Raw genomic sequence first — 144,179 nt, 5'->3', positions numbered from 1 at the left:
AAGCCTAGAAACGGTTTATACATGTTTACGTGTATTAACAACATTTCCAAACCTATTAAAGCTGAAACACAATAACATTGACGGTGATGATAACTGCCCGAGCCATCTGACGATAACTGTAGGCTCTGCTCGGCCGAAAAATACACACATCATGATGAAATAAGATGTAATTCTCTACTTCTCAACATCCTAACCTAGATAATTACATATTGCCGTCAGAAAATTCGGACTAGGAAGTTGGAACATCATTGACAAGTTTGCAATGAAACAATCCTTCTTGACATGACTGTCCACAAGACCTATTCTCGTGTAATCATATAAAAACAATATGGATATTCTTCATGAAAAAGATATTGACACATATAAAGTGATAAGTATGTTCTACTTACGAATACGTGGTCGATTAACAATCCATGTGTTTTAACTTTTGGAAAGGTGAATAGAAAGACGAGATCCGCAATCTGTGGCAGGCTTGACAACGCGAAGCAATTGTGTGACGTCACAACTGGCTCACGTCATCGATAAAAGGGGAGAACACTCCAAGTTTACTTTAGTCTAAATATTTTGGCATTACTGTACAGTAACATTTTCACTAAATTACCAGGGGTGTAGGTGGAAGTATATATTGATGTGTAAACACAGGCGTGTAAGATATGCTCAAACTAGGGGAATCCGGGGAGAAAATGAAAAAAATAGAATTCAGAATTCCAATGGTGCCGTCTAGTCGTATATGGTCTTTGATATCTGCCTGATCTATCATAAAAACCATTAACACCAAAATATGTCACACTGACTATGTTTACTCCCTTGGAGTCATGGGAAATCAAATCATATATGTATCTTGATTCGTCACTTACCGCTCAGTACGTCATCTGTATTACTAGAACTTCATATAGGCCTATAACGTGTGCATGTGTTTTTAATATTCAAATACCATACCAATTTTCTATCACTTTTTTGTTGTTTTGTTTGTTTGTTTTTGTTTAACGTCCTATTAACAGCCAGGGTCATTTAAGGACGTGCCAGGTTTTGGAGGTGGAGGAAAGCCGGAGTACCCGGAGAAAAAAACCACCGGCCTACGGTCAGTACCTGGCAACTGCCCCACGTAGGTTTCGAACTCGCAACCCGGAGGTGGAGGGCTAGTGTTAACGTGTCGGGACACCTTAACCACTCAGCCACCGCGGCCCCTCTATCAAAACATGTGCGCTATATAAGATATCAGTTAAAAAAAAATTAAGAAGAAAAAAGAATATCGAATTTTAGCACTTTTTGATATTAATACACACACTTAAGATGTTGACATGCAAGTATGTGCTTACACGACTGACTATAAATAGTCGTGATCGACACTCGATAGAGCACCAGGCAAAGGAGATAGGAGGTGAGTGGTCGACCCAAAAAACAATGGTAATTCATGGAAGCTACTTAATCTTAGGTCAAAGTTATTCACACTCACATACAACATAAGAAGACATATGGAATCGGACAAAACACAAAGAAACAGCAGAACAAAAACAAAACACATTTAAAACGAGCTACAGAGAATACAGAGAATACAGAGAAAAGGAGGGGGGGGGGGGGGGTGATGGTGATGGGAGAGATAGCGAAGAGAGGGGGATAAGAAGGTGAGAGGAGGTCAGAATTTCGGTTTATATATTAAAAAGGTAGATTTTTTTTCTTCTTTTTTTTTTCAACATTTTCGATCATGCAAGTTTTAACCATTTTTTCCACTCATTATTAAAAACATTGAGGCACTGTTCACCTTTACCCTGAACAATGTACTTTTGGACTTTGTAATAATCTTTTATTATATTTACCAATTTACTAATGCCATAACATTTAATGATTTATGAGCGCACCTGGTTTTGTACAGATATTGTTTAAAAATTAAAATAATTTCAACTTTATTATAAATGCCTATATGTTCAAATAATCCAAAAATTCATAGCTTGTTTATTAATTGCAAAAGGAATAGTAATGACATCTAAAAGTGATTCAAAATTGAACAAAAATTGTTGAACTTCATTACATTCCCATAAAATATGGGTGATTGTCTCCCTGTCACCATTACAGAATGTACAGTTAGGATTATTTGTTTGGCCAATCTTGTAAATAAAAGCATTAGTGGTTAATATGTGATGATTTATTCTAAACTGTAGCCATTGTAGTTTTGTAATTTTTGTTATTTTAAATGGGAGAGAGTATATCTTTTTCCATGCACCATTATTAAAATCAAATATATTTCCCCAATTATTTTTAACCAAAACAATGTTTTCTTGTTTTATGAGTAGTTTGTAAAAATCTTGAGACCCCTTTTTCTGTTTTTAAAAATAATTTCTAAATCTAAATGATGATCGGGTATTGTGGGGTTCTATTTAGGATAGGCTAGTTTTTTTGCTTCTTATTACTCCATGATATTGTAAATAGTTAGCTATGTTCCCATATATATTGCAAAATTCTTCAAATGAAAAGAAAGAACCATCACTTTTATCCTTAATTAGATCATTAACTATAATTAGTCCTTTCTTAAACCAGTTTGGGAAAAAATCGCTTTTTTACCCACAGTTATGTTGTTATAATACCATAACGGTGATTTAAGAATAGAATAACCATCTTTCTTATATAACTCTTCTCTTACTCTAAGATTATTCCAAGCTTTAAAAACATCCACCCAAAATACAAAATACATTTTTACAGCTAGTCAAAATTTGGTCTAGATATTTCCTCCCAGGAACAGCCAAAATGTTAAGGTTTATTCGGGTCTTAAGAATTTCTAGCCATTTCCATTTTTAGGTCACAGACTTGTTTTGGTTGTGTGCTTTTGAAAAGCAATTGACGGGTTTCCAATCTGTTGTTCAATGAGGTAGCAACCAACTACTACAAGCAGTTGCCACCTCAGATTGACCCTGGCTGTTTAGGGGGAGATAAACCCAGGCAACAAACAAAACACATCTTCCTTTCAGCGCGATGCTGAAAAACGCTATCATTTTATGAATAAATTTCCTGTATACGATGAATAACTTCACATCTTGCTAAATGTGAAAATACAGACATGTACAAATGTATAATCGGCACTCAACTTTCTCCACAGTAAGTACAGGACCAACAAACGTGATCATGCAATATTGACTGACAGAACCCTTAACGTTATAAAAGCTTATGAAATTAATATTTTTCTGAAGTGAGCATTCACTGTAGATCATCGGAATCACTTCAGCATTTTAAAATCCGGATATCAAAGTACCACAAAACCTAAAATATCTGTTTCAAGTACTTTCTATATTGTTTCTTCATAAAGCGGAAAGTGTACTTGTAGTGTACGTAGTCATACATACTTGTGCTTTGTAATGGTGTGCTATTAATACTTTGCTAGATAATCTATATTTTACATAAGTTTTTTTATGCATGCTCCACATAAAACTAAAACCAATGATTGAATTGAAAAGGCCATCTTATACAAGATGACAATTTATTAAAGAAACATGAAAAATATTATCATCAGAAATATTTTGAAAAGCTCATCATAAGATGGCTAATTCCGCATCAGTATTAGAACAAAATACAAATTGTATGACAATTTACATCCTTAGGTGGGTATTCGACAGAATTACGCCAAAAAGTATTGATAGAATTACACTGAAATAGAACAAAATACAAAATGAATGACAATTTATATATACATCATGAGTGGATATTTGGCAGAATTACCCAAAACCGTATTACATGTAAAAGGGTGGAATGAGGGTGGGCTTCGAAATAGCTTAATTTTAGATTTAGTTCTATATGCGTAAAAACAAAATGGCGATGATGAAAAACAATTTTCAAGTGAAGAAAAGTTAACAGCCAATCATCGACCAGCAAGTGCTGTATGCTCTGGGGCCCCCAACGGGATTAAAAGGGGCCCCATAAAGTGACATAACCCAAACAGAATAAAATTACAAGAAAATGGAAAATGTATGTGTTACAGCATAAAATCAGCTATTTGCATAGCTTGCATATATTAAAATTCACGGGAAAAATTATTAAAAACAGCAGATTTATGAAAACGGCGTTGAAGTTAAATTATGAACATACAATTTCAAAGCTAACGAAGTCCCAGAACTATCTAAGTTAACTAAACTACACAGAAACTAAACTGACATAACTTAAGTGTTAATATTTCGAGGGTTTTTCTTCTAGATACATTGAATTTTAAATTCATTGCTATTGGTGGTCGTCAAGGTTCAGTTGTTTGCCCCCCAATTTCTTACGATATTACCCATGACATTATAACTGATGTGGACATTTCACAGATAACACGTCAGTTTATGTAATTGTTGGCCATGGTGTAATTACTCATGCTAAAGAACTTAATGGTCATCTTGAATCTAGTAAAAACTTGGCTAAACCCTGGAAAATTTTAACTCCCAGAAGGTTTTATCGCTTTAACTGTAACTAGGAAACACGGGCACATTATCTATTCGTTTTTCACAATCAGTTTTATGTTTTAAAAAACCTGAAAGTCAGACATAACAAACATAAACAAATTATGATTTATAAAAATATCGACGGGCCCTATACATGTACAGCTATACTTTCACATATCGACAGGCCCTATACATGTACAGCTATACTTTCACATATCGACGTCCCCTATACATGTACAGCTATATCGACGGGCCATATACATGTACAGCTATACTTTCACATATCGACGGGCCCTATACATGTACAGCTATACCGACGGGCCATATACATCCACAGCTATATCGACGGGTCATATACATGTACAGCTATACTTGCACATATCGACGGGCCATATACATGTACGGCTATACTTTTAAATATCGACGGGCCGTATACATGTACAGCTATACTTTCACATATCGACGGCCCCTATACATGTACAGCTATATAGACGGGCCCTATTATATGTACAGCTATACTTTTAAATATCGACGGGCCCTATACATGCACAGCTATACTTTCACATATGGACGGGCCCTATACATATACAGCTATACATGTACAGCTATACTTTTAAATATCGACGGGCCCTATGCATGCACAGCTATATCGACGAGCCCTGTACAGCTATACTTTCAAATATCGACGGGCCCTATACCTGTACAGCTATACTTTTAAATATCGACGAGCCCTATACACGTACAGCTATATCAACGGGCACTATACATGTACAGCTATACTTTTAAATATCGAAGGGCCCTATACCTGTACAGCTATACTTACAAATATCGACGGGCCCTATACCTGTACAGCTATACTTTTAAATATCGACGAGCCCTATACACGTACAGCTATATCAACGGGCCCTATACATGTACAGCTATACTTTTAAATATCGACGGGCCCTATACATGTACAGCTATATCGACGGCCATATACTTGTACAGCTATACTTTCCTTAGACATCATAAGCTATTTTTCATACGTGTTTGCACAGGGAAACATTTATAACAGCAGAACAGGATGAGTATTATTCGTTCAAGTATGTTATTCGGCGTATCTGTTGATCGAATAGGTTATTCCTGTATTCGCCCCCAGATGGTATATTCCTGTATTCGCCCCCAGATGGTATATTCCTGTATTCGCCCCTGTGTGTGTTGTTCCTGTATCCACCTGCATGTGTCTTTGATTCCTGTATTCGCCCCCAGATGGTATATTCCTGTATCCGCCCCTGCGTGTGTTGTTCCTGTATTCGCCTGTGACTTATTTTCTGTATTCGCCCCCAGATGAGATATACCTATATCCGCCCATGTGTGTTATTCCTGTATCCCCCCCCCCCCCCCCGATGAGATATATATCTATATCGCCCATGTGTGTGATTCCTGTATCCCCCCCCCCCGATGAGATATATACATATATCCGCCCATGTGTGTGATTCCTGTATCCCCCCCCCCCCCCCGATGAGATATATACATATATCCGCCCATGTGTGTTATTCCTGTATTCTGTATTCGCCCCCAGATGAGATATACCTATATCCGCCCATGTGTGTTATTCCTGTATCCCCCCCCCCCCCACCCCCCGATGAGATATATATCTATATCCGCCCATGTGTGTGATTCCTGTATTCGCCCCAGATGAGATATACCTATATCCGCCCATGTGTGTTATTCCTGTATCCCCCCCCCCCCCCCCCCCCCCCCGATGAGATATATATCTATATCCGCCCATGTGTGTTATTCCTGTATTCGCCCCAAGATGATATATACCTATATCCGCCCATGTGTGTTGTTCCTGTATCCGCCAGCTTGTTTAATCCCTGTATTTGCCCCTCCCGATTATTTTTTTTTCTGTATCAACCCTTATGTGTCATTCAATTATCCAGCCCAATGTATCATTCAATTATCCAACCAATGTGTCATTCCATTATCCACACCAATGTGTCATTCCATTATCCACAACAATGTGTCATTCCATTATCCACACCAATGTGTCATTCCATTATCCAACCAATGTGTCATTCCATTATCCACACCAATGTGTCATTCCATTATCCACAACAATGTGTCATTCCATTATCCACACCAATGTGTCATTCCATTATCCACACCAATGTGTCATTCCATTATCCACACCAATGTGTCATTCCATTATCCACACCAATGTGTCATTCCATTATCCAACCAATGTGTCATTCCATTATCCACACCAATGTGTCATTCCATTATCCAACCAATGTGCCATTCCATTATCCACACCAATGTGTCATTCCAATATCAACCCTAATGTGTCATTCCATTATCAACCCCTATGTGTCATTCCATTATCAACCCCTATGTGTCATTCCATTATCAACCCTAATGTGTCATTCCATTATCAACCCCTATGTGTCATTCCATTATCAACCCTAATGTGTCATTCCATTATCAACCCCTATGTGTCATTCCATTATCAACCCCTATATGCCATTCCATTATCAACCTAATGTGTCATTCCATTATCAACCCCTATGTGTCATTCCATTATCAACCCTTATGTGTCATTCCATTATCCATCCCAATGTGTCATTCCATTATCAACCCTAATGTGTCATTCCATTATCCATCCCAATGTGTCATTCCATTATCAACCCCTATGTGTCATTCCATTATCCACCCCTATATGTCATTCCATTATCAACCCTAATGTGTCATTCCATTATCAACCCCTATGTGTCATTCCATTATCAACCCTTATGTGTCATTCCATTATCACCTCTAATGTGTCATTCCATTATCAACCCTTATGTGTCATTCCATTATCAACCCTAATGTGTCATTCCATTATCCATCCCAATGTGTCATTCCATTATCAACCCCTATGTGTCATTCCATTATCCACCCCTATATGTCATTCCATTATCAACCCTAATGTGTCATTCCATTATCAACCCCTATGTGTCATTCCATTATCAACCCTTATGTGTCATTCCATTATCACCTCTAATGTGTCATTCCATTATCAACCCCTATGTGTCATTCCATTATCAACCCTAATGTGTCATTCCATTATCAACCCTAATGTGTCATTCCATTATCAACCCCTAATGTGTCATTCTATTATCCACCCCTATATGTCATTCCATTATCAACCCTAAAGTGTCATCCTATTATCCATTGCCTATGTGTCATTTCATTATCCGTTCCTGGTTATATCATTTCATTATCCGTCCCTGAGTGTTTCATTTCATTATCCATCCCTGAGTGTATCATTTCATTATCCGTCCCTGAATGTATCATTTCATTATCCGTCTCTGAGTGTGTTATTTCATTATCCGTCCTTGAGCGTATCATTTCATTATCCGTCTCTGAGTGTATCATTTCATTATCCGTCCCTGAATGTATCATTTCATTATCCATCCCTGAGTGTGTAATTTCATTATCCGTCCCTGAATTTATCATTTCATTATCCGTCCCTGAGTGTGTAATTTCATTATCCGTCCCTGAATGTATCATTTCATTATCCATCCCTGAGTGTTTAATTTCATTATCCGTCCCTCAAATTATCATTTCATTATCCGTCCCTGAGTGTATCATTTCATTATCCGTCCCTAAGTGTATCATTTCATTATCCATCCCTGAATGTATCATTTCATTATTCATCCCTGAGTGTATCATTTCATTATCCGTCCCTAAGTGTATCATTTCATTATCTGTCCCTGAGTGTATCATTCCATTATCCGTCCCTGAGTGTATCATTTCATTATCCGTCCCTAAGTGTATCATTTCATTATCCGTCCCTGAATGTATCACTTCATTATCCGTCCCTGAGTGTGTTATTTCATTATCCGTCCCTGAGCGTATCATTTCATTATCCATCCCTGAGTGTGTAATTTCATTATCCGTCCCTGAATTTATCATTTCATTATCCGTCCCTGAGTGTGTAATTTCATTATCCATCCCTGAGTGTATCATTTCATTATCCGTCCTTGACTGTGTAATTTCATTATCCATCCCTGAGTGTTTAATTTCATTATCCGTCCCTGAATTTATCATTTCATTATCCGTCCCTGAGTGTATCATTTCATTATCCGTCCCTGAATGTATCATTTCATTATCCATCCCTGAGTGTTTAATTTCATTATCCGTCCCTGAATTTATCATTTCATTATCCGTCCCTGAGTGTATCATTTCATTATCCGTCCCTAAGTGTATCATTTCATTATCCATCCCTGAATGTATCATTTCATTATCCATCCCTGAGTGTATCATTTCCGTATCCGTCCCTGAGTGTATCATTCCATTATCCGTCCCTGAGTGTATCATTTCATTCTCCGTCCCTAAGTGTATCATTTCATTATCCGTCCCTGAATGTATCACTTCATTATCTGTTCCTGAGTGTATCATTTCATCATCCGTCCCTGAATATATCATTTCATTATCCGTCCCTAAGTGTATCATTTCATTATCCGTCCCTAAGTGTGTAATTTCATTATCCGTAATTTCATTATCCGTCCCTGAATGTATCATTTCATTATCCGTCCCCGAGTGTATCATTTCATTATCCGTCCCTAAGTGTATCATTTCATTATCCATCCCTGAATGTATCATTTCATTATCCATCCCTGAGTGTATCATTTCATTATCCGTCCCTAAGTGTATCATTTCATTATCTGTCCCTGAGTGTATCATTCCATTATCCGTCCCTGAGTGTATCATTTCATTCTCCGTCCCTAAGTGTATCATTTCATTATCCGTCCCTGAATGTATCACTTCATTATCTGTTCCTGAGTGTATCATTTCATCATCCGTCCCTGAATATATCATTTCATTATCCGTCCCTAAGTGTATCATTTCATTATCCGTCCCTGAGTGTGTCATTTCATTATCCGTCCCTGAGTGTATCAATTAATTATCCGGCTCTGAGTGTGTAATTTCATTATCCGTCCCTAAGTGTATCATTTCATTATCCGTCCCTGAATGTATCACTTCATTATCCGTCCCTAAGTGTATCATTTCATTATCCATTATTGTTGTTATCCTCGCCCAATTAAATAAGTTGGGTAGCTCGTTAAGATTTTGGCATGCGTCTTTTTCTTTCTTTAATAATGACCAAACGGCATGAGATTTTGTTAAAGAAAAATAACAGAAACTTTTGAAAAAGTCATAAAAATCGAGGAATTCGGTAAATTATTATCTTAATGTGATAAATGAATGAATAAATAAATAAATAAGCAGAGAAGTGAAATAGAATACATCAGCTAGGCCTGCTGTCGGTCAACATATATAAATGAGTCGAGTGGTCGATTAGTGCATCACATCCGAACCACTAACGATAGCTATAGTCTATGTAGAGTAGTCTCCCCTTGTACTATCGCTGACGTCTACGCATTGTGACGTCATCAGTGGCCTTAGCGTCGTCAAGCTCACCACAAGTATTTATAAAGAAGCGATTTATTTGCCAAAGTTTAACCACTGCGTGCTTCGATAGCCTTGTGTATTGGTAAGTACAGTCCTCGATCGCTATATCACCGCTCTCTGAGAACTGCTCTATCGTATTAGGTAGATCTAGTTTAACCTTAAACTTGCATAACAAGATCTAGAATCTACAAGGAAACACACAGTAAAGTTCTATGACGGCGCGTATCATTATTGAACCAGCTTTAGTTGACTGTTACTCCTATGTGGCGCCGTTTGTACTTAATTATTCCCATGTAGTAATATTACTTAATGACTATAAGTGATATCACTTAAACGACTAATTGATATCACGTATTAATGAATTAAGTGATATCACTTATTAATTAATTAAGTGATATCACCTATTCAAAAGTTGGCATCACTTCGACATTTAATTGACATCACCTATTCAAACCCAGTGATATCTCTTAAATGACTAAATGATTTCACCATATCAATGAATAGTAAAACGGTATGAGGATGTTTGATGTATGTTACAAAGTTTATTCGATTCTCCACTCACTGTAAGCTAGGCTGCAATATATGTCTAGAGATTTCTTCCTGTAGAACCGAGAATGTTGCTGTCTTAAATTCAGTACAATGCGGGATACAACTGACATGTAATTCATGCTTAAAGATACTACAGTGTGTGAAAAAACTCGGGCATTATTTAAATTGTTGCATGTAAACATATTCCATTTTCCATATATTTAATGTTACTACAAAGGTCAACACGACAGGTCAATCTAGTGGGATTATAACTTTACTGTATGTGTTATAAACGATGATTATTAGTACACTGTTATCATTTTCTTTATTTTTTGGTGTTAATGAGACAGTTATACAATGGTGCAATTTCTATTCAATGTGACAGGCACTGTCGGCGCTGCAGCAACACTACCACGTCTAACATTAATCCCAATTTTCTGACGATATACGTAGATTCCCAAGGCAGCTTTAAGGCGATATCAACATCAGAACCCTTCGGATTGGCCTAACGTGTGTTTAATATGGTGGCTGATTTCTGCAATTTCGTTGTTTCGTTCCGGCGCTCCACTTGAACGATAAATCAAGCCACATTTTCCTTTGGGTTGACTAAAATTTGTACCTAATATAATTTCAGCTGTGCTATTATTATATACGGTATATCTCGCTCCGAGGGTGCTTCGATTCCGAGACCCGGATTTGATTCCTCTCGGAGCACTCGGCAGGATTGTGTTTTCTATGTTCTTTCACGCGTTCTTGAGACGATTGAAGCTTTTTTGTTGATGCTTTAATTTGTAGACCACACTTGTGGAAAAATTGTAAATAGTAGAATCTGTTCTCGTTAACACAGCTTATATAAAGTCATTGGATTCTAGTAAGAACCTATTTCTTGTGATTATTTTTAACACCTTTCATGTCCCGAGTATGATGAATTCAATAAATTTGATATCGAAAAAGAATCAGGGACGCCAGTTTTAACCTTGCTGGTACATATAACAGAAAAAAAACTGAATATGGTAGTCTTAAAGAACGATATACCGTATTATTACGGTCAAATGAAACTTTCATTTTGAACATATATACATTTAAATCAATGAATTCATTTTCAAAACAAATACTACATGTATATAAAGTTTATACATTGCTGTCAATAAAATAGAAGCTCGAGAGTCACTGAATGTAAACTCCAACCTTCGTTGTAAAATATATTTCATTTAATTTCGTTATTTCCGGAACACACACAAGTACATTGTGCATGCATAAAATGTACTGTATATGAGACCTAGCTTCCACAGGGAAAGAGAATTGTGTCCCCCCCCCCCCCCCCCCCCCCCCCTTTTTTTCTCGATGTGCATTCAGGAGGGGGTTGCCAATTTAACTGAAGGTTATCTTAACCCATACGACCTATGTCACTTGCTTTTTACACATAAAAATATCTAATTGTGTCCAAGTTCAACTCTGACTATATATATACAGACATAATTATGGTCGCGTAGTTAGCCCGGTTATATGTCACGTGGTATTTTCAACAGACACCTGTCACTTCTATGTTTTCCTTCGTTTTACGTCATATTACGCTGCATAAGCATTATTAAGGATGTTTGTATTGAGTTACTGGAAAGTGGAAATATACTTATATAAACTAATATTGTTCGTAAAGCAGCGATATACACTTGAACAAATCCAACTCTAACATCAAGCTATCAATACAATTTTATATTTATGTAACTGCACCACAGTGTTTATATTTATGATTATGTTTTGTATTACCATATATGATATGGATATACAATGTATAGGCTTTCAGCCTGCGTCCATCATATATGCTATCAGATGCTATTGAAGTGGGAGGTTCAACGTAAGCTTTTCCTTGGAAATTACGACTTGAGAAAATCATTACTTCTCAAGTGAGTCAGATGATGAGACGAGTCATTCCGGATGTGTTATGCATTGTACTTGTTACAGCCAATAAGAACCATCTTTATACAAGTACCAATTACATAGAAATCACTTAAGCTTTTGAATCAAAATATTTCATGTAAAAAATTATGAAGATGATTTTCAAAAATGAGAAGCTTTTGATTAGTTTTATTAACGAAAAATAGATTTAAAATGACACAAATCATAGATCACTTTATTTATCACAAATTAATGTTATGTTTTAATGGCATTCGCAGACTTAGGCAGTCATAGGCCTACAAAACATACGAAGGGGAAGATAAATAATAAAAACACCAACAGTAAGACAATCGTACATAATGACTATGTTGTAATGACATTGTCTATCCCGGGTTAAAATAACAAATTAAGAATTAAACATCTTAGAAAGATAATAAAATATATTTGGATAAAACCCGACGAAGGTGCGTGTTACTGAAAGCCTGGCAGAAGGATGAAGAAGTTCATTTGTAACTTTTAAAATCCATAGAAGATTTATTACTTGGAGTGTTTTCCCTTTATATTGATGACGTCAGTCAGTTGTGACGTCACACTACAGCTTCGTCGCGTTGTCAAGCCCGCCATTTGGTTTGATTGCGGATAGAGGTCTCGTCTTTCTATTCATATTTCCTAAAGTTAAATCACAGCGGGTTGTCAATCAACCACGTATTGGTAAGTAGTACAGACTTATCACTTTATAATAATTTGTATACCCCCTTTTTTAAGCAGTATGCCCATACTGTCTTTCCTAGAATTACACAAGAACGACAGATTCTATCTTTTAGAGATGAGGATGGTACTAAGCCTTGTTGCAAGTCACTGTGATGACGTTCAGAGTTCTGACGTACAGTTGGGTTTGGTCAGGATTTAGGTTTAGTAACTGTTTACTGGGTCACACTCGTTGATGTAATATGAGCGAGCATTTTCTATTTGCATTGGTGTTTGAGTTAAGGTAGTTAGCACGAGATGGAGGCAGTTATACAGTCTCAGCTAGCCCCCCCCCCCCCCCCCCTTTTGTACAATTTTAGGAAAATCCGCCAAACTTAGCATGAGTCCGTTCAGGCTGTTATTGATGCTAAAATGATGTCACAATATGTATATATACTAGTTCATAATTATCGCATTGTATATAAGGTATTTGGGAATTTATTGTGTATTTTAAGGATGATTTCTGTTTTTTATTGTGTTTTGAAGTCACAAGATTGACTCTTGTGTATATAATACATTTTATTGTCTCCATTTTGGTGGCCTTTTCCATTCAAACCTGCTGTTAGAGTTTTCTTGTTATAAGTATAGAGTTTTTTGTTTGTTTATATCATACCGTATGTACATGCATGAAGTACAGTGTCGCTTTTCACGTTAATAAGCGTTCTACATACTAATTCTATGTCTGATTAGCCTTAGCAGTGTTTATTGATTGGGTTTATCATTACTATAGTTACAGCACAACTCTCTTTTTTATTTAAACGTATTTTATTTGCTTCAAAAGCATAAATGATTAGGCATAAGTTATTACAACATTACGGTAATGATCACTTTATAATAGCCAGCACATTTCGTAATTTTAAATGGTTAAATTTTCAACTTGAATCCGTTAAAAAATTCCATTACTTTAATGCGTTAAAACTTTCCACATCTTTAATGAGTTAAAGCATTTGATAAATGCAGTGGGTTTAACCCCCCCCCCCCCCCCTATAAAAACCCCATAACTTTGATGTGTTAAAACCTTCCATTACTGCATTAAATTTATGGCTAAAACATTCCATCGCCTTATTTGGTTAAAGTTTCTTTTACTTTCCATTACTGATTGATTATAATTTTCCATCATTTAAATTGGTTAAAACTTTCCTTCTCTTTGCTTGGTTAAAGCTTTCAATCAATTTGACTGGTTAAAAATTTTCATTATTTTAATTGGTTAAAGCTCTACGTCCCTTGCATTGCTTTACATTTTCATTATTTTAACTGTATACAAACCATCCAGTTTATTGGTTAAAAGTGTCTATCACAATTTGGTGGGTTTTTTTCTTGATGAGATAAACCTACCAGATTTATAACATATCCCATTTGCTCAGTAACTATAATCGTTAAGGTTTGTTTTGTAATTTTAGACAAGTGGATTTTGATTGATACCCAGAATGTCGTACGGAGGAAGAAGACCGTACGGTGGTTACCCTACAAGGCAGTTCCCTCCCCTGTCCCCAACTCCGCGCCCAACCTACGCCGAACCTAACGTGAGTTACTATATATATAGCCTAAGTGTCGTTTGATATATTTTCTTATAATTCGTTACTTTCCGAAGGCCTCTTTGAAAATGAAATAGAATTGTTTTCAGGGCTCTCAATAATAAAGAAGTTTGACCAAAGACTCATGTGAACATTTGATGTAAATAAAAAGGATATTATTGTCGTGAAAACGTGTCATCATTATTCATAAGTATGTACGCGAAAACATGAGCAACACAAAATAAGAGAACAATATACATTTTGTACATGTATATAGAAAATGCATTTTGTATGTAATACCAGGTTCCACAGCGAGAGCCGGTCATCCTGCCAAGTATCGCTGACAAGTATGCCGACGGAGCAACTTATCGTAGACACCGCAGTGAGTATAGTTCATTTAGAAGTTTTTGTTTATTGTGGTTCAAAAAGTTTCTCGAGTTCTTCATTTATGAGATAAGGACGGACCTACTGAGTTTTGTTGTTGCTTTTTTACGAACCCTGACAAACACTTCCAAGGCCTGCATTAAAATGTATGGTACATTAAACAAGAGGCCAAGGGCCTCGTAGCTCTCTGGACGTACTATATATTCTTTGTATTTTCAACTTTTTCAATGAATTTTCTTGATTTTGTGTATTGATCGTTTCAAATGAAATCTTGTACTCTTATAGAGAATTGTTTCCTGTTTCATCTCATAATATTTTCACCGTTTTCCGATGTATATGACTGGAGAAATCATATACATTTATAAGTCATCAAAGGTCACAGGTCAAATTGGTCATCAATATAGTATCAATGCAACATGCTTCAGCTTGCATATTATCACTACATAATACAAATCATCAATACATATGCATATGACTATAATCAATTAGAAACCTATATTCTCTCCGATTTCTGATATCTACCATATTTACACATGGTATATTTTATACCCAAAACACATTTGTCAACAGTTATTAGTGATTTAAAGCTATACACTGGGTAACAGGACATATTTCATTACTAAGTAATAGCTCTGGAGATAGGGCTCCATTCCCATGCTTTCAAGAAATTAAGTTAATATTATGAGAGAAGATAAACAATTGGAACTACTAAGAATACATAGTAATGTTTCACACTGTAGCAGACGACATAATGTGTATAAAGTAACACGCATAGCAGCAAATTTTGCAGCGGCACAGGGATACGTGTGTTGCAGCACATTACTATATATATACACATTACAGTTGGTTGATATAGGAACTTTGCCTCATAACTCCTCAGAATAACGTTCGGCATGTCCCTGTGACACCGAGTATGTCCAAAATGACACCGTAAATTGACGATTACTCGAAAATGAAAACATTTAACAACTCAAATTTCTTGTCAAATCTAGTTCGTGTCGACCCCAATCATGTGTCTTGAAATCCATTCTGACAGTCCCACTGTTTCTGATATCCTCTGTCCACAAAATTTTAATAATTCTACTTCCGGCAAAAACATGAGAATGACTGCGTAAGCTCTCCTGGACTACGTCCAGAGAGCTAAAAAGCTGAGAAATCAGTTTGTCTGCATCAAAAACAAATAATCCCACAAAGGTCAATGTGTTTCTAAATATACAATGTATTTAGATGTCATGATATTTATATAGATGTCACGATGTTTATATAGATGTGAGGATATTTATATAGATGTCATGATATTTATATACATGTCATGATGTTTATATTGATATCATAATATTTATAGATGTCACGATGTTCATTTTGATGTCATGATATTTATCTATAGATGTCATGATATTTATATATATGTCATGATATTTATCTATAGATGTCATGATATTTATATATATGTCATGATATTTATCTATAGATGTCATGATATTTATATAGATGTCATGATATCTATATAGATGTCATGATGTCTATATAGATGTCATTATATTTATATAGATGCAATAATGTTTATATAGATGTCATGATATCTATATAGATGTCATGATGTCTATATAGATGTCATGATATTTATATAGATGCAATAATGTTTATATAGATGTCATGATATCTATATAGATGTCATGATGTCTACATAGATGTCATGATATTTATATAGATGTCATGATATTTATGTAGATGCCATAATGTTTATATATATGTCATGATATTTATAGATGTCAAGATATTTATATAGATGTCATGATATTTATATAGATGTCATGATGTTTATATAGATGTCATGATATTTATTTATAGATGCCATACTGCTTATATAGATGTCATGATATTTATATCGATGCCATACTGTTTATATAGATGTCATGATATTTATATACATGCCATACTGTTTATATAGATGTCATGATATTTATATAGATGCCATAATGTTTATATAGATGTCATGATATTTATATAGATGCCATACTGTTTATATAAATGTCATGATATTTATAAAGATGCCATAATGTTTATATAGATGTCATGCTATTTATATACATGCCATAATGTTTATATAGATGTCATGATATTTATAGATGTCAAGATATTTATATAGATGTCATGATATTTATATAGATATCATGATGTTTATATAGATGTCATGATATTTATTTATAGATGCCATACTGCTTATATAGATGTCATGATATTTATATACATGCCATAATGTTTATATAGATGTCATGATATTTATATCGATGCCATACTGTTTATATAGATGTCATGATATTTATATACATGCCATAATGTTTATATAGATGTCATGATATTTATATACATGCCATAATGTTTATATAGATGTAATGATATTTATATACATGCCATAATGTTTATATAGATGTCATGATATTTATATACATGCCATAATGTTTATATAGATGTCATGATATTTATATACATGCCATAATGTTTATATAGATGTCATGATATTTATATACATGCCATAATGTTTATATAGATGTCATGATATTTATATACATGCCATAATGTTTATATAGATGTCATGATATTTATATACATGCCATAATGTTTATATAGATGTAATGATATTTATATACATGCCATAATGTTTATATAGATGTCATGCTATTTATATACATGCCATAATGTTTATATAGATGTCATGATATTTATATAAATGTCACGATATTTGTACAAATAAAGGTGACATATGTTATATAGTGATTATTTGTGAAAATTGAAAAAAAATAACATGATAATCATGAAATATTGAAATATACTGTATGACTAAATAATGTTTTCCTACAGTTAAACTTACCAGTACAGATAGATCACAGACATAGTATGTACGTAGGTAATGTCACTAGTTTTCTTCGTTGTCTTTTGCTCTAAATTTTCATCTTCTACATTTCGCTTCTTCGTCCTACCTGACGTGTTTCCTTTCTTTCCTCTGTCTTTCTCCTACCTTGCTATCCATCTCTTTCCTGTAGTCAAGCCTGTATCCCCAGTGGATGAAAGCATCTATGACTTTTCCAATATGTCTACCAAGCTTCCCCCTATTCGCCCACCAGCACGTGGCAAAGGTAAGCGTAGGTCCAGAATAGCTTTGTGAAAATGTACCCTTCACAAAACAACATATCTTTGAAAAGCATGCACCCTTATCAAAATCTGCTGTCAAAAGATACAGACAAAAAAATTCAGACATTCGCTATCTCAAAACCGACTGTGTTTATAACCGGAGATTAAAACACCGTGTTTGTTAGAATGATTATAGCTTGTGAAATCACGAACTTTCCTTTGTTTACCTAGAGGCCTACGATCCCGCAACCTCCAGAAGACCAGACCAGAGAAGGTACGGACAGCGCTCGAGAACTCTTGGTGGAGCAGTTGGTTTCAGATCCAGCACAGGCACAAGGCGATACTAATTTATATACAGTAAGTGTTACAATCTATAGTGGGAATGCACAGTGGTATTTAATCATCATACAGACTTATTTGGGCACAGAATGGAATACATGTAATACACTGACATTGATTTCGTGGCAAAATTGAAGAGTAAGACTCATTCACCACCACCCGGTGGAAAAAAAAAATAATAATAATACCTACATTTTTGTAGATGTGTTTGATGTACCTGATATATTTGATGTACAAATATCGAGGTCGATATACACTTAAATTGACCGGCTTTGACCTTTATTGTCGTTTCTCTGTGATCGTCGTAATAAATTCATCGGCTTTGCAATTCGGCAAGTATGTTCTTGCTGACACCAATCAAAAAGCTAGTGTTTGCTTTCGATTTAGCTATGACATTTTCTAGGTGTGCAGAGCGAGAGTTAACGTTAGCTCTGTTGTATCTGATTAGACATGCAACATTATGATCTGGTAGGAACTGAAGCTGTGAACATTCGATAAATAGTTTCATATACATGCATCTATAGACATTTAAATTTGAATTTGTTTGTTTCTTCTTTCAGAAGTTTAAATGTCTATATACGAAGAATCCTGCCAATACTTCCATCCGAGCTGCTTTATCCATTCAGTACATCGTATACAAGATCTAATGTCCGCTGACTACAATAATTCGAATTTTCCCTGGTCATGCTTGGTAAGATGAGAAAACAGTGTTTATTTCTTTTTTTTTATTAATATATATTTTTTTTTTTACATAATTTCATTACCAAAATGCGTTCCTTCGTAAATCCCAACCATACACTACTGATATGTGGTAGTCAAACACTGGCTCACAAGCTTTACTTCTACCTTACACATTTATCTATATCAGTATATGATAAAACAATACTTCATGATGTTAATTAGAATTCCTAACTCATCAACTATTATAATACTTTCACATATAATATAAGATGATGGTAATTACGATATATACATTATCAAGTCGTTTGTTAATAGGGTTTCGTTACAGTCATATCAGCACATTCGTCAAAGTTGTCCTCAGAGAAACATATTAATATGCTAGCATTATAACAGAAAGTAAGAGAAAATATTGTTTTTGTTTTTAATAAAATGTAGTTATATTGTGGTAAAGTAATAATAATATGGTAAAAAACACTCAGCACAGAAACAGAAGAAAAAGCAAAAACAAAAAAAAAAACAACAAAAAAAAAACGAGAAGCTAGGCAACGCGAATAAAATAATTAACACAGGAGAAATATTGTAAAAACTCGAATACAGTGATATAAAATGGATTTATATGGTAACAATACCCCTGGGAATCCTACCTAAACAAACTTGAACCACTTGGGCTCCCTACCTCCACAAACATTTAGTCCTTGGGCGCCCTACCTACACAATGTTATAACCCTTAGGCGCCCTACCTACACAATGTTATAACCCTTGGGCGCCCTACCTACACCATGTTATAACCCTTGGGAGCCCTACCTACACAATGTTATCACCCTTGGTCGCCCAACCTACACAATGTTATAACCCTTGGGCGCCCTACCTACACAATGGTTTAACCCTTGGGCGCCCTACCTACACAATGGTTTAACCCTTGGGCGCCCTACCTACACAATGTTATAACCCTTGGGCGCCCTACCTACACAATGTTATAACCCTTGGGCGCCCTACCTACACCATGTTATAACCCTTGGGCGCCCTACCTACACCATGTTATAACCCTTGGGCGCCCTACCTACACAATGTTATCACCCTTGGTCGCCCAACATACACAATGTTATAACCCTTGGGCGCCCTACCTACACAATGTTATAACCCTTGGGCGCCCTACTACACAATGTTATAACCCTTGGGCGCCCTACCTACACAATGTTATAACCCTTGGGCGCCCTACAAGTACCTACACAATGTTATAATCCTTGGGCGCCCAACCTACACAATGTTATAACCCTTGGGCGCCCTACCTACACAATGTTATAACTCTTAGGCGCACTACCTACACAATGTTATAACTCTTGGGCGCCCTAAATACACAATGTTATAATCCTTGGGCGCCCTACTTACACAATGTTATAACTCTTGGGCGCCCTACCTACACAATGCTATAACCATTGGGCGCCCTACCTACACAATGTTATAACCCTTGGGCGCCCTATCTACACAATGTTATAACCCTTGGGCTCCCTAAATACACAATGTTATAATCCTTGGGCGCCCTAAATACACTACGTCATAACCCTTGGGCGCCCTACCTACACAATGTTATAACCCTTGGGCGCCCTACCCACACAATGGTTTAACCCTTGGGCGCCCTACCTACACAATGTGATAACTCTTAGGCGCCCTACCTACACAATGTTATAACCCTTGGGCGCCCTAAATACACAATGTTATAATCCTTGGGCGCCCTACTTACACAATGTTATAACTCTTGGGCGCCCTACCTACACAATGTTATAACCATTGGGCGCCCTACCTACACAATGGTATAACCCTTGGGCGCCCTATCTACACAATGTTATAACCCTTGGGCTCCCTAAATACACAATGTTATAATCCTTGGGCGCCCTAAATACACTACGTCATAACCCTTGGGCGCCCTACCTACACAATGTTATAACCCTTGGGCGCCCTACCCACACAATGGTTTAACCCTTGGGCGCCCTACCTACACAATGTTATAACCCTTGGTCGCCTTACCTACACAATGTTATAACCCTTGGGCGCCCTACCTACACAATGTTATAACCCTTGGGCGCCCTACCTTCACAATGTTATAACCCTTGGGCGTCCAACAAGTACATTCACAATGTTATAACTCTTGGGCGCTCTACCTACACAATGTTATAACCCTTGGGCGCCCTACCTACACAATGTTATGAGCCTTGGGCGCCCTACCTACACAATGTTATCACCCTTGGGCGTCCTACCTACACAACTATTTAATCACTGGGCGCCCTACCTACACACTATCATAACCATTGGACGTTATAAGTAGTCAATGTTCTACCTAAAATTCTTGGTAAGCCTGTTTACCTTTATAACACCCATAATTCATATTATTTAGAAGAACGAAAGCAAAAAAACAGAAAGAAAAAAAAAGAAAAAAAGAAAAAAAGCGAAAAAGATAAGAAAAAAAAAACAGTAAAAAAAAACAAGCAAAAAAAAAAAAAAAAATGAAACGAAAATATAAAAAGTAAAGGAGGGAACAAATAAGCAAGCTTGGAATTTCCACTTGCACAATCTTTAACCTCTTGGGCGCCCGATTTAAACAAAAATTAACCAATGGGCGCCCTACCTACACAGTGTCATAACTCTGAAGCGTCCAACCTGCACAATGTTATAGTCCTTGAGCGCCCTACCTACACAGCAATTTAACCCTTGAGCACCCTACCTACACAATATTGTAACTCATGGTGCCCTACATACACAACCCTTTCTCTCTTCGGTTCTCTACCTACACAGTCATTAAACTCTTGGGCGCCCTACCTACACAGCCACTTAACTCTTGAGCCTCCTACCTACACAGCCATTATCCTTTGGGCGCCCTACCTACACTGCCATTTAACCCTTGGGCGCCCTACATACAAACTGTTGTGACCCTTTGTGCCCTTTATACACAACTATTTCTCTCTTTGGTGCCCTACCTACACATCTTTTGAAGCCTTGGTGCCCTACCTACACAATCATTGAACTCTCGGGCGCTCCTACACAACTATTTAACTCTTGGGTGCCCTATCTACATAGCAGTTTAATCCATGGGCACCCCTACCTACAAAATAATGTAACTATTGGGCGCCCCTGCCTACAAAATGTTATAACCCTTGGGCGCCCATGCCTACACAATAATATAACACTTGGGCGTCATACCTTCACATTATTTGAACCCTTGGAAAGAAAAGAGGAAAAGTGAAAAAAGGAGCAAAAAGGCAGAGAAAAAACGAAAGGGAGAAAAAAAGCGAAAAATAAAAAAAATAAAAAAAAAAAATAGAAAAAATGAAAAATACAAAAACAAAAAGGGAAAAAGAAAAGTAGAAAAAGAAGAAACCAAAAGAAAAACAGAAAAAAATAGAAGTCAAGAACAAAAACAAAAAACAAAAAAAAACAAAAACTGAAAGAGAAAATATGTTAAACAGAAACATTTTCATTCAAAAATGTATATATGAAAAGAAAAAATAGTAAAAATAGGTAAACTGTTTTCGGATACTAACAAAAAGGAAATTCTAAGGTACATACCATTTTGTATAAATAGATCAAGGTACACTTGTAATGACCTATTACTGCATGGTGATTTTATCACCCACATGTACTTTTTGCACTGCTCATGCACTATTAAAAATAACTTTATTATACCTATGTCTGCACATAACGCATATTTAGCGACACAGTGCCATCAAGTGTTTGGTCACAATCAACCTTCTATTACCCAGATTTTCTTTTAACATTCATTTTGAAATTGATTCAAAGTTCTAATCATCCAAATATAATATAATACGTGTTTCTCTTTATTTTTCACTTTCAGTATTTGATTATTTTCTAATCTACATCTGACTCAAATTCTGTAATATGATTATTCAGTAAGTAGCAGTTTGATTCACTACTAAAAGATACCGTTTCATCAACTTCTAAAATAACCTTATGTTCCTTTTATTGGAGAGTCGTGAGTTAACCTTTTAGTTTCAGTCCCACATATTACATACTAACTGGGTGTGGATTTACGAAGGAACAATTCATGTACTATTTTCACGAATAACCAAGTGATGTTGTCCGATTTTAACATTACGTCTTTTCATTTGTCCTGTTTCACTACTTGTGTATCAATATTGGTCATTTTATTTTTGTAATAAGTAGTTAAGAATTGATTGTTTTCTCTCTACTTGCTATGCATGACCGGGAATTTCCCAAAACTTTAGTTACCTATTATTCGTCAAACAGAACATATTTTCCTCTTCTTTGCTGATACATCATGTACATATATTCACTGAAGTAATTATGATTAAAATAAGGAGCAGCATTAGGAACTTTTGTACATTTATTTGATCGTTTACATTATCTATAATCCAATAACATACTGTAACATAGAATTTCTATAATTATTTGAACATTGTTAAATGTAGTCACTTATTGTATACAAAGTGTTCTTATATGAGCTACTTACATGCATATATTTTTAGAATTATTTACATTGTTATACCTGAATCAATCAATATTTACACACGCCTGATCAATATAATGTGTAGTTATATAGTGCTGCATTGTTTACATCATTTTCGATATCAATTGTTCTGAAAATAAATGAATTGGCATACAGACGATGTTCTCTTGTCATTATAGAGATGTATATTTATTTAGCTGATGCATGGATGATTAGAACTGTTTAACAGGAAAACCTCGATACAGTGCCTCTCGTTTTCCTTACTTCCTAGTTTTCTGTCAGCGTATTAAATAACTTACAGTGACGATTAATCAAAGCAAAACGCAACACAGATTTCTTTACCATTCCTTTAAATAGCGCACTCGATATATTGATGAATTCCTTACAAAGCCAATTAAAGTGTTACTTAACAATAGCTGTGTATTAAAATTGAAATCACAACTATCGTTTTAACGCAGTTGTGACCTTAAAAGCTTGCTAACATTGTCCATGTAATTTCATCACCTACTATAACTACAACATTCCTAGTAGTTTTTAAACATATTCTCTAAAAACTACAATACTTTGTTTCTTAATACAATGTATAATCATATATAATTTCTTCGATATGAAGCGTCTTCATGAACCTTGACCTTAAATTGATGTTCTTATAAACAGATGAACGGTATCTAGTAATGAAGGAATCCGATTATAAAACATAAGTTGTATATTTTAGTCAGGTTTGGCTTTTCAGTGATATTCATAATATGATATGTCAAATGATTGAATTATTTTGGCGTATAACTTCCCAAAAAAATTCTTTGCGTTGCATGACCAGAGCAAGGAAATCTCTTTGTCATAAGGAAGATGAGGAAGCCCTGTTTAATTAAGATAACCCCTGAACAGTCCATTGTCCAAGTCACAACACTTGTTGTTTAAGGCATTTATATAGTGACAAGCATTGACGATTTGCTGCGAAAGCCTTGTTTCTTGATTCGTGGTAAAATCATATGACCACTGGTTTTGTTCTTTCTCGATGTCTGACCAATGACTAAGGCGGGTAAATAAACACAGGTCGCGCGGGACTTTCCACCCACTCACAATCCATATATGGATATATAACCTTGCCACGTGGAACAAATTTTAGAAACGTTTCCAGTGTTTGGCCATCGCCTTCTACAAACAATGAAAATAATTGAATTAATTCGAGAAAAGATATCTAGTCAGCAAATACTCCATTATAAAACATTATAACGGAATAAACAGTAGTAAATATTGAATCAATAATGGAAGACCAGATAGGCTTGATCAAAGAATCAAACTCCAGAGTTCTAAAAAATGGTAAAATGTTGGAGTAGTATTTAAAGGAGAATGTCTCGTTTTTTTTTGTTTTTTTTTTTTTTTTTATAAATATATCACAATATGGGTGAATATATTCCATCTAGAAAATATTCAGCATGTGTGACATTTTTAAACATCAATGCTCCTTTTATAATTGCATTTTTCTTAATGAAAATATAAACTTTCGTGAACTAATAAACCATTTCCTGCTGCTGTGAAGTCACAATTGATACCACCGATTTGTATTTATATTAACTTGTAAAAATATCTTACTGGCAAAAACAATTAAAAATGAATCAATACATACAATTTGTAGGCTCATTTGATGTATCGGTAAGTGCGATATTGTGACATCAGTGAACACACTTACCGTTCAGTCTTGAGATTTGGTAGTTATAGAAGGGGTCGTCAGGGAGGGGTGATATATCTACACACAGTACTCCGTCCTGACCCCCGGGCAGGAGTGACATCGACCTAAGGGAGGTTAAACATTAGCTTACATTAAGAGACTGAGGTTAGGATAAATCATGAAAAAATCGACATTCCTTTGTGAACTAGAAACTACGTTGATGGTTAGAAAGGGATTCAAATGGAGACAACTGCATCCTCGATACTCCATGGGTTACGTCACATTTTGTCATGATAAGATCAAAGCTTCAGCCACCGCTATCTTGAAGATTAAAAAAAATTCTTCGATGTATATCACATGAATCTCGAGGTCACAAAACCCTTAAATTAACTGGCTTTGATCTTTTTTTTTCTGACACCAAGCTAATAACGGGTGCCTTCGATTTTGCAAAGACATTCAAGTGAAGAGGGTAAAGTGATGGTAACCCCTGGAGTTTCGTGTATGTCATTAGTTTGTTTTACCTGACGAGGTAGAAATTTTTGTCCCTTTTTTCACACCGGAAATTTATACTACTTCCGTTGGACAACGTCATTATGAAGTCGGATTTGGTGAAGGTCATATTCCAGCCAAACCTCAATGATGTCAACCAAGTCCGACGCAAACCCTTGGCAAATCTACATCCGGGGACTGAAAAAGAAAACAACCTTTTTATATTTATCAGCAGTTAAATAGTCCATATTCAACAACCCAATTTGCTCAAAGAGACAGGTTGTCCCAGTGGTGATTATATTTAGTTAGATACCTTTAAACACAAGGGGCGATGATAATTAACGTAATGTCTGCTTGAAACGTTAGTTTATATATATATATATATTTGCGATAAAAAAATGGTTATCTACGATGATGGTGTCCAATGAAGAAAGGACCATCGGACATTCTCACACTATGACAACTGTTCTACCCTATCCCAGAGCTTACTTGTTCCTTTACGATTGCCTGGTGGGAAGCTATGTTAGTGGATTTTAAGTTGCTAGGCGTTATCGTATGCCTGAGTCCGCATGTGTAGTGGTTCATAAGACATGATACACCTGGTGACCCTGCTGAATTTCCTCACTACATGCCCCAAACAGCATTGAGAACGTACGACAAAAATCATCCAATATGGTCCCAGTCGGAGATGACTTAAAGCAGGTAATCAGAGTTAATTGAGGATAACGGAATGTTCCATGAGTATAGAGAAACAGGGCACCTTTACCATTCTGCTCTATTGCCAAATATATATGCGCAAAGAGGTGCGATTATTATGGGGAAAGGAATTACATGAGTCGTCATTCCTACTGGTTACCAGGTATGTAGTTATTAGCGTATACTACCTTACCTGACAAATAGTTTGACAAAGACACCCTGAAACACGATCTAGGTAAAGGTATTTCGATACAAGATCAGTAAGTTTGATTAAAACCCATATAAAAGTCGATAGAGTGAATGACAAAATTTGAACATACGAACGTACGTATGTGCGTACGAATGCAACACTATATCCAGTTCCAGACTTCGTTGAGAGTGGATAAAAATACCCGTATGTGCAGGAAGCCGAATGTTATCTATTTAAAGATAAAGCAGGGAAACGCATTTTTTTTCTGAAACCAACGGAGGATAAGTTGATTTTATAAATAACTTGTACTGTAACTCCTTATATGTCGGTATTTTTTGTAAGAAAATAACACCTTTGGAGGTTGACCGAGCTATCGGTTACCTATAACGGAAGCTTGCAGGATTCATGACATTAATAGCTCATCATTACCGAATTATTAGTCATTTTTAGATCAGCGTTCGCGAATTGAAAGTATTCGGGAATAAATCTGAAGAGGAAAATTAATTAATTAAATAAATTATTCAAGAAATCTAAAAAAAAAAAAAAAAAAGCGACAATCAAATGATGTATGGTTGACCTATACAGATAACTACTACCGAGACTACGAGAGGGGCCCAGTGGGATGTTATTCAGCAGAGTTATTACAGCAAGTTATCTAAAGTTGATAATCGTTGTAGTATTCCTTTGTGGACACTAGACTGGGGCTGATAACAAACAGCTTCCTCAGTACATTTCTTCCGAAAAGCAAATTAGAAAAATGAGCAATAATATTTAGTTAGATTAGCAATAAATTCTTGTAAATGATCTGACTTTATGCCAGAATGTACAAATGACACATCCAACATTGGCACCTTTCAAAACGAATTGAGAGACATCTGTGTAAAAACATCAAACCGCATAACACTGTTGTTTCAACCTCTTTTGTGATGCTAAAGGCCTAAGGGGGCGACTAAAAACAGGAAATAGATGGAAAAAATGTCAAAAATCTGAGAAGGGAGGTGTAAATGACTCATAATTCAATAAATGTTGTACACTTAATATTCGATTTCAAAAGTACGTTAAGTACATATGTATAATCTAAAACATGTCATTATTTGAATGAATTATAACGTGACAAGCAGAGCCCATCATTAGAGTCTACCACCTGTAATATATAAGTACAAAAGACAGGCAATATATTGGTACCTTTCAAAATTAACGGAGAGTTAATTACAGTAGAGTAAAAATGAATTGAACTGCATAATACAGGTAACTCGTCCTTCTATGACTTCTTAGTCATATGAGGCGACCAGGAAACCGGAAATAGATCGTAGAAGTGCAAAGGACCGATAATTCAATTTTTATAATTTTTAATATGGAATTAAACTTTTCAAATGGATCAAAACTGGGGAAGATAACGAATCAACTTTCCTGTTCAGTGGATCATCGATCCCTATTCTGTTCAGGATCTGTGGCTAAATCTACCTGTTTTGTGGCTAAATCTACCTGTTATGTGGATAAACCTACCTGTTCTATGGCTAAACTTACCTGTTATGTGGATAAACCTACCTGTTCTGTGGATACACTTACCTGTTATGTGGATAAACCTACATGTTCTGTGGATAAACCTACCTGTTCTGTGGATAAACCTACCTGTTCTGTGGATAAACCTACCTGTTATGTGGCTAAACCTACCTGTTCTGTGGACAAACCTACCTGTTCTGTGGATGAAAAAACGGATATGCTGGTTGACTCCTGTACAGGTGTTGTCGATGGTCAAGTTTGATCCAGAGTTAACCAATTTAGGCCCCATCAATTCATGGCCGAAGGTTGAAGCAGCTGATAGAATATAATATTAGAATGCATGATTTATCAATCATTTCACTCCGACTGTGTTAAACTTTTATGGGAACAGGGGATCTAGTACAAATCCCACTATTTTAACTAAATACATTTGTGATGAGTTACATTTTGAAATACAAACAACAATATTAAAGACATCATTTATTCAATTATAAACACATTAAGAAACTAGTCTGATGTAATGTACTGATTTAGTTAATATCTAGCTTAAGAACTATTACTAAATTAATGAAACCAGGAGAAGTTGTAATCAGATAAAGCGGATTATAGTTAAGTAACTTTGTTACCATTCTTGCAATAAACTGTACTTGATTGTCCAAATTGATTCTGTTTAAGTATACTTATCACGTACTTCTGAAGATTGTGATGAAAAGGATCTAGGCTACGTTATATTACTTTTCACCATTTAGAAAAAAAATTGATAGATATATGTAGCCTCACTATAACGATGATTTCTAGATTTGGTGAAACATTTTACAAATCTGCTTGGAAATATCTACAATTTCTGCCAGCAATTATATCTATAACTAGCACCCCAAGCAAGCAAGATTTCGTTCTACATATCCCCTATAAACTCCTCACAATTACAAACCTGGTTTACTTACTTATAAGTCTGACAACTTTGAACTCGGCTGCTGACGGACGATTCAGTGGGGAGAACCCGAGGCAGACGACGCCATCTTTTCGGTATTCGATATTACGTGATCTGAAGTAAGATTCGTATACAACGTGTTCATTTATAAGGGTTTACATCAGGACCTTCCATCTACGACACAATTTATCTGTTATCTTTGAACGCATCATCTGCAAATGTCGTTATATATATAATAACCTTTCAGTTTGTATCATTCGCCGTCCATTCCCTTTTACCTGTCATCGTCCTTTGTCTAACAACACCAATTGACATTTAACAAATTGATAGAGACGGGCGGCTGCTTTAGTAAATTGTAACGATCAATTCGAAAACTCTCGATTTGACAACCCTGTTGTAATGCGAGTACGGGCTCACATTGGTATACCCTTTACCACCTCATGAAAAAAACAGAGCACATTTTACAACATGTATGTGTTTTAATATATATATATACATTCCCATTTGACCTATTTTACCTTGGTCGACGTACAAACTGATGTTATGACAATATGTATGAATATGGGCTGACACTATGAAATTTGTTGATAAGTCTTCCTGAGATATCTTCTTCGTGAGCTTTGTGCTACTACGGACTCACGAAACACGCACTGTCGAACGACTCACTCACTCACTCACTCACTCACTCACTCACTCACTCACTCATCAACGCACGCTCTCACTAATGCATGTACCTACTTATCAATGCACAAACTAACTCACCAATGCATGCACTTACCCACCAACGTACGCGCTTGCTAACGCACACCCTCACTCACCGACGCTTGCACTCAACTGACACACTTATTCATCATTGCACGCATTTGCTCACCAACGCACGCATTCAATCACCAACGCATACACTGAGACAAAAAGCGATATGTATAAGTGAGAGCATTGTGTGACAACACAATGTTTTATTTCATCTTAAAACCGGTCTGTTATCCAATGAACTTACACAAGTAATATCGCAATAATGAATGCTATAATAAAACAAAAAAGCATCAAAAAAGCATATGAAATGAAAACGAATTTAAGATCCAATATACGTACCTGAGAAGATACGTGTTGTTTCCCTTGGATTCGAGACATTTGTACCGTAGCACACGGCCAGGCTCCTTAAATACCACACTTCTTCTTCGAATCCGAAGCTTGTTCCGGGAACTGTCGGATAGGACCCAACGGTCTCGGAGTTCTGATGAGATTTTACACGTGGACATCTGGGCAAGTATATCTACAGTGATTACAGACAGACTGTAAGGCAAGTATATCTACAGTGATTACAGACAAACTGTAAAGCAAGTATATCTACAGTGATTACAGACAAACTGTAAGGCAAGTATATCTACAGTGATTACAGACAAACTGTAAGGCAAGTATATCTACAGTGATTACAGACAAACTGTAAGGCAAGTATATCTACAGTGGTTACAGACAAACTGTAAGGCAAGTATATCTACAGTGGTTACAGACAAACTGTAAGGCAAGTATATCTACAGTGATTACAGACAAACTGTAAGGCAAGTATATCTACAGTGATTACAGACAAACTGTAAGGCAAGTATATCTACAGTGATTACAGACAAACTGTAAGGCAAGTATATCTACAGTGGTTACAGACAAACTGTAAGGCAAGTATATCTACAGTGGTTACAGACAAACTGTAAGGCAAGTATATCTACAGTGGTTACAGACAAACTGTAAGGCAAGTATATCTACAGTGATTACAGACAAACTGTAAGGCAAGTATATCTACAGTGATTACAGACAAACTGTAAGGCAAGTATATCTACAGTGATTACAGACAAACTTTAAGGCAAGTATATCTACAGTGATTACAGACAAACTGTAAGGCAAGTATATCTACAGTGATAACAGACAAACTGTAAGGCAAGTATATCTACAGTGGTTACAGACAAACTGTAAGGCAAGTATATCTACAGTGATTACAGACAAACTGTAAGGCAAGTATATCTACAGTGGTTACAGACAAACTGTAAGGCAAGTATATCTACAGTGATTACAGACAAACTGTAAGGCAAGTATATCTACCGTGATTACAGACAAACTGTAAGGCAAGTACATCTACAGTGATTACAGACAAACTGTAAGGCAAGTATATCTACAGTGATTACAGACAAACTGTAAGGCAAGTACATCTACAGTGGTTACAGACAAACTGTAAGGCAAGTATATCTACAGTGATTACAGACAAACTGTAAGGCAAGTATATCTACAGTGATTACAGACAAACTGTAAGGCAAGTATATCTACAGTGGTTACAGACAAACTGTAAGGCAAGTATATCTACAGTGATAACAGACAAACTGTAAGGCAAGTATATCTACAGTGATAACAGACAAACTGTAAGGCAAGTATATCTACAGTGATTACAGACAAACTGTAAGGCAAGTATATCTACAGTGATTACAGACAAACTGTAAGGCAAGTATATCTACAGTGGTTACAGACAAACTGTAAGGCAAGTATATCTACAGTGATAACAGACAAACTGTAAGGCAAGTATATCTACAGTGATTACATACAAACTGTAAGGCAAGTACATCTACAGTGGTTACAAACAAACTGTATTGTGTTTTCATTTAACCATAGATAACTGGGACAGTATATCTGCAAAGTTTTGCCTTTAATCTAACTATCTAATGATATATGTCGGAACTGAACTGTATCAAATAGGCCCAGTCGTGCAAATGATCTGGTATCGTAACGCGTTTGATTATTCCTGGCAAACGGCGTGGTGTTGGCAACAAAAAATATCCCGAGTTTGCATATGGAATATTGATAACACGTTTAACTCAAACAACTTCGTATCAATGGATGTTGTTCCTGTCAAATTATTGTTCTTAATGCCAATTAAAGAGTGAAGACCTCCTTTGCGAAAGAATATAACATGTCTTACGATGACATACTGTGTAAAATTATATTTCAAATTCTACTGAAAGTAAACTCGATCAAAATACCGAACATTTGATATCATTTGTCAAATATGATTCACATTGGCTGTGAATTATTTTCCGGTTTCATATATTTTACCAGATTCAGATTAAGATATGTTTATTAGAGTGTCACGTATTGATACATACATTATACATGAAATACAGGCATAGTTTCATTAAACCATTAAAAAAACATCAAAATCTAGCCATATTGAGACACTATTACTGTACATGTAATATTTTGATATGATAATTATTTCAATTAACATTCGATAAAAAGTTCTGTCTTCACTGATACATATAAAACAATGATCTTGCGACATCTTTTTGTAAATAATCTTCTTTCATAAGAAAGATCACTTTATCTGTACTACTTAAAGAAGCTTAGATTTTTTATATCGCTTCTGCCTTATCAAAGATTATAAGCCTAATATCAAACTAAAAATCACAATTCAGAATTAATCCGCAACAGAAAAGAAGACTATTTTGTTCGTTTATCATACTGATAAAATATTGACATAAAAATTACGATACGAAACATTTTTTTAGAATGATTTTAATTCTTTCAGATACGTGCACTTTAACATCGGCATGCTGAAGATATAGCTTCAAGTACAATAGTATACTTTTATGGACAAACCGTATGTACTAACAAATTGGCTTACTGACATAAATTTTTTTTATATCGCTTTAGTAAATCTCATGAGGTGATTCGATATAAACTGCTTCCTTGTCGGCCTAACTTTATTACTTGTCTCAGGTCATCCTTCCATCCATCACTTCATGAAACCCGGAAAAAGCAAGGTTCAGTTATTCAATAAAATGTCTGATTTGCTTTAGTTGTGTACTATCTAACATCCTTTCAACAGCTATGGTAGTTAATTTAAAGATGGCCTCTCAGGTGTACAAGCTACATGCCCGTGATGAGAGCGTGTGATTTTGGAGTTTGCGGTATGTTCGTTTTAGTCTCTCTGTGATAGCGCGGAACCAACTTAATATACATGTATGTAGTGCTATCTCACTGCATCATGCTGCCGACGACCTCCAGCAGGACACCCCACCCGGTCATATTGTACTGACAAAGGGCGAACTAGTCGTCCCTCTTCCAAAATGAGTGTTTAGCAGGAGTAGCAACTTCCATTTTTTGAGACTCTGATATGTCTCACAGGGGAGAGAAATTATTAGTTCCTCAAGGGGTCGAACACTCATTTAAAGTCTAAAAGAAGAGCGTTCTCAAGGAAGACAATTGGAAGAAAAAGTATGATAAAAACGATTCACCTCTTACGAATAATGCCGTGGGATCAACAGGCACAATTTAACAGGGGCATAATGTCCCGTTGATTTAATGTAAACAATTACTTTAGTGCGGTGTAGTGAAACTTACAAAATCACGTCTATATCCTTATACAATGTATGTGTAAGGATCTTGTTAAAATTATCTTTGTATGAACTATATTTTATTACATTTCTTTACATTTAGTACATTATATACAAGATCATTATGTTGAATTTTAAATTATGCACCATTCCAACGCTGATGAAATGGCTGATATAAAGAAGTCAAAAATGAAAGACGAAAAAAAAAAAAAAAAAAAAAAAATGAATACATGTAAAACATTGGATGAAATAATGGTACACGGAACACTTACCTGCACATGCTTTTTCTCCCACCAGAACCGTCAAAAGACACAACCAACAGCTCACGTGCATCTGTAAATACACATACAAACTAGTCTATAACAAACTGAAAGATAATATGATTTTAAGTACGTAATGTGAGTTCATTTGATAATAATAAGCCATCTTCGTCTGCAAGAACGAAGCAGAAAAGCAGGCACTTTGAAAAAAACATGCAAATAGTGTCAATGTTATAAAAGGAAAACAACCTTTCATTATCCTTATACTACAAGTACGAGGGATGATTGATATGTTGTGAGCCTCGTTGACGGAAGTATTCAAGGATGTTCTTTTTAAGTCCTACTATTCTCTGACAATATAGGGCCGTGTACCCAAGAAGTGGTCTCATTTGGTTAGTTTATATCGACGAGGTACTCTAAAGTAAACAAGACTAGCGGCTTGTGCAAAAGGACAAAATCTGTTAGGGTTAGGGTAAGGGTGAAAGAGTCTGTCATTGCCATGGCTGCCATCCACGATTGTGGCTTTAAATTGATTGAGCATCCGCCTTATTCAACTCACTCGCACCATCAGACTTTCATCTATTTCCAAACTGAAAACAGCTATTTCAAGCACCTTTACCCAAACCCTAACCCTTACATGCAGTGGATGACTTTCTGAACAGCCATGAAAAGGAGTTCTATAAAAGTGACATTTGGGCCCTCAAACACAGCTGGCAAACGTGTATAGATACTGAAAGGGATTATGTTGAAAAATAATACATGTCCTGCAAAAGTCAAATCCTTAAGTATTTGGCTCACAACACATCAATCAGCCCTCGTATTAAGCAGGGAATTAACCTTAACAGAGACAGAAACATTAATCTTAAGACCACGAAAAATCTCAAACAAAGCCTAAATTAAGAAAGAAAGAAAAACAAACGAAATTGCATTTTCCATTTTCATTCTGCAACCTTAATGCTAAACCCCTAATAAATGCTCTCTGTGAAGTACCAGCTTCCGAAAACAGTTTTAAGTAAATGTTTGGTTTTTCAAAATCTAAATAGTTGAATTGTATGCTACGTCTTCGCCAATCCGAATTTCAATATTCGTTTTAATTCTCGTTCAATCCGTCGCTCAAAAAGCACATGCACAAAGAGGTCTGATGAGGAATTGTGGCAAAACACCAAAATCATACAAGTTTAATGTTTTGCTATATTTGACGGAATGACGGAAATAAAAGCTTAAGGTTAGATTGTAACCAAGTTCATCTGTTCATTTTCCTAAACTTCCATTCCACATATTTTCCCCTATTTAACAAACGTCTCTGTCTCCCGGCCTCTTAGATATATCACAATTCCTACAGTTTTTAAAATGTCTAAATAGAATATTAGTATCTCGAAATGCGCGGTTCCCAGATACATAAATGTGTCCCGATACGTGAAGATTGGTATAAATGATGTACCACTAATTATATAAAAGCTTCCATGATCTGTTCTTTAATTCATTCTGCTCATCATTACAATGATTCAATATTTCCCCGCAGTTGCACCGAACATAATATCGGTATTTTCTCTTCATTTTTTAAGTCATTGACTTAACTGTTGTCACTTTACCACAAAAAGGGGACACACTGCCAAACAACGATAGCTTTATACAAAGACCTTGGGCTTGGGACCATGATTAAACCGCAGGGCGAAAATGGAACCATGATCAACAAGCATCGCACACTTTTGCTTCATAGGAATTTTCATAAGTATTTTCGTAATCTACAAGCATATGCTCTATAGATGAACTGTCGTTATTGTTATTTTTTCAATGGGTTCTGTTTCCGGTATATTCAGATGTATGGAATAAAATCTTGAAAAGAGATACAATAAAAATCAAATTCACACTGACTCTTTTATTTATTCTATACTTTCTGCGAAAAAAAATACAGCCCTGTTTAATCCATTGAATTTATCGCCTTTATTTTTCTTTCTTGATCACATAAGATATTTATTAACATATATATCAAACTTTCAAAACATTGCAGATGAACTCGGCGTTCTATTTAACTCAGATTCCATAATCGGATGTAAAGTTGTATGGGGTCATCTGCCCGACCACGTGACTTTTCTCCGCTTTCCTCTTACATAAAGACCTATCATGCTCAGTTGATGTAAATTGATAGTATTTAGCTTTATTTTTTAAAACATGATCGATCGCTATTGTCACGTGTTTATTGGAGTGCTTGCGTTAGCACATTAAATCATTACCGCTAAATTATAATACATTTATTTCTGCTATGAAATATAATTTCAGTTTTAGATATATTATTTGGATTTAATTCTCCCGATTATACATTATAAGAGTATGTGTCTACTTTACCAAGAGGCCATGATAGCTCGCTCGGTTAGAGCTAGCGCCGGCCACGTTATCTCAGATGAAGATCCGAGGAGTGTAGTACGGCGCTCCCTACCCATGTTGGTTTGCGGTTTTCGGGAAGCTGAGAAACGGACCGGTCGGTCCTGTCGTGGTTGTGTGCTTGGGCAAGATATTTTACCCTAATTGCTCTGATGGCATGCGACGAGTTTCTCGTATGTTGTTTAGTGAGGTAGTCAGCAACTACTACAAGGAGACGCCGACTTAAAATGGCAGTTCAAGGGGCGACAAACCCAGAAAAAAATACTTGCACCATATATAATGTTACACTTCTACAATACGTTGACATTTACATTGGAGTCTTAACGCGCGTATATATCATTTACTAAATGACGGCATGCCAGGTTCTTTCACTCGGTTACATGCAGCATCTCTTCTTGTTGTTCAGGGACATATGAACTCACAGATGTTAGAAAAAATAATATACAAAACACGTAAGTGTACAATTTGCTTGAAACAGGACATATTGCAGATATATATGCATATATATGCGGATTAAGAGCATTGCTATCCCTCCTACATACACTGAGTACAATTTACACGACATTACCTTTGTTTCGTTCCAACACACGACCAAGCCTCGCCCATATCAATGATCATACTCTTCAAATTGTATATACTTCCGGTGGATTCACAGAAGGCGTGGAGAATTTTGTTCCCTGACCTCAATCTGTATATATTCTGTCAGCGGTGTAGATGTGTAGGAATGTTGCGAACCGGAAGTAACCATTTACAAACATACGAAACTACTTATGTGCGTCACGTGACATTTAAGTCGGCTCCTCAATCTGACAAAATGTCGCATAATAGAGTCATTGAGACTAGCACACTACATTTTTATCTTATTTTATTGTGTAGTTGAACTTAAAATTGCTCGTAAGTACACCTATCAAAAAGGTTAAAGGTCACAGTTGTGCGCATTTCATGTTAACAGTGTGTATTTATACGTTTGCACTCACTTTTGTAGTATTTATGTGGTTTTACCGAGAACATACAGTTATGAACCTCTTATAGTAATCAACCGACAAAGGAATGTTGTTTTCTATTTTTAAGTCCTTGTCACGTATTATACAAATATTAGTGATGTGAATAATTAACTCCGAAATGAAGCCTGGATCGTATTGTTTGTATTTACACTGAGCTACAGGTATGAAAGCGTCTCTGCTCGTGTTAGGCCTGTTCCAAATCGCGTTCAATGTTTCTGGTAAGTGAATTTTATCCTTTTTTTTCTTTGCAGGTATCAAAGAAAAAATATTTAGAATGTTCTTATTTGATTAACCAATGTTAAATATTTCCCCCATGTTCACCTACACTATTTAGCATGTTGAGAAAGTGTTTGGTATTGTATTGTATATAAATAGATGTTAAAACAATCTTTATTTGCTTTATGGAGACAACTTACAAAGTGTCTGCCATCAGACATATGCTACAAAGAGGTTTTTTCTCTGTATGATCAGGGTCGCCATGGACACACTTTAAACGGTGCCTGTATGGACGCCTGTTACAAACTGTCTGTCAATGGTCACCCGTTACAAAGAGTTTGTCTATTGTCTCCCATTTAAAGGATTTTCTCCATGAACACTTATAAAAGTGTTTGTCCGTGGACACACGTTTCCAGTATTACTGAGACACTTTGTTTGCATTCGTTCATTCGTCTTTACCCTTTTTGTCAAAATTACAGGAAACCTTTGATATATTTCCCACTCGACACCCATAATATGATAGGCCTGTTGTGTATAACATTAAGATATTAACTTAACATTTCCACAGCGTAGCGTTTATTTTCAGTTCGAGCAGAACAATACATGTTCAATTTTACAACATGCTTCTACATAAACCGTTAAACGCTTGGCTTGTGCATGTAATTCCATCATGAATCACATCAACTTTTAGATTAAGTACTAAATGCAGAAATAATAAAAGCAGATTATAACAACCCCTTCAGTATTTGAACATAAAGCAATGTGAACGTACTAGTCGATATAAAATTTGGGTATGAAAAGCGATATCCGTACGATACATGTAAGTCTTTAAAAATGATTCACTGACGAGATCTGATATAGCGCATTGAAAAGCTATATCATACATTTTGTGTATACTTTTTAGGTGTGAATAGTCGGTGTCTTTACCCGAGAATAAAGAATGGTTACCTGAGGAAAAAGCCAGGAAACAGAATAGCGTTTTTCTGTGTAAGCGGCTACAGCAGATACGGATCAAGGATTTCCGAATGTGAAGGCAGTAAATGGAATAGCCCGCCCCCAATCTGTGTCGGTAAGTAACGGTCACCATGACAACCAAATCATCAAATGTAACCATGCCGAAAATCTCCGTCACCATGACAACCATACTTATAAGTTGTTATGTCTTGAAACTTAATGTTAATTGTAGAATTCGTGGGATTTCTTACTTTTTGACATGTAAGCATTCTTGTCAACTTACAAGCACACACAGGTACAACGTCGCCAGCTGTAATGCCACTATTTATCTCAAAATTAGCGCCCGGATGTCCAAGTGTACCAACCAATCCTAGAAGAGATATGGATTTTTCCCATAACGAGGCTGTGGTGATATTTACCTGTTTGGACACATTTGTACTTGTCGGCAAGGCGACGGCATATTGTGATGGCAAAGTTTGGAGTTCACCAGCACCGGAATGTCAAAGTAGGTTATTTTTACAATTGTATTCAAATCGATAAAATAAAAATGTACAGTGTATTCTTTTACTGCACATATGTAGGTGGTAGATTTTTCTTTAACCAAAATATTACGACATGCATGCATACTTCCTTTTCTCGAAATAGCGTTGGCATTATAAAGTACAATGTTACTCATTTCGTAGTAAATATCAATTACAATGGTAGATGTTCAACACATATCTAATCAAATGGGATGGCTTAACGAGAGTTGAACGAGAGGTGACCTTTGGTTAAGGAGAGTTCTTGTTAATTATATTTACAAGGACTGGCAGTTACAGTAATCGATATAAATTAGCTTATCTCTTTTTTACTATTTATAATCAAATGTTATCCGTCTTAAACTGGTTTGTGCCTTTTAAACTATTTTGCAATATGTCGATGAATAAATTTGGTTGCTGAATTGTACTTCTACAGATCCGGGAGATATTGAAAAATGTGACTTTGAGGATGGGGAATGGTGTGGCTGGGAACAAGACCAGACGGACGATTTTGATTGGTCTCGGCATAGCGGCCAAACCACCACGGGAAGGACAGGTCCGGACTTCGATCACACGCTTGGACCAACTAGACTCGACGGTATTACTTTCAAATTAGAAAACAAAGAAGTTTGGAATTAAGGTGGAATTAAGAAATAGTATTATAGAGTTCCGGTGTTTCCAACCATCTCCTTTTCTCTTCATATGTAAATTTGAAAGAAGCTTTCTGATTGGTCCAATATGATGTCATCGGTGGGTGGTACAGTTCCCTTCTCTATAAATAAGTTTACCTGATATAGTCATAGATTGACAAATGTATTTAACTATGAACTAAATATATGAGGCAATTGATTTATTATATAAAGAATATGTACTATGAAAAATTCATTAAGCGTCGCGGGTCTCCATGTCATCTGAGAAGTAACGAAAGACCTTTATCCATGAGGGAATCTTTATCCTATCTAACAAGCCCATGACCTTCAAATGACCGCAACTCCAGTTATTCTAGTAATACAAGAAATACATTAGCAGAATTTCGGTCGATTATAAGGAGAACTTTGACCTTTATCAATCTTGCATGTGATTGAATTCATTTTAATAAGTCATACGTATATATCCACATCTCATAACGCTTATGTCGGAAATCTGTCCAACATCCGAAATTTATAAGCATCAATCTCGGCATGATTCCAGAGCTATATAAATGTATATTGTAGGTCATTATATCTACATGGAGAGCTCCGTCCCCCGGTCACTCGGACATGTCGCCCGTCTCCTCTCACCAGTCTACCCACCGTCCAAAAGTGGGAGATGTTTCCGGTTCTGGTACCACATGAAAGGTCCAGGGGGTGAAAACCGTGAGTGGGCGCTAAACATACTAATGATTTCTCTCAATATCACCGTAACCCGAGTGGTATCACATGTATAATTGTCTACGTCAGTATGTTAGGTCACACGCAAGCTAAACAGCTTCAAATTAAGATTTTTGAAAATATATAGACGAAGTTTCAGATTTCAAAAATTGTTTCTGACATATTCCCTTGTGATAACAGGTATGTTCCATTCATCGTATCTAAGGAAGTGCCGACATTTTAGTTTGTGTTTTGCTTGGAGACGCATACCCGGATCCGACCTCCATAACAAGCCCGAGAAATTATCATATTTGCTGAGATCGTAATACAGTAGTTGATTCTGACACTATGTCATAGCTATCCTCCAGGTTCCTCGGAACTTACTCATACGATCATACGATCTCAGAAACGATTTAAGAATGCTGAAACTTCGTATGTGTATGTTTTTAAAAAAATCTCATTTGGAAGTTTTTAATTTGCATTGTCAACTTGAATCAAAACATTGTTGACGGATTTTTTTGTTTGTTTGTTTGGTGTTTTGTTCGCTTTGTTTCTTTTTAATATTTACTTCATCATCTCAAGTCGGATGGTACATTATGGAAATCAATCAATCAATCAATCAATATCAATCAATCAATAAGTGTGTTTATCAAAATGTCATATATCACAATAACATTGTACCAGTGTATATATAGATATTGTAGATGTGTTGATATCATATATTTAATGTATTATGTAGCATAATAAAGCCTTCTCATTTATAAAACGTCATCAGTTGTGGGTTCATTGGCGATCAGTCTGCGACTGTTGAATGGTGATCAGACCGCTACGGACGATGTTCTGTTCACTGTCAAGGAAAATCAGGGTCCAGACTGGAAGGAGGGAGAAGTGTTTATCTACAAGACAGACACGCCTTTCAGGGTATGTGGAGGCCAATCAGAGCAAGAGATAGATATAAGTCACAACATGTAACGTCATTTTTTTTTTTTATTATTGAAAACGACAATTGATTCACAGTAGATTATGATGACGACAAAACAACAGCTGGACTACATCAGTGACATTTTATTTTAAAATGTTCTTTTTACATAGACTTACGTACTAAATATTTGAAACCATACTATTATCGTAGACCTAGCATTTTTAAACTTATTCAACTCATGAGTGTGAAAAATGTCAAAGAGTTAAGTAATCTTGGAAAATTTATTCATTTTGCATATAAACGAAGGTCAGAAGCATTATAAGTAAATACTTGTTGTGTTCGTTTCAAATATTATATTTCATTTCTATTGAGATGTATTGATGTAATGTTTATTCCAGTCGGAACAACAAGTACTGCAGACAGTACACATAAATATCTATCTATATGCAAAGTATACATATCGGTGTCTTTCACATTATTTGTGTAATACTTTGACTCAAAGAATACTTATATAATTAATAAGAACATATATTTAAAATTGTGTTTACGTCGCAATCGATCACTCTCCAAATGTGAAATTATGTTTATTACAACATGTTCATTAATGTCAATTAACTATGTAAACCTTTGGGCTGTAAGGCCCCTGGAATAAAATTGAATTGAATTGAATTGACATCACTGTGTTGTTTATACGCGACTGTTGGCCTACATCACTGACGTCACTGTGTGTTGTTTATACGCGACTGTTGGCCTACATCACTGACGTCACTATACATTTGATATTTACCGTCGTTTGTTGGACACTGTGACGGCGGCGACACGACAGCATAGCTATATCATTAACGTCACTGAACATTATCGTCGTTTTTTGTACACTATGACAGCGGCGACAGGATAGCTTACCAATATCAATGACGTCAATATATATTTGATATATAACCGTCGTTTGTTGTAGATTGTGATGGCGGCGACACGACAGCAGAGCTACATCAGTGACATTGCTGTTGATGACATCAGTCTGTACGATTGCCAAGGTAAAAAAAAACAACACTTTTTCTCAGTTTTTTTTCGAAATCACTCAACAATAAGATACAAACAGATCTGTGTGTATCACTTGACTTTGATGTATAATCTTTATGATGTGAGGGAACACTCGTAAAAGGGGATTATCATTTATATACTACAATATACCAGCTACTGAATACATGAGAGCTAAATTATTTCCTCTAATAAAAAAAGAACATCTTGAGAACGACTTAAGAACAACTTGAGAAGAACCTGAGAAAAAATTCTGGTGGGAAAATGTGACGTTTCTGCCGCAGAAACGACGAACTCGTGTGATTGGTAGTGACAGATATTGACTAGATTAGAGTTTGAGAGAATTAACAGACGTATAGATAAATAAAATAGTACCGTAAATATTTTTTAATTACCAGCTGACCATCTTATCAGCAATGAGCCGTAAAACACACTGAGTTTTAGTACTCCGCCCAAAAATAGTCCGTTCAGATTTCTTTAATTTTTTAATTGAAAGCGAATTATTTGGAAACAGAAGTATAATTTCAGTCATAAATATGCAGATCTTGAGTACATTGACATTATGTAGGCCTATATTTTGTTTGTTTTGTTTTATCAAATTCATTGAACGCTATACATATTACTCCGCCGACATTGGAATGTCGCCTTGACATTGAAAGACGATAGACACATCAACAGGTGCTTGGTTGCTGTTGACACTTGTGTAAGTCGACAATGTCATTGTCTGCAATCTAAAATTGACTTCGTTCAAAAATAATTTATGAGTAGCCTATAAATAATAAAAAGACAATCAAAACCATTTTTTTCAGTGGTTGTCGTGGGAACAATTTTCTCACCGTGGGCTCGTGAATGAGATCTCTTCGCCAACTGCGGTGGCCCTATATCTAATCAACGAGCTCACGATGAGAAAAATGTTTTTACGACAACTGATAATCTATAAATACCATAGGGAGTTGACACGAATTACCACCCCACGGTCCATATATCTATATGTATAATAGTACCATACATATATATTGTATATCTATGGATCATGGGTTGGGAATTCGTTTCAAGACCCTGTGGGGAATAATCCACCATGAGTACATAGAAATCAGTGCGTTGATAGGGACATTTTGTAAAGCTCAAAAACTGCGCACTATGATATCCTTCTGGTATTCAGCATCTTTCTCAAAAGAAATGTCCCAACTTGATACTGTAACACTATCAAAATCAGGCAACATTGTTAGAGTCCACATCGACCCTAACAATAGGTGTCTGGTTACCATGTGCAGCGCATGGGCACTAACAATATCGGTATTTTTTTCGTTATTATAATGCATTTCCAATTTCGGTTTGATCACTTGTAATCGTTCAATTAAGTGGGAAACATTTTACAACGGAAACTTCCTCCCATTTGGTGACAATTCAGAATCTGTTGTGACCTTCATAATATAACTTGTGACGAGAATACCTACCACATGATATTTCTGTCATTTCGGCAGGGTGAACATTATCTATAATCTACAATTTGTAGCAGTAAACAGTTGGATGCTATAATTCACACTCCCGTTAAAGGATATTGATAACTCAACTTGCGATTTGAAAACGTTTGATCAAACCTGAACTTACATATAAAGCGATATTTGCAATGTACGTGTCAAAACTATTTTTAAGAAGTAATTCAATTGGATTGTTAGAGAAAAATCTAAACAGATCTACTTGATAAACCCTTAATGGTTTGTGAACATGATTCTGCACATACAACGGATTATTATAAGCCATGTTTTGAAGTCTTTATTTTTGTTTTAATTTCAAAGGTGTGGTTACAACCATGAAGCAATCGTCCACGGAAATGACGTCACAGACAACGGAAATGGAAACAACAGAGCTAGCTACAGTTGGTGAGACAACAGAATTATTTGCTTCAAGACAAACAACATTAGAAACCGGACTAAAGGAAACCAGCGCATACCACATGACAACAGAAATGTCAGCTCCTGGACAGGCAACAAAAATAACCGGACGTGACGTAACAAGTGCATATCCGCAATCTACACCTCCTGTACCATTAAGCACCATGATTTCGTCTTCAACTGCAATGTACACGTCATCAAACACCGCACCTGATGTAAATACCGGACGTGACGTCAATGACGTATCAACACCTCTTTCGTCATCAGTTTCTGTGACGGAGTATTTCGATGAGATATCGATGTCTTCCTACGATCAATCAACAACTGATTTATCCGAAATCGGAGCCACACTAATCCTCACAACTGTCGGGGAAGTTATCTCGAAGGAGGATATAACAAAACAGGATTATAACAAAACAATGTTTGATACGCATGCGTACAAAAATATGTCAAAATCTGGTGTCAAAAAGCCCGTCTTTCAAAACGAGGGCGTCATACATACGGCGTCGTTCGCTGTATCTATAACCGTAGGAATAGCTGTCATCGTCATTGGAGCTTTAGTCATTGCATTCATCGTTCATCGAATGAAAAAACAAACGAAACATTATAAAGACGACGATTTTGAAACTATGCATACAGCAACATATAGAAAACAGTCGACGGATGGTCTGATAATATGAATCGTGTTAATATCAGACTGTTGTTAATAAGTTACATCATAATTGAAATCCATGGACTCTGCTTTCGATAAATGAAATATGCTGTAGTACATGTAATTATTAATGGATAAAGATTAGGAGGTTAGTGTTACCCATATCCGTCCGTTCGTCTGTCGCGTCCCGTCCCGTTCTGAATCAGTAACATATCTTATATTTACATCTCTTTCTTCTTCGGCTAAGTCAATTCTGACTGCGTTAAAAAGCAGCGTAAGAGCAGTGAAAAAAGGCTCAGCGGATTAATAAGCGCGGGAATCAGTAACATAATCATGACGTCGTCTCTTTGTGACATTAACGGAACGTCAATTAGACGGAGCCAATTTTCAAAGGACTGAACAACGTAGTTTAAGCGTTTCCTCCTGTTATCCGATGATCTCTGTACAAAAAGGCCAATTCAAAGTGAGAATTTTGTCAAAAACTAAACTGAAGATTACGGAAATGAGTGAATATTTAACTTCTCCACGAGGTAAGCTAACAACAAATGGCTGAAGCATACAGTTCGTATCGAACATTCGACCACGTTACTACTAAATCTGTGTCAATACCCGCTGTGCTTGACAACCATAGTTTAAACCGAGACGGAAATTTTGGATTTTGAAAATGTCAATAAATCGAAAGCTTAAAATGTATTAAACAGAGATATTGAGTTGTTTCTTTTAAACTTGTTAACAATACTTATGTCTTAACGTAGATTCACTGCAATTACGAGGGATGATGTGAGCCTCGTATTGAAGGAGGTACTCAAGGATGTTCTTTTTAAGTCCTACTATTCTCCGACTATATAGGGTCGTGTACCCAAGGACTGGTCTCAATTGGTTAGTTTATATTGACGAGGTAGCACTCTAAAGTAAACAAGACAAGCGGCTTTTGCAAAATGGACAAAATATGTTAGGGTTAGGGTTAGGGTGAAAGAGTCTGTCATTGCCATGGCTGCCATTCACGATTGTGGCTTTAAAATGATTGAGCAACCGCCTTATTCAACTCACTCGCACCATCAGACTTTCATCTATTTCCAAAACTGAAAACAGCTATTTCAGGCACCCTAACACTAACATGCAGTGGATGACTTTCTGAACAGCCAAGAAAAGGAGTTCTATAAAAGTGGCATTGAGGTCCATTAAACACCACTGGCAAAAGTGTATAGATACTGAAGGGATTATGTTGAAAAATAATACAATATGTCCGGCAAAATTCAAATCCTTCAATATAAGGCTCACAACTTATCGATCAGCCCTCGTACATTATCTTAGCTACCACGACTGCCGTAGTTACCAACGTCGCAACACATTCTGACTCAATGCCATCCAGATTGTAATATTATGTCAAAATGAAATCAGTAAATGGTAAATCCAAGATGGCGGACTTCTATACTTCAAAAATGTTTTATAAAGCGTATTATCAACAATCTGGTCCGTGCTTGCTGTAATGAATAAAATTAGTCCAGTCATTTAAAGATTTGACCTCAAACTAATTGCAAAAGAATTAACTTTATTGGTTTTAAATAGAATACGACACCCTTTAAATCATACCAAAAGTCTAGAAAAATCTAAGTTGGGGAAAATGAAAAATAATGGCATTGAATTAGTCAAATATTGTCAATACGGTGTTTTGCGAGTATGGGCCGCCGTAGTGAGATTTGAGACGATTCGCCCCACCGGCACCGCGATGTTACGAAGCAGAATACATCATTATATACAAATATATTCGCAAGTAAGTTATAATTCCAGTTTGAAAATGAAATGTTGTATGTAAAATTGTGGTCTTTTCATACAAGAATGATAATGTTATGCCATTTCGGAATGTCGGACAGCGTAAAGTGAAGTGAGTTCGGGTTTGTTTACATTCTACGTACGACGACGTCTGCTTTCACCGGGCGCATATTTCTTGTATTTCAGACTAACGTCTTACAAATTACATTGATTTTTGCATATTGTGTACAATGTCTTGAATATAGATGTGCTAAGGCTACCCTTTTTAATTTTTAATGCTAAAATAACGGAAGACGGCCTCGATAAAAAATTCAAAGTATGGAAGCCGTGTAGTGCTACAAAAACGGAGATTATAATACATCGTAAACTAATTTCACACACGAGTATTTCCTACAGTGTGGACGTATTTTTTAATCATTGTTGGATTCTTCTCATTCTTCTACTCCTCAGTTTTTAAATGCATTAATACATGAATTGAATATTTGTTTGTTTGTGCTTATTTAATAAAATACTGCTATCTTTTTTTAATATTGCGTTGATTTTTAGGTTTTATTCATTTCTTTTATTATTTTACTTTATTATACATGTATTTTTCTTAATTTCAGTTGAAAAGAATAGCAGATCAAATATTCTACTAGTTAAGTTTGGTGAATAGTTACCTTTTATTTGTGTTTCACTTATTTGTTTTTTTTATGTTTGGGAAATTGTAATTTGTTTTACTATAAGTTAATAAATTAAACTTCTAGTGCCTTATATTTGTTTTTCTTTGGGTTTTTTTGGGGTTTTTTTTTGGTTTTTTTTTGTTTTGTTTTTTACTATGATTTCTACGGTATTTGCCTATAACGCGTCTGAAACAGGGGCACAATTCTTTTTTCAGAAATAATGAATAATCAAGTACGGAACTGTCTGCTGTGTCAAGGCGAAATTAATGAGAAAGGGGTACAAATACAAGACAAAGGAAGCCAACGTATTAACGAAGCTAGTATTGAAAGGGGTGATACCCTGCGATCCAAATCGGGTGACTTCGTCCACATCCATTGCCGGAAAGTATATACCAATCCAAATGTCATAAACAAAGTGAAAAAGGAAAATGAAGCTGAAACCGTAAAAACCACAGACCAAATACCTGTATTACGATCACATCATGTCTTCAACTTTTCATGTCATTGCCTCTTTTGCGGACAAACTGCAAAATCACAAAATAAAAAACGTGGAAACGATGTATTCCCAGTGCGGACGGACGATTTCCAGACGAGGGTGATTCAGATTTGTGCTGAAAGGGATGATAATTGGGCAGCTGACGTCCGTGGTCGTATAGAATCGGTGAACGATTTGCATGCAGCAGATGCGGTTTATCACCAGTCCTGTAATGTCAATTTCAGGACTGGGAAATTCATTCCACATGCTTTTTCATTTGAACCACAGAGCGGCACAAAACAAAAGAAAAAAGGCAGGCCGAGTATTACCACAGATTACTTCCAGGAGGTTATTGACTATTTAATCAGCAATGAGGATGAACAATTAACAGTTTCTGACCTTGTGAGAAAGATGACCGAATCATGTGGCGAATTAGCATATAGTACCGTGTATATGAAAAAGAGACTGCTGGAACATTTTGGGGATAGTGTTTTGATTACTGAAATTAACGGGAGATCAAATGTCGTGACTCTGCGTCGAACAGCCGAATCCATCCTTCAGGAATTTTACTGTACACCTAAAAAAAACTCAGAGGAACAAAAATCAGCTATACTTGACACGGCAGCGAAACTCATAAGAGCTGACATAAAGTCCTTAAATTTCAGTAGGGAGTTCTACCCGTCATCATCGGATATATCTGATATTGAATCCAACAAGAGATATGTTCCTGGCAGTCTTTTAACGTTGCTGACTTCTGTCTTCAGTGAAAAGGATAGTGCTTTGAAAACGGTATCAATTGGACAAGCCATCATGCAGGCCAGTAGACCTCGATCTCTACTTCCACCTCTTCAGATTGGCCTAGGTGTACAGCTCCACCATCATTTTGGTTCCAAATTTCTTATAGATACATGCCATAGCTTGGGATTTTGTTCGTCCTATGCAGAAGTACAGAGGTATGCGTCCTGTGCTGCTGCGTCACAAGGTACGTCTGTCTATGGTGTTTCTCCCCATAGCTGTATCCAGTTTGTTGCCGACAACGTCGACCACAACATCCGAACTTTGGATGGCTACAATACATTTCATGGTATGGGAATCATCGCCGGGGTAACTCCTGGCATGTTCACTGCTAGACCTGTTTCAAGAACTCTTGTGACAACCAATGACCTGATTGAACTTGGAAAGATAGAGATCCATAACTACAGGCAACCTACCAATAAGATGGGAAGCATGACATTCGCGTCGCTCAAACAGATGCAAAAGATGGATTCCACCTGGAAACTGGATGCATTGACTCAGATTGTATGGCCTTTAAGATCGCCTACGCCAGGATGGTCAGGTCTTATGCAAATGATTGCATCAGGATCATATCCAGGTAAATCATCATTTACATTTCTACCAATGATTGATCTAAACCCAAGTGATCTATCATGCGTTTTTTCAACACTAAGATTTATAAGTGAGCAGGCCAGACTCTACAACAAAACCCCGATCATCACATTTGACCAACCACTCTACTGGAAAGCATTTACCATCATATCCAATGATGAGCCAGGGAGCAACCTCAAATCAATCGTCCTACGCTTAGGAGGATTTCACTTAGAAATGAGCTTTCTTGGAGCTGTTGGCCATCTTATGTGTGGATCGGGTCTACATCAGCTTTTAGAGACAGTGTATTCCCCCAATGCAGTTTCTCATATGATCACAGGGAAAGCCGTTGCAAGAGCACTTCGAGGTCACATGCTAGTTGACGTTGCTCTTCATGCTCTTCTTGTGTCTGAAGTGTTTGGAGTAAAGCTTCCAGTCGACGTAGCGGAGAACATGGAGACAGAAGAGAATCTTCAAGATGAAGATGCGCCAGCGTTTTCGAATCATGGATCTCACATGTTATCTCAAGCAGCGAACTTGTATGATCAGCTCGTAGCTGGAGACATTTCTATTGAAACACTGTGTAACAACTCGGTTTTAACTGAAGCATTTGACTTGCTTGCTGAGAACTCAAAGAGATATGAACAAATGCGCACAGCAAGGCTTTGGATTCAGTATTCTGAAATGATACAAATTCTCAGATCATTCATAAAGGCCGAGAGAACAGGTGATTGGGAAATGCATTTGAAATGTATACAGGATATGCTACCATACTTCGCCGCTGCAGGGCACAATCTTTACACGAAGTCTGGATATACTTACCTCACACAGATGCAGAACCTGGAAACTGAACATCCAGATGTTTACCAACAGTTTCTGTCTGGATATCATGTCTTTCGAAGGAGTGATCGTTTCTGGGCTGGTCTATCATGCGACCTTGTTATAGAGCAAGAACTTATGAGAAGTGTAAAGACATCAGGAGGACTAACCAGAGGTCGTGGAATGGGTGATGTCCAGAGGAGTCAGTGGCTATTGTCAATGCCTGCATGTGCAGACATGAATAACGCTCTGCAAGTTTTGACAGGCGTGGGATTTCAAACTAGCGACCAACATAAGGAGGCCACTGCTGCAAAGAAGGAACGAGACCATAAGGATATAACAAAAGTCCTGGGTTTCTTGAGCGACCGAAATCCCTTTTCAGGTTCTGTGTCTTTACGGAACATTGAAACAGGCGAGGTAGCGGATGATAGCGTAAACCAAGACCACGCAAAGGAGGTGGGTGAACGTATTATAGCATCCATGGAAGGGAAAAGGGTTCTTGAATTCTCATTCAAGCGATCCAATCAAGTGCAAACCCAAGGGGATAAATCCTGTGTCAAGGTAGATGGGGAGAGTGTGCTAATTGACCCTCAACTCCTTTTCCAGCGCCTCACGATTGCCGCTACGGGACTCTTAGAAGACCTTCCTACGGTGTTTAAGTATGAGCTGTGTAGCTACCCTTCATCATTGTTTGAGGCATCAGGTCTTCCTAGGGCAGCACAGAAAGCATCTCTAGCAGATTGCATTTGGAGTATGGGGGATTGTGGAATTGCAAAACTTCCAGACGACTTACTAACTGTACTAGACGGTGGTTCCCTGTTGCAAAGAATCCCATGGAATGTTGGTGATTCATTTGCGAACATTTGTCAAACGTACGTACAACACGTTACAATGAAGTACGCAGATTCTGTTGTTGTCTTCGATGGTTATACCAGTAAATTGTCAACGAAGGATGTTACCCATATCAGGCGCTCAAATGGTGCAACAGCACAGAAAGTAGACTTCACCGAGGAAATGCCCTGTCGAATGAAGAAAGAACGATTCCTGTCCAACATAGAAAATAAGCAGCACTTCATAGACCTGTTAGGTTCTAAACTGCAGCAAAGTGGTTGTACGACTGTGCACTCAGATGAAGATGCAGATCTTCTTATCACACAGACTGCTGTCAATTGTGCAGCAATTAAAGATGTTGTTGTAGTTGGAGAGGACACAGATCTTCTTGTTCTGCTCTGTTATCACGCCGGTCGTCAGAATCATGCAATTTACTTCAAATCCGATTGTAAAAGATCTCTTGGGAAAGAAATTAAGATATGGGACATCGGTAAGACAAAAGAGGTTCTTGGAAATCAATGCAGCCTGTTACCCGTGTTACATGCTTTGAGCGGATGTGATACGACATCTCGACTCTTTGGTATCGGCAAAGGGCCAGCGTTCAAGAAGCTACAATCATCTGACGTCCTCCAAGTCCATGCTCGTGTCTTCCTGGATAGTACATCTGATGTAGATGCAGTTGCATCGGCAGGAGAAGAGATTCTCACGGTCTGGTATGGCGGACAACCATTTGAGACCTTAGATCTCCTGCGTTTCAGAAGATTTGCAGCAAAAACGCACACAGGCGTCACATCTGTGAAAGTACACACCTTGCCTCCAACTTCAAATGCGGCCAGGTTCCACTGTATGCGGTCGTTTCTTCAGTGTCAGTGTTGGATTGGTAATGGGTGTAACTTTGTTCCACAAAACTGGGGATGGTTTGTCAAAGAGAACTACCTATTACCCGTGAAATGTACAATGCCTCCAGCTCCAGAACAGCTGCTTAAAGTGGTTAAATGTGGATGCAAATTGAATTGCGACACGAAAAGATGCACGTGCCGTAAAAACGGTTTGTCGTGTTCTGTGGGTTGCGGCGAGTGTAGGGGTACAAGCTGTTCGAATTCATTACCAGTGACGCATGCAGATTTGAACGAGGACTTGTAAATGACTGGTTTGTACTTCATTACTGTAATATCCCAAAAACTTATAAATGAACATTACCATGCTTTTAAAAGAAACTAAATATAACTGTGTAAATGCAAATACAAATATATGGTTAACCTGCAATAGACTTGTATAAAAATACGTTTAGCCCCCATTTCCTTGCTACATGTGAGTCCCCAAAGGTCAATCATTATGCTAAAATGACAAAAGCATGCTTAATAACTGCCCTGGATTGGTTTCTTTATATATATGTAGTAGGTTTGAGATTATATATGATAAAAACAACATGCAAAACACAGGGAAATCATTTTTATACTCACATTTCTTGAAATGATGAGATTATTTACAAGTTGAGATAATTCTAAGGCTGTGTCGTCAATAGACATGCAAAATAATATGCAATGACACTCAATTTGATCAGCATTATCACTTCTAACTTTAATATACAATCAGTTGTTCTACCATAAGGGATTTTCTTTTGATAACCAAAAATTTACCTCTATACTCTATTATCTTTACTTAACCTAAATCACGATTATTAAAAAATATGGTATAAATTTGCGAAATTTGCTTGAAAGATTTAACAAAGAGTTGTTACATTTCTCGTCCGTTGCTTAATTTTTAATTTTAAAGCAATACAAATTTGAAAGAGACAGAAAAAAACCAATGAAATCATTTCCACTTTGAATTTTTGATTTTTTTTTTATAAGGGGAGGTAATTATCGGGTCTTTATGACGTCATGATTTATCTAAATCAATATAGTGTGATATGTCCTGAAAGGTGCACTATCTGTGCTTATTCTAATGTATATATAGTTGTTCTATCTGAAAGACTTTATTTTTTATTCCGAAAATTATACACCTACCCCCCATATTTTCTTTAAATGATTTGTATTCAAGTAAGGTATAAAAAAGGTGAAAAAATAACTTTTCCCTTTCGGTGATGGCTTTAGACTTTTTAAATATTAAGCAAGACATGTTACAGATAATAGAAACTCAAAAATAAATTCTTTTGCAATTAGTTTGAGGTTAGCCATATTTTTACTATAAAATGACTGGACTAAATGTCCAATGTTACAGGGTAGGTGTGTTGATGTTGGAAGTAGGAGGTAATGGTTAGATTTAAAGACGATTGTCGGATAACGTTGAGATTTTTGTTAAAAAAAAAACCTTATTGATATTTATAAGATTAAGAAAACCTTGAAAGTACATTATGTAATCAAAAGTTAATGAATTCACGATGAAACCCTTGAAAGTACATTTTGTAATTAAAAGTTAATGAATTCACCATATAAGTATTTGTTTTATGTATTTCATATTAAACAATTCATCTACTTCCACTTAGAAGCCTAATGATGCAGCGAAATTATAATTCAGAACTGTATCTCGTGTGTTTCTGTAATATGAATACTGACTACTAGTATATGATTGTATTTGTATAAAATATGACTGACCCTGGTAATGAAAGCCGTGTCGGCTACCTAACAATCTACAAAAATAAAGAAATAACGAAAGAATGATCAAAGTTGTTTTCAGAGTTCGTCGGAAAGGCCCGAATATTTCTGATTAATAATGTCACTATTTGTAACCGAAAAATATTTCAATGAAATCACGAACTGATTCAAATATTGTCTGGTGATCTCATATTTTTCTTAGATATCAGAAACTACAAGTAATAAAAAAGATACCACAAATTGTTCAAAATCGTGGACTATTTCTGACACCATTGTGTAAAAGATGAAGAAATTGTATGAATATTCTGATACTAAACACCTTGTACATACCATTCCTATTTTGAAGTATATTGTATCCTATATACAGGTATTATTTTCATATCTTTATTTCCCCCTTTCACGTTATGGATCGTACCCTGATCTTGTCTTTGCATGTGTTATTGAAAGTTTTTTTTACTGTAACTGGTATATTTTTTATGATATGTTTTCTAAAATTACTCCTTCGCTGTGGCGATATTGAAAGTAAGCCAGGTCCCGAACGTCCATCCCTTTCTGATTTATCCATTCTAAACCAAAACTACTTATCGATAGTGCACTACAACGTCCAGAGTTTATTACCAAAAACAGACATAATTTTTAGTGAACTATATCAATATGATATTTTATCATTTACTGAAACTTGGTTATCACCAAATACAGAAAAGTCAGGCGAACTTTCCCATTCTAAATTTCATGACCCATTTGTAAAATCTCGGTCAGATAGGGTGGGCGGAGGTATTGCCGTATATGTTGATAAAAGTATTACTGCGATCCGTCGTTCGGAATTTGAAGTAAATAATCTTGAATGCATTTGGATAGAACTACAGTTTAACAATAAAATAATTATGATGGGAACTTTTTATAGACCTCCAAACTCTGGAAATGAAATTTGGAATTTAATAGATTATTCTATTGATATGGTAGCTAATTATAAATCTGACAATATTTTAATTACATGTGATTTTAATGAAAATCAGTTAGCTACAAATTCGCATCATATCAGTGACATAATGTATCGATATAATTTCATTCAGTTTGTTGACGAGCCTACTCATTTTACAGAACACTCATCCTCTCTTTTAGATATATCCATGACAAATGATATAAATGTTATAAAGGAAGTTGTTGTGGGCGAATCCTTTTTACCAGCCGAGACAAGATATCACTGTCCTATTTACACTTTTTTAGATATTGGTCTTAATACTTTTAATATGAGTACCGAAAGGCATATTTGGTTATATAAGAATGGTGATTATAAAATGCTTTGTGATAGATTGAATGATATAGACTGGATTAGTCCACTTGAAAATTTAACAATTGATGAATTCGCTGGGTTTTTTTAATTCCACAATTTAGAACACTGCAAAAGGATGTATTCCTAATAAAACTTTAACAATAAGGCAAAATGAACCTCTATGGATGCACAATGAAGTTAGAACATTAATAAGGGCTCGGAAACGATTACATCGGAAAGCTAAAAGTTAACAAAATCCATATCATTGGCTACAATTTAGATGTAAATGTATTGATGCTATTAGGAGAGCAAAAAATGAAAATATTTTAAAGTTAACCGGTAAGATAAAATGTATGTCTATATCGACACGAGACTGGTGGAACTTGATTAACACTTTCACAATTTTTTTCAGCCAAAACATCTCATATACCAACGCTGATACATACTAATATATACTATGGAGATAATAAACAAAAGGCAGATATTTTTAATACCTACTTTATTAGTCAATCTACCCTTGATGACTCTAATATAACACTACCCTGTAATGTAAATACCCCTGATAACAAACTTGAAAATATTAATATTACTGAACAAGTTGTTGAAGATGCAATCAATATGTTGGATATTTCCAAAGCTTCTGGTCCAGATAAAATGAGTCCAAGAATAATCAAGGTAGCAAAGACATAGTCTGTTATTTCAATTCTGACTAAATTATTTAACAAGTCCATCGACTGTAGTATATATCCCTCTTTATGGAAAAATAGCGAATGTTACACCAGTTTTTAAGAAAGGCGATAAAACTACTGTTTCAAATTATAGACATATATCTTTGATAAGTATTGTTGGCAAATTAATGGAAAGGTGTATTTTCAAACACGCTAACAATTTTTTTAGAGATACAATTTTTTTTTTACAAATTGTCAATCAGGCTTCACACCTGGGGATTCTGCAACAAATCAATTGCTAGACATTACAAATGATATTGGGAGGGCTTTAGACGCGGGTAAAGAAATTATTGCTGTATTTTGTGATATAAGTAAAGCCTTTGATCGTGTTTGACACAGGGGTCTTATCCATAAATTGAAAGAATCGGGCATATCTGGGAAATTACTAGCTTGGTGCGAAAATTATTTTCTGGCAGAAGTCAAAGGGTTGTAATAAATGGTCTTTCTTCGGAAACTCAAAATATCAAAGCAGGTGTACCTCAAGGTTCAATCTTAGGGCTTCTTTTCTTCCTCGTATATATAAATGATATTGTGAATGACATAAATTGTAAAATAAAATTATTTGCTGATGATACAGCCTTGTATATATTCGGGTTTTGGTTCGCAATTTGGTGGTTATACTATTTACATTGTCCTAGTTACAATGTATATACATGTTTTCAATATTATCAAAGTCCATTTAAAAATATTTTTAGTTAACAGAGGAGGACACACTTATCGGACGACAGGGACGAACTTTCTCTCCGTATCAAAAACAGCTGACACATATCACAAGTGTGTATGAAGTAGATGTGAAGTGATGCAGCGAAATGTGCATGTCGTGTGTAACTATATACATCAACATGTGTATATAACCACAGGGGCATGAGAAGCATTTTTAATGTTACATTATAGACCAAGATCTGTCCGGGTAGCGGTACCTAATGCTAGGGCTTTTCGCGCTTTGAAAACGTTCAGTTAAATTAATATTATGATCACTAAATTTCTATGTATTGCTTTCTACGACATGTTTCAAGCATTAAATTTACATACATTTACATGCACATACAATGTACCCTACATTTCAATATAAATTATTCAGAACTTAAACTGTAACGATTCTCAGGTCCCTGTGAGTATCGGCACATAGTGTTGTATTGGGGTATAGGAAATGATCCATCGTCCTGTGACATAATTTCTTCATTTTAGTAGCTGATTCATATTAAGATTAACCAAATAAAATAAATATTGTACAGACTTTTGTATTTTTATAGTACTGCCTCTTCGACTTTACATGTATATCAAATCAGTGAATAGTTTATCACCAGCTTTACAATACAATTGTGATATTTATATAATGTAGCTGTATCGATAAAGTTTTCTCTGAACAACAGGTACTGAAAATATGTTTGTGTAACACGAAATCCCAACAAACCGTCCATAGGCGCAGTGGTTTAAGCTGCGGGTAATTATGGCTAGGCGATTAGGTGAAGGAGGCAGATCGTGACTTCGAGGCCCGATCAGGGCACGAGTAATAAAATTGTCTTCTTTCGTCATATGTTTTACTATATGTATTTAGTGTTGTGTCACATCAATCACAAACGTCTTCAACTCAAATGTCGTTCTCAAAAAATAAATACATTGTAAATAAATAAGTTAATAAAATGAATAAATAAATACCTAAATGGTAAATTTGCACAATCCTAATACATTTTGCCTTTGTACATGTAATACAAGAACAACATTTTGCATATCACATACACAGATTATTCAAACTTTTCTGATATGCAATATTCGATCTTTGGATGCCAAATTATTACTTTATTAACCAGACAGATTTCGGATGAACTATTTAATAATCCAACATTTGCCATGCCTATGACGCCGGGTTGATGACGTAATAACGACATATAGATTGGACAGTGAGAGATCTAGACATTCCGACAGTCACTAATTAACCGTTACGTAAAACGTCGAACACATACTGAGATTAATTTTGGCCTGGTCTGTCGTTCTCAATATAATAGATATCTATTTGTAATATGATATTTTGGCACATGTCAGGGATGAAAACTGTACATACAAGCACAGGCGTCTCCATCTGGTAAGTATTTATAGTAAAAATTACTATTAGAGTAGGGGCCAATATTTCCTCCATAAATACACAGCGCCTGTGATGCAAGTATACAGGACTGCTTTGTGCGGTTAACTTTGGCGCGAAATATATGTAAATGTTGTCACAACAAATATTTGATATAACATCATCTTTCATTATTTTCATTTATTTTTTACCTTTTCAATCCTGTCATTATATTACAATTATTTTCATTTTCGAACTTTTGAAATGTTGCATCGGGTATGATTTTATAGTTCGAAGTTCTAATATGGCGGCGATGGTTCGTTTCGGAGATTATTCCTGATTATTTTCTTGATATGTCACAGATATTTAACTAGATTGTTGTACATTTGAATTTCTCGGTATTGGGCATTTTTTTATGTGGAAAACTGAAGCTTCGGTGATCTGTTAATTTATGAGATTTATTCAGTTTCCAAAAGAGTACAGTATAACAAAAATACATATCTCTATATGTCTTATACATGTATATACAATAAAGATAAACGACCGAACACCTACATACATATATATATATTGTTGCGATGTTCGCTGGGTTAGGCATAACGATCATTGAATATTTACCAGATATTAAACTGTTGTTTTGCACGGATCAATGCATTTCCTCAGACTTCTTTTGTGAACAGCTTGAAAACAAATCAAAATTTGGTTCAACAATAACTTCAACTTACTGACCTTTACTTATCAAATCGGATATGATTTTGACCCTATGTCCAGTAGAAGGCATGGGCCAGACAACTGCAATATACATCATTGCATGTCCTCACAGCGTACCTCCAAATTTTGCTTTTTCTCCATCAGAAACGAAGTCATTGTCTGCTGGTACTAGATTAATGCGAATTTTATTCGTCGTTATGGAAACCAAATTATATAATCAATGCGCATGTCCATGTTTCTTAGTTTACACTGAGGCTCTATATCAGACTAGTTAATATTCGTAGCTGTCGGAGGTCACGTAGGTTTAAGATGACCTCACAATAAAGTGTACATTTCCTTCGCGACAGGAAATACACACACCGATATCGTCACGCGAACAAACGCGGACATTGTTTTTAAACGTTCTAGATCCTGTTTCGTTTGTTTTTTTTGTTATAATAGGCATTCGACCAGGAAAACAAACATTTGTGTTGTGGAATGAAATGGTGCTATTTCCACATAGTCAAACATTTTGATCGAAGAAAACATTTCTGTGTTTGTGCGGATTTTCCCTGCTGGACGAGGAAAAGGATATGGGCATGACACGGACATTGGTGCTTGTAGCTGTAACATTCGTCGTCATACAGGAATGTATGTATACAAACACTAGTTACTGTTTTTATACTATCTTCTGTAACAATGACTTCGTCTTAATTGTTTCAATTTATATCAGTCATCATCAGGCAAACATAAAGACATATCAAATGATAGTATCAAATGCAACATTTGAAACTAGTTTATATCACTTTAGAAAATTCTTTCCTATGTACAGAAACATTATTGAGTTAAAACACTAGTTTGGTTTGGTTTCACCTACCCGATTGAGCGAGTGTCTAGGGGATGCCAACAGCATAACTAGCACGTTATCATCTTTATAGAAAAATAAAATGCACCTCTTTCCCAATATTAGAACACGAAGTGTTACACGATATCAGATACTTAAGAGAACTGTGTACTCTGATGGAGACCGGAGAATAAAATTCAGCTATACAATTAATTGTGATTTAACGGAATTCATGAATATATTTCAAAACAAAATTTCATTTTCTGCTATCATTTTTTTATTTACATGATAAAAGAATATGTTGGTATTTAATATTTGGAGAAGAAGTACCGAATGGTAGACATAATTTTGTGTTGAGAAATAAACAAGACGAAACTGTTGGTAATATGGCAAGTCCTTCCCCGTTTCACGGATCCCGGAGGTCACATGTAATATTGCGTACCGTCCCAACCCACGTGATTCATTACGATGATAAATGTATTCTATCCGCCACAGTCCGCCCACAACATGGAAATGCTGTCTCTTGCCCAGTTGAACAATCTGTTTCTACACGGTACTTGAGGTGATGTCAGTTTCATAAGCATAATCTGGAGCAATGCAGTCACTTATAAGAATGTGATATATTCCGACAAATTGTGCATACATTTACACAGCGATGACAAAGAGATTTAAAACAATCAAGAATAAGCTCCGATATATTTTCATACAATACCCAAAGTAAATAGTTCATGCTATTACACCTCTCTAAAAGTTTGAGCTTCCATAATTATATCTTTTATGTGATGTGGAAAAATATATATTGCATACCCCCCCCCCCCCCCCGTCTCTATATACCGACTGCGATATTGCTTACAAATAAATGACAAAACGAAAGGTGACGAGTCTTTGATAACATTGTAATTAATTAATATTGTATCATATCATCAAGCCTTCTCTAGTCCCTGTGTCTAAAAAAAATACAGACCAGTCGCTGAAATATAAACAAGTTTGATATAACGTTCATGTGAATAGGCTATAAATATCAGTAGTTAATTTTATCAAAGGTCTTTACATAATTTGATTATTACCATCTGGAAAATCGAATGTCTTAGTCGTTAAGTTGAAGGAAAGATAAACTTAGGAAGAAAAACAGGTATAAAGCATTCTCACAAAAAAAAATGAACACACATGAACAACAAACATGCTACACTTCCGCCTGTTACTCAGCGACATCCACTTACCCCACACGGCCGATTCGTCATCCAATGCATGTCGTTTCCCCGTATGTAATCGACTCATCTCTAACCAATATGTCGCTCAAAGGTCAACACAACCTGTCATTCTACTGGATTATAATTTTAGGCCTTAGGAGCGATCATTTTAGGATGATATTGTCATTTTATATTTGTTTGTGTTGATTAGATATATTTTTATACCGTGATGGCAGTTCTATGCATTTGTGTAGCATCTTTACCTAGCACACAGATATCGACGAAATGACGCGTAATCTGAACCTGCGATAGTCATTGTAAATTTAAGGTTTATAATCGTCTCTCTCTCTCTCTCTCTCTTTGACAGATACAGCAGTAGTCAGCCCAATGTCAGGTAGATTACCAACCGTCTCCAAAAGACAGTCAGGAAACAGTTCGACGTTAGCAGGGTCAACAGGTAGACTTCATTACTACTGACAACAACTATCAGATACACTTAATTAATACTGACAACAACTATCAGATACACTTCATTAATACTGACAACAACTATCAGATACACTTCATAAATACTGACAACAACTAACAGATACACTTCATTAATACTCACAACAACTAACAGATACACTTCATATATACTGACAACAACTGACAGATACACTTCATATATACTGACAACAACTAACAGATACACTTCATATATACTGACAACAACTATCAGATACACTTCATATATACTGACAACAACTGACAGATACACTTCATATATACTGACAACAACTAACAGATACACTTCATATATACTGACAACAACTATCAGATACACTTCATATATACTGACAACAACTAACAGATACACTTCATAAATACTGACAACAACTAACAGATACACTTCATAAATACTGACAACAACTAACAGATACACTTCATTAATACTGACAACAACTAACAGATACACTTCATATATACTGACAACAACTATCAGATACACTTCATATATACTGACAACAACTATCAGATACACTTCATATATACTCATAACAACTATCAGATACACTTCATAAATACTCACAACAACTATCAGATACACTTCATATATACTGACAACAACTGACAGATACACTTCATATATACTGACAACAACTATCAGATACACTTCATATATACTCATAACAACTATCAGATACACTTCATAAATACTCACAACAACTATCAGATACACTTCATATATACTGAGAACCACCAACAGATACACTTCATATATACTGACAACAACTATCAGATACACTTCATATATACTGACAACAACTATCAGATACACTTCATATATACTGACAACCACCAACAGATACACTTCATATATACTGACAACAACTATCAGATACACTTAATTAATACTGACAACCACTATCAGATACACTTCATATATACTGACAACAACTATCAGATACACTTCATATATACTCACAACAACTATCAGATACACTTCATATATACTCACAACAACTATCAGATACACTTCATATATACTGTTAACCACCAACAGATACACTTCATATATACTCACAACAACTATCAGATACACTTAATTAATACTGACAACCACTATCAGATACACTTCATATATACTGACAACAACTATCAGATACACTTCATATATACTCACAACAACTATCAGATACACTTCATATATACTCACAACAACTATCAGATACACTTCATATATACTCACAACAACTATCAGATACACTTCATATATACTCATAACAACTATCAGATACACTTCATAAATACTCACAACAACTATCAGATACACTTCATATATACTCATAACAACTATCAGATACACTTCATAAATACTCACAACAACTATCAGATACACTTAATTAATACTGACAACAACTATCAGATACACTTCATATATACTGACAACAACTGTCAGATACACTTCATATATACTCACAACAACTATCAGATACACTTCATATATACTCACAACAACTATCAGGTATACTTCATATATACTGACAACAACTATCAGATACACTTCATAATACTCACAACAACTATCAGATACACTTCATATATACTGACAACAACTATCAGATACACTTCATATATACTCACAACAACTATCAGATACACTTCATATATATTCATAACAACTAACAGATACACTTAATATATACTGACAACAACTATCAGATACACTTCATATATACTGAGAACCACCAACAGATACACTTCATATATACTGACAACAACTATCAGATACACTTCATATATACTCACAACAACTAACAGATACACTTCATAAATACTCACAACAACTAACAGATACACTTCATAAATACTCACAACCACCAACAGATACACTTCATATATACTGACAACAACTATCAGATACACTTCATATATACTCACAACAACTATCAGATACACTTCATATATACTCACAACAACTATCAGATACACTTCATATATACTCACAACAACTATCAGATACACTTCATATATACTGACAACAACTATCAGATACACTTCATATATACTGACAACAACTATCAGATACACTTCATATATACTCATAACAACTATCAGATACACTTCATATATACTGACAACCACCAACAGATACACTTCATAAATACTCACAACAACTAACAGATACACTTCATATATACTGACAACAACTATCAGATACACTTCATATATACTGACAACAACTATCAGATAAACTTCATATATACTCACAACTATCAGATACACTTCATTAATACTGACAACCACCAACAGATACACTTCATATATACTGACAACAACTATCAGATACACTTCATATATACTGACAACAACTATCAGATACACTTCATATATACTCATAACAACTATCAGATACACTTCATATATACTGACAACCACCAACAGATACACTTCATATATACTGACAACAACTATCAGATACACTTCATATATACTGACAACAACTATCAGATACACTTCATATATACTGACAACAACTATCAGATACACTTCATATATACTCACAACAACTATCAGATACACTTCATATATACTCACAACAACTATCAGATACACTTCATATATACTGACAACAACTGACAGATACACTTCATATATACTCACAACTATCAGATACACTTCATTAATACTGACAACCACCAACAGATACACTTCATATATACTCACAACAACTATCAGATACACTTCATATATACTCACAACAACTATCAGATACACTTCATATATACTGACAACAACTATCAGATACACTTAATTAATACTGACAACAACTATCAGGTACACTTAATTAATACTGACAACAACTATCAGATACACTTCATATATACTGACAACCACCAACAGATACACTTCATATATACTGACAACAACTATCAGATACACTTCATATATACTCACAACAACTATCAGATACACTTGATATATACTGACAACAACTATCAGATACACTTCATAAATACTGACAACAACTGACAGATACACTTCATATATACTGACAACAACTGACAGATAAACTTCATCTATACTGACAACAACTGACAGATACACCTCATATACATTTGTGTATACTGACAACCACCAACAGATACACTTCATATATACTGACAACAACTAACAGATACACTTCATATATACTCATAACAACTATCAGATAAACTTCATCTATACTGACAACCACCAACAGGTAAATTTCATTTATACTGACGACCACCAACAGGTAAATTTCATTTATACTGACGACCACCAACAGGGACATTTTACAATGCTGAAAACCTTGCCGCTTTTTAAAACAATCTCTATAGTAGTTTTCTTCTCACTGCCTGAACCGGGAGTAAAACTTATATCCAAATCTGCTGGAAATCCGGATATGTTTCGTCTACCAAGTTAGCTAAAAGAGCTAAATCAAATTAAATTATGTCGGGATGAATAACTGAATTTTGATTACCAATATACTTTTTTTATGATACACCTAGCATAAATTATATTTGATGAAAATGCATTCAAATTGGGGCCACAGACGGGTCCACAAGTTTTTTTTTTTTAATTTTAAATCTGTATCATTCATTTTGATGTTTGTATTTTTACATCGACCTGTTTTAGCAATAAATCTGTGGTAAAACAAATGAGAAAATAGTCTTATTAAAAAAAAAGAAAAAAAAGTGTGTGCTGTTTTAGACGTTGTGCTCGTTTTAGCCAATGCCCGTTTTCATATTAATTTTTAACAATGCACATACTCAGAATTGTCGGAAGGATATGTGTTTACCAAATAAATGATCAATTATCATTTCAGTAACGGAAGGCAAATGTCAAGCGTTCCACCTAACCAGAGGCTTGCGTGTGAAGTACCTGAGACGGTATGCCCGATTTAACTGTGATAGTCCCTTCATCATGTATGGTTCTAAACGAGTTGTCTGTGTAGGCGGTGTCTGGACCGGAAGTCAGCCATTATGTATAGGTGAATATGCATTAAATGTTTTGATACCTAAAGGGGAACAACTTGTACATATTTATTTACTCTGAAGAATTTTTTGGCATATTTGGCATAGCCGTCTAATATTCTTTTGACCCCGGATAAGGCGCGACAGGTGGCGTTACTGGTGAGGATGAAGTATGTGATTGGTCAATGTAGCGGTAAATGCAAAATGCAGAGATGCAGTTAAAAAAGAAACAAAGTTAAAAATGCAAGCTGAATAAGTGGATGTATCTTTTCAAATGACACATTTATAAAATCATATTCGTGATTCAAATGCAGTCTTATTATCACCAAAAATGATTCAAACTGAATTCATTTTGTTATCTGTGCTGAAACGCATTAGTTCGTTGATTTATTTCACCAGCAGTTTTATATTATAACCACCAACATTAAAACTATGCCGTTTATCTTTTTTTGAAGATATTTCTTGTTATTCTTAACTTATCACCTCTTTAAAATATACTGCACTGAATAAATGCTACATGAAAGCTAAACATTCACAAATTACCATCTACCATGTCTAAAATACAATGTATTGGATTTCTACTGATATAAACGCAATGCGTAAACATCCCATGTTCCAAATTGATGTAACACATTCGCATTGAAACTGGCATGAATTCGTTAATAACAGACATCCTCCAAATGTGTATCATAGTTCAAGTCTATACATGTATTTATTGGTTACTATATACGCGTCGGTTGATTGCACATGCCAACGTAATTCTCGCATTAGTCCGACGTCATCTAAACGCTTGTCTATAACGACTGTCTCACGTTGTACGAGGCGGAAGAAAAAGAGTCAAGATAACACATATTCAGTTTCGAACTAAACTTTTTTTTCCAAAGAGCAGTCTTCTTGCCATTTCTAGAGTTCTTTACAGTGTCTAATAAGAGCATTTTCTATGTTTTTGACATAAAATCAAATCTGGTCAAACCATGCAATGCTCCTATTTTGTGCTTGGCTAGTTTGTGCAATATATGCTATACAAATGAGTTGTTTATGTGCCCCTGAAACATGCATTTTTCGTTTGTTTTGTTGAAATTAACAAACAGCTTAACAACTTACAGGTCAACAGCATGTCCCATGGTTTTCCAGCATACATACTAAAAGTTCATCAAATTAATTTGTGTTAAATTGCACCATAGTAGAAATTCATAGGTTTGTAAAATATCACTGTTTTGACTGGATTTGCTGTTTAGGTGCCCCTCAACAACCTACAGCAGAAAGCTACATTATTTTAGATACATGATTTACATGTATACCACAACAGACAGATCAAATCCAAAAATATTAATTTTGTTAATGGTTTTTCAGTTGTAACCACATCAAATGTAATTGCAAATAATAACGTGTTCAGAAAATATCTGTGTATATTTTTTTTACCAGCAAGCCGCTGTCCCGATGTACTCATCAGGGATTCCGGACTTTCTGTAACTCGTCGTTACCAGGGGGCGCTACTCGTGTTCTCCTGTCCCCCGGGCATGTCTATCGTTGGGGATAACCAGCTTAGTTGTGACGGCGAGAAGTGGAGCGGAAGTGTGCCTATATGTACTTGTGAGTATTGGTATCGGTTAGCATTTTATATGTTAATTATCGCGTATATTTTAGTTGCTAACGTTGATTCAGAAATGTCTGAATGGAGGTTGGATCGACAGACTCCCATACAAATGTATGAATGAATAAATTGGGAAGGACAAAAATACTATGACGACGACGACGAATATGATGATGACAGTAGTGTGAAGGATGATGTATTATAATTATTGATTGTTAATGATGATATATGTGTTTGGAAAATATATATATAAAAAAAAAAGAACAAAAATAACTTTTTTAGATATATGTTATAAACGTCTTTGATACACCTTCCTCCACATCATCATATTCAATAACTGAATTAATTAGTTGATTAAGTGGACTTCCTCGTTAAGAGTAACCAGATGTGTCTTTGGAGCAAACAAACCAAGTGACATAATAACGTAAAAGACTTGTAATACCGTAATTTACATCAGGTTTTCTTAAATTTTATCAGTAACAGTGCGGAATGCTACGAATTTATCCTGTTGAATAAAATATTGTATAGACAAACCAAATAGATTTATAATGATGACAATAAGACAATTACGTAAGGATAATAAATGATCCATGTCGTTTTTTCAGCTGAGGAAGCTGAGCGGTCGTGTGGATTTGAGAAGACAGATTTGTGTGGATGGACCAATGATATAAACTCTACCCTATCGTGGACACGGACCAATGGGTCAACTCCCACGAACCGGACCGGTCCCAGGACCGGGCACTCTCCAGTCGGGATATCAGGTACAGACCAGTGTCCGTACGTCTGTACAAGACGGACAGACAGGAAATCTATTGTCTCCCCGGTAGAGGACTTATACATGTACGATACAGAAAATAGAACACAAAATTGTTTTGAACATTAATTATTGGTGTAATACCAGTGGTTTGGTTTGGTCTAGTGCTGTTTAACGTCCTATAAACAACAGAGGTCATTTAAGGACGGCGTAATGCCAATGTATTATTGAAGGAGTCGAATCAAATACTATATATAACATAGATCCATTCAAGCATACTAGGATGCGATTGATTTAAATATCGTAGATTTTATTTTGGACTAAATATGGCCGAGTTGTGTATGCTTCTGTCGAATAACATACGACATGTACGACAACCGGAAATCATTCGTTTCCAAAACTCTTATTGACTTGACGGAAAGGCTCGGAAGGTTTGCGATCATATATTTTAAATATTAAATATTAAGAACAACATCAATTTTGACTTTATTTCGGTTTTCTGGATAACGTTATTCATTGAAGATATCTTATACTTACTAGTTTGTTTGTATGACTATTTCCGTGCCTCTTTCCAATTTGTTTCATTTTTTTGTTGCTTCGTTGTTCCGTTCCTTTCCTTTGTTATCCTTTCTTAAGCTTCATTCTTTTCTCCTTTTTTTCTCCCTTCATTTTTCATTTATTCCGCTTAAGTCTTCAATCTTTTGTAGGCTACTATCTTTATATGGAGAGTTCCGGTCATTCGGGACGTGATGACGTAGCCAGACTCCTCTCTCCTTGGTACCGAGACATTCCGAAAGGAACGTGTTTCCAGTTTTTCTACCACATGCTTGGGGATGAAAGTCAAGATGGTAAGACTAAGATTCGTTGAACTTATTTAATCCTTAAACAGCAATACTACCCATAGAACTAATATACGAGAGAACAATACAGGCTGAAATAAAACGGGCAGCATATTGGGAATTTGATCTTAATGAAACTATCCAATATGACTCTTAATGTAATTATTGAATGATTTTGAAAAACACCAGTGTTAATCCGTTTATTGAACAATAACTTAACGTATTCCCACTAATTCTGCTTCTATTCATTCGCGACAAATACTGGTGTCGTGATTTGATACTCTAGCAGTATTCACTCGTACAAGCATTTGAGTATGTAAGCCAGGACTCGAGATTCAGGGAAATTTCAACTTGATCATATATATTTTAGATTTTAGTTCCTTGTATGTGTACGTAAGAGATCACCAGGTGGCAGAGGAGCTGATGTTTTCAACCACAGGGTAGTCATGGCGACCGCTGGGTACGAGGATTAATTTCACTGACAGAGGATTATCAGTTGTTACAGGTACGTTCAGCAACAACAACAACAGAAACATCATCATCAACAACGACGACGACAGCAACATAAACAGTACCAGCAAAAACAACAACAGTACCATAAAAAACAACAACAATACCAGCAAAAAAACAACAACAACAACAACAACAACAACGACAACAGTACCAGCAAAAACAACAACAGTACCAGCAAAAACAACAACAGTACCAGCAAAAACTACAACAATACCAGCAAAAACAACAACAATAACAACAACGACAACAGTACCAGCAAAAACAACAGTACCAGCAAAAACAACAGTACCAGCAAAAACAACAGTACCAGCAACAACTCATATATCATTTTAGGTTCAGAAATAGCATCCGAGTTGCCTCCAATGCTGGGAAACTTCTAAGTTATAGGTTTTCTGGTAATTCATCGTAAGGACGGCCTCCGATCCGTGTACATGCGAGACACATGTATGTGGTGAGTGTGTGTGTTTTTGAAGGCTGTGGTATGTTTGTGTTTGATGCCGAATTTATAGTTCAACCACACTCACTGACGCATACTGTCAAAACACCCAGCATAATGCTCCATCCAGTCACATTATGCTGACAACGGCTCAGCCAGTCGTCAAACTCTCAAAAACTACCATTTTATAGACTCTGTCATGTCTAAACCAGGGAACAGAACCCAAAAGCTTTCCTCATAACCTCACAAGGGTGAACGCTCAACTAAAGGCCAAAAGTGAGGCGCTGTCGAGGGAGACATTAGGAGGAAGAACGTCTTTTTAGAATTTAGTCGCCTCTGAATTGTATCATGCAGGTCGCACATCAGGTACAATTCTTACATCAAATCACAAGTTAAAGGTGCATGGATCGTAAGCTGATGAACCATTGAGACAAAAACGATGTTGTGTTAGGTTTTTGTAAAGTCGTGAACATATTTGTGTGTATCCATTTCCTTTGAAAATTATTCTATTTTCTAATCATTGGGTAAAAGAACATATCAATAAAATACAATAGTTGTATCTTTCAAGAAAATTGGCAAATATTAAATGTCGTTTTTCGCTGTGATGCGTTCACAAGTTGTTATTTACATTTTTGAAGATTCCATTGCTAATTCTAACGACATTCCTATGAATTTTCCTTTCTTAATAGTAACACTCTTCCTTTCCTGATTAAAGTTTAACCCTCTCACGTATGCTTTGATGAAATTTTGTATTTAACTTTATGTTGAAGATTGTGATACAGGCCACCAGGACAACAAATTGGGCCCATGACGTAGCTATTGATGACGTCAGGCTATACAACTGTTCATATGACGGTAATGATTTTTTTTTTCTTCATTTTCACCTCTATGATTGTGTTAAATCAGGCAGTTTCAAACAACCTTGACTTTAATATAATTGTTTTTTTTATAATACGATCCAATGAAAAAATGACACAATGCAAGAAATACCAATGTAAAAATAATGAATGCCTGCAATCAATATTTGCAAAATCAAGAAATCCACACAAGAAAACAACAGGATGGCGAAGTTAAGTTTTTGCTGCAATAATTTAGCAGACCTATATACTTTAACTTCTTGACTGTTTTGTTCTCGTAGATATCGAGCTTTCAACGGATGTGACGTCAGTGACCGATCACATAGGCAGCAGTCCGGCAGCAATTAAAACAACTACACCGGGTCATGTGACCAGGCATATAACTGACTCTACAACGCCTGATAAAATCCTAACTGAGAACAGCACGAAAGATAATGTTACCCAAACTCCATCTGGTGGAAAAAGCCCAAATTCTTCAAACGATCAAAATGATTTTAAAATACAAAAGAGCACGGATCCGGATATTTTTACACATTTCATTTCTGAAAATGTTTCAATAGCTAATTGGGCTAAGACAGGCACAAAACATGTGGTTCGGTCGTCCCGGACCCCAATGTCAAAGAACGAACTATATACTCTGTACACTGGTATAATCGTCACAGTTGTTATCATACTTCTGTTGTTACTTACCATACTTGTTGGAGTACAGGTCCAGTGGCGAAAGAAAAGGGTACCACGTGATCAAACGAATGAGGAAGTCATAGAAATGGAGACGTTAAAGGAATACAAAGTTAATATGGACCCCACTGACACTACATGTAGTACTAAGGAGAGTGCCTCTGACAATCTTATTAGTGAGCATGCGCCTCACAATGAAAACGTTATATTCTGTACACGTTTGTAACTGTAGTAAATGTGACGTCAGCTGTAAAAAAAAAAATGACGTCAGACGTACACAATCAAATTTTCATTCATAAACGTATACAACGGGGTAAATCTACGTTGTCACCCGGTACCCTTCGTTCCGTGGCTTATAACTGATGTTATCAGCCCATAACTTTAAAAATAATGACGTCACTGTTTATAGCGTCGCTGTTGATTGGCTGATACGGCGGGGTATTAACTTGTAAGACAAAAAATCCATCAATAAAGTTTATCTTCTCGGGGACTGTGTGCAGTTGATTTCGTTACTGTATAAGGAGCCATACATAACACACGCACAAAAAAAAAAAAAAAAAATGGAGTGTACTTCACTGTACATGTCTGTCTCACGTAATCACTGGCGTGTACATTACCCGTTAGGGAATGATCTTTTCAAGATGGCGGACCAAGACGATCACAAAATGTAGGTGTGCACTTAAAGTTAAAAAATCAATACCGTATAAGTACACTCTGAACAAGAAAAGTACAAAGTCCTACTCAGAAATAGTTAAAATTTATATTACAACTTTTATCTGATGCTGTTTAGTTAATAAAAAACCCAGTGGATCATTTGAGAAGTTAGACGAACTGTTTAACTCGGCATCGAGGCGTGATTCGCCGTGAGTGTTTGCTCATATTGATTGATTAAAACAGCCTAATGTTTAGCTTCATTGTCAGAAAGCCTCCCAAATGACATCTGCTTTTAAGCTGATGTTTATACTCACAGATCTAAAATAATCTACAAAACAAAGACAACGATTTTGTTTACGTTACGGATCAGTAACAAGTTCAACAGAAAATGTCATTGAGAAAAAAAAAGATGTTTCCTTTGGAAGAAGTTTTAATTTGTAACCCAAGAATAATTAATATCAGAAACAAGTCAAATTTTTAATGAAGCTCAGTGGTGACACGCAAAACGCCAACACTACATTTTCAGAAACTTTTAGGACTTTCAGACTGTGCCAAATAAACGCATTTTATACACAATTTGTAGTTATACATGTAAATTTTAAACCAAATGTTTGATGCCCAGTGGTTAAATAGAAAATATGGGGAAAATAAGGAAAGCTCCAAATCAGTTCAACACTCAGTCGTTATCTTATCAGACTAAGAACTATAATGAATATATACCAAATAAACGAGGTGTGAAATGTAGACTTAAAAATAAACGCCTTCGATTTGGACTCCTTATAGTGAGTTTGATGATAGTCTAGAATATGGTTAATCAAAATAGGGAAGGTTTGGAAAGGTTACTTGTGGTTTAAGAAGCCCTTCAAAAAACTCTCTCTCCTCCCTACCCTAAAATAAACGCCTTCGATTTGGACTCCTTATAGTGAGTTTGATGATAGTCTAGAATATGGTTAATCAAAATAGGGAAGGTTTGGAAAGTTTACTTGTGGTTTAAGAAGCCCTTCAAAAAACTCTCTCTCCTCCCTACCCTACCCCCCCCCCCCCCCCCCCCCCCAATTAGAAAAAACAAAAACAAAACAAAACTTTTAAAGCTTTTGGTTGGACTCTGACGCCAACGCCAAAGGAACAACAATAATTCATGGTTATACGTTCATTTTACTGACAACACGGATTCATCTTATCCTGTATCATGACGTTTCACTTGTTAAATATGACAGAAATGGAGAATGTGAAGAAAATTAGCATATTTCTATTGTTTATAACATTGGTTGTCTTCCCAAACAATCCAGTAATTTGATAGGCAGGGTCACCATGTTTAATTAGATTTCGCCTTGATTCACCTGACACGATTTTTTTTCTCGTCTAAAGAGAGTTAGCATTTACACCTTTATAAAACCCCATAAAGCCTTGGACGGAATATCACCTTATTTGGCATCATTAATGTCAAAGTTTCCCGAGAGCACTTTGGACACATCGAAAGTAATGGCATTGCATGCGTTAAATCCTATCTAAATCACGTAGTTTAATTGAAAATCTATTTATATAACGTGTTTTGTCATCATCAACCTTACATGGCATCATGGTGTTCTCATTAGCCATTCGATTTATCTGCATTATCCAAATTATTTAATTCTCCAATCTTTACAAAATCCATTTTATTTTCTTGATTCCATCAACTAGGCTATTTTGAATTAGTTTGCCTTTAAATTAGGTCAAACTATTTTCCAAATTGTCCTAATTTCCCTTCAGCATTTGGGGGCTTCGCCCCTGGACCCTGAGCATGGGGCAACGGCAATATGAGCCCCCAATTCATTTCTATCTGCGCACACATTACACACACGCGCCTCTGCTGTGTGCACTATACAGCACCCTGTGCACACATACCATATAGAAGACAGGCCCCTGCGCACACAAACCACAATACCTACCCATTGTAAAAGAGCCCTTTTTTGAGGGTTTCTTTTCTTCGAGTTGCGAGTTGCGAGTTACAAAATGCGAGTCCCAACTCGCATTTTCCAACTCGCAACTGACAAAAAGTGAACCTCCCTGTATACATGACGCAGGACGAACTGTCCTCGCCAGTCAAGAGACCAGGAGGCCTGACGGTACCGGTGTATACATCATTATTAAACAAAGGACCGGCTCTATAATTATCTGACAAGAACATCCGGCTGATGAGCTCACTCGTGGTAATTAGATTATACCTATATATAATCTCAATATAGATGTTATATATATATGGTACAACACCTACCATATGAGCATGTAGACATAAGTTACACGACACTTAGATTATCAAATGGTTTTATATACATTGCTTGCAAGTCTCCATATCAATGTATCATAGGGACTATAATGTAGACCCCTCGACCCCTCCCCTCATTACCTTAACGTCCCCGGATGTTCCTGTTATATATACGTGGGGACTCAGCTAGTCTAAGGCTTGGTCAAAGGTGGTTTGTTTTACTCCAAAGGAGGGATACATACATTGATATTTAATCAACACGAGGGAAACAAAGGGAACATGTTTAATGCTTTAGTTTTGAAAACATCTCGTTCATACAAAGGTTCCAACATATTGCTTCAAACATGGTTATTAAGTGTTTTAATTTTACAATATACGTACAGTACACAATATTTCAAGCGAAATTACGAAAAATCAGAGAAAACCCTTATATACCTTATGTCAAGTATACTGGCCAAATACTGGTCAAAATCGAATTATTTGATTCTATAGATTGTCGGGGTCGAAGGAAGCTGTTGAAAATTCGGCAAATTCGACCCCTCCCCAGAGGAACGTTCGTTTTCAATGGACCTTAAGAAGAATATTGTTGGAAATTCCAATTTGACCCCGGCCTTTTGACCACGCCTCTCAGTGTTACTATGTTTGACGACCATATATAATTCACAAATTTGGTACAGATTTGTTGTAAAAGTAGATTGGTTAACAGACGGGCGTTTGACAAAAGGCGATTTGAATACGGCACTTGCCGGTTCGTTTTTGTCCATGTCGCTTTAACGAAAAACTGTCTTTTCCCATTACTGGTATTACATGTATGTAACCTTAAATCACGCTGGCATGATTTTACTGTCAATAAAGCCAAAAGACGAAACGTCATAGATCAGACATCAAAATTAAATTTTCGCAAGCGACGTCACCGCAATACAAACTGTTCTCAACAGAAAGCAAGGATCGAGTTCCAATTACACGTAATGGTCATCAAATACCAATTGAATTAGTGGTTCTATAAGCATGTGTATATATGTACGCATATCTGATAGCATGCCTGCATGTACGGTATGTATATACATAGATATACGTGTATATGAAAGTAACCATAGCACGCGATAAAAAGTGAAATATTCCACAATAGTTTTCTCTGTTGCACTGTTTCCCCTGGTATAATGTGTAATTTTGCATCTTGCATTGTCAGTACGCAATGAAAATTTCTCTCAACAGTATTCATTCTCACATTTGGTAATTCTTTCTGAATACGACACATTTTGTTTTCGAGAGCAACTTTGAAAGTGTTATTATAGGTATGAGCAGTTCTATTAATGGAAAGTCCGGGACAAATTGTCAATAATCGTTCGCCTAACGCAATGTCAATTTCCCCGAATTCTATTCAGACCCCGCTTCAACACGCTGTGGAGATAAATATGTACAGCAAGAACACAAGAAATGTCGATTTTATTCAACAATGGCGATAACTTCCGGTTTGTTCACGCTTTGTAATAACTGGGGATAATATCTTTCTGTGTACAATCTTAAGCCATCAAGATGTTTTATGACATCAATCAAAACATTTGTCACCATTCGCGTAGTTATAATCGTTAAAATACAGCTAATTGCTCGGAAAGAATGGGTACTTAAACTGTGAGAAGACAAAACTAAAATCAGTTTTAGACAGAAGATATTTCTCGCATTTTACCTGTTTATGGAATGTGTACAAGCCAAACTTGGAATGGGATGAGGGGATATTGACACAGAAAAGTCAGTACAGTCAGTGTATTTACACGGATATACAAAGATATGTTTGTGTATAGGTGTTTGTTGGAAGCAGACAGTTGCTCGGGCCATAGCAACGCATGTGATTTTAGCACCACCATGTATGTTCTGAAACCTTACAGCTTTTTCAAACACTTCACATTGAACAATCAGACAAATAGACATCTTACGAAAAGACCCAAAACATGAACCTATAATCACAAGGACTTGGTCCTACAGTGCAATTGTTTTTCGTTATTCTCGCATCACAGAAAATAACTTCCTAAACAAACATGTGCACGTGCAGTAGACGAGACATGCATCATGCATGGGTATGGAGTGTGGTTTTTCTCCCTTAATCGGTCACGTAAGCTTATGGACGATACTTATATAGTCATAGGCTCTAATGAAGGACTGCTCGTGTGTCGAGGTCAAGTTGTATGATAGTGTACTACCAAGGTCCCCTATAATTAACAACAAAATGGGTCCGCGAGGCGCCATGTAAAAGAGAACCTGCTATCAGCAGACATATCACACTTGTCTTATCGTATTGCATGGAAATATTTAATGATAGATAGGTATTTTGTTGTTATTACTATGCTTTAGCGGTAAAAGTCATTATATTCAAGCAGCATGTAACACACATGAATTTGGCATTAATGTGTATGATACATGTGCTATACCGTGGACCTTTGGATTTGTTTCAAGTCCCCATGTGTCAATACACAAATAACGACTATTCAGTCACGTCCGCACGTTCAAGGTGAGAACACATGGTCTTGGCACGATTTTCTAACACGCGTCGTCGATTGATCAGAAGGCGCTTCGCCTTTCGGAACACTTGAGTCTCCATTTCCCGTACGTTTAATCGATTTTGACTTAGAATTACGATTTGATTTGCATGTCGGTATGTATTGCTAATTTTGGGGTATGTAAGTTAATAGTTAATTTCTTCGGAAAACTTTTCAGAAATTCTAACCCAGTGAGGTAAGGGCACACAATATCAAGACATGGAACCAGCAAAGAATTGTTTTCTCTTGACGTGTGGAATAGGTCAGGATCATTTTTGCCAATAAAACATTCCGTAATGAAGTCTTAATGGCGGGAGCTGCAATGGCCAAATTGTGATTTTTCTTCAAATAACAATTAAAAAGTTCCATAACACTGATCGGCTCGTTCGGGTAGAAAAAACCTGTACCGCAGAACATGCTGTGAATATGGAAGATAGCTACATAAATTAGTCAGGATAAAAATAAAAATGTTATATTCAATGCAGGATTTTTTTTTTCTATTTAGATAATTGTCCATTTATTGTTAAGATTATTAAACAATTAAAATGCAATTTTAATATCATTTATACATGCTAAGGAGTAAATTAAAATACATCTTGAATTATGTAGCATATATTAAATGCTTGTTATAGTCCCTATCAAAGGGTTTCATAACAGAGTGAGGGCGCAGGGTTATGGAGGTGAAAGGTCACGCGCAGTGATTTTACTATATATACCTATTACACGGTAACAGTAGCTACCCAGCCACTGAAACAGACTGCATCACTAATGGACACAAGTCAAGGTCAGTTTGTGTTTACATCATTTTAAGGTTGGAATTTATCTACTATTTGTTCTTATGCAATGGATTCCGTTGATGTATTGATTCTGGGTCATAGCTTTGTGAGAAGGTTACGAGATGATTTGACAGGTTCATGGTCAAATTTAGGTTTCGACCTTGACTCGGTTCGCGTCCATTGTGTAGGAAAAGGGGGCAGTCGGGTTCGCGACATCTCATCTATGTCTACCTCAATTTCTGAAATCCACCCTAAAGTTGTACTGTTGCAAATCGGTGGTAATGATTTGGATTCTGTGGATCACGAGGATATTAAGGATCGTTTAGCAAGTGACTTACTTTCCATAGCACAGTGGCTTCGCGCGGGATTCGGTGTAACCCACGTTGGAATAATGCAACTTTTTTATCGTGCTAAGACAAGATCGATAGCGGTTAGTTTGTATAACAGAGGTGTAGACTTCGTTAACAGTAACATCAAATTAATGTGTGATCAGTCGGAAGGATGTTTTTATTGGAGACACAAGGGTCTGAAGACCGCAGCCTTTGTTTGCTTAAACAAAGATGGCGTACATCTTTCACCCGCGGGCCTTCGCAAGTTCAAGTACTCTGTGCGTGGGGCAATCCTGCAGGGCATACGATTGGCTAAAGGCAGCAACTCTGACCCTCGTGACCTTTCCATATAAGGTTGGTAGTACTACGGTCTATTTCGCGCATGTGCGAGATGTTGTTTACTTCCGCCCAGGGCCGTTCTTTGTGTACAAATTAAATTAGAAACTAGATCGCTTCTGTACCGTTCAGAATTGACTTAAGAGAGCAGACATGTTTATGGATAAGTCGGTATCATTTGTTAGTCTGTTTGTATTTGGATTAGTTTATTAATTACATATCGGTTTATACTCAGCTTGCTAGTTAAAATAGGTCATGAGCCTACTAACCGATTTGTTTAGTTCATTCACGGAAACGGTATTACGTTGAATTGTGCAGAATTAGGCCTAATTAAAGAACGTGGTCACTTTACATCAGAGGACATTGTCGTGCACTTATGAATGATATCTATCATATAGCTAGTGATTATTAGCTTGTTAATAATTAACACATTGTCGTATGGCAAAAGCTACATTAGATTGTATATGTTACTCGAGCTTTAAACTTGAAATGTTGGGTAACATGAAGAGTAGAAAATGTATTACTCCTAATCAAATAACGTGATGACAATATGCTGCCCTGGATTATTATCAGGTTTAAATAACTATGATCAAAGTTCATACGGTTTAGTACCTTGTGTCTAGTTGATCAACTTTTTATTTATATTGTGCATCATTAATTGTTGTGCAGGACTTTCTGTCCGGTTGAACAACATTTGTTTATGTTGTGCAGGACCTTGTGTCCGGTTGAACAACATTTTGGTTTATATTGTGCATAATGAATTGTTGTGCAGGACCTTGTGTCCGGTTGAACAACTTGTTGTTGATATTGTGAATAGTTAATTGTTGTGCAGGACCTTGTGTCCGGTTGAACAACATTTTGTTGATAGTGTGCATAGTTAATTGTTGTGCAGGACCTTGTGTCCGGTTGAACAACATTGTTGATATTGTGCATAGTTAATTGTTGTGCAGGACCTTGTGTCCGGTTGAACAACTTTTGCTTTATATTGTGCATATTAATTGTTGTGCAGGACCTTGTGTTCGGTTGAACAACATTTCCTGTGGCACAAACATCGGTTACGTGTTTATATTGTTTTGAGGACATAGTTCGTTCCTTCGATTTCATTTTCAGGCTCCACCGGACCTATCCGGAGATCTCGCAGAAGGGCGGCGGTTAACCATAGCATTATATCTAGGCCACATACCCAGTCAGGGAGGAATGTCACTGACGTAACAACAGCAGCAAATGTTACTGCGGCAGCTGTTGTAGCAGCACCCAATTTTCCATCAACAAAGGACATTGCTGCTGAACTTTTGTCTCAGATGATAGCGAAGGGCATCGCTATTCAGCAACCCACTTTGGGTTCAACTAATGCATCATCTGACCAAACAATGCCCCACTCAAGTCAGCAGAGGCAGTCTGGGTTAGTCACAGACCCAATAGCAGTGATGGCAGGCCAGGATAACCTGCCTATTAATGCACCAGCAGCGGCAGTAGGATCTGCCTTTTCAACAACACCAGCAGCGGCAGCTGGATCAGCATTGCAAACAGCAACGGGCCCACAAACAGGATCATCGACGTATGGCAATTCCATCCAGTCGCCCATCAATCATGTAGTTAATAGCTTGACAGGTATTGCAAGTGTTCCAAAATCGTACAGCAGCATTTCCCGACCCCTTGACGTACATATTGATGCTAAAGTAAAAGCAAAAATAATGAGTCATGAATTCATTGAATTCGGATCATTATTATCGACATCATCGCATCCCGATCAGTTCCGTATTCAATTGAATGGGGATAATATTTCGTTAGTCCCCAACACAAAAACCTTTCAAATTAAAAGTATTGAACAATGGGTGCAAGCATTTCATGTTTTTGTTTCGGTATATATTCAGGCTCACCCATCCAAAACTGTCAATCTCATGAAGTATGCTGATACAATTCAGACATTAGCCAGACGCTCGGGATTTGCTGCTGCTATGTTTTACGATACTAATTTTCGGAAGTGGCTACAGGTCAACTCCGTCATGCCTTGGGATGAGCTCAATAATGAGCTGTATATGCATGCTTTAGGGATAGGTTTAAGGTCATCTCAGAAAGGAAATGCCCAGCAGCCCTTTCCAGGTAACAAACCCAACAAATTCCCAAAGGGTAAATGTTGGGACTTCCTCAAGACTGGATCATGTTCCCGGGGGGCACAATGCAAATTCGCACACACATGTCCCAAATGTGGAGGACAACACAGCTTGCAACAATGTAAAAAGAATGATTCACAAGGGGCAGGGGCAAAACCAGCACCCTCCCAATCCTCAAATAAATCGTAAATCAGATAGCATAAATTACAAACAATCAGGAAATTACTTACCAACACCAGTCAAATTTGAAATTTTGTTTCCATATTTAAGAGGCTACGACTTTGGTAAAGTTCAATTTTTACAAGACGGTTTCAAAGTTGGTTTTAAACTGCAATATCGGGGGCTTAGACAGTATCGGGAATCTGTCAACTTAAAATCTGCAAAAGATAACATTGAGGTGCTCCGCCGAAAAATTTCACATGAAATATCAATGGGGAGAATTGCTGGTCCGTTTATCAGTGCACCCTTTAAAAATTTACAGATTTCCCCATTAGGTCTTGTCCCTAAAAAAGAGCCAAATGAGTTCCGGTTAATTCACCATCTCTCCTTTCCAGACGGTTCTTCGATCAATGACGGTATTGCCCCTGAGGATGTTTCAGTTAAATATCAAACCGTTTCAGATGCAATTGGCCTGATTAAGTATTTTGGGAAGGGTGCTCTTATGGCAAAAACAGATATTGAGAATGCATTTCGCATTATTCCTATTCATCCACAAGATCACAATCTTTTAGGAATGAAAGTCGGAGAGCATTATTATTATGACAAGGTTCTCCCTATGGGTTGTTCTATATCATGTCGTTTGTTTGAAGAATTTAGTACAGCTCTGCATTGGGTTTTACAAAATAAATTACAGACAGCAGGTGTTACCCATGTTTTGGATGATTTTCTGTTTGTTGCTCCCAAAAACTCAAATAAATGTCAGACAGATTTAGAAAATTTTCTAAATCTGTGCAAACAGGTCTGTATTCCAATTAAACATAGTAAAACTGTATTACCATGCACTACCATAACATTCCTTGGGATTGAACTAGATAGTATCCGAATGCAAGCTAGGTTACCGAACGATAAGCTAGTGAAAATACGCAATCTGTTAGCCAGTTTTCAGCAAAAAGCAAAAGTAACACTTCGTGAACTACAATCGTTGATAGGCTTGCTGAATTTTGCTTGTAGTGTGATAACTCCTGGTCGTCCATTTTTACGTAGATTGATAGATCTAACAAGAGGCTTGACAAAACCCAATCACCACGTCAGACTAAACAGAGAAGCCAAAGCCGATATCAGAGCTTGGCTACATTTCATACAATCCTATAATGGGGTCACCTTGTTCCTGTCGGATATATGGGAGTCATCGGCACGTTTACATTTCTATACAGATGCTAGTGGAATAGGTTTTGGAGCGGTTTTGGGAACAAAGTGGTTTTTCAGAAAATGGTCAAAAGATTTTGAGTCTTTTCACATAACAATTAAAGAACTTTTTCCTATAGTCCTTGCTGTCCAGCTTTGGGGGAATTATCTTCAGAATAAGTGTGTACTTTTTCATTGTGATAACTCGGCAGTTGTCGCAGTGTTGACATCACATACCAGCAAAGATTCAACTATAATGAAATTAGTACGGAAGCTTGTGGTTAAATCACTACAATTAAATTTCATGTTTCGTGCAGAGCATATCATGGGGAAACGAAATGTGTTAGCTGATCATCTGTCTCGTTTACAGGTAGACAGTTTTCGGCTATTGGCCCCGCAAATGGACAACGAGGCAACACCCATACCGGACAATCTGTTGACCATCTGACAACGCATGTTCAGAGCCTTTTGAAGGATGCTATCGCTCCTCAAACACAAGCACTGTATAGACGTGCTTTCCAGGCCTTACATCAATTTGTAAACAGGGATTTTCATTTACAAACATGCTTGCCCACTACAGTAGGCACTTTGGTCTACTTTATTGCGCATTTGTCTCAGCAAAAAATGGCAGCAGCTACAGTGTCGACTTATACAGCAGCTATCGGTTACATCAACCGCTTAGCCGGTCACCCGGACCCAACTCAATCATTCATTGTAAAGAAAATATTGACTAGTATTCAGAGAGGTTCTTATCGTCCAGATACACGACTACCCATTACACCAAACATACTGAACAAACTAGTTCATTCCTTACCTCACATAGCTTCGTCACATTATCAAGCATGCATGCTAAAAGCAATGTATCTGTTAGCATTTCATGCCTTTTTACGCGTAGGCGAAATCACTATAAACAAATCTACTTCGCATGTCTTACAATTTGACGATGCCAAGATCATTTTGGCTGGCTCAAGACCTTCCACTCTAGAGTTGACGTTTAGGTCATTTAAGGGTCATTACAATATTCGTCCCGTCACCCTAGCAATTCATGCTAAGAGTCAGGAACTTTCCACCTGCCCTGTCACAGCTTTGTACCAATACATTCAATTAAGGGGTGTCTTACCAGGTCCATTATTCACATTCCCAGGAAATATCCCAGTATCTTACCAACACTTCAGTTTATGTCTCAGAAACTCCCTGATATGGGCAGGCTTTCAGCCAAACCAGTATACCAGTCATAGTTTCCGTATTGGGGCTGCCAGCACAGCTGCAGCGACGGGGGTTCCAGATGAGGAAATACAACAAATGGGCAGGTGGAAGTCGTTGGCTTTCAAACGCTATATACGGCTCCCTACTCTTTATGACATACCAACCCCGTTATACTAACGGTTGCTTTCACAGCAAGCTGTAGCTAAATATTTCAATCTTTAAGACATCCATTCACTTCACTGTTGGGTTTGGTCTGGACTAGTTTAGCTCAACCTGGGCATAGGGTCGAGGTTGTTAGGAGTCTGTTCAATCTGTACATTTTTTATGTGTTTCTATGTTATATTGTTCAAACTGTACATTTTTTATGTGTTCTAGGTTATATAAACTTGGTACAGAATTTCCGTCAATAACTTACCAAATCCTACTGCATTCTTGCTAAATTTGAATGGCAATGTACATGCGATTGTTTTCATTTCATAGTACTCATAATATCAGTTGAAGTGGATACCAACCTGGGCATAGGGTCGAGGTTGATTCTTCTTCTTGGTTGATGTATGTATATTAAAAGTCATAAATAATCTGTACACCTGATTAAATATTGTATGTCTTTCAATAATTTGTGTTATTGATATCCAGATAACCTGGGCATAGGGTCGAGGTTTCTGGATCTAGTCGTGTACTTATATATACCAGTTATCTTTAATTTTACGGATGGGCGACTGGATGCTGAATACATGGTGTTTCTTTGTATTGGAGAAACTTAATTTGGACAATTCATTGTATACATGTTTGGGGTTTACCCCTTTTAGTTTGATTACTCATAACGTTTTTCGGCGTTGATGTATTATTGATATCCAGATAACCTGGGCATAGGGTCGAGGTTTCTGGATCTAGTCGGGTACATATATATACCAGTTATCCTTAATTTTACGGATGGGCGACTGGATGCTGAATACATGGTGTTTCTTTGTATTGGAGAAACTAATTTGGACAATTCAGTGTATACATGTTTGGGGTTTACCCCTTTTAGTTTGATTACTCATAACGTTTTCCGGTGTTGAATATAACACTGTCCTAATTTGTGATAATATCTTGGGATTGGTGTGCTTATACCATTCCCATGTTTCCATACCTTTTCTTTGTCACAAACTCTTATTGTTATGTTTAAATGCTTGAAAATACGTTATTTGTATCTTAATTTTTGTGTGTGGAATGCAGGCGTTTTGTAAGTGCCTGGATATCAGACTTTTATCATCATATCATTTCACTTTTGCTGTGGATCTCTTATAGATGCAGCGTTACCTCAAATGCTTGGAAGCTTAACTATGCATATATGTATGACATGTAACTGTTTTCTTTATGGTGATGCGTTGAGCATCTGTTTTAAATGTATATCAGCAGTTTATAACTCATGCATCACATATGAATTATTATATTATACATTAATTCGGACACGACTTCGGGTGGGTTATGGTTCCTGATCATTAGGATAATCAGATACCATTGTGGCGGTTTTGTATCCCCACCTTGGACCAAAGTTCGATTCATATGGTTGATTTTATGAATATCAACTTGTATTGCAAGTTTGTTTCAATTGTCGTTTAATAAATAAACGGCCAATTTCAATTCAATCTATGGGTTTAGTTGTTTGTCTTCTTTGGTCAACAAGCTTGTCATGTCCGAAGTCATGTATAATAAACAATTAAAATGCAATTTTAATATCATTTATACATGCTAAGGAGTAAATTAAAATACATCTTGAATTATGTAGCATATATTAAATGCTTGTTATAGTCCCTATCAAAGGGTTTCATAACAGAGTGAGGGCGCAGGGTTATGGAGGTGAAAGGTCACGCGCAGTGATTTTACTATATATACCTATTACACGGTAACAGTAGCTACCCAGCCACTGAAACAGACTGCATCACTAATGGACACAAGTCAAGGTCAGTTTGTGTTTACATCATTTTAAGGTTGGAATTTATCTACCCGCCTCCTCCCCAGCATCCTCCTTTTGTTATACTATGTTACCTGTATCAATTTTGAACATTTTATGTCCACATGATTATATCATTGAATTTCTGGATATTGTATGTGGTCAATTTTTGTAACTACCTTTACATCTAAGTTTCACACATATGAGTATTTTGTTGTAACTTAAGTTTTTAGTTTAAGGTGGCGGTTTTGTATCCCCACCTTGGACCAAAGTTCGATTCATATGGTTGATTTTATGAATATCAACTTGTATTGCAAGTTTGTTTCAATTGTCGTTTAATAAATAAACGGCCAATTTCAATTCAATCTATGGGTTTAGTTGTTTGTCTTCTTTGGTCAACAAGCTTGTCATGTCCGAAGTCATGTATAAATACCATTATACTTAGCCGGTTTGTCAGTTAATAAGTCAACAACTAGAGATCACGCGCAGAAGAATTGGACACGGGTCAGTGTACGAGAGACTTGTCCTAATCAGGATGTTCGGACTTATGTAAAGTAAATATCCTGAGCTTGGCGGCCATGTAATCTCGTCCATCTGTAGATCAGTACATCCCCGCTTACAGACGTCGTACTCAGACGTAGTAGGAGTGGAGAAAGAGGATACGTACTATACATACATCAGTTGTACTACAAAATAATATACCTATATACATGTATGTACGTATAATGTTCAAACTAGACAAACAGCTAATTTAAAGCACGAGTGACGGTGTAAAAAGTTAAATTGATGCAACGAGTTAGTTTATTATATATGAAATTAGAATGCAAGCTAATTAAATTCAATAATAAATTAACATACCTAGATTCTACATAAACATGTAAAAACCTCGGGAACTATACCCAATCGGAACACCTCGTCTCCATTGAAAATGACGAGGGGTTCTGATTGGAACTATACCTAATTCTATATAAGAAGCACTAGTACTGTAACTCCCGTGTCGCCCTATGTACATCGAGGGCATTGACAACTTTTCAATTATATAGTAAGAACACAGCGGCTTGGCACGTTAGGTGATCTAATGTTAAGGCCCTGGCACGTTAGGTGATCTAATGTTAAGGCCCTGGCATTACTTTCTGCATTCTTGGTTATATATAGGAACTGTCAAGGCTTTTTGAATGAGACAATGGCACGAAAATAGCACGGCCGATAGGTCCACGGAATAAAATGAACTTGAAGTTGAACTTGACGTACTACCACAATAATGATTTAGTAAGCTTGGTTTGTTTGTTTCTTTTGTTTTTTAACGCCCTATTAACAGCCAATGGTCATTTAAGGACGTGCCAGGTTTGGAGGTGGAGGAAAGCCGGAGTACCCAGAGAAAGCTTGGTATACCGTTTTAAGAGAATTGACGTATTACAAATGGTCTTTATGGTACACTCATCATTAAACAGGCACACGAGCATCCAAATCATTTTAATGGTTTCGATTTAATATCCTAGATAACACAGCCAAACAATTAATGTTGTTTGTATTGATATAATTAGATGCATGATGATTTTTTTTTTTTTTTTTTTTTTAAATGAAGCAGTTTCCCTCGATATCTGATTTATGCTGAGGAGACATAACCACTTCACTAGAGAACGTTCCTACAGAGTGTTAATGGCGGTGAACATTATAGATATTTAGACTCAGCGACTCGGGAAATCATTTAACCAATTCATTTCACATTCTGTGACTCAAGGTGACAAACTACCGAGGAGCACTTTACAATTTAACAGAAAACCAAGAAAACCGTCAATATTTATGTTATCAAGCCAAGTGATAATTAGTTTCATACCCCGGCTGGAGATATGATCTTTTTTGTTCTTGTGTTTTGTTTTGATATCCAATTTAACAGTAGCAGGAACAACGACATTCGTAGCATCTCGGTAAATTCCGCCCTTGCGAGCCGTGACGGAACTAGCCGAGATGTTCTGATTTTGGACTGATTGTACGTATGCTTCCATAAAAAACATCCCATATTTAAAATTTCGCTTTAGAGCTATGAACGAAATTAAAAACGCGTCGTTTTTACTATTTTCCTCCTCCAGAAGCAAACACTTGCATGTTCTGTAGGAAGATATTTTGCCCTATCTATACTAAAGCTTTGAACTACGTTGCTTTGGTAATTATTGTAGTTATAAATGACAGGGTTTTCCCGTCAAACTTACATTGCACGCAAGCACAATTTAGGTAATGTATGCATGCAACGCTCAGTCATTGACAGTGTACATGTAATGTCTACAATACATGTACATACAAAGTTAACATATTTCCTATATTCGTATTCCACAGTTATAATATAATGTACTTTGACTTTTCATATCTATTTTACTATTTAGAATGCACAGCGAGCAATAATGGAAGTTTGTCAACCGCTCTAACATTGCAAAGGAAAGATTAAAATGTAAGGTTTCCGGCTTTCACCTCCGAAATTACAAATGACCTCTTTGTTTATCTTAGGATAGGGTTCAGCTAGTCATTTTTAAGAGGACGTATATTTGCAAGTGCAAAAGTATTATCTAACCTTAATCTTTGTACAGTTTACGAAAAGAAAGAACATTTATCGGCAAGCTATAAACTTTAGTATGTATGTTATCGTTATGTTCGGTAATAATGATAGAATTCTCTCATCCTTCCTAAAGTTAAATGCAATGTTCAAACAAAACTGATCCGTAAACCTTATGAACAGACGGAAAAATCCTGTTTATCCGCTTTCATTAATCCGGTTTGTTCGGATTCCGAGACCTCCGCGTGCGGTCCGTGTTAACTTTTAAGTCTTGAAGACCTTCCTTCTCCACAGCAAATATCTACATTGTCAACTATCCGCAATAGATTCGCCATCATGTGAATAAACGTGAAATTGTTACTTACCTTGATATCGGTGAAAACTATTCTCTTGAAGGATCTCTTTACTGAATCTGTTGTCTTTTCGATGACAAAGTCATTATGTAAACGATCGTAGAATAGGTAACAAATGAAGATGCATGGAAATATTTTGCATTTGTACACAGTAAAACTTTTAATCCAAAAATAGCACCGAATGGTTTGTTTACATTCAGAGTAAGAAGATTTTGAACATGAAGTTAGGTTTATAAGTAGCATTGAGCGTTTTGTTCCAAAGGTTACAAATCTGAAGTATGTAAGCTCTCGTGAAAATCGCCCACTTCCGTTACTAATGAGCTTCCTGCGCCACTGGAATATTATCCGTCTTGGGAGTCCCCGGTTACATGGCCAGTATGATATTTAAAAGGTCACGCTACAGCAAGGCTATACCATCACCAAACATGGTCTTCTTCAAATGAGGTGTGTCCCAATTCGTTGTTGTGAAGATCTGAGTACTTTTCAGACAGCGCCATTTTCAAGGTTCAAGTTGCACACAGGAATGGTCTACACTTCAGAGGAGTACCGAACCAAATCCTTCCTTGTCTTCTCGTGCAATATCGTGTATTCACGCGAGATTTATTTCCTATCATTTACACATTTGGGATGTATACCATAATTATATTTTGAAGAGGAAAAATCATAAAAAGTGAAATAGTACGAAACTATCGACGTCTAGTGAAACGCTAGCTCTACTGCCTGTGGATTTTGATATTTCTCATGTTCCTAAATGTACAGTTCTAAATAGGATGGTTTATCCACAAGCTTCTTTATGTGGTACTACCTAGTACAATAACTCATTCCTGGAACGATATCCGAGGTGTCACGTGATCTAGTAATTGTCAACTGCTTTATGATCAGTTCACACCGGGATAAATGTGTTTACAAGGAGTATCTGTTCTCAGAAAAATTAAACGGTATTTTGGCTGACGGAGCTAAATCGATGTCTTTTATTTTCAATTTGCACTTCATCAAATCCAGCGTATACGGAGAATTTGAGCAGTTTGTACTGTAGCAATCCCATATACGGGAAACCCCTCACAGATAATTGTTTTCTGTATCAATTTACTATTGGGAACTTAATATTCCCCCGAATTTCTGTATTTAAATTATCTATTAACTCGATTGATTGCCCAGAGTTTGTACGCATCAGTAATTGTTGTCATTAAAATCGGATAGAATTGTTCTCCTAATTGTGTTTGATAATCCTCGGATTTTACTGTGCACTCAGCCCCGCCGGGAACGACAGAGACGTGTCAAACTGACAATTAAAGTGTATATCTATCTTCTGTGACCGTCCGTGATTGTATTAAGATGAAGCTGGAGATATTGCTTTTGATGATGGCTGCCATGGGAGAAATTCTCTGTAAGTATCAGATAAATTATTCCTGATCAATCGTGAATTTCTTGACGCACATCGCATTCTGACACGCCGTTCATACTGTAAATGTCTTTTATTTTTTTGCTTTTGTGTTTATTTGTTTTATTTTTAAGTGTTCTTTTCTTAATGCAAACCTATTCAATTACTTTCAAACTCTTTAAAATCCCCTGTAACAAAAAAAAAAAAAAATTTCTATGTTAGATATCTAAAACAGTCCTTACTGTCTGCCTAATGTGTCGGAAGGTAGTTGATAAAAAAATGGAAGTCTATATTACAACTTTGAGTCACTATTGCAAGTTTGAGTCACTATTACAAGTTTGAATCACTATTACAAGTTTGAGTCACTATTACAAGTTTGAGTCACTATTACAAGAGTCACTATTACAAGTATTACAAGTTTGAGTCACTATTACAAGTTTGAGTCGTTTTTACAAGTTTGAGTCACTATTACAAGTTTGAGTCACTATTACAAGTTTGAGTAAGTTTGAGTCACTATTACAAGTTTGAGTCACTATTACAAGTATTACAAGTTTGAGTCACTATTACAAGTTTGAGTCGTTTTTACAAGTTTGAGTCACTATTGCAAGTTTGAGTCACTATTACAAGTTTGAGTCACTATTACGGGTTTGAGTCACTATTACAAGTTTGAGTCACTATTACGAGTTGAGTCAGTGCTATAACCATGAATCATTGTGGCTGTGAGACAGCGTTTTGAGTAAGTGTGGTGACTGTGACTTGGCGACTGTAACCTGATGACTGTAACCTGGTGACTGTGACCTGGTGACTGTGACCTGGTGACTGTGACCTGATTACTGTGACCTGGTGACTGTGACCTGGTGACTGTGACCTGATAACTGTGACCTGGTGACTGTGACCTGATTACTGTGACCTGGTGATTGTGACCTGGTGTTGTGACCTGATGTTGTGACCTGGTGACTGTGACCTGGTGACTGTAACCTGGTGACTGTGACCTGGTGACTGTGACCTGGTGACTGTGACCTGATTACTGTGACCTGGTGACTGTGACCTGGTGACTGTGACCTGATAACTGTGACCTGGTGACTGTGACCTGATTACTGTGACCTGGTGATTGTGACCTGGTGATTGTAACCTGGTGTTGTGACCTGGTGACTGTGACCTGGTGACTGTGACCTGATAACTGTGACCTGGTGACTGTGACCTGATTACTGTGACCTGTTGATTGTGACCTGGTGACTGTGTCCTGGTGACTGTGACCTGGTGACTGTGACCTGGTGACTGTGACCTGGTGTTGTGACCTGGTGTTGTGACAGAGTGTCAGTGATATAACTATGCGTCTCTTAAATATGAGTCAAAGTTGTAAATCTGAGTCAGTATTGTGACCTTGACCTGGTGTTGTGACTGCAATCAGTGATGTACATATGAGTCACTGAGATTTATTGATATAACTCTGAGTCAGTGTTGTGACTGTGAGGTAGTGATATAACTCTGAGTCAGTGTTGTGACTGTGAGTTAGTGATATAACTCTGAGTCAGTGGTGTGACCGTGAGGTAGTGATATAACTCTGAGTCAGTGTTGTGACTGAGGTAGTGATATAACTCTGAGTCAGTGTTGTGACTGTGAGGTAGTGATATAACTCTGAGTCAGTGTTGTGACTGTGAGGTAGTGATATAACTCTGAGTCAGTGTTGTGACTGAGGTAGTGATATAACTCTGAGTCAGTGTTGTGACTGTGAGGTAGTGATATAACTCTGAGTCAGTGTTGTGACTGTGAGTTAGTGATATAACTCTGAGTCAGTGTTGTGACTGTGAGGTAGTGATATAACTCTGAGTCAGTGTCGTGACTGTGAGGTAGTGATATAACTCTGAGTCAGTGTTGTGACCGTGAGGTAGTTATATAACTCTGAGTCAGTGTTGTGACCGTGAGGTAGTGATATAACTCTGAGTCAGTGTTGTGACTGTGAGGTAGTGATATAACTCTGAGTCAGTGTTGTGACTGTGAGGTAGTGATATAACTCTGAGTCAGTGTTGTGACTGTGAGTTAGTGATATAACTCTGAGTCAGTGTCGTGACTGTGAGTTAGTGATATAACTCTGAGTCAATGTGGTGACTGTGAGGTAGTGATATAACTCTGAGTCAGTGTGGTGACCGTGAGGTAGTGATATAACTCTGAGTCAGTGTTGTGACTGTGAGGTAGTGATATAACTCTGACTCAGTGTTGTGACTGTGAGGTAGTGATATAACTCTGAGTCAGTGTTGTGACTGTGAGGTAGTGATATAACTCTGAGTCAGTGTTGTGACTGTGAGGTAGTGATATAACTCTGAGTCAGTGTTGTGACTGTGGGTTAGTGATATAACTCTGAGTCAGTGTTGTGACTGTGAGGTAGTGATATAACTCTGAGTCAGTGTTGTGACTGTGAGTTAGTGATATAACTCTGAGTCAGTGTTGTGACTGTGAGGTAGTGATATAACTCTGAGTCAGTGTTGTGACTGTGAGGTAGTGATATAACTCTGAGTCAGTGTTGTGACTGTGAGTTAGTGATATTACTCTGAGTCAGTGTTGTGACTGTGAGTTAGTGATATAACTCTGAGTCAGTGTTGTGACTGTGAGTTAGTGATATAACTCTGAGTCAGTGTTGTGACTGTGAGGTAGTGATATAACTCTGAGTCAGTGTTGTGACTGTGAGGTAGTGATATAACTCTGAGTCAGTGTTGTGACTGTGAGGTAGTGATATAACTCTGAGTCAGTGTTGTGACAGTGAGGTAGTGATATAACTCTGAGTCAGTGTTGTGACTGTGAGGTAGTGATATAACTCTGAGTCAGTGTTGTGACTGAGGTAGAGATATAACTCTGAGTCAGTGTTGTGACTGTGAGGTAGTGATATAACTCTGAGTCAGTGTTGTGACTGTGAGGTGGTGATATAACTCTGAGTCAGTGTCGTGACTGTGAGTTAGTGATATAACTCTGAGTCAGTGTTGTGACTGTGAGGAAGTGATATAACTCTGAGTCAGTGTTGTGACTGTGAGTTAGTGATATTACTCTGAGTCAGTGTTGTGACTGTTAGTTAGTGATATAACTCTGAGTCAGTGTTGTGACTGTGAGTTAGTGATATAACTCTGAGTCAGTGTTGTGACTGAGGTAGTGATATAACTCTGAGTCAGTGTTGTGACTGTGAGTTAGTGATATAACTCTGAGTCAGTGTCGTGACTGTGAGGTAGTGATATAACTCTGAGTCAGTGTTGTGACTGTGAGGAAGTGATATAACTCTGAGTCAGTGTTGTGACTGTGAGGTAGTGATATAACTCTGAGTCAGTGTTGTGACTGTGAGGTAGTGATATAACTCTGAGTCAGTGTTGTGACTGTGAGGTAGTGATATAACTCTGAGTCAGTGTTGTGACTGTGAGTTAGAGATATAACTCTGAGTCAGTGTTGTGACTGTGAGGTAGTGATATAACTCTGAGTCAGTGTTGTGACTGTGAGGTAGTGATATAACTCCGAGTCAGTGTTGTGACTGTGAGGTAGTGATATAACACCGAGTCAGTGTTGTGACTGTGAGGTAGTGATATAACTCTGAGTCAGTGTTGTGACTGTGAGGTAGTGATATAACTCTGAGTCAGTGTGGTGACTGTGAGGTAGTGATATAACTCTGAGTCAGTGTTGTGACTGTGAGGTAGTGATATAACTCTGAGTCAGTGTTGTGACCGTGAGTTAGTGATATAACTCTGAGTCAGTGTTGTGACTGTGAGGTAGTGATATAACTCTGAGTCAGTGTGGTGACCGTGAGGTAGTGATATAACTCTGAGTCAGTGTTGTGACTGTGAGGTAGTGATATAACTCTGAGTCAGTGTTGTGACTGTGAGTTAGTGATATAACTCTGAGTCAGTGTCGGGACTGTGAGGTAGTGATATAACTCTGAGTCAGTGTTGTGACCGTGAGGTAGTGATATAACTCTGAGTCAGTGTTGTGACTGTGAGGTAGTGATATAACTCTGAGTCAGTGTTGTGACTGTGAGGTAGTGATATAACTCTGAGTCAGTGGTGTGACTGTGAGGTAGTGATATAACACTGAGTCAGTGTTGTGACTGTGAGGAAGTGATATAACTCTGAGTCAGTGTTGTGACTGTGAGGTAGTGATATAACTCTGAGTCAGTGTTGTGACTGTGAGGTAGTGATATAACTCGGAGTCAGTGTTGTGACTGTGAGGTAGTGATATAACTCTGAGTCAGTGTTGTGACTGTGAGGTAGTGATATAACTCTGAGTCAGTGTTGTGACTGTGAGGTAGTGATATAACTCTGAGTCAGTGTTGTGACTGTGAGGTAGTGATATAACTCTGAGTCAGTGTTGTGACTGTGAGGTAGTGATATAACTCTGAGTCAGTGTTGTGACTGTGAGGTAGTGATATAACTCCGAGTCAGTGTTGTGACCGTGAGGTAGTGATATAACTCTGAGTCAGTGTTGTGACTGTGAGTTAGTGATATAACTCTGAGTCAGTGCCGTGACTGTGAGGTAGTGATATAACTCTGAGTCAGTGTTGTGACTGTGAGGTGGTGATATAACTCTGAGTCAGTGTTGTGACTGTGAGGTGGTGATATAACTCTGAGTCAGTGTTGTGACTGTGAGGTAGTGATATAACTCTGAGTCAGTGTCGTGACTGTGAGGTAGTGATATAACACTGAGTCAGTGTTGTGACTGTGAGGTAGTGATATAACTCTGAGTCAGTGTTGTGACTGTGAGGTAGTGATATAACTCTGAGTCAGTGTGGTGACTGTGAGGTAGTGATATAACTCTGAGTCAGTGTTGTGACTGTGAGGTAGTGATATAACTCTGAGTCAGTGTTGTGACCGTGAGTTAGTGATATAACTCTGAGTCAGTGTTGTGACTGTGAGGTAGTGATATAACTCTGAGTCAGTGTGGTGACCGTGAGGTAGTGATATAACTCTGAGTCAGTGTTGTGACTGTGAGGTAGTGATATAACTCTGAGTCAGTGTTGTGACTGTGAGTTAGTGATATAACTCTGAGTCAGTGTCGGGACTGTGAGGTAGTGATATAACTCTGAGTCAGTGTTGTGACCGTGAGGTAGTGATATAACTCTGAGTCAGTGTTGTGACTGTGAGGTAGTGATATAACTCTGAGTCAGTGTTGTGACTGTGAGGTAGTGATATAACTCTGAGTCAGTGGTGTGACTGTGAGGTAGTGATATAACACTGAGTCAGTGTTGTGACTGTGAGGTAGTGATATAACTCGGAGTCAGTGTTGTGACTGTGAGGTAGTGATATAACTCGGAGTCAGTGTTGTGACTGTGAGTTAGTGATATAACTCTGAGTCAGTGTTGTGACTGTGAGGTAGTGATATAACTCTGAGTCAGTGTTGTGACTGTGAGGTAGTGATATAACTCTGAGTCAGTGTTGTGACTGTGAGGTAGTGATATAACTCTGAGTCAGTGTTGTGACTGTGAGGTAGTGATATAACTCTGAATCAGTGTTGTGACTGTGAGGTAGTGATATAACTCCGAGTCAGTGTTGTGACCGTGAGGTAGTGATATAACTCTGAGTCAGTGTTGTGACTGTGAGTTAGTGATATAACTCTGAGTCAGTGCCGTGACTGTGAGGTAGTGATATAACTCTGAGTCAGTGTTGTGACTGTGAGGTGGTGATATAACTCTGAGTCAGTGTTGTGACTGTGAGGTGGTGATATAACTCTGAGTCAGTGTTGTGACTGTGAGGTAGTGATATAACTCTGAGTCAGTGTCGTGACTGTGAGGTAGTGATATAACTCTGAGTCAGTGTTGTGACTGTGAGGTAGTGATATAACTCTGAGTCAGTGTTGTGACTGTGAGGTAGTGATATAACTCTGAGTCAGTGTTGTGACTGTGAGGTAGTGATATAACTCTGAGTCAGTGTTGTGACTGTGAGGTAGTGATATAACTCCGAGTCAGTGTTGTGACCGTGAGGTAGTGATATAACTCTGAGTCAGTGTTGTGACCGTGAGGTAGTGATATAACTATGAGTCAGTGTTGTGACTGTGAGGTAGTGATATAACTCTGAGTCAGTGTTGTGACTGTGAGGTAGTGATATAACTCTGAGTCAGTGTTGTGACTGTGAGGTAGTGATATAACTCTGAGTCAGTGTTGTGACTGTGAGGTAGTGATATAACTCTGAGTCAGTGTTGTGACTGTGAGGTAGTGATATAACTCTGAGTCAGTGTTGTGACTGTGAGGTAGTGATATAACTCTGAGTCAGTGTGGTGACCGTGAGGTAGTGATATAACTCTGAGTCAGTGTTGTGACTGTGAGGTAGTGATATAACTCTGAGTCAGTGTTGTGACTGTGAGTTAGTGATATAACTCTGAGTCAATGTAGTGACTGTGAGGTAGTGATATAACTCTGAGTCAGTGTTGTGACTGAGTTAGTGATATAACTCTGAGTCAGTGTCGTGACTGTGAGGTAGTGATATAACTCTGAGTCAGTGTTGTGACTGTGAGGTAGTGATATAACTCTGAGTCAGTGTTGTGACTGTGAGTTAGTGATATAACTCTGAGTCAGTGTTGTGACCGTGAGGTAGTGATATAACTCTGAGTCAGTGTTGTGACTGTGAGGTAGTGATATAACTCTGAGTCAGTGTTGTGACCGTGAGGTAGTGATATAACTCTGAGTCAGTGTTGTGACCGTGAGGTAGTGATATAACTCTGAGTCAGTGCCGTGACTGTGAGGTAGTGATATAACTCTGAGTCAGTGTTGTGACTGTGAGGTGGTGATATAACTCTGAGTCAGTGTTGTGACTGTGAGGTGGTGATATAACTCTGAGTCAGTGTTGTGACTGTGAGGTAGTGATATAACTCTGAGTCAGTGTTGTGACTGAGGTAGTGATATAACTCTGAGTCAGTGTTGTGACTGTGAGGTAGTGATATAACTCTGAGTCAGTGTTGTGACTGTGAGGTAGTGATATAACTCTGAGTCAGTGTTGTGACTGTGAGGTAGTGATATAACTCTGAGTCAGTGTTGTGACTGTGAGGTAGTGATATAACTCTGAGTCAGTGTTGTGACTGTGGGTTAGTGATATAACTCTGAGTCAGTGTTGTGACTGTGAGGTAGTGATATAACTCTGAGTCAGTGTTGTGACTGTGAGTTAGTGATATAACTCTGAGTCAGTGTTGTGACTGTGAGGTAGTGATATAACTCTGAGTCAGTGTTGTGACTGTGAGGTAGTGATATAACTCTTAGTCAGTGTTGTGACTGTGAGTTAGTGATATAACTCTGAGTCAGTGCCGTGACTGTGAGGTAGTGATATAACTCTGAGTCAGTGTTGTGACTGTGAGGTGGTGATATAACTCTGAGTCAGTGTTGTGACTGTGAGGTGGTGATATAACTCTGAGTCAGTGTTGTGACTGTGAGGTAGTGATATAACTCTGAGTCAGTGTCGTGACTGTGAGGTAGTGATATAACTCTGAGTCAGTGTTGTGACTGTGAGGTAGTGATATAACTCTGAGTCAGTGTTGTGACTGTGAGGTAGTGATATAACTCTGAGTCAGTGTTGTGACTGTGAGGTAGTGATATAACTCTGAGTCAGTGTTGTGACTGTGAGGTAGTGATATAACTCCGAGTCAGTGTTGTGACCGTGAGGTAGTGATATAACTCTGAGTCAGTGTTGTGACCGTGAGGTAGTGATATAACTATGAGTCAGTGTTGTGACCGTGAGGTAGTGATATAACTCTGAGTCAGTGTTGTGACTGTGAGGTAGTGATATAACTCTGAGTCAGTGTTGTGACTGTGAGGTAGTGATATAACTCTGAGTCAGTGTTGTGACTGTGAGGTAGTGATATAACTCTGAGTCAGTGTTGTGACTGTGAGGTAGTGATATAACTCTGAGTCAGTGTTGTGACTGTGAGGTAGTGATATAACTCTGAGTCAGTGTGGTGACCGTGAGGTAGTGATATAACTCTGAGTCAGTGTTGTGACTGTGAGGTAGTGATATAACTCTGAGTCAGTGTTGTGACCGTGAGGTAGTGATATAACTCTTAGAGTCAGTGTTGTGACTGTGAGGTAGTGATATAACTCTGAGTCAGTGTTGTGACCGTGAGTTAGTGATATAACTCTGAGTCAGTGTTGTGACTGTGAGGTAGTGATATAACTCTGAGTCAGTGTTGTGACTGTGAGGTAGTGATATAACTCTGAGTCAGTGTCGTGACTGTGAGGTAGTGATATAACTCTGAGTCAGTGTTGTGACTGTGAGGTAGTGATATAACTCTGAGTCAGTGTTGTGACTGTGAGGTGGTGATATAACTCTGAGTCAGTGTTGTGACCGCGAGGTAGTGATATAACTCTGAGTCAGTGTTGTGACTGTGAGGTAGTGATATAACTCTGAGTCAGTGTTGTGACTGTGAGTTGGTGATATAACTCTGAGTCAGTGTTGTGACTGTGAGGTAGTGATATAACTCTGAGTCAGTGTTGTGACTGTGAGGTAGTGATATAACTCTGAGTCAGTGTTGTGACTGTGAGATGGTGATATAACTCTTGAGTCAGTGTTGTGATTGTGAGGTAGTGATATAACTCTGAGTCAGTGTCGTGACTGTGTGGAAGTGATATAACTTTGAGTCAGTGTTATAACTGTGTGTCAGTGTAACCTAACCGAGACGGATTGCAACATATTTAACAAATGAAATAGACAAAGGGTTACAATATTTACATTTATTACAATTTACAAAGTGAATGTACAACTTTACAATATAATATACACTTGCACACATGATAGTCCCTCTCTCACTCTAAATGATGTTGTCTCACTCCAATATTATGATTCACTAATATATTCACAACACTGGTCGCTATACTACACAAATATGTTTACACCTAACATCCCTAAAGTTCATGAGCACTGGTGGTGACTGGCGCAGTAGATCCCACACATAAAATGTCAATATAACCCTCCTGGACCTCTTGGTGTATTCACGTTGTTGTCCCCACTGATATTCCATAGATGTCTGCGAAATCCAAATCACCTGTCAGCTATCAGGCACCGCATGGAGAGAGTTTCACCAAACAAATAGACACCAGCATGATGTACATATAGTACAGTCAAGTCGAACGTTCTCATGAAATGGTCGTAAATCAATCAATGAATGACCAGACAGTTAATATAGCCACAACACACAGCTGGGCCTCCATAATATTCAGATACATATGTCAGAGAATATCAGAACTCCTGCAACGACATAACAGTCATTGTAGTACCACACCGCCAGGCGTTATAAGAAGACGACCATGTGTCCATTTTGGTAAACAATCGTCTGCATACGGCTGTTCAGGGCCTCCATACATTCACCGTCAGCTCATAGATAATAGGTATGTATATAGCGTTGACAGGACATTGTCATGATATGGCCATTGGCATGGAGCTACAATATATAAATAACAATCCCGATAAGTCTGTACCCTAACAATATAATTAACGTTCATTCAATAGTTATTTTATACAAACATGGCAATACATAGGGACTTCAGTTATCGCTAGGTGGCGTGAAAAGGGAGGTAACTGTAATGTCTAAATTCGCCATGACAGTTGGTCCGAGCACATGTTATTTGAAGTATATTTGAAATAAGCCTTGATGCTTAGTGTCACAGTAAGGAAGGATGTCACCAGTTATCTATGACTTATAAGGTATTTTCTCGTTTCTCAGGTTAAGTGAAATACTTGTTCTTTCATCCGTAAAACGTATTGATCGCCAATATCCCGTACCTGAGAGTGGTATGTTCGTTTGAATTTTTTGTTTTTTTGAACAAGGAAAAATTTGTGGTCGATAAAATTCTATATGCTAAATGAAAGCTCATATATCAAGGTATTTTAAGTGAATTTTTCAAGCTTCTAAATGGCAGCGGAGAAAGGCGATTAATATTTTAATAAAATCACACTAACTGTTACCTCCCTTCGTGGTATAGCCTTTTCCAGAAAAATGTATTTACATAAACATTTTTGTTGTAAATTGGCGTGAAGTATTTATAACAAACAACTCATGATATACGAACATATTTGATCATATTATGCTGCCTCATGTACTGTATTGACCTTACTTTTAACACTTAAGTAACGATAAAAAACAGTTTTGAATTTATTTGTTCAGCACCAGAGAAACAGACTATACTGTAGGAGTTATTTCCCTTCCGTTACGAATACTCTATGAAAGCTTCTCGTTATATTTGAGTTATCCCCCTTGTTGATCGTGACCCAGTTAATAACACATTGATTAAATTGCAAATTGTAATTAATCTACAGTCAAACAATCCAAGAAAATATTTATTGTTGACTTTGGATGACTTTCTTTATCTATATAAGCAGTTTTCATAATTTTTTGTAATTTTTTAAATTTTTAACTGGAGTCCCTACAATACACATAACCGCTCTCTAAATATCACGTACGCGCACCTGTTAGCTCAGTGCTACCAATAGCTTGCCACGCACGAGCTTATACACATAAACACTCACGGTCGTTCATATATACGACAAATACCCTGAAATAAAAACATATCAACTTACCGTGGCTGAATTTCACGCTCCTTATGGCTTTCCCAATATATTCACATCTCTATCTGTCAATATGGCTGCCCGCTATGCTTACCTTCGTGTCCTCGCATGCGCAGTAACATACAAAAGTTACGCGCGAGAAATCGGCGCGTAATTTAAAAGGTTACAAATATCATACTTACACAATACATATATTTACATCCCGAACCGGTATGTGACAGTCAGTATTGTGACTGTGTGTCAGTATTGTGACTGTGCGTCAGTATTGTGACTGTGTGTCAGTATTGTGTCTGTGTGTCAGTATTGTGTCTGCGTGTCAGTATTGTGACTGTGTGTCAGTGTTGTGTCTGTGTGTCAGTATTGTGACTGTGCGTCAGTATTGTAACTGTGTGTCAGTATTGTGTCTGTGTGTCTGTTGTGTCTGTGAGTCAGTGTTGTGTCTGTGTGTCAGTGTTGTGACTGTGTGTCAGTGTTGTGTCTGTGTGTCAGTATTGTATCTGTGTGTCAGTGTTGTGACTGTGTGTCAGTATTGTGGCTGTGTGTCAGTGTTGTGTCTGTGTGTCAGTATTGTGACTGTATGTCAGTATTGTGACTGTGTGTCAGTATTGTGTCTGTGTGTCAGAATTGTGTCTGTGTGTCAGTATTGTGTCTGTGTATCAGTGTTGTGTCTGTGGGTCAGTATTGTGACTCCGTGTCAGTGTTGTGTCTGTGTGTCAGTGTTGTGTCTGTGTGTCAGTATTGTGACTCCGTGTCAGTGTTGTGACTGTGTGTCAGTGTTGTGACTGTTTGTCAGTATTGTGTCTGTGTGTCAGTATTGTGACTGTGTGTCAGTATTGTGTCTGTGTGTCAGTGTTGTGACTGTGTGTCAGTATTGTGTCTGTGTGTCAGTGTTGTGTCTGTGTGTCAGTATTGTGTCTGTGTGTCAGTGTTGTGACTGTGTGTCAGTATTGTGTCTGTGTGTCAGTATTGTGTCTGTGTGTCAGTATTGTGTCTGTGTGTCAGTGTTGTGTCTGTGTGTCAGTATTGTAACTGTGTGTCAGTGTTGTGTCTGTGGGTCAGTATTGTGACTGTTTGTCAGTGGTGTGACTGTTTGTCAGTATTGTGACTGTTTGTCAGTGTTGTGACTGTTTGTCATTGTCGTAACTGTGTGTCAGTGTTTTGAGTCAGTGTTATAATTTCAAGTGTCGTACTATGAGTCAGTGTTATGACTGTGAGTCAGTTTTACGACTGTAAGTCAGTATTGTAAGTATGACGCGGTGTTATGACTCAATTTAGTGTTTGTGATGAGGCGCACAAGGATTGATTATTATATTATTCTGGCTACGACTCGGATTGTTTGTTTATTTAGGCTTTGACTGAGGTTTCTGGATACCAATACATGTTTTAGACGAGACTCGTCATTGAGACTGTTTCTCAAAATGTTCTATTGTATCAATTTTGATTCTGACTCAAATTTGTATGGGAGTAATTGCCAGGAGCAAGTGTATGCTAGTATTGTCACTCGAGGTTTAGGTTCAATTCGGAGTTGTGACTCAGAATTGTCTTTTGACTTTTAAAGAATAATGGGTTATGATTCAGATTTGTTTATATGTACATTTTTGTATTTGCTCTGTTAATGGCAATGATCAAGCCTACTTGCTGTAACTCAAAATTGTTGCTGTGTACAGTAACGCTGGTTTTTAATCACCCATGAGTCCACCCCCACACCAAACTACCACTCGAAATGCGACCACACACTCATGTAGGTTAGATTTGGGATACAATATACATACATGTAAGCCTTTCAGTATAATATCTGCTGCGTTATAACTAGTACTCGGAGTTTCCTACGTATGGTACTTGTTTGCTATGAGCTGAATTTCTGATTAGAACCATATTTCCGTTTCCGGTCTATATGACATACACATCTAGTCTGATATCATTCACATTACGGGGTTTCTCCTGAGGAAACATGTGCACTAAATGTAATGAGCTCCAGTTGCAACTATTGTACATTATTGAGATAGTTGAATATTATTAAGATGATTGAATGCTAGACGGATGGTTGAATGATAGACAGATAGTTGAATGCTAAAGAGATGGTTGAATATGTGCGGTTCAATGTTACATTCAATGCGTAATTGGACATGTCCCTAAATGAACATAGCACTACAAATTGTTAGCATATTTACCTAGACGGTACCAAAACCTAATGTCTGTGGGGTGATGATGGCGTGTAGAGGAAGGAATCCATCAACGTATTCTGTAAAAGGCTCCTGTAAACACCACAACTGATACAGGAAGCTTGTGATTAAGTTCGCTGGGAGATAAACTGGCAATACTCACAAATTCAGTATTCTGTGTTTTATATTAAAAATAATCGATCTGTCCTCATAATCTGCAATCTAATTAACACTCTTTGTAATTGATAAAAGGTTCTTTTTTTTCTTCTTTTTTCGTTTTTCTTCTTTATTATTTATTTTTAACTGTTGTGCTTTGAGGCATTCTAAAACATTTGGTTTGGCCTTAACTATGTTTCAAAATGTGATGTTGCCTCTATTTTCAGATGTGACGTCACAGGAATGTTCTGCTTTTGGACGAGTGAAGTATGGACGAGTGAAGTACCGCAGTCGACGTAAGATTGCCCGCTTCCGGTGTAGGCGAAAGTTTACACTACTTGGTGCCAAGCTGTCGATCTGTTTAAAAGGAATTTGGAACCACCCAGCACCAGTTTGTATAGGTAGTCCAGTGTACACGTGTCTATAAAATATAAAGAAACGTTTATTAATGATAAATATTCTTTTGTACCTCGCCTTTCTAAGAAACGTTTATCAAAGATAGACGGATTTTGCCCGGACTGCTTCTCGTTTAAAATGTTGGTGTCCATAGCTCGTAGGTCCTATATCAATTTTATTCAACCCTGGCCATGTGGTGTAAGTTAAAATATCACAGATTACATGTATTACATGAAAAATCAGGTGTGTTAAGAAATGTTAATATGGAAACATAATTGTTGTTTCTTATTGGTCAAAATTGGGATACACGGTACTTATGGAACGCCAAATTAACATATATTCAATTAATTGAACCTATCTTCAAATAATTGAAGATAGGTTCATTCAATTAAAGATAAGTTTAATTCAATTAGAGATAGGTTCCATTCAATTAGAGATAGGTTCAATTCAATTAGAGATACATTTTTTTTGTAGGTTCAATTCAATTAGAGATAGGTTCAAATCAATTAGAGATAGGTTCAATTCAATTGAAGATAGGTACAATTCTATTAAAGATAGGTTTAATAAGACTAATTGAACCTATCTTCAATTGATTACAACCTATCTCTAATTGAATTGACCCATCTTAAGTTACGAACAAATAGGGAAAAAAGGACCGCTGCCCTTGTTCTTCCGATAATTTCGGGCGTTTCTATCTGTCTATCCTGCATATGGCGGATCAACTACAGACTGTCGTGGGTCCGGCGATCCTGGCGATCGATTCGCAGGTAGAGATATCCATGATGAATGAAATATACGATAAAGTTAATTAAAACGGTTATAAATTTTTCCACATTGTACAATTTTGACACAATGGATCTATGAAGTTTCAGGTTGGTAGGCTTTTGTATCTCCCTGTACGAGTTTTCTAAGGGGGAGACATCGTTATTCTCATTTTGGCGCCAATGAATTAAAGATAGGTTCAATTGAATTAAAGATAGGTCCAATTCAATTGAAGATAGTTTTAATCTAATTGAGGATACGTTGTATTTGAAGATAGGTTTAATTCAATTAGAGATAGGTTCATTTAACTTAGATATAGGTTTAATTCAATTAGAGATAGGTTCAATTCAATTAGAGATATGTTCAATCTACCTATCTTCATTTGAATTGAACCTATCTTCAATTGAATTGAACCTATCTTCAATTGAATTGAACCTATCTTCAATTAATTGAACCTATCTTCAAATAATTGAAGATATGTTCAATTAATTGAATATATGTTAATTTCGCGTTCCATAGATAATGTCCTACTAAGCTGAATATTCTGTTTTGCAAAACTTTGTTTTTCATTCGGTTGCCATGGTAACAGAAACCCGTTTGACAAAAGCCATTTACTAGAGTGACCTCGCTTGGATTTAATCTGAGACCGAGAAAGGTTAACAGTTATCTAACATCATTGCATCGGACACATTTTCTCACCACACACATCGATTATTACATGCAAATATGATAAACTGTGGTGAAATATGTCTCGCATAAGTCATTTCGCTATTTCGTTCTCTCGCTGAAATTAATTTTTGGTAAATATCACTTATATTTATTTTTTTATTTTTACATACACGAAGCAGTCAACCGTACCTACACATGAATAAATAAATCAGCTTCGTCAAGTGCTTTCTTTCTTACTAATATATCAAGATAAAAATAAATGTCAATTCCACAAAATTACACTATTGAGAGTGTATACTTGTAACAGACATTTTAACGACAAGTTTGTGAACCATAAGGTTTTTTGTATATCTTTGTAAACGAATGCCAAGGAGTCATATATTTGTTTGGTTCCAGAATGTATCAATTTATGGAAAGGTATCTCTTTTTATAGCACCCGGATGTGACATACCAGATCCAACGCCACATTTGATAATGACGACATCTAAAAACGACGCATTGCTGACGCTGGAGTGTCAACAAGGATATGGTTTACAGGGTCCGGACTCTTTGTACTGCGACGGTAAAAAGTGGAGCGATTCTTTATCTACGTGTAATTGTGAGTAAACAAGTAACAAATATTATACAACTATTAACTCGTTAAGGTGAATATGGAGATTTATCAACCCAAAGAATGAAATATTAACCGAAATAGAGGTTATTATAATAATCTAAGGAGGGATACATATTTCCCAATGCTTAAGCCAAACTTATTTTATAATCACGAACGGTGTTATAATGGCACACCGTTCTTTTCATCATCTCTTTAGAGAAATGTCCGAAATGTGTATATTACATTTTTCACATCACCTTATAATAATGACGTCATCGACAATAGTCTGGCTTTATAAAAGTGTTATTAGCCGCACGCTGGGCCAGCATCACAAGCTATTAAGCCTCAGTACAAGTGTACTTGCATGTATTGTAAACATTATTAACTGTTTTATTTACGCCTGTTGTGAAGTGATCAACTAATTAATTAATGTCAAATAACGTCACATATCTTCATATCATATCGCTTTACTTAAACTTTGGTTTTAATTAAGGATTAACTTGAATATATATTTATGATATAGAGATATAACACAAAACTGAGTATTCACTTAATAAACCACTATGGGGTTTAAGATGAGAAACACTCATGTTTTGTTTAATAGCTCAGTAACATGAAATCAATTATTTAAGTAAATATTTCTTATTCAATTTACCATACACAATCCATGTGGAAATTTACATTTATTGATGTACTCTTTTTTTTTCTTAAAAAGTAATACTCCGCTGTATCAGCCAATCAGAAGCGATGTTACAAACGACGTCGTCATTTTTCTTTAGCTATTGCCTGATAACATAACTTTCAAAGCCCGTCATGCAAAATTAGAGAAAAAAATCGCTTCACTTTATTTCATGAAAGATTGTTAATTATTGTTTATGCTAGCAATAAATCTCAAAATAAGGTTTTATTGGGAATATCATTCATAAAATACAGGTGAGAACAAATGTTTGTAAACAGTTATTTCGTCACTACCGGGAAGTAGATAAAGTATTCCCGAGTCTTGATTCCCATACAATGTCGTTGTGTTACAGATATAGAACCGGACCTTTCCTGTAATTTTGAGGAAAGCACACTTTGTGGATGGACACAATACCATGGTGACAATTTCGACTGGACAGTCAACAGTGGTCGCACCTCTACAGACAGGACTGGACCAGACAATGACCATACGTTTGGCTCTACCAGTGAAGGTAAGTACAGGTATAGATACGGACAACTGTACATACATAATATACGTACAACATGTACTATAGTACGGAAAAACTGGACATTCGACGGAACAGAAAGTAAGTCGACGGTCAGTATGGATGAAATGGACAATTCATTTTGCATGTACATGTATGTACAGATAGAGCTGACTCCAATTCCACTAATAAACACAAATTTAAAAAATCTCACAGGAAAGTATTACGGATTTAAGAAAAGTCTGTATCTGTGTCCAGTAATGCTTTCCTTTAGAAAAATCAGTTAAGTTTGGGCCTGGATAGTCGACAGTAAGTAAAGATATAGACTTGAATTAATCCTGGCAATAACGCGGATCTTTATTAAGGACCTTGGTATGTCCATCCAATCGTCGTATTTCGGTTGCTGCTATACTATTTAAGAATACAGACTGATGGGTACAACATAACGGCCATAATGATATCTTCACTGAAGGGTCCAGCTATAGTTTGTTAACTGTAATAATTGTCCTCGTTGATATTAGTAGGAATTTGCAGACTTTGATTCACTGAATGTATCGCGAAAAATCATATGAACACACATGGAATTGGTGACATAATTTTTAACTTGCGATGTCTTTATTTCAGGTCATTATCTATATATAGAATCGTCTTCACCGCGTTCTTTGGGTCACAAGGCTACAATATTATCACCTCCCTATAAAGACCTTCCGAATGGAACTTGCTTCGAATTTTACTACCACATGAAAGGCGCTACCACTCCGAACGGTAAGTTGTATCTTCCTTCTAAAGCCCGGTCTGAAAGGTGAATAAACAGTAAGCTGTTTCTTTCTTGTTTAACCCGGTCGAAACGGTTAGGTGTGTTTTTATTCTTTAACCTTGTTTAAACGATAAGGTGTCTCACTGTCTCTTCTTATGGCCAGTCTATCTTTTTAAACGGTAAGCTGTCTCTGTCTTCTAAAGCCTGGTCTGAACGGTATAAGATGTCTCTTTATTCTTAAAGCTCGGTCAAGACTGTTAGCTGAACAGTAAGCTTTCTCTTTCTTGTTTAATCCGAACGCAGATATTTTTAAAAGGGGTTACCTCATTACAATTATTTGCATGTATCTGTTGTATTAGGTGTATTATTATAGGTACATACCTTAATTTTTTTTCAACTGTGATAATGATTTATGACGTACAAGTAAAACGCCAATTGATGAAACTGTTGCTATATCTTATATGCATACAGTGATTAATCAACCTTTGTTCCCACAGGGGTCGGTAGTTTGCTTGTATACGTCAGACGAGGCAACGAAGACATAAATGAGCTTGTCCCATCTTTCAATGAGTCCGGTCATCAAGGCGAAGTATGGTTGCGAGGCAGTTTCGAAATTGGTGACGTCATTTCTACAATACAAGTAAGATCTATTCCTATAGATCACGTAGTTCTGGTAAACTGTCTGGACCGAGTAACATCAATACAATTTTGATAGGGGGATTAGATTTAAACTATAATACTGGATCGAGTTACAGCTATATAATTTTAATAGATGGCACTAGATTTAAACTATGATACTCGATCGAGTCATAATAATTCAATTATGATAGGGGGGATTTAATTTAAAACGACAAAAAACTCTGAATATTTTCTGAATGCGTCATCTCTAATTCCCACATTTGTTTGTATAAACAAAAGCTGAATAGTACGTAATGTTCTCCTGAATCATTATTCGAATGACACTTGAAAAACAGAAGAAACAAGCAAAGGGATATTCGGATTTATATAAAACAACATCTGCCGAGGCTGAGGATCGTTCTTTAATACGCAATTTCCGAGTTTTGACTTTCACTTTTTACAGGAGTTATACGATCTCTTTGTGACCTTTATATAAGCCTTAAGTTACCTTTATATAATTATTATATGATCTTTTTAAAATCCTTGTGTGACCTTTTTATAACCCCTGTGTGACCTTTATATAATCCTTGTGTGACCTTTTCAAAATCCTTGTGTGACCTTTATATAACCCTTGTGTGACCTTTATATAACCCTTGAGTGACCTTTATATAACCCTTGTGTGACCTTTATATAACCCTTGTGTGACCTTTATATAATCCTTGTGTGTACATATGTATATAATCAATGTGTGACCTTTTTATAACCCCTGTGTGACCTTTATATAATCCATGTGTGACCTTTATTATAATCCTTGTGTGACCTTTATATAACCCTTGTGTGACCTTTATATAACCCTTGTGTGACCTTTATATAACCCTTGTGTGACCTTTATATAATCCTTGTGTGACCTTTATACAATCCTTGTGTGTACAAATGTATATAATCAATGTGTGACCTTTTTATAACCCTTGTGTGACCTTTATATAATCCATGTGTGACCTTTATATAACCCTTGTGTGTTCTGTATGTATTTTTGCGTGAACTTTATACAATCCGTGTGTGATCCTTGTATGACATTTCAATATCGTGTCACATTAATATCCTTCTGTGTAACCTTTATTTACAGATTGTGATAACTGGTATTCGGGGTACGAGCTATGTCGGGGACATTGCCATTGATGACGTCAGATTATACAATTGTTCAGACTATGGTAAGTGGTCATCGAAAAAGAATACGGTTAGTTCCTTTTGAGAGCAGGTTTAAACACGATTAATGAATTTGCTAAAGTGGTTAGTGTTATGTTACATTCCTTTCATGTCTTTTTTTAGTAACATCTTAATCACTTTAATAATAAAAGTATTTTTTATTCCGTTCTTATTTTTTAAGCTACTGACGTTACAACTGAAAATGCGCCTGATACGACCCTACAATGGACTACACGTGCACCGGAAGTGACATCAATATCTGACCTAATTACTCCTAAAGACGTCACGACAATAAACACAGACGTCACATCCGATGATAGCCACGTGACTACTTCATCTGACATAGATATGTCTACTTCCGCTTCTGGTTCGTACTCAACTGGTATGTCAACCAGCCCGCCTAAAGTTGTTGATATGACAACAGAAGAAACTACGACGGAAATGACACCACAGCCAACATCAACAAGATTGATTACAGGGCCGACAACAAAAGATGTGACAATGGAGAAAACAACAGTGTCTAGTACACCATGGACAACACCGGCTCCTTCAACAACCATCAAACAGCCAACAGCGGGGACTACAAAACGGACAACTTCTCAAACATCAACGACAACTACTCTACCTACAACAACTAGGCCGTCAACGACAACAAGAAGATCGACAACGACAATACCTACAACTACAAAACGAACAACGATAACTACAACTCCCAAACCGACGACAACAAAAGCGACAACTCCCAAACCGACGACAACAAAAGCGACAACTCCCAAACCGACGACAACAAAAGCGACAACTCCCAAACCGACGACAACAAAAGCGACAACTCCCAAACCGACGACAACAAAAGCAACAACTTCAAAACCAACGACAACGAAAGCAACAACTCAAAAGCCGACGACAACGAAAGCGACAACACAATCAACAAGTACATCAAATCAACGTAAGAGTACAACATCATCATCACAAATAACAACAAAAGCAACAACAACACTACGCAGCTCAGAAACAACAAAGCAAGCTTCAACTAAAACCACTTCGAATTCGGCCGGAACAATTACGACCACATATTTTGACAATTCTATACCGGAAGTCACAAGGAGACCACAAGACAATAATGAAACCGATATTCCAAACGTGATTCAGGTTGGTAAAAGTACCGGCCAATCAAAGGGTCCAGTCAAGCCCTTGATGATTGGCATTGGAGTGGGCGTGGCTATCGGTCTAGCTATCGTCTTGGTGATAGTGTTTCTGTATATGAAGAAACATCGACAGAAACATGACGACATGGAAGACGAGATGGCCCCTATTGCCAGAAATGCCTACAGTGAATGGTAACGAGTGACAGAGTTTAAGATTTGTCGGACATCGAACATGACAAGGACTTCCGAAAACTTCCCTCCTCTATCACATAACATCAGGGCTCATTGAGACGTCGTACACGCACATTGATCAACTGTTCGAGAGCCTGGATTACCACGTTTTTGGCATACTATCATTGACTATAATTGTTTAACCTTCACATTGAACGCTAAATGTGACGTCATCATCTTGTTGACAAAGTCATTCAAATGCCATACAACAATAACGCAAAATCTACATTTTGTGAATTTTGTACGAATTCGTCCTTTACATTTTTGTACTTTTTTTCTCTACACTCCAGCTGGGAAAAACACAACGACAGACTGTAACAGATACAGCCGTGGCGTAAAAAGCTTAATGGAGCTTGAAACAATTACAAAACTTTTAATGGATTATCAGTGTCACGCTAATACACACAAATTGTACACGGACTTCCCGTATTTCTGTGACCTGCGTGGAATGAACCACCTTTCCTCTTCCCTACACCGCTCGTGGAATCAATTGTTGTGCGAAAGTCACTTTAAAACTATATTTTCGCACAGATTTAATAACAGCGAATATTATACACGGTTTGATTATTTTTACAGAGTGTACTAATCAAGTTATTGTGAATTTCATTAATTAATGAATGTGGCATATTGTCGCGTCCGATTTACCCGGTATATTGAATTAATCAAACTCATAAAAAAACCGGGTCGTTTGTTTATGATAGTAAAAAAACTTATGTATATATATGACCCGATGTAAATGTTTGCTTACAAATATCGAAATGTACTTAAGTAATGTATCCTATGTCATTATTATCCATAAATCTGAATATGTATTTACAGTGTATATAAATATATATAGTCAAGGGTTGAACAAGGTACCATAGAGTCAATCGATCACTGTATAGGACCGGTCATTATGGATACTGTGTCTGAGATTCTGGCGTCCCAGTTTGTTTTCTAACAACCGTAGTCATTTTGAGGTAGAGTCTCTTTGTAGTAGTTAGTGGCTACATCACTGAACAGCATGCGGTAGACCATTCGCATGTCTATCCCACGAACAGGGCGACCCGTGATCTCAGCTAAACAAAAAAATGCAAATTATTTTGTCTAAATTTGATTTGCAAAAAAAAGAAGAAAAAAAAGCAAAAAAAAAAAAGCATGCATTTAAGAGTTACAGAGGCCCTAAAATGTACACATGTGTCCACATCATAATCACTGCAATGACGAAATAAATCTAGGATTTTGTCCCTGGCGAAATGAAATGAGTCTCAATGCTAAAAGAATTGATGCACATGTTCTTGAGCATTCCTGTTGATTTCATATTGAATGCTTGATGGAACAGCAGGTGATAAAACTCTTGTAACTAAATATATATGCATTAGATCCTAAGTCAGGGAACTAATGTATCTAAGTTCCGCTTGGCAGACCAGTTAATGTTTTTGAACGGTTAGAATTAGCTTCTATAGTTTCTATACGGTTATTTAATTTATCTACTTTTTATGAGAAAAAATCATTTAAAAAGGGAGAACAAAGCATCAAAAAAAATCTGACACAACAATTAATCCTTGTCTTTCCTTGAACAAAATTTATCCACGTTTTGTCTGCTCAGATTGAAATTGATTTATCAGGTTTATTGTTTTCTGAATCTGTCAGAAAATTTACAGGAGTTATTTCCCTTATATCCAATTCTGCACAGAAGATAAGTCCCGTGGATTTTGGATATGTAATATGCCACAGTGTAATATTGTACATGTACATATATAATAATGTATAGATCTGTTTATCAAATATCTATTGTTATTACTTATAGCAACCTCTCACCAATGTTTGCTGTATGTAAAGGAAGGCATGATATCACATATATTTTCAAAACCAGTATACCTTGCTTTACAGAAAATAATCCCTGCGCTTTAGGTTTAGTTGAATATTTTATTGGTATTTTTTTTATACATAATAAACAATTCAATTGTACTAAAAAGTGATTGCTTTGTTTGTTTCTTAAAATTTCAATTGTACAACATGTAAAAACCTGCTATCTCAAAATTTTGAAAGTCTAACAGAAACTACCTCGTGTGAATTTTTCCCGTCGGAAGACTCTCGGGCCTTTCAGTCAACAAGTTGAGATTAATTTTTGTTATTTTAAAATGCGGATATCCCTGTCCTGTTAGCCAAACCCAGTACATGTTAAGAAACCTTGGTTTGATATGTCATACGGAACAGATACAAGTGTGTTGTAACTAGACTAAATGTAAACCTTTTTAGTTTGAAAAACAACAAAATAAATTAAAAAAAATATAATAATAAAAGGATTGAATAAATATTTTACATAAGTGTGCGATATACCAGCATTGATAACGCGCGTTATTCACATTTTATATAATAGATCTACAAAAATTATTTAAAAAAAGTTACATTGATAAATTTGTTTTTCAATCCGGTAGCACGAATTTTGGACGAAAGGCAGTTAATGTATTATATCCGACTGTATACAATATTGAATCAAAATCGTTGTTTGACTCTTTTTCTCCATCTTCGTGCAACAGGAGACTTCGTGAGAAACAAACATTGACACGGCGTTAGTCTGCTGGTGGACGACGCCTAAACAAATAAATATTATATTGTAAATATACCTAAATACATATTAATATCTAAAACATACCTAATGAATGACGTTTTTCTCCAGCAACCAGGATGCGTAAATCAGTATTAATTACATCTATAATATAAAAATGGTTCATACGATATGTATGCAACCGTAATGTATCCATGCAACCGTGAATCATATTGGAAAAAAATAAACTCCTCTATTACCATTAGTTGTCATTTGTCAGCATAGTTAAAAGGTTGAATTGGTTTTAAGGTTTGATGTCTGTGTAAATGTTTATGAACAATGGAAACTTTCCTATGTATGTTTTCATTTTTTGTTTGTTTCGAAATTATTTCCTGAAATTAACAAAGCAGAAACTATCTGCCATAATCAACTATTTTTTGTATGACTCTATTGTACAGTATTGATTTCTTTTTTTCCTTTTTCCTTTTATTGAAAATTGATAAAACGAACAACAAATCAGTTTAAAACACGTCATTCATCAATCTGTAAACGTACACAATAGTGTCCAGAATGAGAACTATTATAGGCAGGATTAGCTGGGATAAGTGGGTCCATATTATTGGACTGATTACTGGACACTATGATAGAAAACAGCTCGGTCAACGATCAGTATATATAAGCATTGTACATGTTCAATTACGACATGTAATTCAAATCTTTAATCTGTTACTAATCAAAAAAAAAAAAAAAAAAAATCAGCAACATAATTGACAAAGAAGGACCATCAAGTTGATGTATATTCCAAAGTTTTTTAGAATCTAAACTGTGTTTAAAAAAAGTCTGCAGTTTTTACTTCCTGAATATGGCGAATTTAGAAAGTCCCTGTACGATTCTGTAACCATGGGTCGTCACACTCCAAACAAACCTCTATCTCCATGGTGACGAAGACAATGTTTTTAACCTCACCTAATAAATCTTTTCATCAACAATACCGCAGAGCTAAATTACCATGACATATTCATAACAATATTGATAATCACACCAGAGTATGTTGTTTTGTAATAGATATGTATGATATCACCCTTCAGTGACTCCTTTCCCCTACACCTTTGAGTGATATCACCCTCCAGTGACTGCTTTCCCCTACACCTTTGAGTCATATCACCCTTCAGGACTCCTTTCCCCTACACCTTTGAGTGATATCACCCTTCAGTGACTCCTTTCCCCTACACCTTTGAGTGATATCACCCTTCAGGACTCCTTTCCCCTACACCTTTGAGTGATATCACCCTTCAGTGACTCCTTTCCCCTACACCTTTGAGTGATATCACCCTTCAGTGACTCCTTTCCCCTACACCTTTGAGCGACTGGCGATTACTTTTTAATATTACCCTTTCATAGCTGGTAACAGTCAGCCGTGAATTTTGATTGTTGGTCACTTAATTGCGAAAGAAAAGTACTGGCAATCAGATTAGATGATATATTTCAGTAACGCTGATCTTTTGAAATAAGAGGAGTATTTCATTAATCTACAATCAATAAAGATATTACAATCTATGTAGAGCTGCAAGGTTTTTTTTCTCGTCGATTATACGTTTCTATAGCGCAACTTTTGAGTGATAGATTAATCTTTTGGTATAGTATACGCTCTCGTAATATAGCGAAACCTACTTTAAACCACACTATGATGTGTAAATATTGGCTGAATATTTCATCTTTTCATTATTGATTGAACGTCTTAGTGCAGTCGCACTAACATAAGATTTATAACATATATAAATACAGCCTTACAGCAATAGTATACGGGTTATCGCAGCTTGTGACTGCGATAAAGCGGCAAGATAAAAAAACGACACGGCGACAACACGATATTGCCGTAATCAGCCACCATACCATAGAGAAAACAAGAGGGTTCTTACATTATCTAATTAGTAATTCTAACCCAAAACCATAAACAAAAGGCAAAATAAGAATTTTTATTAATAATGAGGTCCTTAGTAATGAACAAGGAGATAATGAATGACGTTCCGGAATAGTTAGCGTCTTCTGCTGCATAAACGACACCAGTCTTACAAATCTAGGTCACGACGACACCAGTCTTACAAATCTAGGTCACGACGACACCAGTCTTACAAATCTAGGTCACGACGACACCAGTCTCACAAATCTACGTCACGACTACACCAGTCTTACAAATCTACGTCACGACGACACCAGTCTTACAAATCTAGGTCACGACAACATCCACCATACAAATCTAGGTCACGACAACATCCACCATACAAATCTAGGTCACGACAACATCCACCATGCAAATCTAGGTCACGACGACACTCGCCATACAAATCTAGGTCACGACAACATCCACCATACAAATCTAAGTCACGACAACATCCACCATACAAATCTAGGTCACGACGACTCCCGCCATACAAATCTAGGTCAAAGAAATTAAAATGAGAACCGGGATTGATGAACGAGCATCGAACAGGACTAGATTAAATTCTGTATGAATCTCATGTATACAGTTAATATATACATATGCACATATATATTATACATAAAGAAAAAGAAAAACTCGACAACTCATCTTAAGCCCTTCCGTCGCATCTCGGCAATTCTTCAGATTTAATCACGTGTCTTTTTGTTATATAATACCTATATATACATGTGTATATACCTATAATTAGTTTACACAAAATTGGAAATAAAAAAAATGAATAAATATATAAAATCAAAAAAAAAGAAGAAGATAATATTCATATCCGTATTAATCTTTACTATATATACAATATATATATACATGTATATATAAACAAACAATTAATTTTTTACATAATATCAATATTATGTAGTATTTTTTTCCGTAGTGTAGAACAAGATTCTATCAAAGGGTTTCAGTAGTGCGGAGAAAATGTAATAACATTTTTATAGTTTGTTTTTAATAGTTCAACAATCCCTCCAATTTTAATACAAACATTTCCTGAGGTGAGTAATCTCTTTACACAGTAGACATGACTGTTATGTAGAAAGACACTTGATTGAACGTTACATGAGGAGGAGGGCGTTCAATGTATATCTATAGGAAGAAAGTTAATGTACTCTATGTAATTATTGACCTTTGTTGAGGTGTACACGAGACTATATAGACCTGGACAAGAGTTCGTTCATCGAGGCCGTAGGTTCGTATAATCTCGTGTACACCGAAAACTACAGTCAATTACTGTTTTGTGATATGACCAACTAAAACCAGTTAATAAAAAATCCAAATGCTACTGTCCATATCCTGTTTACTAAAGTTTTCAAAGTCCGAAGACTGACCTTTGGCACTTAAATATTGTCGGGAAAGTTTCGTTGCACCTGAAGTATTTTTCCGTGTGTTCAACAAATGTTTTTTCTTCAAAATATCTTGTTTTCTGTTCGTTTAGTGTAGCGAAACGTTGTAAACAAAGTGATACCGAACGCTCACCAGCTTTAAATTTTGCGTGGTTGGTATCAAAGTACCGAATATGTGAAAGTATGTTAACATATGAACTTGGTGAGGCCAGTCAACATGATTGAGTCTTCTTTGGCAACAGTGAAACCAAACCAGTATGTAGATCTGTTTCAAGGAATTGGATATTTATCAGGCCCCGCTTTCACGAAACTTCTCAATTAATCCTCAATTCTCAAGCTTAGTACGTTCTTAGCTGAGAAGTTCTTCAAATGGCTTTCACAAATACGTTCTTAACTATCGGCCCGTTCTCAACTTAAAAAATGAGAAATGAGAATTAAAAATTTTGAGAAATCATTTTTTAAGAATACGCTCAAAACTAAGCATATGCTCAAAGTTAAGCATTTAGAACAAAAATACCAGTTGTGTTGAAGGACAAGTTCAAGGAGGAATCGAATCTGCACAGACCCGCAATTACTAATATTTCTAGGATTTATTTAGTATTTGGTAAAATTTATGCCTCACTTATCGGATGTAGTTGTACCATTAATGAAATTAACACAGAAAGCTGTTGAATGAGAATGGCCGAAGAAGTTAGTAGGGAAGCTTTCATAAACTTAATCAAATGACTACCAAACCACCGTTTTTCACATTTTATGATCCAAAGTTACCGTTAATACTATCTGTGGATGCTAGCTCTAAGAGACTAGGCGCAGTAATGCTTCAAGAGGAAAACTCCATAGCGTACGCGTCACGAGCTTTAACGCCGTCTTAACAAAATTATGCTCAGACATAATATAAAATGAAGCGTTAGCAGTCGTTTATGTATATATGGGAGTAACAAGTTCCATCAGGTCCGCATCATCAAGGACCGATGATATTACAGAAGCTGTTACTTACAATCCAGAAGTATGATTTATGATACAAACATGGAAAACTCAATGGGGATTGCTGACCATTTGAGTCGACCATACTTACCAGAATTCATGTAACAACTCTACGGAAGTGGAATTGAACATGAATCCTAAAGCATACTTGCTAATCTCGTCTGAGATATTCTCAGTTTCAGCGTGAAACCGCAAATGACCAAGTTCTGCAGGAACTTCAAGATCTGGTGCTAGACGCTAGGCTTACTATGAAGAAAGGCTGTCTGGGGAAGTTGGCGAATACTGGAACTTCACAGATGAAATACGCACGCATTGATGGTGTGTTGCATAAAGAATTTGGTAACATATACAGGAGGAACCGGATCAGGTTTAAATAAAATCGTGCATCAGAGTTGCAACAAAGAGAAGAAGTTTCAGACCTGTTCCCTTGCAAGTTCTGGAACATCTTCGCTAGCCAAGGCTTCCTTCTGATTACGTTACGTTACGTTACGTTCGTGGAGGTTAACGTAATCAGAAGCCTGGTTAGCGAAGATGGTTCTGTAATAGATCGCAGGTGTGAGTCAAATATCTCTGACACACAACCTCCAGTTTAGCAACCATGTACATGTATACCGCGACACCAGGATAACGCAGTTGATATGCGATCACGTAGAGACGGCATGATGTGCCACCTACTATGAGTAAGGAACCAGCACAATGGATACTCAAAAGCCAAAGGCAACGTCTGGTTCTATTACCAAAGTATTTTTTTCAAATTTAATTTTTAACGGAATTCAATAGAAACTTATTTCGCTAATTTTATTTTATCTATGGTACTGTATACTGCTCCAAATTACTGATGTGTGATATTTGATGTTGATGTTGTTGTTAAATGTTGTAAAGTAATGTTAAAGGTAAATGTTAAATGCAATACATAACTTATATACTGACACTAAGTCTTGTATAAAAATGGAAATGAACAAACTCAGTCCTTCGGGTGTAATATCGGTTTAAAACAAGTGGAACATTTTTCGCCATTTAGTATTTTCAATCAATTATAATAATTTAAATTTCTTTAGTAATAACGAGGTGAAATGTCTACAAGATATTGGTAACCTTAGTAAAAACTTCATCGGTATGCATCTAAAACTATTCATTTTGTTTATGCCAAAGATACTGTCGTGCTAGCAGAATTAGGTTTACAGCAGATATAATTGGTGATTACTGTAAAGAATGGAAATTAGAAGTTAACAAACAAGCACTGCAACGTGCGCCATTGGATGTACCCAAATGCATGTAAAAATAGGACAAGCTAGGCTTAAATGTATAAAACAAGTAACCAGGTCGGCTGTACAGACGAGGTAGCTAAAAATACAACGCCACCACCTGGTACCTGTCACCCGACATCTTAGTTACTTACGCGAAAAAATAATTGGCCACGTTTCCCTTTGATTCAAGCCGATCTTATTGTGGTAGAAACAGGTCACACGACTCGAAATTGTTGGATATGGAATGTATTACCTCCTCGTTAGTGTACAAAAGACACTCGCTGAAGATCGTGTCTTTTGTAACTTAAAAAACCCCACTTACTCATGTTAAATAAATTCCATATCCAACAACCACTCGTTGTGTAGCCTCTATTATACCTGTGACAGACTGATATACACAACAACAACGATTTAAAGGCAACAATTTACATTAAAGGCGTTTCTGCTTTATCAATATTTTTAAACCTTATTTTGCACTTGTTCTTTGGCCGTATCTGATATTAATATATATTTATTCATTTTTCCAATTAACACTAATGTGATTTTTTGTCATTTAATAGCAAGATTAACATCTAATTAACGATTTTAAAATGTCATACTTCTGCACAGCTATAGAAAAGCAAAAAATATAATTATTATTCAAATACCATTAGCCTAAAATTTTGAAACAAAATTTGATGCTTGAGTTCGCACAAAACTCATAGTTTTAGTTGTTATGACCTCAGTAGTTGAGTTGACTATGCTTTGCGTGAACTACCAGTTACATGTGTAATGTGTGTATTTAAGGCAGTTTTACACATAGCCACCTCGTGTTACAAGTAAGTCCTTCAGTACGCAGGCGTGCCTGACAGGTGTAATACGTATGTGCATTGGCTATGGGTTTCGTTGTCTTTATAAATCTAAAAATAACTGAGCAAATACAAAGGCAATATTCCTTCGCGTGAATTTCACGTGAAAAGGGCAAAACGTGAAATTCACGTGATTTTTTTGTGAATTTCACGTGAATTTCATATGAATTTCACAGGAATTCCACATGAACAACAAGAGGCCAGGGGCCTCGTAGCTCTCTGGACGTTGATTTGAAATCCAGCTTGTTTGTATATACAGTTACGTGCTAATTTTAGTCTTTCAATTTTTTTAAATTTTGCTATATATTCTTTGTATTTTCAACTTTTTCAATGACTTTTCCTGACTTTGAGTATTGATCGTTTTAAAAGGATTTTTTTACTCTTATGGAGAATTGTTTCCTGTTTCATCTCATACTATTTTCACTGTTTTCCGATGTATTTGACTAGAGAATCATATACATTTATAAGTCACCAAAGGTCACAGGTCAAATTGGTCATCAATATATATAGCATCAATGCGACGTGCTTTCAGCTTGCACATTATCACTACATTATACAAATCATCAATATTTATGCATATGACTATAATCAATTAGAAACCTATACTCTCTCCAAATTTGATTTAAATTATCACAGGTTTTCTTATATTTACCATTTGGTTTGGTTTATTTTGTTTAACGTCCTATTAACATCTAAGGTCATTTAAGGACGGCCTCCCGTGCGTGCGACCTGGATGTGTGTGGTGAGTGCGTATGTGTGTTTTGGGAGGCACACTTTATACCCAAAACACATTTGTCAACAGTTATCAGTGATTTAAAGCTGTACACTGGGTAACGGGACAGATTTCATTACTAAGCAATATTTAGCTCTGGAGATAGGGCTCCATTTCCATGCTTTCAAGAAATTAAGTTAATATTATGAGAGAAGATAAACAATTGGAACTACTAAGAATACATAGTAATGTTTCATAAGGAACGTATACGTATACCTCGCGAGACACGTTGCAGACGACATAATGTGTATAAAGTAACACGCATAGCAGCAAATTTTTGCAGTGGCACAGGGATACGTGAGTTGCAGCACATCACTATCTACACGTTACAGTTGGTTGATATAGGAACTTTGCCTCATAACTCCTCAGAATAACGTTCGGCATGTCCCTGTGACACCGAGTATGTCCAAAATGACACCGTAATTTGACGATTACTCGAAAATGAAAACATTTAACAACTCAAATTTCTTGTCAAATCTAGTTCGTGTCGACCCCAATCATGTGTCTTGAAATCCATTCTGACAGTCTCACTGTTTCTGATATCCTCTGTCCACAAAATTTTAATAATTCTACTTCCGGCAAAAACATGAGAATGACTGCGTAAGCTCTCCTGGACTCCGTCCAGAGAGCTAAAAATCACGTGAAATTCAAGTGAAGGAATATTGCCTGTGTAGAAGGGTCAAAATACATACCTGATCGACTATCATAACAGGAATGTATGTATGTTCATATGTATGTAATACCTATATGTAATTGTAATTATGTCACTGATGAGTGACTTCCTATTACACACACATCGTGTATCTGGAGTGAACAAACAACGCATAGTCACCTCAACTTCAGGCGATGTTCTCAGAAGTTTACGTGTGAAGTTTGGTGCAGCAATTACTTCTTTTTTTAAAATTAAGGCTAAGAAATTGTACTTTTCTATTGTGTTGATGGACAGTGATTATGTTAGAATACCTATTAGTGCTGACTAAGTTTAAGAAATTGCTATGTTGACAGCAGGAAATCAGAAAAACCCCAGAGAATGTTCCCAATACAATATATAGCATGACACACATATGTACCCGAAACTCAAACATGCTAATCGGACATGCGCATGGAGGAGAAATTATCAACTAGCTTTCCGGTTCAGATCAAGACGGAAGGTAATTTATATACATGTATATTGTACATGTATTTGATTACATCAATATTTTGAACTACTTTGCCTATATCAAGGGTCATCTATATAGCAAATCTAGTTATATCAGTGACATTTTAAAGCATATGAATCCTTACTTTGGTGTATTGAACAGAAGTAACTTGATCAATTTTGATATGTATCATGGCTAACCATGGGCCTTGCTGTTGACATGTAATTTGTTAAGCCGTTTGTTATTTTCAACAAAATATGCTTCATGTTTCAGGCGGACACAACTTGTTATGTCACATACATTTTACAAAATAACCATGCCGTTTTGCACACAATAGGAGCATGTGACTGGATTCGTACTTATGTAGTTTTACAATTACTTATTTGAATCCCATGGCAAGAAGAAATAAAATATATAATATATAATATATAATATGAGTTTGAGGTAAATATATATAAATCAAAATCTGATAAAAGTCCAAAGCGCTACAGTTTTATTTGTCTTAAAAATTCTCTTCTTATTTTCATCATGTCAGATAATACATCCGTTTGTGATGCTCTTGTTTAATACATTTTGAAGAATCTGTCTAGAGATCGGGGTCTTGAATGATATACATGTTGTTTTGAGCCACGTGTTTTAGTCTAAGTACTATATCATACGAATGTATATTTCATCATGAGGAAGGTAATTCTTATTTTGTAGAGGAATTCAAATGGCGGTAGCAGGAGGTGGAATGTCGACTTATGACTGGGTCGCTGCCATAGATTTTGGCGTGACATATTCCGGGTATGCATATTCTGACAAAGGTGACTTTCAGAAAGACCCATTGAAGATATGTTCAAACGTATGGAACGCTGGCTCATGTTCCTTGTTAACAAACAAAACTCCAACAGCAATACTTCTCAACCCAGATAAGTCATTTAATTCTTTTGGCTATGAAGCTGAGAACAACTTTGCTCAATTAGAAGAGGACGACGAACATCAGGATTATCACTTTTTCAAAGGATTCATGATGAATTTTTATGGCAAAATGGTGCGTATGTACTGATTGATTCTCTATAACAACAAGGTGAGTAGGTACTGATTGATCTCTATAACAACAAGGTGTGTAGGTACTGATTGATCTCTATAACAACAAAGTGTGTAGGTACTGATTGATCTCTATAACAACAAGGTGTGTAGGTACTGATTGATCTCTATAACAACAAAGTGTGTAGGTACTGATTGATCTCTATAACAACAAGGTGTGTAGGTACTGATTGATGTCTATAACAACAAAGGGTGTAGGTACTGATTGATCTCTATACAACAAGGTGTGTAGGTACTGATTGATCTCTATAACAACAAGGTGTGTAGGTACTGATTGATCTCTATAACAACAAGGTGTGTAGGTACTGATTGATCTCTATAACAACAAGTGTGTAGGTACTGATTGATCTCTATAACAACAAAGTGTGTAGGTACTGATTGATCTCTATAACAACAATGTGTGTAGGTACTGATTGATCTCTATAACAACAAGGTGTGTAGGTACTGATTGATCTCTATAACAACAAAGTGTGTAGGTACTGATTGATCTCTATAACAACAAAGTGTGTAGGTACTGATTGATCTCTATAACAACAAGGTGTGTAATACTGATTGATCTCTATAACAACAAGGTGTGTAGGTACTGATTGATCTCTATAACAACAAGTGTGTAGGTACTGATTGATCTCTATAACAACAAGGTGTGTAGGTACTGATTGATCTCTATAACAACAAAGTGTGTAGGTACTGATTGATCTCTATAACAACAAAGTGTGTAGGTACTGATTGATCTCTATAACAACAAGGTGTGTAGGTACTGATTGATCTCTATAACAACAAGTGTGTAGGTACTGATTGATCTCTATAACAACAAGGTGTGTAGGTACTGATTGATCTCTATAACAACAAGGTGTGTAGGTACTGATTGATCTCTATAACAACAAAGTGTGTAGGTACTGATTGATCTCTATAACAACAAGGTGTGTAGGTACTGATTGATCTCTATAACAACAAGGTGTGTAGGTACTGATTGATCTCTATAACAACAAAGGTGTGTAGGTACTGATTGATCTCTATAACAACAAAGTGTGTAGGTACTGATTGATCTCTATAACAACAAGGTGTGTAGGTACTGATTGATCTCTATAACAACAAGGTGTGTAGGTACTGATTGATCTCTATAACAACAAAGTGTGTAATACTGATTGATCTCTATAACAACAAATCGTGTAGGTACTGATTGATCTCTATAACAACAAGGTGTGTAGGTACTGATTGATCTCTATAACAACAAAGTGTGTAGGTACTGATTGATCTCTATAACAACAAGGTGTGTAGGTACTGATTGATCTCTATAACAACAATGTGTGTAGGTACTGATTGATCTCTATAACAACAAGGTGTGTAGGTACTGATTGATCTCTATAACAACAAAGTGTGTATGTACTGATTGATCTCTATAACAACAAGTGTGTAGGTACTGATTGATCTCTATAACAACAAGGTGTGTAGGTACTGATTGATCTCTATAACAACAAGGTGTGTAGGTACTGATTGATCTCTATAACAACAAAGTGTGTAGGTACTGATTGATGTCTATAACAACAAAGTGTGTAGGTACTGATTGATCTCTATAACAACAAGGGTGTAGGTACTGATTGATCTCTATAACAACAAGGTGTGTAGGTACTGATTGATCTCTATAACAACAAAGTGTGTAATACTGATTGATCTCTATAACAACAAGTGTGTAGGTACTGATTGATCTCTATAACAACAAGGTGTGTAGGTACTGATTGATCTCTATAACAACAAGGTGTGTAGGTACTGATTGATCTCTATAACAACAAGGTGTGTAGGTACTGATTGATCTCTATAACAACAAGGTGTGTAGGTACTGATTGATCTCTATAACAACAAGTGTGTAGGTACTGATTGATCTCTATAACAACAAGGTGTGTAGGTACTGATTGATCTCTATAACAACAAGTGTGTAGGTACTGATTGATCTCTATAACAACAAGGTGTGTAGGTACTGATTGATCTCTATAACAACACAGTGTGTAGGTACTGATTGATCTCTATAACAACAAGGTGTGTATGTACTGATTGATCTCTATAACAACAAGGTGTGTAGGTACTGATTGATCTCTATAACAACAAAGTGTGTAGGTACTGATTGATCTCTATAACAACAAAGTGTGTAGGTACTGATTGATCTCTATAACAAGTGTGTAGGTACTGATTGATCCCTATAGCAACAAAGTGTGTAGGTACTGATTGATCTCTATAACAACAAAGGTGTGTAGGTACTGATTGATCTCTATAACAACAAGGTGTGTAGGTACTGATTGATCTCTATAACAACAAAGTGTGTAGGTACTGATTGATCTCTATAACAACAAAGTGTGTAGGTACTGATTGATCTCTATAACAACAAGGTGTGTAGGTACTGATTGATCTCTATAACAACAAGGTGTGTAGGTACTGATTGATCTCTATAACAACAAGGTCTGTAGGTACTGATTGATCTCTATAACAACAAGGTGTGTAGGTACTGATTGATCTCTATAACAACAAGGTGTGTAGGTACTGATTGATCTCTATAACAACAAGGTGTGTAGGTACTGACTGATCTCTATAACAACAAAGTGTGTAGGTACTGATTGATCTCTATAACAACAAGGTGTGTAGGTACTGATTGATCTCTATAACAACAAGGTCTGTAGGTACTTATTGATCTCTATAACAACAAAGTGTGTAGGAACTGATTGGTGTCTATAACAACAAAGTATGTAGGTACTGATTGATCTCTATAACAACAAGGTGTGTAGGTACTGACTGATCTCTATAACAACAAGATGTATAGATTCTGGTGGGTCTCAATGACAACAAACTTTGTATGAACTGGGCGATCTTCATAACAGCAATGTATGCAGGTATTTATCATTCGTCATAAAACATGGTATAAAGGTACTGATAATTATCCATAACAACAGGTATATAAGTACTCCTAATTCTCCATAATAATAACGTTTGTAGGTAGTGATGGTTCTCCATAACAAGGTGTGTAGGTATTAGTGGTCGTCATATAAAAGTGTGTAGGTATTAGTGGTCGTCATATAAAAGTGTGTAGGCATTAGTGGTCGTCATATAAAAGTGTGTAGGCATTAGTGGTCGTCATATAAAAGTGTGTAGGCATTAGTGGTCGCCATAACAATATGTGGATGTGCTGGTGGACGCTATAACAACAATGTACTTTTTGGTCTCAGTAGCAAAACTGTGCGTTTGTACTGGTTATTCTCTAAAACAACAAAGGTCTCCATAACATCAAAATATGTATCTAGTGGATGTTCCATAAAAACAAGGCCTTTTGGTACTGGTGAGTCTCCTTAACAAAAATGTCTTTGTTATGAGACTGATGATCTCAATAACAACATTTGTAGGAACTAGTTCGTCTTAATTACAACGTAGTAACTTAAAGCATCTCCTCTCTGTCTTACGCGTAAGGAGGGGGAAATATCTTATTAATCCCTCATATCTTCATAAAACGTTTCAAAATTAAGAGTCAAAGAGATAATTTTGCAGATTTCGTGTTCACACCATATAAGCAGTGTGCTGTTATTCAATTGAATTGTCTAGATTTATATTACCAGCTATACCCTAAAATTTTCTTATGAAACGTTTTGATTATAGACCCTGAATCGGAACACAACCGTTAAAGCGATTGGAAGCGGAAAGACATTAACAGCATTAGAAGTGTTATCCCTTTCTATCCGTTATCTGAAAGACCATTTGATGGACACAATAAAAAGACAAGGAAACGGAATCCAGGATAGCGACATTAAGTTTGTACTTACTGTCCCGGCGAAATTGGATGACAAGGCGAAACAATTCATGCGGGAAGCAGCCTACACCGTAAGTCAGTTCAATATAACATTTTTGGTAATATTTGCTCATGGAAAACTATCCAAATTTGATTTTTATGTCACCTATGACGTCGTATATAACCTATTCTAACTGCGGTTTGGCCGTCCTCCTCCATCATTAGTCTATACATTTAGATTATATTTTAGGCTTCTCAGAAACATCTGCAGCAATAGCAATAATAATTTTACAGATAGTAAGGTCAAATCAATGGTGCACAAACACAGCAGATTAATAGGATCCCCTAAGATTAGCAGAGGTTGAATCTGTTTCAGTGGAATCGATCTTCATTTGACAAAGTTGGAAGGAAACAATCTTTTTTTTTTTTTCTTTCAGGTTCAAAATAATTTTATCTATCAAAAGCAGGCATGGAATAAAGTATACATTTGTGTCCTCACGCAGGAGAAGATTCATTCGACACACATCTCTCTATTTTCCTTTTTAGTTTATTTACTGTTTACTTGTAAATATAGATGACAAATGTACATACGTATACCTCTCAGCTGCAGTTAGAATCCAGACAGTATATGTGGCTGATGAGGTTGCCTCACCTAACCGTATTGCTTTCACCTTCCTGTAGTGAGAGGTAATTACGCTAAAGTGACAAATATTTGTATGACAATAATTCATATATATATATGACTTCACACACACATCCATATCTACATATAAAAAAAATAATCATGCATATACACGCGCGTGATCACACGCTTACACCCATACATACATGTTTTCATACATAGTTATATGTTATGTTTACTTTTTACTCACAATACAACCTTATAAACAATAACATCGTCTACCATATATAAACCCAGCCGAGACACTGTAGCCCCGCTACTATTCTATTTATTTAAGGATTAACATCAATAATTTTTTCTGCTATACAGTCATAACAGAAAAAAAACTGGAGTGTACTCTAAATAAACCGCGAAGAAAAAATAATTGATGTTAATTCTTATAATTTAATTTCGTCTTATACATTCTTTGGCGAACTCTTTTCTGTGATGAATTATTACGCAACGTCATCAGCCTATCAAAAATGACGTTACATTTCGCAACGTCAAAAATTTTGTTATGGAGGTATAACAAAATTATTTCAGCCAATGAAAATGCGTGTTTCATGCAAAATTAAATTATACAGTGGAACTTCGTTAACTCGAAGTCGACGGGACCACGAAAAAACTTCGAGTTATCCGAGTGTTCGAATTAAGCGAGTTATCATTTTTGGTGAAAAGTTTGGTCAATATTTGTCAATATTATATAATCATTATAACTCCGCTCTGTCGCTCATCAGTTTAGTGTGAAGACTGGTCAATACATGTAAATATATACTGAAACGAAAAAGAAACGCAACATGGAAAATTGTGATTAATTTTGTATTAAATATACATATCTGTATAAAAATCGCGGAAATAAACATGCACCCTGCCTAACACCCATACCAATCTTCAAAATCACCCAAGTGTGACTAGAGACCTATGCACTTCCGGCGCGGTAAAAACATCAAAAACCGTGCCTGTACAAACATATGCGTTCTTTTTTCATTCAAACCAGTATCAATTCATCACTAACATTAAGCCACATCATCGCCAATACTTTTGCAAACAATAATTCCTTTCACAATTATGCCACGGTTATCAAAGGTTGATAGAGGACGTGCTATAGCGATGCTTCTGGCAGGGAACACGCAACTTCACGTCGCTCGACAATTCAGAGTTCACAAATCGACTATTAGTCGATTAGTTTCACGTCTTAACGCAACAGGAAGAGTCGATGACCAGCCGAGATCAGGACGTCCACGCGTAACGTCGCGACGTCAAGACCGGGTTCTTAGGTTGGCACACCTGCGTAACAGGAGATTAACGGCCGCTGAAACGGCAAGGAATACGATTGGTAATCATAACCGTCGAATGCATCCCCAAACAGTGATCAACAGACTGCGTGAGGCTAATTTGCGTGCAAGGCGACAGTACGTTGGTTTACCACTAACACCGCAACGTCGAGCACGTCGTATGCAATGGGCAACGGCACATATGCCCAGACGTTTTCCTATGAGACGTTGGAGGTCTATGCTCTTCACCGATGAATCTCGATTCACGTTATTTCGAGCAGATGGCCGTCAACGTGTGTACCGGCGTCGAGGCGAACGTTTTGCTGACGCCTGTGTTTTGGAACACGACCGATTTGGGGGTGGATCAGTTATGGTTTGGGCGGGAATCTCCCATGGCTTGAAGACGCCTTTGGTGATAGTCAATGGGAATTTAACGGCCGTACGCTATCGGGATGAGATCCTTAGGCCCCATGTTGTGCCGTTTGTTAGGCAGCATCATCTAACCTTTCAGCAAGATAACGCGAGACCACACGTTGCAAGAGTCTGTAGAGACTTTCTTGCGACACAGAACATTGTTCCTATAGATTGGCCTCCATATAGCCCCGACCTGTCCCCAATCGAGCATTTGTGGGATGAATTAGACAGAAGAATTCGAAATCGCCGTAACCCCCCAAATACCCCCCCTCAGTTAGCAAATGCACTCGTCCAAGAATGGAATAACATTCCAATACGGAAAGTCAATGCCCTGATGAACTCAATGCAACAAAGAATTAGAGATGTGATAACTGTTCGAGGAGGACACACACGATATTAGGGCACGGTTTCAAAACTGCTGCCATTTCAACTTGGATTCACGTAGGGTACTACCAATCATGACCTTCTAGCAAAGTGACCTGTTCTTAAAAATCTCTAAACATTTAAAGGATGTTACATCAATATTCAATATTAACTATTACATATGAAATTTAAACATAATGCTCACAAGTATTATTTTATTAAACCTACAATTTGAAGTTGCGTTTCTTTTTCGTTTCAGTATATATGTAATGTTTCGTTATGTCACTTGTAATTTGGTGTAGTTTTGTCGATATACAGTCACGATAAAGTTTCTTTCACTTAGTCACTTCAATAACGATCGGATGTGCAAGTCATGTTTGCAAAAGGTAAACGATAAAACGGAATTCGACAAAATAACAAGTTATTCATGTCAAATCAAATAACCGTTTAAGTTTAACACAGATTGCATGCAAAACGTAACCGAACCACTACCTTTTATTGGACATATAAAATACTGTTTGATCGGCCTACTTACTTTTAATTGATCATTGATAATAAGATGTATATTGATAAGCTTTTATGACGATGTCATAATTTGTTGCATATTTCTGCCAGTATTTCATTTGATATCAATTTCTTTTTTTTTTATTTCATCATAAGTTGTAATGAGTATTTTGTGAACTTGTTTGCCCTTTGAAATATTTTATGAGCTTCAGGGATTTTACGTTGATACTTTATTTCGTTCCGTTCTTTCCATATTATCCATTTAAATGTGTATAGTATCAAATTGCAAATCGTTAGTTTTTTACCATTTTTGGCGCCATAATAGCGAAAACCGACAATCATTATGAGTTTACTTATACTCGGAACATCTTCATATACATTCCTTAATAGCTTTTCAAGTTCCGTTATAATTGTTCTTGTAATATTACAATAGTAGAATAAATGATACTGATCTTCGATTTCGGTTTTACAGAAATGACATTTCCCATACTGTTCTGTTCATTTTTTTAATCTGCTTTCGTATAAACTATGTTATGTGTACTTTTCCATTGGAATTCTTTAACTTTCCTGTCACATGGGTTTGATTTGATATTTCTCCATATCCAGCCCCAATTTAATGTTTCATTAAACTCAAATTCCCATTTTGTTTGGCAATTTGAATGTATCTTTTGATGTACGAAATTATGAATTAGATTGAGCTTTAATTTCTTTGTGTCTAGAATCTGTTTTTCGGTTTGTATACACAGATTTGAGTCAATTTTTAATCCACTTGTTCGTTCTTTCATATTTAATCGTATTTTTTCTTTTAATTCTGTCGGAATTGATGCTTTTAGTTTTGATAGTTCCGCAAGACAATTCCGTTTATTTTCCATCCGATCGTATATATCATTATCTCTTTTTAAAGTATTGTTTTCATTTTCCCATATATCATTTAGCATTCTCATACAACCATTTAAAAATGATTCAAAAAACAGTGGTTTTCCTTTAAAAATAAAATTCGAGTTACCGAACAGATTCATTTCCAAATTCGTTTTTATTACAGGGTTTGATGCACTTCAACTTTCCCCCCACGAATGTATAGCATCTCGATAAAAAAAAACTGGCAAAGTGTCTGTATTCAAACCTGTATTGTCGGAGCACGTACAAATAAAATATGGACTTTTAAATTTTCTATCCCATTTTTGAAGCCAATATTTTGCTATTGCATTCATCGGATGCATGAATTATTCTATATACTGTTTTTATGTTTATGCTGTGAATGTAAGTTTCTAACTCGATCATTCCCATTCCCCCATTATTGGGAGTATTACAACATACTTTTCTATTAATCTGATTTGTTTTTCCGTTCCAAATAAACTTCCATATAAGTGAATCGATCTCTATCAGATATCTTTTTGGTATCCCTCTAATTTCCAGTTCCATTTTAATTGTCGATATAACGAAGGTTTTAATTATGAGTGTCTTTCCCGAGAAAGTCAAATCGCAACTTTTCCAAACTTGTAGACAAAGTTTAATTTTCTTGATTTTTTCCCGCCAAATATTCTCTTGGTCTATTTGATACCCATGTTGCAATCCAAGCGTTTTAACATTCCATTTTGTCCACGAAATGTGATTAAATGTTGGATTAGTATTCTTTAATCTACCTATATATAGCCCGACTGTTTTTTGTTGGTTTATTTTTGAACCGGAAGCCTTTTCGTATGAGTTTAAAATGTTAAACATTTCAATTATTGAATTTTCATTTCTTGAAAATAACTGGGTATCATCAGCAAACATATTTACTTTTTTTGTTTTATTTCCAGGTAATTTAACTCCATCTATATTTTTATTTTCCCTAATTGAACACGCTAATGGCTCAGCCTGTAATATGTGGATTAATGGCGCGATTGGGCATCCTTGCCTAGTAGATCGCGGTATGGGAAAATATTTTGTCATATATCCATTTGTTTTTATACATGTCTTAGAGTCTTTGAATAGCATCATAATCCAGTTTCTAAATTTTTGTCCAAAGTTAAATCTTTCTAGGCATTTATTCACCCAGCCCCATTCTACCCGGTCAAAGGCTTTTTGCTGGTCCAAAAATATTATAGCCCCGTCTTCAGCCTCTCTATCTGTATATTCTATAATATCCTGTATCATTCTGTTTGCGTCACTTATATTTCTACCCGGAACAAATCCTTTTTGGTCTTCATGTATTATCGATGGTAGTAATGTTTTAATTCTATTTGCTAATGTCTTAGCTATTATTGTATAATCGTTGTTTAACAGTGTTAACAGCCTCCAGTTTCTTATGTCTTCTCGTTCCCCCTTTTTGTACAATAAAGTTATGATTCCTTTTGATTGAGTTGTGGTCAGTTCGTTTTTAGTTAAGCACTCGTCAACCATCATTTTAAATTCGTCTTTAATTAAATACCAAAATGTTTTGTAGAATTTAATTGTTATTCCGTCACTACCTGGCGATTTGTTGTTTTGCATCATTTTTATTGAGTTTAGTAATTCTTGTTCCGATATATTTTCATCAAGTTTAGTTTTTTCCTGATTAGTTGCTTGTACATTTTTTAATAGTTTTTCTGCTTCCTCGTGATTCCATCCCTCAGATTTAAACAAATTTGAGTAGAATTCTGTTTGGACATTTAATATAGATTGCATGTCTTCTTTATATTGCCCATCTGAGCTCCTAGTTTTTGTCCATTGCTTATTTTCATTGTTTTTCTTTTCAAGATGAAAGAAGTATCTGGATGATTGTTTACCTTCATCATAATTTTTTATTCTAGATCGTATGCGTGCTGCTTCATTTTGAGATGTGTATATTGTTTTTATCTAATTTTCGATCTCATTAAACTTATATGTATTGACATCTCTTTCCTTTAGGCGGCCTAGTTCTTTCTCAAGGCTTTTTAAATTTTTATTTAGTGTATTGATTTTTTTACCGGTTTCCATTGCGATATTTCTAATTTTTATTTTTGTTAGTTCCCACCACATTGCAACATTTCAATAATTGTTTATTTTTGTTTTCCATTCGAACCAAAACGACTCTAATATGTTTTTGAATATAACATTTTCAACAACTTTTGAATTTAATTTCCAATACCCGGGTCCTCTTTCAACGTCGTTTGTTTTTAATCTTATACTACATGCACTGTGATCGCTATATAAACAATTAACTATATTACATTTGTCGATTCTAAAATTCAAACTACTACTAGTTAACATATAGTCTATTCTCGATTTTGTCTTACACCAGGAAAAGGTGTATCGGTTTTTTTCTGGAAATCTAATTCTCCAGATATCTTCTAGATCACAGTTTTCCATCATATGTTTTAATTGGGTACTTCCTATGTCCGTTTTGGTGTATTGGGTATCTATCTAATTCTTTATCTAGTGCACAATTAAACTTTCCTGTAACAATTAAATTGTGTTCTTTTTTTCTATTTCAGTGTTCAGTTTATTGATGAATGTAACCCTTGCTCTTGGTCCATTAGGACAGTATAGATTAATTATTGAGGATATTTTCTCATCTTTCGTAATTTCAATCTCAATTAACCTACCAACATTATCTTTATACTTAAAATATGTGCCTTCTTTTACAGTACATTTTAACAATAACGCGACACCGCGTGATTCGCTGGTACCGCTATTCCAGTAAGAGTTACCTTCCCCTATTTCCGTCCACTGCCTAGACCAAGCATATATATCGTGTTCGGTACTATGCGTTTCTTGTATACAGCATATGTCACAATTTTGTAAGTTTATCCAATTAAATACGTTATCTCTCTTCTCATGATTCCTCAAACCATTCACATTAAGGCTTATAACATTTAGATAATATATAGAATCAAAATGTTGTATCACGGACTTTCCGTGGTTGTATACGCATATATTTAATATTTCATAATTATCATTCTTTAGTACTTTGATGATTTGGCATTATGTCTGTCATCTCCAATGCTTGTATTAGCTCAACCATATATATCATGGTTGAAATTATGCATTTACGTACATTCATGTGATAAAGATACGTATTAAACATATTGCATCTTATTACGTTAGAATAATTAAGTACATGTATATTACGCATGGTGTTTCATTAACAATATCTTATTTTCAATACTCCATACTCACATATGTTGCTTGTACGACTGAACGTATAATCTTTATGTGTCTACTTATTTCTATCGTTTCGCCCAACTTTTGAGTCTTTCTCAGTAGAGGGGGGAGTTGAAGTATCACTTTTTTGTCGTTTACGGAAATTGGGCATGGTCATTTGGGTTGTTTCTGCTTTTAGAAATATGTTGAAACAATCCATCAATCTGTTTGTACCCGTCCGGTTCAAATGAACACCACTTTGATCCGTCTGCTCGAACAAACCTTTCAGACAGTTTCCAGTTTCGGTTTTTACAAACTGTTTGTGAATGTCCACCAAATTCACCTCGCCATCAGTTTTGCACAATTTCACGATATATTTGTTTATGGACTTTGTGATACCATTTTTCTCCTCTATACTCTTGGTTGTACCCTTACGAGGCAAAATGTTACAGATTCCGATCGTGACTGTTGGATATTCTGATTTGATTTTTGTAATCGTTGCCGTCAGACTGAGGGATATCTGGGCCTCGGTGGCATTACGCGTTACGTCGTTGGTACCAAGAGATAATATTACCCTCTCCATAGCAGATCCGTCCGAGACTAGTCGCCTGGCGTTTTCCAGGGCATCATTGATATTAACTAACGATGCTCCGGACTTGGACGCGTTAATAATATTGGTGTCCCTTGTATCTAAACGCGCACAGTTTGATGCACCGATAATCAATTTTATCCGATTATCATTAACATCGTTTTCTTCGACATTTTCGATCTCTGCAGCGTATTCGCCGTATTTTTCCAGCCGACAATCTTTTTTTTATGGCCCGTCTCGCCACAATTGTGACATGTTTCCGGTTCCGGACAGTCTTTTATGAGATGGTCATTACTTTGGCATCTATAGCAGACTTTTTTCTTTTCCGGTTTGTTTGGACATCTGTTATACATGTGGTCCGTTCCCTGGCAATGGTAACATGGCGTCCTATTATTGTCAGCGAACAGCCTCACATCAAACGAACCAAATTTTGTAGAAACAGGTATTAGAGGGGTAGCGTTTAGCAACTGAACATATCTCGTGCCCGTCTTGATTTCAGTTCCCTTAATTGTTCCACTTTTCATGCTATTGTGTACCACACCAAGGAAACAATCTTCATTGATGGAGAGGGCTGAATTTCTTTTGTTTTTTTTGTTTTTCCTCTGGGGCTTCACATTTGCCTTTTAGGATGAATTTTGCAGTAGTTGATATAGACTAAATGTCACGTCATTGGTTCAAAAGTCAAAATTACATTATGTATCTTTTTTTACGAATGAACATTTTGTTGTGGCAAAACGAAGCAAATATGTTTAGAATTAGACATGGAGTCATTTGATCAAATATCATGGTTACTGGGTCAGAGGCCAAGGTCACATTTTCTATTTTTAACTTAAGAACATTTGTAAAACCTATGAAGCTTTGATTTGGTTTTTTATTTGTTTGACGTCCTACCAACAGCAAATGTCATTTAAGGACGGCGTTTCGTGTGCTCGACATGCATGCGTGTGGTGAGAGCGTATGTTCGTGAAAATTCTCCGTATGATAGTCCGGAACGTTTGCCTACCTCACTGAAGCATATTACCGAAGACACCCAGCAGGATACCCCACTCGGTCACATTATAGTGACAACGGGCAAACCAGTCGTCCAACTCCCAAAACCCTGAGGGCTAAGCAGGAGAAGTAACTACCATTTTTTAAAGACTCTGGTATGTCTCAACCAGGGGAAAGAACCTAAAGCCTCCCTCACAAGTGCGAACGTTCAAATGAAGGTCAGAAATGAGGCTTTGTCAAGGGAGACATTAGGAAGAAGAAAATAGTTCAGAAAGAAGAAAAAAGATCAGATCCCAAATTTAGTCGCCTCTTACGATCATGCAATGGGGACAACAGGTACAATTATTACGCCCTACCCGTAGGGTAAACCTATGAAGCAAGTTTGTTCAGAAATGAACAAGGAGTCAACTGTTCAAAGGTCAAGTTTATGATTTCAATGGTCAGGGTCAGGTCAATTTCGTATCTTTTTGCCAATGAACATTTTTTCATGACGTTATGAAATAAAGTTGGCCATAAACTTTAAATCAGAAAACTGGAACTCAATAGGTAGATTTTTCCTGATTAAATTAGACAACAAGAATGCAGTTAAGTATTTTCTATGTTCTTGCTCGGACCTAAATGGAATAGACACAGACAGATTACTTCCTAAATTTTACTTCGACAGTTTAAAAGCTTGGTCAAAGTTTCTAAGCCAGGGACATATACAAGATAAAACAAATGTTTTGAACCAATGTCTTTTTGGAAATATCCACATCCAATTTCAAAACAAACCCCTATTTATACAATCATTCCTGAAAAGCGGCCTTTTCAAAGTATCAGATATTTGAGATGAAGAAAAGCAGGAGTTTATTTCAAACCAAATACTATTGCAAAAACTTCAGTATAGACTAAATTGGATAGCAGAAATTTCAAAAATAAGGAAATATATATTCCACAGAAGTTTATTGGAATACTGAAACGCATTGGACCCAGAGTAGACAACCAAATTACATTGAAACCTGATATTTAGATAAATGATACATTTGAAATGTGTTTGACTCTGAAAGCCAAAACCAAAATTCTTAATATAAAAGATATTAAATTAGATATGTTTCAACAGCTATCTAGTACCAACACTAGACAAAAATGTGAAATAAAATGGGAAACAGAATTACAAAGGCATTTAACTGGGAGAAAATATGGATAACTTGTAGAGGCGATTTAACAGCAACAGACAATAAAATAAAAGAATTCAATTGGAAATATATATACACAATATACATTTGTAATATACACTGAGCACAAACTCAGTCTTATAAATAGATCAAATGGGAATTGTCACATGTGCAATAATAACCATATATAAACTCAGAGACACTTATTTTACCACTGTACATTTGCCAAACATATAATACAACTAGTACAAAATGATTTATTGACATTATTCCAGAGATAGACCTTGATGAAGAAACTATTTTATTAGGTCAAAGCCCTAATCATGATAATACTCCACTGACAAACACCATAATCATTACGATCAAATAGGCTATATGAAAAATCAGAAATGTTGTAAACTATCAAAATAAACGACCGACACCGACCTCTACTATAATTATTTTTAAGAACATTTTATCAGATAATATTCGGTTGTTTTTAAAAGTAGGCAACAAAAGAGATAATAGGTCATCATTTTTCCCCTACTTTCACTATCGCGATCGATGCACAGGAATGAAAACAAATCATATATATTCCATACAATTAATTAACGATAAATAAACAAATACATAATAATCGACAGTTAGATATAAAAAAAACTACAGCATTAAACTGTAGTTACTATCAAAATGTACAATATTTACCATTATATATATTAAATACCACATGATCCAGAGACAGGAAACGGACTAAGTTATATAATTGGCAAAATAGGGAGACGTAAGTGGTGGGGATAATCCGCTTGTTACATTTATCAATTATAAATAAAAAAAACGTATGAATGAACATGAATGAAAAGTTGTATGTCGAATAAATCCACTCCTGCGCGAGGACACCAATTACAATTTGTATATGTATTTTCATGTTTTTATTTTTTCAATAAAATTATTTAGAACCTGAAAAAAACCCAGAAAAACCATTGGTTGTGTAAAAAAATTAAACGAGGTGGCGAAAGTCAAGGTCGCTTATTCAGAGTCAAAGGTTACATTTTGTATCTGTTTACCGATGAAATTTTTGCTATGACATTATCCGTGCCTTCCTTTCTCAGGTTCGTATCAGTTATACCGGTACAAATCTGCTGTACACGTAATGGAATGCGGTGTACCAGCAGAATTGAACCGGTTCACGTGATTCGTTTCCTGAAACATACAACATGGATCCAATATGGCGGAACTGTGATGCTTCATTAGTCATACTAATGCACATTTTGTTAAAAACGAGACGAAAAATATCCATTTGCGATGAAATTGTATAAATTATACGTGCTATTATATGACGGAATTATTCAGGTATTTATTTTACATCCATTTCATTGTAAAAAGAAAAATAATCGTTTTCTTATGTTTGAAGCGTTCAGTTTGTAGTGACGGCCATCATCTTAGGACCTCACTTAAGATTCATTTGCATTCCATTGTATGGTACCGTACCTTTTTGGTACAGCTGGTGCGAACCCGATAAAGGAACACACGACTAAAAACAAAGCTTTTCAGAATTAAAGATAGGAGTCAACTAACCAAACGTCTAGGTCATGGTTTCAAAGGTCAAGTGACGTTTTGTATCTTTTGCGGATGGATATATTTGTGATGACGTTATTAAACAACGCATCACTGTTAATGTTGTCCTCCATTATATAAGCACCTTCACCTCGACACAGTTTCCCCTTGTCTTAATTCCTTTTTAGCTCGTCTCTTCGAAGAATGAGTGAGAGCTTATGTCGTCACTCCGGCCTCGGCGTTGGTTTTTCAAATGTTAAATTTTTGGTGCAAGTGTTGAAAGGTATAGTAATTTATGGTAATATGGTCCCTGTGGGGGTCAAACTATCCCCTGCTGGGGTTAAACTAAAAGATTTTTTGGAAAGAAGCAGATTTTTGAAAACATTTGCGTGAAGTTTTTGGTGCAAGTGTCAAAAGGTATTAATACATCACTTTATAATTGTACTAGGGTACTGATGTTTGGCAATAGAGTCCCTCTGGAGTTAAACTATCCCCTGCCGGAGTTAAACTTCAAGATGTTTTTGAAAAGAAACCCATATTTTTCAAATTTTTGGACTTAGAATATTTCTGCGTTAAGTTTTTGGTGCAAGTGTTAAGAGGTTTTTCATATATCACTTTATAATTGTACTAGGGTGCTGAAATTTGGCAATAGAGTCCCTATGGAGTAAGACAATCCCTTCCTGGAGTAAAACTTTTAAAAAATTGGATTTTTTCTTTTTCAATCTTTGTTTTTTTGTTTTTGTTTTTAAATCTTTGGACTTTGTGTTAAGTTGATGTTGTGAGTGTTGAAAGGTATAGTAATACATGGTATTAGGTTCCCTGTGGGGGTTAAACTTTCCCTTGCCGGAGTTAAACTGAAAGATTTTTTTGGGGAAAAAACACATTTTTAAATTTTTGTGCAAATGTTGAAAGCTATTAACACATCACTTTATTGTTGTATTAGGGTGCTGATATTTGGTAAAAGAGACCCTATGGAGTTACACTATCCCGTCTTGGGGTGAAACTGAAAATAAAACAATGTGAAAATGCTCACATAAGACAATTTATACCGGTCCACATTTTTCAAGGGAGACAACTCTCATTAGGATAATATTTTGTCAAAAATTGAAGAAATATGTCCAAAAGCAATTGCATTTGTATTTAATATATTCATTTAATTTACAACAGCATAGCTTGTCACCCGAATGTTTGTCAATAAATAATCTATATATATAAATTGGTATGGTTTTGAAAATTGCATGAATTCACAAAACATAATCTGATCAAGTAAACAATATAAATATTATTAATGCAATTGACAAACATTTGAGAGACGAGCTATGCTGTTCTCCAACAACTCTTGTTTTGCAATGTTGTATGTGCTCAATAAGCATTTAAAATGAAAGTACTCATTGTCCTCTGTTTAAACGACGGTCCTTTCAGGTCACTCACATCTTTATAGAGGTCACGTGACTGGTTAATGCGGCAACATTAACACCGTTATAGATCGTCGCAAAGTGCAACCTCTAAATCACTTTCTTTTACAAGGTATCTAGAATTACTGGAAAATATTCATCAGAAAAGTCCTATACATGTGATTGATTTTGACGATTTCCTTCAAAAACGTCGATTTAGTGTCAGGGAAAGGCCCATCTACGGCGTTTTTTGCTTTATGATCGGACTTTTCTCCTATTTATCACGACAACCATGCAGGTGCACAGCAATATCTACATAAATGAGTTAATTTCCTATCCAAAAAGTCCCATTTCATATGTTTTGAAGTTTGATACAAAGTTGCATTTTTGGAAAAACTATGATCGATATTAATGTTCATGTCCCGATATTGAATCTCTTTAGTGGTTTTATTGTCGAAAGATGGCATAGAAACACACAAATATCACTACAGGAATGCAACGAATCGTAATTAACGAAATCTATAATTTGCAGATGATTTTGAAAGATATACTGTATCATGAATTATGTTTTCAGTTATACGTACAAGTTGATACATTTGATATTGTGTTAAAGCCACGGCTTCCGCCGCTGCCATGACAGTCGATCCCGGCTTCGATCAGGAATGCGTGCAACAGAGTGGAAGTCGAATTCTGATGCGTAACTTGCCGTTTTTCGTAAACCTCTCTTCATAGCTGGTATAAATTGATGTTGCTGTAGTATTTCTTATAAATTTAGACATCGAAAATTAACAAAAACACTTAAAAATACAAAAAGTAGCCTTTGTGTCAGGCAGTGCAAACACAACGCGGACCTGTATACAATGTGACGTCGTTGGAATGTTGACAATGCAACAAAGTACATATTTTACATGAATACACAAATAAGCAAGACAAGGAAGAATAGCATAAACGGTGATGAGAAAGATAGAAGTTGGTCATAAACAAACAAGGAGTCTGCTGACTTAAGTGAAGTTAATTGGGTCGGAGGCCAAGGTTACATTTTGTATCCGTTTACTAATGAAAATTTTGCTATGACATGATTAATCGAAGTTGTTCAATATTAAACAAGGCATCGCAAACGATACAAATCCCCTCGCGTGCTAACACATGAACTCTGACGCATCACACTAGCAACTTCATTTCCTGATAGTTATTATGCTTATGGTCAGGATCCATTCAAAAATGAAGTCGCAACAACGCTGACAAAGATTTTCTATAAATAGTAACGGTGACCTTGACCTTAACCTTGGCGCCATGAAACACGAACTTGTTTGAGGTATTGCCATGCTTGACCCATATATGAAGTTTGGTCAGGATCCGTTCAAAAAGGAAGTCGCATTACAGCGCTGACAAAGATTTTCTATAAATAGTAACGGTGACATTGGCCTTGACCTTGGCGCCCTAAAACACGAACTCGTTCGAGGTATTCCCATGCTGGACCCATATATGAAGTTTGGTCAGGATCCGTTCAAAAATGAAGTCGCAAGAGTGCTGACAAAAAGTGAACATACGTACGTACGTACGTACGTACTTACGTACGAACGGAACGCTATATCCCCTCCCCGACTTTCGTCGCGAGGGGATAACAAGGAGTCAACTGATCAAACGTTAAGGTCATGAAATAGATGTCAAAGTCTCTGGTCAGAGGCCACTGTCACATTTGTTTTATTGTTATCACTTATGAGAATATGATGGAAAGTTGGTTTGAATTTCAAGGTCACGTGGTAAAAGGTAAAGGATGTTTGATTGAAAAGGTCAAGGACAAAGTCAATCTCTGACTATTACCCTGGTGCTGAGTGGAAGCTACATTTAAAATCAAAATAAACCATTTCAAAAGATGTATATACAAGTGTTTTCATTTCTGTTGGCCCAACAAATATGAAGGCGGGTGTGTATAATGTACATTTTGCCCACTTGCTACATGATAGTGCCCTTGCTGACCTGTCAAGTTTTTAAGTTAAATTTTGAGTCTGATCCAGGAAACAAAGTGGCTGACAGTTGACATGAAATATTACGATTTTTAATTCACAAATTTCGCATTGCTGTTTCTTGTTCACAGAACATTCTTCTCTAAGATCTGAATTTGATTTCATATGTTAGCTTCCTTATTATCAGATTATTAAAACATATTATAACAAAATAAAGATCAATTCAGTGGTGGGCGCTTTTTACTTGATTACGCATTTTAGATTATTAAAATGACCTTTGTATTTTTCTATCCTACTAAGGGAGGCATATGTGCGGACCATCTATCGATAATTTCGGAACCAGAGGCTGCCTTAATCTACTGTCAGTACCTGCCTGTAGAATCGGGAGCTACATCTGGGCCAAAATACATGGTGTTGGACTTAGGTAATTCTTTAGTATTGCATGTAAACTTTGTGTTTAGACAAAGTTGATGATCAATTACACTACTATGCTATGTTGCATGGAGAGGCATGAACAATGGAATTGATATCAGGTGCTCTGCAAAAATCAGCTTCATTGATGAGAGTTTGCCATGTGCTTCATCCATCTGTGTCTCCCAAATTCTTGTGTAGTAAGTTTATTTGTCAGTCGTTAACACATATAATGGAAATGGTGATTATTGGAGAAAACATTTGAATAACAATAAGGGAATGTTAAATCCATAGATTCGGGAAGCAGGAATGTTACTTTCCAAAAATGGAAATTTTAATTATAGATAAACTTATATAATCATTCATATCATACCGAGCTGATTCAACTGTCCCCATTGGATACCTGTTTTTGGACCCCCAGAAAGTTTTTTTTTCAACAATCATTTGAAAGATAAGTTTAGAAAAGCTAATCAGTATATTGCTATTCCACATAATCATGTATGCCATTCCACTTGCAATGACTTTCGGAGAATATATGTATGATCCGTCATTTTTACTGATAATCTTGTTTTCAATTGGCCATGACCGCATCGTGTAAAGTTATTCGCAAAGTACAAGTAGTATAACAAGACACTTCAAAATTGTACAATAATACCATGCATATTTTGCTTCAAAAACTGTAATGTACTTTGTTTGTGTACAATGTAATCGTAACATATAAGCCATCAGTCCCAGCAAACAGTCCATATGAATATGTATTATAACGACCGATCAGAAAGTTGTCTCTCTACTCTGATCTCTATACTCTGAAACATACCAGACATAATAGCTACGTGTACATGTACAACTAAGCCTAATTGACCTTTTGCGTTTGATATGAGTTACCCACATTCGAAGATAAAATATCTTAACATTTATGTTTGTCTCTGTGATGAAATAAACGACGTATTTGTACAGAAAGTCGCCATAATGCCAACAGAAATAAACATGAGGATTACACATATGACATTTGTTACATTTATATTCCACGGCAGAAGGTTTATTTTCCGTTGTTATTTTGCCATTTCTTTGCTGCTGTATTCGTACGCAGTTGGTAGTTATGGTAACGCCCATCTACAGTTGCTTAGTTCATGTAATAGCAATGCCATAGAGTGGTAAATATTCACATAAGACCTTCGAATTGAATATGGTAAACCTAGATTTACAGGTACAGTTAAAGTTCAATCAACATATCTTTACTGTTCAAAATCGTTTCCGCGCGCAAGATTGCAACGACAATCGTATTTAGTTGAAAAGTGTAGCTTCAAATTAATGAATGAAAACAGAGATCACTTCCAACTTAACCATATCGTTATTTTCTCTCAAAATATTTACAAGTCAAGAGCAAAATATGAACACATTTAGTTAACACAGGTATCGTGGATACTACAAGAATATGATCAAGTGTTCTTCAACATTTTTTGGTAAATGCAGAATTGCCTTGTTTTCTTTGTTCTGCGAAATTCTGTTTACGTGCTTTTAAAATGATGGAAGGACCAGTGAAAATTGGAAATGTGGATAGATTATATATTGCAACTCTGAATTATTTCTGGTTTTATCAATCTCGATTTCTGATTCCAGGTGGAAATGTTGACATAGGACTTTATCAGCAACATCGTGACGGGACGCTTTGTGCATTTCTTCCAGCAAAAGCTAGTCCATTCGGTGGGAAATCTGTAGATGCTGCCTTCAGTGATTTTCTTTCTGAAATAGTTGGAGAGGATAACATGAGTAAAATGCAAGAATGTTACCCTGATGATTACATCGAACTATTCCGTGAATTTGAATGCAAGAAACAAACAACAGTCTTAGACACGCCTGCAAAAATAGTAATAACAATACCTGAAGGTTTGACGAAAATATTGAAGACAGGCAAACCAAAGAAAACAATGGCAGATGCTGTAAAAACATCTCCTTATGGGGATGAAATCAGTTTTAGCCGACTAAAACTACGGATTTCAAATAAACAATTCCAAAAGCTTTTCAAGCCAACTATATATGGAATCATTCAAATCATGGAAAAAATTTTCAACGAAGAAATGTGCCGTGATGTTGAGAATATACTTATGGTAGGAGGTTTTGCTGGATGTGCCCTGGTCGAATATGCCATCCGTGAAAAGTTTCGTAAAAAGCGGATTATCGTACCAGATGATCCAGACTTTGCTGTTGTTAAGGGAGCTGTACTGTTTGGTCATTGTCCCCGAACTATCAGCAGCAGCAGCACAGTTGCTCATTCACACCTACGGAACACAAGGTTGGCCATTATTTGATCCTCGAAGACATCCTCTTGAAAAGTTAGTAGTCGTCAATGGAGCAATCAGGTGCAAGGACGCTTTCGTCAAGTACATAGAGATCGGACAACCTGTGTTCCGTGGTCAAGTAGAGTCAAAAGTGTTCCAGGTCCTGCATCCGGACGAGGCCGCCCTTGAGTACACTGTTTATGCATCAAACCAACGGGACCCCATGCTTGTTGATGACGAGGGATGCACGCGATTGGGCCTTTTCACAGTTCCCTTAGACCGGAACCGAAGCGGAACCGTGGAGATTATGGAGACTCTTGTATTTGAAAAAAATACGATTTGTATGCAGGCAAAGGACATGACCACTGGATCTATCTATGAGGCTTGCTTCGACGTGTAAGTACCTGTTCCAAATCTCGTGAAATGAAAAACTAAGCCGCCGAATAAATCAATGTAAAATGCAACATCTCAACGGTGCTTGTAGCGTAATAACCAACCAATTGGAGGTCTCGGTATTTGACAGGGTGTTCTCTAAGGCCTTGTTTTATCCATACCCTTTAGGAACCCCCGGGACATAAATGAGCATTCATTTCTGTGACTTTTATTTCAGTCTCCTTGCCGAGCGATATATACATGTACCAATTTCTAAAATGGAAGTTGCAATTCTGCTCATCGATCAAAATCTGAAAAATTGTACGACTAGTTCGCCCGTTCTCAATCAAATGCGAACGGTTGGAGTATCTCTTGGGAGTCTTTGGCAGTATGCTTCAGTGAGGTAGCGCTATAAAGCTGGAATCAGTTCCGCGATGTCTCAAGGAGACAAATACAAACACGTACCTTTTAGATCTGAAAACATTCACACAATCACCACCCACGTGCATCTTGCACACAAAAGAGTCCATCATTATACTAACAATAATAAATCAAACTATTATTTCTAAATGACTTTAAACAACTGCTAGAAGTGATAACGTAACCTTACAGACGGACATCGTTTGATGTATTGTCTCAGTGTGAACGAGACAGTGTAAGATTATTCATACTTCATAACTTACCCGTTCCCAAGGATAGCCCGATAGTAACAAAAGCTTACAATTTCTGTCCTTAATAGTTTAATCAAAGTCACCAGCATTGATAATGAACTGGATTTTCATTAGGGACATAAAAATGTATTGATATATATACTATATAGATATATAGCTATTACATTATTTTAAACTATGGCACGGGTAAAATGACTATTGCACGGTCAGTTCCCTTTTATTTATCTAAGTCACCCAGATGCCAACAATGCCAGACGACAATCATGCTCTCTCTCTCTCTCTCTCTCTCTCTCTCTCTCTCAATGTTATTTGAAGACAGTGGTATTGTAAACGTTACCGTAGATATGATTTAATACGTGCGGTCTGCGGTTATGTTTCAGGGATGGCGAAATTTAGAAAACTTGTTGGAATACCTGAATCAGCGACATGGCAGTGACTTGGACCAAACAATTAGGGACCAGGCGAAGATGACACGGGCGAGAAAGTGGACATCCTTTCATACTGACCGAATTGCTTCTTATCTTAAAGTTAAAAAGTTTCCAATTGTTTGTTTGTATTTTTTCTTCTTTCTTTCTTCCTTTCTTTTTTTGAAGAAAAATATAGTTACATATTTCGGGAATCGTTTCTGAGATATCCCTCTTGGATGACCATACAATGTATGTTCCGGTCATGGTATCTTATCATTTAGCTTTTGCTTTATTTGGAGACGAAAACGAAAACCCGTCACTATGAACGTCCGTGAAATGATCACTTGTCTCAGCTATCTTCTCACAGTTAAATTCGCACACATGATAAATGGCATATACTGTATAGATTAAAAAATCGTCATTTTTCCACAGTGGTCCTCAGATGCGAGTTCTGAATACAGAAACTTTGTATATGTTTTGTTCAAAAGATTTAAGTTAGACGCTTTTTAACTTGCAGTCAGCTTTAAAGTCTTAACGATAAGCATGACAGTGTCTTTCATGTAATTCGCCAAAGATTCTGGGCAAAGTGAGAAGTACATTTACATTATATGAATCTGTGTAAACATGTGTTTATAATCATAGCAATCATAATTGATGTATCTATCTAAACAATACATGTATATATATATTATTGATCACATATATATGTAATAATAATGTTATCAGTGTAGTTGTAGTCGTTCTGTGTTTGGCAGATATGTAATAAAACCTATCGGGAATATTAATTAGATTAGAATACATGCAGGAAGGGAATGCAAGGAAGTTCAAACAAAAGTAGCAGGTAAAGAAACCTCATTCAGGATATATATGAATGACTAATCTGTATATTTATTTAATTATCAATCCCCCCCCCCCCCCCCCCCCCTTTAAGAATTGTATATTAATATAATTAACATTTACCCACCGGAGGGGACTGCATATTAATATCATAACCATTTACCCCCAAGGGACTACTGTACATTAACTTAATAACTGTTTACCCTATACAGAGTACTGCATATTAATAGCATAACCATTTACCCCAAGGGAGCACTCTTTATTAATTTAATTACTTTTTGTCCTCTAAATAGTACTGTATATCACGGTAATAATATTTACCCTCCAGAGAGTACTGTATATTAATATAATTACTATTTACCCTCCAGA

General features: G+C 36.5%; 7 protein-coding genes, 2 long non-coding RNA genes and 1 pseudogene across 15 annotated transcripts in view; 7 read left to right on the top strand and 3 right to left on the bottom strand.

The window, feature by feature from the left end:
* The window catches only part of LOC117336313 (DNA-directed RNA polymerase II subunit RPB1-like), a 10,594-nt gene extending 10,119 nt beyond the window's left edge, over positions 1-475 (bottom strand). For all 3 annotated transcript variants that reach the window (XM_033896803.1, XM_033896804.1, XM_033896802.1), the window contains exon 1: positions 390-475. The gene's annotated coding sequence lies outside the window, so the exon portion shown is untranslated. The remainder of the gene's footprint in view (positions 1-389) is intronic.
* A 9,367-nt stretch (positions 476-9,842) lies between these two features.
* Positions 9,843-19,231, top strand: LOC117336312. Of its 3 annotated transcripts, none has more exons than XM_033896801.1 (6): positions 9,843-9,927; positions 14,417-14,539; positions 14,834-14,912; positions 17,959-18,051; positions 18,278-18,403; positions 18,946-19,231. In XM_033896801.1, exons 2-5 carry the CDS (start codon positions 14,444-14,446, stop codon positions 18,391-18,393), a joined length of 384 nt encoding a protein of 127 aa, XP_033752692.1. In that variant the 5' UTR covers positions 9,843-9,927; positions 14,417-14,443; the 3' UTR covers positions 18,394-18,403; positions 18,946-19,231. The 3 variants fall into 3 exon arrangements, 2 of the variants coding, with proteins under 2 accessions (XP_033752692.1, XP_033752691.1); XM_033896800.1 differs by lacking the exon at positions 9,843-9,927 and adding an exon at positions 12,885-12,980; XR_004534574.1 differs by lacking the exons at positions 9,843-9,927; positions 17,959-18,051 and adding an exon at positions 12,885-12,980.
* A 4,178-nt stretch (positions 19,232-23,409) lies between these two features.
* LOC117336309 lies at positions 23,410-86,802 on the bottom strand. The gene is made up of 8 exons (XM_033896798.1): positions 86,433-86,802; positions 33,670-33,730; positions 30,117-30,297; positions 29,038-29,138; positions 28,286-28,408; positions 25,737-25,902; positions 25,237-25,340; positions 23,410-24,701 (listed from the first exon to the last, which is right to left on the bottom strand). The coding sequence occupies exons 1-8, from the start codon at positions 86,661-86,663 to the stop codon at positions 24,577-24,579; spliced, it is 1,092 nt and encodes a 363-aa protein (XP_033752689.1). The 5' UTR covers positions 86,664-86,802; the 3' UTR covers positions 23,410-24,576.
* LOC117336306 (MAM and LDL-receptor class A domain-containing protein 2-like) lies at positions 37,137-46,081 on the top strand. The gene is made up of 8 exons (XM_033896795.1): positions 37,137-37,261; positions 38,164-38,328; positions 38,554-38,718; positions 39,168-39,329; positions 39,946-40,086; positions 40,856-41,001; positions 41,958-42,036; positions 43,840-46,081. Exons 1-8 carry the CDS (start codon positions 37,207-37,209, stop codon positions 44,613-44,615), a joined length of 1,689 nt encoding a protein of 562 aa, XP_033752686.1. The 5' UTR covers positions 37,137-37,206; the 3' UTR covers positions 44,616-46,081.
* Positions 58,161-70,536, top strand: LOC117336307 (MAM and LDL-receptor class A domain-containing protein 1-like). 2 transcript variants are annotated; one of them, XM_033896796.1, is made up of 9 exons: positions 58,161-58,510; positions 60,261-60,350; positions 64,227-64,391; positions 65,800-65,967; positions 66,574-66,729; positions 67,430-67,570; positions 67,932-68,066; positions 69,281-69,365; positions 69,649-70,536. In XM_033896796.1, the coding sequence occupies exons 1-7, from the start codon at positions 58,453-58,455 to the stop codon at positions 68,003-68,005; spliced, it is 852 nt and encodes a 283-aa protein (XP_033752687.1). In that variant the 5' UTR covers positions 58,161-58,452; the 3' UTR covers positions 68,006-68,066; positions 69,281-69,365; positions 69,649-70,536. The 2 variants fall into 2 exon arrangements, with proteins under 2 accessions (XP_033752687.1, XP_033752688.1); XM_033896797.1 differs by lacking the exons at positions 58,161-58,510; positions 60,261-60,350; positions 64,227-64,391; ... (2 more) ...; positions 67,430-67,570; positions 67,932-68,066 and adding an exon at positions 68,384-68,876.
* LOC117336310 lies at positions 76,012-83,884 on the top strand. The gene is made up of 2 exons (XR_004534572.1): positions 76,012-76,289; positions 83,557-83,884. It is a non-coding gene; the product is annotated as an uncharacterized LOC117336310 (long non-coding RNA).
* On the top strand, positions 76,402-83,884 carry LOC117336305. Of its 2 annotated transcripts, none has more exons than XM_033896794.1 (2): positions 76,402-76,937; positions 78,030-83,884. In XM_033896794.1, the coding sequence occupies exon 2, from the start codon at positions 79,002-79,004 to the stop codon at positions 80,823-80,825; it is 1,824 nt and encodes a 607-aa protein (XP_033752685.1). In that variant the 5' UTR covers positions 76,402-76,937; positions 78,030-79,001; the 3' UTR covers positions 80,826-83,884. The 2 variants fall into 2 exon arrangements, 1 of the variants encoding a protein (XP_033752685.1); XR_004534571.1 differs by lacking the exon at positions 76,402-76,937 and having other exon boundaries at positions 77,310-83,088; positions 83,759-83,884.
* A 46-nt stretch (positions 86,803-86,848) lies between the features above and the next one.
* Positions 86,849-109,708, top strand: LOC117336304 (probable maltase-glucoamylase 2). Its single transcript, XM_033896793.1, has 8 exons — positions 86,849-87,807; positions 100,861-101,034; positions 102,894-103,058; positions 104,084-104,242; positions 104,861-105,001; positions 105,491-105,633; positions 106,738-106,822; positions 106,999-109,708. The coding sequence occupies exons 1-8, from the start codon at positions 87,756-87,758 to the stop codon at positions 108,156-108,158; spliced, it is 2,079 nt and encodes a 692-aa protein (XP_033752684.1). The 5' UTR covers positions 86,849-87,755; the 3' UTR covers positions 108,159-109,708.
* Positions 96,465-98,506, bottom strand: LOC117336311. Its single transcript, XR_004534573.1, has 2 exons — positions 98,328-98,506; positions 96,465-97,191 (listed from the first exon to the last, which is right to left on the bottom strand). It is a non-coding gene; the product is annotated as an uncharacterized LOC117336311 (long non-coding RNA).
* Positions 109,709-119,761: 10,053 nt separating the features above from the next.
* LOC117336303 lies at positions 119,762-143,177 on the top strand (annotated as a pseudogene).
* Positions 143,178-144,179: the final 1,002 nt, after the last annotated feature.

Source organism: Pecten maximus, chromosome 10 (assembly GCF_902652985.1).
Source record: "Pecten maximus chromosome 10, xPecMax1.1, whole genome shotgun sequence".
NCBI classification, from domain to species: Eukaryota; Metazoa; Mollusca; class Bivalvia; order Pectinida; family Pectinidae; genus Pecten; species Pecten maximus.
This window is presented reverse-complemented; position numbering and strand designations above follow the sequence as displayed.

Bases quoted from the DNA above. Each gene is read 5' to 3' on its own strand.
- LOC117336304 (XM_033896793.1), top strand. From the start codon at position 87,756: ATGAAGCTGGAGATATTGCTTTTGATGATGGCTGCCATGGGAGAAATT. The intron at 101,035-102,893 runs GTAGTCCAGTGT...CTCTTTTTATAG, and splicing joins CCCAGCACCAGTTTGTATAG to CACCCGGATGTGACATACCA. The intron at 103,059-104,083 runs GTGAGTAAACAA...GTTGTGTTACAG, and splicing joins TTCTTTATCTACGTGTAATT to ATATAGAACCGGACCTTTCC.
- LOC117336309 (XM_033896798.1), bottom strand. From the start codon at position 86,663: ATGCTACTTATAAACCTAACTTCATGTTCAAAATCTTCTTACTCTGAA. The intron at 30,298-33,669 runs GTAAGTGTTCCG...TAATCACTGTAG, and splicing joins GGGAGAAAAAGCATGTGCAG to ATATACTTGCCCAGATGTCC. The intron at 24,702-25,236 runs GTAAGTGTGTTC...CATTGTTTGTAG, and splicing joins CCAAATCTCAAGACTGAACG to AAGGCGATGGCCAAACACTG.
- LOC117336305 (XM_033896794.1), top strand. From the start codon at position 79,002: ATGCCCAGCAGCCCTTTCCAGGTAACAAACCCAACAAATTCCCAAAGG.
- LOC117336306 (XM_033896795.1), top strand. From the start codon at position 37,207: ATGAAAGCGTCTCTGCTCGTGTTAGGCCTGTTCCAAATCGCGTTCAAT. The intron at 37,262-38,163 runs GTAAGTGAATTT...TATACTTTTTAG, and splicing joins AATCGCGTTCAATGTTTCTG to GTGTGAATAGTCGGTGTCTT. The intron at 38,719-39,167 runs GTAGGTTATTTT...GTACTTCTACAG, and splicing joins ACCAGCACCGGAATGTCAAA to ATCCGGGAGATATTGAAAAA.
- LOC117336307 (XM_033896796.1), top strand. From the start codon at position 58,453: ATGGGCATGACACGGACATTGGTGCTTGTAGCTGTAACATTCGTCGTC. The intron at 58,511-60,260 runs GTATGTATACAA...TCTCTTTGACAG, and splicing joins ATTCGTCGTCATACAGGAAT to ATACAGCAGTAGTCAGCCCA. The intron at 65,968-66,573 runs GTGAGTATTGGT...TCGTTTTTTCAG, and splicing joins AAGTGTGCCTATATGTACTT to CTGAGGAAGCTGAGCGGTCG.
- LOC117336312 (XM_033896801.1), top strand. From the start codon at position 14,444: ATGTCGTACGGAGGAAGAAGACCGTACGGTGGTTACCCTACAAGGCAG. The intron at 14,540-14,833 runs GTGAGTTACTAT...ATGTAATACCAG, and splicing joins CAACCTACGCCGAACCTAAC to GTTCCACAGCGAGAGCCGGT. The intron at 18,052-18,277 runs GTAAGCGTAGGT...TTGTTTACCTAG, and splicing joins CCCACCAGCACGTGGCAAAG to AGGCCTACGATCCCGCAACC.